We start from the raw sequence: 118,421 nt of genomic DNA on the forward strand, positions 1-118,421 counted from the left end.
TGGCATTTATAGTAGTCTACACAAATGGGTATAAAATTGTTTACGAAGGCCCATAATTACTTTTGTGAATGATAGAATTTATTTTGCTCTGTAATTATATATCTGGGTCAATAAGAAAATTTTCAATCCATATCATCTATTCTAATGATCGAAAAAGCTTATGCCATATGTAGGTGGCAATGATCGGCAGGCATAGAAATTTTCGAATAGATTCCTCGGTGAAATCGAAAAAGATCACGTTCTATCATGGATTTACTCGCTTTTCGTTGTACCGTCTAGATTTGCTATAGTTATCAACCGATGAACATAACAATATTAAAGCTTGTTCTAATAACTTTATTTATAAGTTTAACACGTGCTGTTATAAAAGAAAGGAAAATAACGAGTATCTTTATAATCTCATACATATTTTAGTAGCCATAAACATATTAGAGTAAGTTATTTATTTTAGATATATGAGTAAATACATGATGAGCTATCTATCACCTTTATACAGTGGTAAAATAAATATGTCCAATTTTATATAACATACATGAACACATAAATAGCAATACTACGCTAGGAGTATTTGGTGAGTGCTTGAACTGTAGACGATTTCGTCCACTAATATAAACATTTGTAAGCATACATTTTAAATCGTTTTTTCTTTTGCTCTATTTCTTTCTTAAAATATCATGATATGATGCATCAGTTTCATTAAATTAGAGCTAATTAAAAAAACGATATTAGTATGCGCTGCTCAGTTGAGCATATAATATTTCAAGGTTTAATTGGCAAAACATCCGCCAGGCCTATATATACTTTTACAACAAGATTAAAGGTACAATAGTAATTTCTTGATAAGAAAAAGTCTAAAAACAGTGTTAATAAAAATAACATTTTCCACTTTAAGCCGTAAAATACCCAAAGGAATAACAAAGTCCCTCTAATAAATACGTGAAGTTTACAAAAGGCACTCTTAATAAAAAATAAGTAAGGCTATAAATAACATCTATAATAATCACAAAGTAATTCTATTGCTTGCTAAATTCTATCAACCTCTTCATCATGATAGAAAGATTTAATACAGGAAAATAGAAAGTTTCTAAAGTTCTTTCATCAATCTAAAAAGAATAAGTAATTCTATTTCCACTGTTAAATCATGAACAGCAAGTTCTCTATTCGATATATTTTCATTGCAAAGACTAAAATGAGATATTTCACTAGGAATGAATGCAATATTATTTCATCTATTTGTATTCAGACATAACCTTGCATAAATACCGTCATAAGTGAAAAAATTTCCATTTCTTTATCCTATTATAAAAATAAACAGTTGCATTAATATTACAATCTTTGATACAAACATTAAAGTTTAGGGAAACTCAATTTTTCAAGATTGTAAAGCACGATGATTGCCTTACAGAAAATCGAATATTAATACGATAGAATTATTTCAATCCTAAGTGCAATCTATGATCGATGCCCTTCATTAAAGATCCAATTTTAGGTATCAATAAAGGGATAGGGAATAGCCAAGATTAATTAGGATAGTAGTGAAATCAAATAACTGAAAACGATCGAGTTCATTTTTCATCTTTCAAAATAGAAAGTAGATGCAAATAATTGCTAAATTATTAGAATTGAAACGTCAATAGAGCAACGAGTAATAGGCTAGTATCCTAAAATCATTTCATTGCTAGGCGCAATCTATGACCGATGTCCTCCATTAATGATCCAATTTTTGGTATTCATAAAGAGATTGGAAGTGGATGAGACTAGCTCGGATAATAGTGAAATCAAATAACTGTATAAATAAATTGGTTTATTTTTTGCATTATTAAATAGAAAGTTTTCCGAAATAGACCAATCAATCGGTCTGTTTTTATATTATTAAAAAAATTTTCCGTTAAAGACCAATCGTCTGGTCTATTTTCATATTATGTATATAGATATGTATATGATTGTTAGGCAGAAATATTTGGGCTAAAGACCAAACAATTGGTCTAGTTTTCATATTCTTAAACAGAATTTTCCGCTAAAGACCGATAAATTAATTTTATCTTTCATGCGATTAAATCGAAAATTTTCACTACAGACCAATTGAGCGCTCTATCTTCCATACTATTGGACAGAAAATGTTTCGTTAAAGACCATGTCATGATTTCAGCTCTTTGCAGCATTTTCATGTTAGGGAATACAGTGATAATAGGATGCAGTGTAGAGCTAGATGTTGTAATAAAATAAATGTTAATTGGAGCTAGTATGATGATGAAAAGGTTTACTTGTACAATCAGAGGCTTTTCCATTTTTCTTATTCCCCAAACTGAAAAGTTGCTATGGGCTATAGAAGGCCTTAGCGGATAGCTGTATTAAGAATTAAGGATTATTATTTAGCCGCTAAGAATAGCAGTAGATACTGAACAAGGATGATAGAGACTGGAATTATTTCCTTGCTAGAAATAGCCGCTAACGTTTACAGAGCTATTTGATACTTTGAACTTTGGTCGGTTTAACACGACTTATGATACGAACACGACGAATACTTCTTCTCCAAATTCGGCCACCTTCCTTTCTCAAACTTAATGTATAAAAGTAGTAAATGATTGGATTAATAGTAATATGAGCATACAAAAGCACTTTCAAAGTATTTAATATATCCACAGATACGAAAGATGGATTTCCAAGTTGGACCATGTAGGATATGGTATAAGGTAGCCAACAGAAGGAAAAAATACCAATAATAATCGCCATTTGCTGGATTGCTTTTTTATTCCTTTTTAAATTGGCTTGTTTAACATGAGGCATAATGGTGATCACTAATTTGGCTCTCGAATAGACTAAACACATAATGGCAATATATAAAATGATGATACAGAGTAATGGAAGAAAGATGATAATGACCAAGAGGAAAGTAGCTAGCACTGCTGTATTAGCCGAGCGATGGATAAAACAAATTTGATCGGATAAAATGTTGGCATAGATACTACCAACCAGAGTAAAAGCTAATATCCATAGCAGGATAATGGCTACAGTTAATTTTTTGGTAGTGATGAGGTATGGATATCGTATAGGATAAGCTACTCGTAAATACTTGTCAGCACTAATCAAGATCATGTGTAAATTATAGTTGAGCATGAGTGATTGAGAAAGAACGATAAAGATGGCGCAAGATGGATAACGATAGGTGGTATGACTGAAGAACCAGCCATAACATGTGATTAAGTATACACCAAAGGCAGCACCAACAATTAATAGACTGGATAAAGCAGTATTGGAAGAGATATGGCGTAGTTTTCGATCACAAGCAATAAATACCAAGATGATTACATTGGTTAAAATAGACAATCCACCTAAAGTAACGTTAATTAAGCTAAAAGTCAATGAATTCCACCGTGGAGCATGGCTATACTCGATAGTACTGAATGTAGTTTGATTCACAAGCATGATGTTGATGGCGCTACTTGATTGCCAAGACTTGACCAAACTGGGAAAGAAAATGGATTCTGTAGCGTTTATATTACTCAATATAGTATTACTTGCATCCACGATCGATATTAGTATTCTTTCTCAACGGCCAGAGTCGAATAAATGAATTATTTACCAAACCAATTAATTAGCAAAGAAATCACTGTATTAAGGATAAGGATACAACAAGATGAACGCAATAGGATAAGTAGAGTTAACTTTATGAAGTAGCATGGACGAGAATTTGACCTTGGCTTCTTAAAATGCTATACGAGTTATATGCTACTATCTTGCATAAAATTTCAATACGTTTATTCTTTCTAGAAAATGGGGATTTAGTATTTATTCAAGGAAAAGTTAGCTGATCGTCTTAGAATATTGGTGCGACAGAATAATTGGATTGGTAGAATTGTCTTCAGGGATCATGGACAAAAAGAAAAGAGGAAGAGATTTCGATTTGTTATAATAGACTGCTACCTTGCCTAAAAAATATCAGTTCGCTAGTATTCTTATCCAGAAACAGAATAATTAAATGGGTAGAGCTGACTCCAAGGATTATGGACGAAAAGAAAAAATGGAAGAGATTTCGATTTACTATCACGGACTGCTACCTTGCCTAAAACTACCAAACTCTCGATGATTCTTTTCCTGAAAATGTGGATTCAGTATTTAAAGAAAAAGTTAGATGATCATCTCAAGATATTGATGCTACAGAATCATTAGAAGAGTAGAATGATCTTCAAGAATCATGGATGATAATTTACTTTCAGCTTTCTTCTAATTTTGCCAATATCGACTGTATACCTGTCATCCAATAGGAAAGAAAGAGAAAAAGATTTCGATAGTGGACTGCTACCTAGGCAAAAACTATCAAGGCTCGTTGTCTTTTCCGGAAAATCTGAACCCAGTATCAACTCCCCCAAAATTTCAGCCAAAAATAACTATTCAATTGATATGAATTCGATAGATTGGATGCAATTAAATAAGTAGATCTGTCTTCAAGTAACATAAATAATAATTTATTTTCATTTAAAATTACCGATATTGCTAGTAATGTCTATCTTGTAGAACAACGGAAGGAGGAAAAGAAGCGATTTCTTTTTCGTTATAATGTGTTACTACTTTACTTAATATTAATGCTAGTCTTCTTTCCCACCGAATCTATATTCAGGATAAATATAAAAAGTAACTTTTAACTAAGAATTACTGTTTTATGGAGATTGTTACGACAGAATGGATGGGAAGAGAAGAGTAAATTTGTCTTCGAGTAGTATCAACAATGGTTTACCTTCTTTTAAAACGATCGATACTGCCAATAAGGTCTATCTTGCCGAATAACAGAAGGAGTAAAAGAAACGACTTCTTTTTCGCTATAATGTGGTACTACCTTGCCTATAATATTAATGCTAGTCTTCTTTCCCACAGAATCTGCGTTCAGAATAAATTTAAAAAGCAACTTTTAGCTAAGAATAACTATCCTATCGTTAATGATATGATGGATATATAATGCAGTACTACCTTGCCCAAAATATCAATGCTAGTCTTCTTTCCGCAGAATCTAAATTCAGGATAAATTCAAAAAGCAACTTTAAGCTAAGAAGAATCGTCCTATCGATATTAATACAACAGAATGGATGCAATGGGATGACTAGACTTTAAGTAGCACAAATGACGATTTATATTCTTCTAAAATGACCAATATTGCCAATAATGTAAATCTTGTAGAATGACAGTATTAAGCAGGAAGCGATTTCTTTTCGCTATAATATAGTACTACCTTGCCCAAAATATCAAGGCTAGTCTTCTTTTCCACACAATCTGAATGCTAGATATAATCAAAAAAAGTTACCACTCTTAGCTAAGAGTAAACTGTCCTATCGATATTAATACCACAGAATGAACGCAATGAGATGAGTAAAGTTGTCTTTAAATGGGCGATAATTTTACTTTAGCCTTCTTCTACAATAATCAACATGGACAGTAATGGACATCGAGCACAAAGCGATATCAAACAGCGAGAAAAGAAAATTCCCTTTGCCTGTTGTATACCGATATTTGGAATGGTAGATCAATGATATAGCATCAATCTTAATGATCCTATTTGGGCTAGAAAGCAAATATAGATTATGTACAGGTATAAAACCCTATAAAATGAAGTTTTTTGAATGATAAACATGCAGTGATTATAAACGACATTATTCTTTTGTGGCTTTCTTAATAGACAGAATGGTCAATTATGGTCATTTTTCTCGGTCTCTATTACAATAGTCCAAGTACAATATTATATAATCAATGATGAATGGTGCTCTTATTTTAACTCTATTTCTTGAATAGCACCAAATAAAGTGATAGGAGAGCTATAAATCAGTAACATTTTTTAAGCGGTTGATATTTTATCCCTATCGATCAAGAATGGAGCGTAGTATTGATTATCATCTCGGGAGGAAAGAATAACATGATTAAAAGAGAGAAAGGAAATCAAGGATGAAAAATTTACATTAGTCTTGAACTTGCAACCGATACGATGACGACATAATTGCATCTATGGAATAGAACTGCTCGTTATGGACAATTGATCCATATTGCAAAACGAATTGAGGTTGGGCAACGCCTTCATATTAAATAAAGCAAGAAAATTGTTGAGGTTAATTGCTTTGTTAGTATTGAAAAAAAAGATCGAATAGAGAGAATTATTATTGCTTTGAATAATAGTAAAATAAATAATAAAAAACCAACAAACAATTTCTATTCAAATCCTTGCATCAATAAGAATATCTCTTTTCATAATCCTAATCTAATACTAGAGAGTCTTAATAAAAAAAATCTACTTTCATTTTCGTCCAATCAATGTAAAAAATGGAGTAGCATTATATCGTTATTGTCTCATCAAAATTAGCATCGACTTTGATTTATTAAAGCAACGCTTATGCGATAGAGTTGATGGTGTTATTCATCCTTAGGTTAGAATTTCCTCCATAAAGGAGCGAGGATAGAAATTATTCTATATCAATTCATATCAATTTTAACACTACATTATATGGATTTATATCATGATCAATACCTATACCTTTTTCCTTCAGGTCATTGCATGATGGCCATTACTTATGATTAGCAATAAGTGCTTACAACATTAGTCATCGCTAATTCAATCATTTTTTTATAATATCAATTTAATCCATATTGAATACATGAAAACACAGTAAAATATCCGACAAAAATAGCAACGATAGTAAAAATAAAGATTGCATTTAGATCATTATAATTTCATATTCAAAGATTAAGCTATTCTAGCCGCCAATAATGAATATCAATCACTAACACAGAGGAGAAAATTCCTTCAAATAACAGTCTGAAACTGTCACCTAGAAATCATTACAATAATATGAGCGATACTTAACCCCATCATTTCTTATTCGATAAACTATTAAATGATCAATTCGTTAATAGGAATTTAGCTGTGAAATAAATCTCATCGGTAGTCATGGCGTAGGCCTGAAATGATATATATTTTATTCTAAAAATTGAATAATGATTTAATAAAGAAGTCATTCGTCTTGATAGAAAACCTATTTGAAGAAAGGCGATGGGTATTTATTGTTTTATAAAAGTGAATGATGATTCTATTATTAGGGTATTAGTGCTTGAAATTAAGCAGATTACATGTTATAACATATGTATTAACCATTTCCAAGCTGATAATTTCTATCATAATTCCATTATTATGGTAGTAGCCCTGAAAAAGTAAATCAAAAGTCTTGAAGCAGGCGTAAATTATTTGTTTTATCGGATAACTTTTTATCAATTATTCCATCAATATCAAGCTAGTCTGAAATAAAATAAAACTGAAATCATGAAATAGGTATGCAGCAATCATTTTATATTGGATAAGCTATGATATCGATCTCATCATTATACAAATTAGCCTTGGAATAAGTCTGATCAGTAGTAAACTAATAACATAAGAATGTATCAATCACAGTAATCATTTTATGTTGGATAAGCTTTGATAATGATCTCTTTAATATATGATTAGCCTTAGAATAAGTCTGGTCAAAAGTAAAATAATTGCTTAAGAATGAATCAATCATTTCGGTTAGACCCATTTTGCAATAATTGCATAGTTATGAAGCTAATTCGAAATAAAACTAAGCAGAAATAGTAAAGTACTAGATAGATATAGATTAATTATGTTATATAGATAAACTTGATAAAACTTCCACCAATATACAATAAATCTTGAAATATGATTGGTCGGAAATAATGAGCTACTATTGGTAGACGGATCAATCACTTTTTGTTGCATAAATTTTGTAATTATTTTATCTGTATAAACATAGCTCAAACTAAAACTGATCTGAAACAGTGATGTAGATCAGAGGCTGCTAAGACTAAATCCATTTTGTAATTATTTCATCACTGTGAAGCTAGCTTAAAATAAAATGGATCAGAACTAACAACGTAGATATATATATCTATTAGTTTATATTGGATAAACTTGCTATCAATTTCATCATTATGCAACTAGACTTGAAATCAAATTGGTCAAAAGTATGACAGTTGGTTAATATCAATTCCTATTTGGTGAAAATATTGGATAACTATTCCATCAAGATACTATACCCTTAAAATGAACTAATTAGAAGTATTCTTATTGATTAGATAAACTTGATAACAATTTCATCTGGATACTAATAAAGATTCCATCAAGATACTCTTATCCTTGAAATAAAAAAGCTTAAAAATATTGATATACTGTACATGAACATCAACTGTTTTTTGAACGGATAAACTGATGGCTACTGTATCATAATACTTTTGAAATTGAATTGATTGGAAGTATCAGACAGGCATGTATCATCAGCAGTTTATCATATCAAATGAACTTCTTAACAAGATAAAGAATTGAATCCTTTCAGAAGGTCATGAACGAATAATTTAATTATAGGATAGCTAAATATTGTTTCTTGATTGTGAAAGGTTTACGAAATCATTTTCCCACTAACAGAATGAAATTTTAATACACTGCCGTACTAGTACAGATCTGCGGCAATCCTTAGTCCAGATATACATAATTGAAGTATATACATGATATTTATGAGAATAATATTACTCCTATGAAGGAAAGCGATCATTTTGAATTACTAATCTAAAATTATAAAATACTTTTTTTGCTTATCATATGTACTCGTATAAGCCTTAAATATAACAAAAGTTTTTCTTATTGGTCAATATTTAATTTCTATATTTTTTTTAATATTCTTACACTACACTGCTACTGGTCAAGATCGAATTAATAAGTAAATCCTCCCTGCACTTGATGATCATTATCCTAATAGTATAGTCTATGGAGTTAATTATCTGACCGAATTAAACGCTCAAAAGGGATTAGTCATAATATACGATAGTTTACAATAAAAATATCCTTAGGTAGTAATTCTACCATCAAAATATTGTTATCACCGTCGAATAAAGTCACTGCATTATGGAATAAGCACAATGTAAGAATAACCAATGACTTTAATAGATCAGTTTTAAGAAAAATAAATAAATTCTTGTTTTTATATATATAATGTATTATAATCACTTCCCAATGTATTAATGTCATCATGGAAAATATCCAATTTTTTATCCAGACACAATTCAATCATGAATAGAGGTAGAAATAAACAGCTTGTTAATAATTTTTAATCGATAGCTATGTCGATAAAGTTTTACAATGAAGACTATGCTATAAGTTGATGATTTATTTACAGTGTTTTAACTGCTTTTCATCATTTATGAAATTTTAAGAACCCCCTTTAGACAGCTAGCCTTACTTCGATTTTAAATAGCGTACATGAATATGTAATTATCTTGCTTTAAAGATCTAATGATCAATTTTTACTTCTCCTAATTTTTCAAGATTACCATGATTACAATACCGCATAGACTTACTGGAATTTAATAAAACACCTGCCTCTAGTGTAAACTATGGCTAGTGATAACAATGAATTAGTTTATTATCGATTTAATGTTTAATTGTGACTTACTTTTAAATTAAAACAGTTTGGAATGTATTATTTTGCCCTTTGGAAAACTAATATCAATTGCTACACTCTGATTTACTAATCAATTATAAAATAATTATTTAATTTACTTAGATTTGGTAGATATTTCTTCTAAAACAAAGCTATATATTTCTTGGATTTTCTTCAGTTTTAGCGTATATTAATTGCTGTCTTAGGCTATAATTATAGGAATGGACTAAAAGGGTAATACCTTAGCAAAACATTGCTAGAATGAAGTAATTCTAAAATATTAACCGATTGCATTTTATTAGTTTGAAATTTTCTTTTTTATACCAAATCAAAAACAGCAAATAAATATTATTAAATAGAATTTATTCTCAAATTGTCTCAGTTCATTCCTGCGTAAAATTATTATCTATAAAAGTGAGATTTATTTCCTCTAAACAAATTGATAACTGATTATGGCCATGGTCTAAATGCAAGATTAATATTGATCATTATGGACTTACATCCACAATTATCAATCAACCTCATGAAAATCTATTTCGAATTTACAGAACAGCTGTTTTGAATAACTATAATCTATTTTCAAATTAATGAACCATAAAGGTATTTCTGTAGTAATAACCATTTCTATAGTATTATGTTATTTTTGGAATATTTGCTTAATAACTTTAAATGTGATTATAAAAATTTGCCTCAAAGATACTTGTATGTCAATAGATCTCTCATTAATTATGTATGCTCAGAAATCTCAGTATTTCGATGCCTGTGTCACGGCATTCGTATCACGAAGGGTTATGTGATGTATGTAGATTGTCAGTAATTAGTTAGATACCTAATTTACATGAGGTCTCAATGGTCAGATCGTGTTATGACTATGGTTAACCTCGTGTTATATGTGTGCTATAATGCATTTGAAGTAGAGCTTAAAGTATACTAATTTAGATCTAAGAAGATACGATACGATAACTGATAATGTTTATCAATATTAATTTTCATGTAAATATATATGCTGTGACTCATCGCGAATAGATAGAAGGTATAAAAGCGAGTTACTTTTTATAATAAAGAGTTCTGGTTTTGATATTTGAAAGTAAATTTTAAGCACTTTATGAAGATAAACGATATCATCTAATTTCAGTGAAGATTGTGGAATTGAGTATTTTTATATTATTATTGTATTTCTTCACCAATAGCTCGTAAATTCAATTTATCGCTTTATTTATGGCTAGCAACAAAATTTTATTTTTTAAGATCGTATCCATTGAGATTGATTGAGGAAGATATTTGAATTATGAGGCATTAATACTGTACGTATAAACTAAATCAAAAGTATTTATAATTGGTATTAATTAAAAGATCTTTAAAACTATGATGCTAAAAGTGAATTATGCACCCATATTTTGCTACAAATTAAATTATGATATACGTATCAACTTCTTAAACATATCGAAAATAAATATAGATCATAGACTTCTATATCACGCGTATAACAGTGACAATTTATCTACTCATTCTAGACCAAAAGTTTTTAGCACTGATGGACGTCATCATTTTGTATATTAAGTTACTTTTTGATCATTCTTGTCTTGAAATACTCAATAAAAATTTTTTTCTGTAATTTCTACCCTTTTTAATTAAAAACATTCGGATATTACAATCATAGATTTCTAGATCATACACGCGTACTAGATAGCTCAAAGTGGCGGTATAACAGCCCAGATTATATTCTTTTGCAGGCAGATTTAGTTATTTCTATACATTTAGTTAATTCCTGGCAATTCTGCATTAAAGGCGATCCACACAAGAGCCTTTATTACAATTTTAATCCTCTGTCGATTAAAAATAGTCATAGATGACAGATCAAAGTGCTAGCATTACGAAGGAACCACACCCGTCTCCTGGATACCAAATCGGTAGTTGATATCTCTATCCTATATACTTGTATATATCTAGATATAGATTAATAGTGTACAAAGCCCTCAAGTAATGTTTGATCATTACCATATTGATCAATATGTTGTCTTTCCGATGTGATCGTGAAGTTAATCGTCGGTTAAACTGGACACTTGACTACCTAGGCTAACAGACTGTAAACTGAATAATCTACACGCAAATTGACTACGAACTAGCGAGCCTTAGCGCTAAAATTTCTTAGGTATTATTTCTCCTACTACTACTACTACGATCTAGGTGGTTGACAAGCAAGTTTGGAACAGCTTAAGTGTTTACCTATCTTTATCATATTGGAATAGCATATCAAGCTTGCAGTAGAATCAATCAAGTACGGTATGGAATGACTAGAATTTTACAGTTAGTTTATTTCCTTCAAGATATGAAATATTATGAATGAAATCAATTACCATGTTCGCTATCACTTATAAAGAACTGTTAAAGCATTAGTCTATATTTGAATTTACGGTAAACTTGATCATACTGGCAAAGGAAAATAACACTGTAGCATGATTTTGTTAACCGATTCTAAATCTATTGGAAGAATTTATGGATCCTTAGGACGTTGAAACTGCTCAAAGATTGCTAAGTAGTAGATAGGGTAGTATATTAAAGATTTTGAAACAAATATAGTTTAGAAAAGAGCACAGAGTCTTACCTCATTATATTTTTCATATTGAATATTAGCCTTAATCGATTACCTAAGAAGCTATCTCTAACATCGTCACGATGTAGTGTCTCGATTTTTGGATCCGGTCCTTTTTTAACGCCAAGAATAGGAAAGACTTGCATTATTACTTTACCACTCATCACGTATACAGTACAATCTGTAACTGGATACAGAGCCTTCCTTTCCGTGTAGTCTGTATTTCATAACCTATCTGGTATAAACTATGATTACTTATAGTCTTCATAACTGTTCTCTGAGCACATTCATTAAATCTATCTACGATAAACTCCATATTAACAGCCATTCATGCACATCTACAGTATGCTAAAGATTCTAGAGCAGCTTGAACGACTAGACGATAATGTTGCTAACAAATGTAATTAGGAAAATTCATTCGAGATTATTTACACATTTTGACAGATAGTGAAACACCTTTATGAATAAGTATCTATTTATTATAAAGTTGTAGTATATTTAACATAGCAGATGGAAACCTTACAGAATTTTACTTAGGTTATGTATTCAATACAATTCTGATTCTTAAATTCAATTTATTGAATGTCAAATCCGATACATCAAAGAATGTTTATTTTATTCACGTCTCAAAGGAATGACATTTAATAGTCTGTGTGTTTATTGAGAGAGTGATGCATAACTATCAATTAAACATCGATTTATTATAAAGCTCTATTGCATATCGCTTAGCAGATCGAAACTATGAAATTTTACTTAATTTATCTTCATAGGTAAATAGATTTTAGATTCTATAGTGAGACGTCGGTAGTCCTAAGTAAGATGGCGGCGCTAGACCTAAGCCATGGACTAGTAATGGCAAGGATCACTTTTAGGCATTAAGGTAGTCGTGTACTATTAGTAGCTGATTCTAGAGACGATAGCTGTGTACATAAGTAAGACTGCAGGGCGCCTTGGTAAGCGGCATTAGCAGATCTCGCCTATCATTGGCTTAGAATGAGGGATAGCAATCATACCTAGCTAGGGATCTTGTACCTGCAGGAGCTATACTAAGTATTGAGTGGTATAAGGGAAACGATAGACTAGGTTAAGCTAGGTTTTAATTTGAACTGGCTAGGCAGAGCAACTGGGCAAAGACATTCGTCAGCATAATTTCAGGAAGGATATAAAGGCTGATATCTTAAAGAGAAGTTTAATCGATAGCCTTTGAACTAGCTGTGTAATTATCTAGTCTAAAGTTTTAATACTGTAATATTCAACAATATTTTTAAGTAATAACTAATTTTAAGCGCTACATTATGAGACTGATTGCTGACTGGTTAGAGCAGAGCTAAAGGTAGTACATTATTACAATGTATTGAATGCAATTCTGATTCTTAAATTCTATTTATCGAATGCCAAATCAAAGTCATCAGGGATATTATTTAAATAATATCAAAAAGGAGGAAGGACATGTGATAGTCTGCGTTTTACTTATTACTAAATCGGTTGTCAAATGATAGCACTTTGAAACGGTATTATACCTATATTTTAAGCTAGATTGGCTAGTTCAAGATCTAATGGGTGGTGATTTGAGAATAGTAAGCCAATTTACAAGCGAAAATTGCGTATTTAAATTTGCAGTAGGAGATCTTACAACATTATCGAAGAAAGATGCTGTGGATATCCTGGTTGTGTCAGCGTTTCCAGGTATGAGTAGAGTAATGGATCTTTATAAATAAACCCTTTCGATGACATGTTTACGTATCTATTATCAAATTATCAGATTTACTTTATGGCTCTTGCCATAAAATAGAATATAAAATAATTTCAATTGCCTTAAAAAAGAATTTAATGTAAATTTAACATGAATTTTGTTAGGTGATTATGCGACTATTCCTGGCACACTCATTGGAGCTTTACATTCTAGATTGAAAGTTAGCCTGAGAGAATTGGCAAAAGATAGAGTGGATTATCGTTTATTCTATAACTGTTGGTATTCTCGCCTTCTTCCCAGTCATCTCAACTTTCGAAGGATATTATGTTTCGAGAATGTTACAAAATCGCATCCATCTCAGGCTCTTGGCGATATTTTCCGCTGTATTCTCCCGCTATTTAACGACAATCAAGGTTCAGTAGCAGTGCCTATATTAGCAAGTGGTAACCAGGTAATGAGCTTTCATGAAATGAAGCCTATTTGAAGATAAGAAACGATAAATTACATCTTTTACTTTATAATACATATTGATGAACTTATAATCATAGTTTTATGGATTTTAATCATATTGTTTTAAAACAATTAGGGCTATAGTCATAAACAAATGCTTTCAGCTACCATAGAATCTGCAATAACATGGCTACAATCAGGCTTGTCGATGAAATCATTAATCATATGCAGTTATCTAGAGAGTAAAGAGTTACTAGCCGTTTTTAATTCGTATAAAGCACAACTAACATTACCAATGAAGGTTAGTAATTGAATTATATAGCTATAAAGTCATATTTGTACATCTGGCATGGTTTATGACTAGTGAGATTGGATTTATTTTTATTCTAAAGTATCCAGCGGATTCCGGTCCTAAAGTTTCACCAACCAAACAGCCAACCAAAAAACCGGTTACCAAAGTAACGCCTATAAAGTACGAAAAGTATCTAATAAAATTAAAAGTGCAATAGGACATAGTCCTGACTGGAAGCTAAATCCAACATCAAGCTCTGATAGTCTTATGTTACATTATTTTTATATAATCAAAGAACAAATACAATAAAACTTAATGCTGCGACAAGTATCTAGTAAAATAAAAGTATATTTAGATATAATCCTGATGGGAAGCTAAATCCTTCATTAAGCTATGATAGTCCTAATTTAAATTTTTTTATATAATTAGAGTATAAATAGAATAAAAATAGATCCAACTCGTTTTATAAACCATTATATCATCCGCTTACATCTGCTGCTTTAATAATTGATTACTGATAGGAATGTTCCTGCAACAAATTCGTTACGAATAGTCGATTCATTCGGTGTTGAAGGAACTGCTTGTCCATCGATAATTAAATATGCAACAGGAGATTTAACAGATTTGCAAAAAAGCGATGAAATTGATGTTTTAGTAGTCTCTGCATTTTCAAGTAAGCGTTTCTTAATATTCTTACAATCGTATCTATTGAACCTTTAAAACTGTGATTCAGGCGTATTATATATGCACCAGTCTAGAAGTTTCTTTTTCCGCTTCAATAATTACCTTCCTTAATATTTATGGTGTGATATTTTCTTATTGCAGATGACTATGCAGCTATTCCTGGGACGTTGATCGGAGCATTAAAAAAAAATTTGGGTATTAGTGTTGAGGAGCTAGCAAAAAACAAAGCTGAAGATTACCGAAAATATTATTCTTGCTGGTGGTCTCAGTTGCTTCCTAGTCACATCAATTTTAAGCGTATAGTCTGTTTTGAAAAGAAAATAAGCGTTAAGCCTACCCAAGTTATTGGTAATATTTTCCGATGTTTTTTTCCACTTTTTAACAACGAGCCTTGTTCAGTAGCTATGCCAGTTCTAGCAACCGGCAATCAGGTAAACTATGCATGAGTCGATTATTTACTGTATTGTTTGCTCCCGCTATATCTAACGAAGTAGCTCATATCGAGCGGCACCTAGAGGTAAATTTAGAAATTCATGTCCAACATAATGCAATATAACTACTATAACATATACCAATCCAGAGTTATCGATCAAGACGATTGTTTAATTGTGCGCTATGAGTAAAAATGTAGAAAAATTATGCAGAAAAATAATACAAACTGAAGCGTACCGTGTATGTTACTTTCTTGTACTAGATAAATTTGTAAATCTTGTAGGCACAGTCTTACCAGAGTATTTGACCTTTAGCTATCTACTATTAGTCAGAAATGGTCAAAATTCAGTAATTTCTTCCAGACAGTATAAAACTAACTACAACATTTTTAGATTTTAAACTAATTCGACTGCTTATAATATGGCCTGCCTATGATAGTTGACTATTTAGAGTTATTATTTGGATATTATAGGGATATTCCCAGACTCGAGTATTTGAGTCTCTATTAAATGCTGCTATCCGGTGGATAAGAGCGGGCTTACCACTCAAGTCGCTGTTAGTTTGCAATTTTACGAAAAACCCTGAATTGGATTTGTTATTCACTAAAATCAAGGCTACTGCTTTGCTTCCTCAACCAATAGCTAAAGTAAGTTACCTATTTATAAATAAGTATCAAGTTATAGGAAGGGTTTGAAAAATTTTCAATAGAACTTTAGTTGTGGTATCAAATTACGACATGTCTCACAAAATATTTCATTATCAGAGAAATATAAACACAAATTGATGGATAGCCAAAACTTTTGCCCTTCAGGTTCCAGAATTCGATTTCGATTTTTATATATCCTATAGTCCCCAAGATATTACACTTGCAAACAGAGTGAAGAATGAGCTTGAAAATGCATGGGCAGAAGAAAAGAAAGCAATTCGTCTTCATACTAACTTTCAAGAAATTAATCCTGACATTTCATGGCAAGATGAAATTTATAATGCCATTTGCAAATCAATCCGTGTTATTGTGATATTAACACCTAGCTATTTGCAGGTATATTCCTTAACCAATATAAAAATTAGCATAGTCTAGTTCTATGATGCATTTCGAAATTATTTCTTCTATTTGATTTTTCTAAAACAGCTTAAATGTTTGCTTGATTTGATAATTTATATAGTGCGAAGCATGTAAGGAACAATTTAACGTTGCACTTTGTGTCAACCAACAATCTAAATGGAATTTGTTAGCCCCACTCTATGTTATTGCTATTCCTGATATTCCAACATATATTACATTAGTACAATATATAGACTGTCGGTGAGTATTATTTGAACGTAACTAACAATAACTTTATGCCTATAAAATTATTAGATATCTCGTAGGATTGTATAGGACTATTAGAAATGAGTAGCCTTCTCAATGATTCGCATTTTGCATAGGGATAATACCGAGGTCTGTATCAGTAAAGCAAGTGAACAGTTTTGTGAATGGCATCAGCGGTCTAGCGATGAATTAGAACTAATTGATAATCCTTACGAAAAAGCTACAATCAAGTATAATTATGATTTATTCATTTCCTACTGTCACGAAAATTCAAACTATGCTAAGTTAGTACTTGAAAAGATGAAAATTTTCGATGAAGATGCTAACATTTTCTTTGATGTTCAGCAATTAAAGGTAGATTCCTGTAGTATTTTGAACTAGATCAAACTTGATTATAGCTATTTATCAGTGAATAAGAACATATAAATGTTTATGTGTCATAAAACTTGTAAATAGATAGGCCGTTTTAGTTTATCATCTAGATGGATATATTCTAGTAATGAATCATTACCAAAACTCTTTAGAAGTTAATCTCCGCGTATCTTTCTATCATTCATTTGGCTAATTTTTATTTATAGACAGGAACCGCATGGCAGAAAGAGCTATATGAAGCTATTGATGGTAGTCAAAGTTTAGTTGCTATTGTTACACCTGCATATGTACGATCAAAAGTGTGTTACGAAGAGTTTTCACTAGCATTAGCATTGGATCGTGAAAGAAATACATCAGAAGGGAAACGATTTTACTTTTGTCCTGTTATCTTAAACAGTAATGATGACGTTCCTAGTACATTTAGACATGCCAATATGATGATTTGTAAAGATGGTAGTTTCTCAAATGAATTTGTTAGTAAGGTTTGCCAACATTTAAAAATAGGCCAACATTTACAGGTGTGTTTAATTATTAAGGAAAATATTACATAAAATTTTTACAATATAAAGCTATCTAATAATTGGATTAAGTCATTAGAAAGATGCTAAAACAACTTGATACTTTGCAAGGATTTTCCGATGGACAAGGATGAGAAATCACCAAAGCTGGATGAAGTTCTAAGTAAATGGAGAGCGTTCCAGTTTACTCAAATAGCACAGGAAATAATGGCTGATCTTGATAAATTACCAAAAAGCGCAGTTACTGGCACTGGTGCTACTACTAAAAGATCGTCTATCAAAGCCATCCTTTGTTCAAAAAACGTTTCAACGAGGGCAATCATAAATACTTTCAATGCTAGTACCACTGCTAGTGCAATAAAAGTTGATGATTCGCAAAAGTCTGTACATGTTGTAATCTTAAATGCTCAAAGCGAAGAAGATACAGCTGCTATGTTGAGAAGTTTGCTGACGAGATTACTTCCTCAAACGAGAGTTACTCTATTGCAACAGCCGAAAACAGAAGAACAAACTCATAGAAGATTAAATATACTAGATGAAGTTGATATGGCCGTAGCACTAATATCACCACAATATTTATTGTCTCCTAAATTAGTGGACGAATTGCATATCATGCTTTTTCGACAAAGGAGTAATCCTCAGCGGTGTCTCTTTTTCCCAATAATTATGTATGGACTGCCGGAAGAACCGTTATATTTTAGGATATTAAACTGTAGATACGCATGCCACGATGAATTTTGGGATAAACTATACGAAAAGAGTCAGTTAAAAGTCCTAATTGAGAGTATATTTGGCCGTCTTGATATACGAAAGCAAATGGTATTGGTTTGTGCCGCTATTCATATAATCCGACTTTTAAATGGAAAAGGTATTTTTGCGTTAAAAGCATATCGCATCACTTAGAAAGCTGCTTCAAAATGATAGAACGAGCTACATACGAATGCAATCGCAAATATAATTACGATAGTCTAGCAGAATATTTGTAAGTTTGTAGTTCGCACTTTTATACGGGTAGTATCTTGATTTCATTGCATTGTCGTGATAATTGGAATCAGATCTATTTTATTATACTATAGCTTAAGAACATTATAAATATCTTGAATTGATAAGACTATACGTCTAGGATTCGCATTTATTGATATTAGGAACTACTATACGAGTATATAAGTAATACTAATTTATCGAATTACTCTTTTATGGCTTTGCTACTACATAGATATCATAAATGAACGATACTGTATTGCTAAATTTACATTTTCGTTACAGATCAAGGAAATTTCGGTATTTTATTAAATCTCAATAAAATCAACGACGAAATTGAGGATATTGAAGTAATTGATAAATTGAAGAAGCTGTAACGTCTCGATTGTAATGTGTACTTGTTACGCTTAGGTTATGTATTTGTTGCTAAAGCCATAAGTTAAGTTAGTGTTAATAATTAATCAAGGTTTAGATAGGGTTTCTTTATATTGCGTTTTACTTAATCTGAGATTTGTATTTGTACATAACTTCATGAAATAGAGAATATATAGCATCTGTGTAGGCTACAGTAAGTATCCTAGAAGATTGGAGAATTTAGGACAGTTTTGATCTTATTGCCTGTCGATAACATCTTCTTTAACTGAAAAGTTGATAAAATTGATGGCTCCATCAATTTTATCATTAGTATTTAGTAGCCTAACAGTACTTAAAACTAGGTTTGTAGCATCAATTTTTATTTTATATCAATAAATATACATATCTTACCATAAATTGACTACGGTTCTTAAGGGTAATACAATGTTCAACATGTCACTTTTTCTATAGTTTTTCTGTAACATAGTTCCTAGGTGTAGATGATCTATCGTAATACTATAGCGCATACATTTAAAAAGTAACGTTGCTATAAAAATTGCTCGTAATATAATAGTATGCTTAATAGGATATCTTGGTCCAGTAGAAGATAAAAATGTTAACTTTATACATTAAACAAATAATTTAGTTGTACTAGACTTAAGTACGACTGATGATAATAAAATTATGATCACAATATGCTGATTTTGACATTAATAAATCCATATCATACACTCAAAATGAAATGTGAAGTTCATTTGTTCTAGAACTTTCAACTAAGTTCAGTCTCATATTACTGCATTTCTTGCAACAGTAATTCTACCATTTAATAAGCTATTTGCCACTTAAGTAAGACGGTAGTACTTGCTTGAAAGAGCCATATTAACTTTAAAACTGTAAATTCAAGCTTCAGTTAAGTCATCATTAAAATATATATGAATCGCTGGTAAAAAAGAGTCATCGTTCATGCCAAGTTTGAAAAATTCTTCAGAATCATCAGCAACTTCGTTCTCTTCTAGTGTTTTTGTCATGTCTAAATTTTTTCCAATGTATTTCCAAGTATAACTGCGTGCATGGGAATTGTATTTCATATAACGATCTTGAATCTCATCTAAGATTTCTTCAGAGCAAACCTGCAACAAGCAATATTCTTAATTACAATAAATTTTATTTTATAATGTATCATTCTGTAAAGTACTTATGCTGCTATTACGAAATATATAAAATTAATAGGAGATTAAGCTGAAGTTTAGTATTACTTCGATTGTTTGCTCTTGAGATGTTAAAGTATTTATAACGCGAATAAATCGAGTTTTCTGTGAAAGAAGGCCTATGCAATAGGCGTCATCTTTCCACCAAGGCTTTCCAAAATTATTAGCCCAATCACTTTGTGGATATGGCGGTGCAATATGAATAAAACGGCCATGAGGTGTATATGGTACAATGCAACCGGTAACAGGATCGACATGCGTTCTTACCTAAATCAAGAGTGAAATTAATTTTACACTTAATGCATTTACGTGTCTTTTAATACGATTCAATTTTTAAGATAAAAGCAAATACTGTAATATTGAACAACTACTCACATCTTTCGTTTTATCATCGAACCAATGAGAAATGTCTTTACCAGCTGATTGTATAACTGGTTTCAAGAGTAGATCTCCTATAATGGATAAATGGCGTGGTTATTCGAGCTTACTAACATCACCGAATTTTAACTAATAGCCGTTGATTACCATATATCATATACTTGTTATAAATAAAATGATTATATTAATACGAATCTCAATCATTCACTCATACTACATCAACGCAATAATCTACTCTTCAATATTATATGTTGTTGCCATACTTCTTTGCAGACTCCATCGGCAAATACTGTAAAACCTTGACAAGTACATCAGTAAGCTAGAGCTAAACGATGCCTAACCTGAATATTGATTACATAGCGGTGTTAAATTGTAAACCTTGCCCAGGAATGAAACCCATAAATCATCGATTGTAGTGTGTATACTAACTTCGTTAGGAGTGAAATATTTCGGCCTTACCACCATTGCGAATTTTTTTATCCAACTATCCACTTTAGTTCAATGTAACCTGATGTTGTTATGGAAACGTAAACTGGAGTTTTGCGGAATTTATACAGTATAGTACTGTAACTGTACGGTACAGTGTACTGTACAGTACTCCTGCTCCGATTGGTGAGACAGCGGACAGATCATAAAAGGGTTCTATACGATTTCTACTCTACTGCACTATACTTTTGTACAGTATACTAAACATCGACAGTCTCGTAACGGTATGATTCCAGACCCGCCGACACGAACTAGACGGGCGTCCGCGCGTCTGTTCATTTTTTTGATCCAACAAGTACTGGACACTATATAGTGTTCTAAACTAGCGCTGTAGGCTTATAGAATATTATAGAATGAAATAGTAAACACTTGATTGCCCTGGAATTGTATTAGCTGCAAATCTTTCTCCTGAGCATTTACTTTGATTGCAAAATTATTTCTTGCTATCATTTCTTACACAGTTGTAGCTCTTACTACTGATTAATTAATCTATTAGACGTTGTGATAATAGATAAGAGTTCTTGAGCTATTGATTTTAATTCTTTGGCCATCAGATAAGGACGATCGAGTTGTGTACTAGCTGCAGTGGAGGAGGCTGCCAATAATGAAGTGGAGAGATTGCTGAGGAGCAGTAGGGCGAAACGGTAAATAGAAAGTTGAATTATAGTGATCATGCATAGTTTACACTTCAATTTATCGCTATTCCTTACACTGTGTTGTATCCAAGTGTTTGATTCTATGGTAAAGTGGGCTACGCACCATAACGGTGCCAAAATGTTGTATTAACGTGAGCGAATTGAAGGTCAATGCTGGTTAGAATATTTGCATGTAGGACTGCAATTCTGCAAGAATAGCTTGCAGACAGACATGACGAATGGCGTATAGCATCTATAAAATAATAGTGCACCTATCACGACCAAGGTTGTGACACCAGAAGATAGTATAAAAATAAATGTTCTTTATCCTCGTTGATCCGGCAGATCTACCTCGTTACTTGACATTAAGTAGAACTACTCCTCTAATAATTAATGACTGTTTGCTTCTGAAGTGAAATAATTGGTGCTAGTCTACCTTTTATCCTACAGACAACTCTTTGATCGACGTGTATAACTACAGTATCTAGTCTACATATGGAAGTGAGAACTATCTAGTGTATCTGCTGTATTTGTTGTATTATCAGGTTTGTTGAAGTAGGGTAGACAATTTGCTATGCAAATAATTTCATATCAAAAATTTCACATCTAATTTTTTAGAGCTGTGGCAAACCAGCTAGACAGAAGGTGTTAATTACAGCTCCTATATCAACTTGCTTTTTTGTTAAATATTGATACTTGTCGATGAAGCGAATATAGCTGAATTCATAATTCTGTTATGAATTTAAACATCTCTATTGCATCTTTGATATCGTACCTAGTATACTGAACTGAAGCTTATTTTACTAACTGGTGTATCAATATTCGAATATCGTACAACAAAATTCATGATATATGGTAAAGTTAATGGGCATATTTGTAAAATTGTGCACGTACGCGATTATAGTATACGTGTATTTACTGCGAGTGCATTTTGCTTTATTCTTCGCGGTAGAGCAAAAATCATTCGATTTCCAGTTTCCGTTGAGATAGTGACTTGTTATGTTTAAAAACGATTATATATCATTTACTACTTACTAATTTATGCTTTCATATATTTTCATTCTTATTTCAATAGATGATAGTAAGGATACATTAGTCGTAATACCTTGTTGGCGACATGGGTGGCAAAGACGTGAAGGAAATGAATCCGTTTAATAAAGTTTCTATTTTTATAGATGACAATTTACGTACTATCAGGGTAAGTCTTAATACCTAATTTTTACTATTTTGATACCGAATCGTAAACATAGAAGTCATAAATGCTGTTACGAAATGAATATGATGCACAGCATACATTACAGTAACTGCATACTGCTATATATGATTGATTTGTAATACGACACTGATATTTACTGATCATTAAATATATAACGAACTGTATTATCTACAAAAATGATCGCTATATAGAAAATAATTGATAGCGGCATTGCGATTATATCCATTTTCGAGTGAATCATCCAACAGGAGATTCTGCAAAATCTCATGGTGTTCGTGCGCTAATTAATCAACACTAAGATCGAATATCATAAGTGTTTCTAGAATGCGAGATACATTAATCTATCTTTCCACTGTTTACTATAGCTTGGTGTCACCATGTGCATGGGTATCGGCTTAATTATCGTTGCACGGAGCGGTAGATTGGTATGTATGACATTTAGAGTTGAGATCACCAGCAAGTAGAATGATTAAATTGCTGTTTGGAAGGATAAAAGCAAAGCAAGACTTACAGTATCAGATTTATTAAGTTTCACCGTGTATTCCGAATGATAGTAATGTGACTGTGTATTATGACTAGTAGACAAAGTTGCAAATGTCATATCGTGAATCGGTTTCATGCTCTTTACCATGTTTTACTGCCAAAGAAATGTTATAAATCGAGTCATTGCTTATCAATACATTTGTCTTAATTTAGTTGAAAACGTTCACATCTGTGTCCGATATACCCGAAAAATTTATCAGAAAAAATATAAAGTTACGTGGGATTGTAAAAAGTATTGACGAAAATGGCATTTTAATGGTCCAACATGTGCCTGTGTACCGACCTTCTCTTCTCAAATGTAAGTCTAAGTTGACATTTAAAAATTACTTCTTAATGATTCTTAACCATCATTTTACCTTGAATTTGACGCTCCTTCAATAGCGAGGGATCATTGTCCCTTGAATGTAAAATTATTGGGTTTAGAATTACATGAAAATGGTCACTTGTGGCTAAAATCACATCTGCTTGACAAACATATTTGGTTTCAGCTGTTTAGTGTTAATAGCAAAGATACGCTGGAATGTATAATTTTCAAAGGCGAGGCAAGTATCTCATCTATCCAACTTTATTTATTATGCATTATCGTTGTATTGATCAAAAGGTGGCCTTTGTTTCACCATAGAATTTTATTATACGGTCTCGAATGAATGTGAACGAGTTACTCATTAAGGATGGCTTAGCTACAGTTACGACAATTAACCAAATCGAGAATAAACGAATTGCTAATGAAGTAGTCCGAAAGTTTATTAGAGCTGAGCTAAAGGCGGAAAAGAGCGAAAAAGGACTATGGATGACTTCTTCAATTGGGATCATGGATAGGCTGTCTAACCTCAAACATAAATTAAGAGATTGGACGGATAATTTAAAAAGATCACTGATTTCAGCGCAATCACGCATAACTGGGTACTTTGGAAAGAAAAAATAAATGGCTTTTGTTAATGTATCTATAGTATATTGCATATCTATTGAGCTGACGATTTTATGGTTTTACTGTTGCAACTAATGCAACGTTAATGTTATTATAGATATATAAGCATGTACGTGTCATGTATAGAGTATGCGACAGGTATAATGATACAGCTGCATTATAGATGATTTTTTGGTGCTACACAAAATACATCTTGATCTGGAATTCTACGACTATTAAAATGTACTAGCTTATACGTAAATGCCTTTTAGGCTACCGTATCTTTCATTGAATGCAGCATAACGATAAATTATTATCTCCAATGATCTAGGTTTCGACGTCACATAAGCATAATGTTCCAATGTCATGCAACCAATCTTGTAAAATATCAGCATCTACCGTACACTCTAGACTGTATTACAATTTAGATCTGTATAGAAATATTTGCATCCAAGTATAGAACATATACAGTATAGCATACTCTACCTGCAGTATACTGTACGTTTAAATTATGAATTATTTGCTGGATACGAAGAATACTGGTATCATCTAAGCATTTTTGTATGCTATGCAAGGTATTGAGTTAATTCTGGAAGTTATCACAAGCTGGTTTTAGAGCTCTTGTCTGTTCCCTTATTCGAAATTTAATATTGCCAGTTAGTGAGCTCAATTGGTTTTTCATGCCCGTACACACTTCAGCTCGGGTATGCAAAGTTGCAGCGTTGTGAGCTACTGTAATTCCGCACGTAGTCGTTTTCCAATTTTAGTGTTTACAACAACATTTCTTGTCCATCAAATTGTCCATCAGCGTAGAAATCCCACAAGATCTTATTATGAAATTTGTTAAGCGTATTTCGAACCGTTCCTTTTTTGCATACTCAACTTATATCATTTAATTCCCCCTTTTTATACTGCATGTGGTGATATAACTAATAGTAATCAATTGATAAACATTTATTCGAGTATTAACTATAGCCGATGCATGATTAATTAATTTCATTCAATTTATTTATAAATTTACTATTAATCTTGCTATCATTCACTTAGTTTGATCGTTTGGATCTTGTCTTGTTCGAATTATCCACACCACCGTCCGTCCGCACCGAGCATGCGCAGTTTTCGACTGAGTTTTAAACGTTAGAAAGACGTTTAAAAACTCCAAATGGCCAATGTGGCGCGTCCTCGAGGCAATCTCTTGTAAAGCGATAATACGGCTAAAATGGCTATTAAATCTATATTAACCTAGTATTGTAGAGTATATGATTCGTCTACTGTATCGTATGCATGCTTAGAACTACTCTATAGTTTCATAATAACTGAAAATCCGATTCTTTTGGTGACCATTTTTAGGGCCTTCGTTGCCCATGACAGCGGAAAGCTTCGAAGGGTTCGAGTACAAAAACTACAGTTAAAATAATGTCGCCAATTGGTCCCAATGGGCAGGAGCGGATGCGACATTGTTTTTGCAGTAAATTATATAGTAAAGTATATTATAGGACTAAAAGTAATGTCGTAAATAAAGACTCATACTACGTAGCTGGGGTGACATGGTTTTTGTTGGAGCGGGTAGTATACAGTGATTTTTTTCGTCCAGTATAGTATTATTCACTGTAATCGCTAGGTGATTAGCATACTAGCTCAAACCATAGTCCAAGAGCTATAAGAGCTCTAGTCGAGCATAACTCAGTATTCATAGTCACTGTCTACAACAGACTACAGTACAATCATAGAAAAAATTAGTACTGTAGAATGGACAGTATACTGTATAGAAACAGAGTTGGCTCATACCCATTCACACTAACGCCAATCCAAATACGCGTGTAGCTCATTGTGGAAAATATCCATCATGGCGGTGCCGACAGAATTCAGTGGCGTTGTTCTATCCCTTGAAAATACTATTTATCCAGATGAAAAACTACAAGAAACACCATCGCAATTAGACGGATTAAGTAAGGAAATGGAAACAAACTTACGAATTGCAGGTTGTGAATATATTCAAGCTGCAGGAATCTTATTAAAATTACCTCAGGTCAGTTGAAAATCCAGTCTATGCTGTCTACTCATACATTGTTACTACTTCTAGCATTGGATAAATGGATTGAATGTTGTAGATTATAGGATAGGAATGAGATATTGTTGAGCTTTTTATCGAGTAATTCATTATATATACAACGCAGATAAAGGATCAGCTTTACAGTATGTAGGAATAGCTGTATGATGATAGTATTTGTAAGCTTATTTTTGTACACTATGAATCAACAAGCTTGATCATTTTGCGATCATGTTCTATATTGAGAGATCATTAATAGTGAGACAAAGATCAAGAATTTTCTACATTTAACATTATTATTGTCATCAAGCTGGACGATCGATGACAAATTCATTTCCTACGTGATAGAGATGAGTGATTGTCAAGTCTGTCAAGGATGCTTACGAAAACGATCGTTAGTAATGATGATAATCATTAATAGTCAATAGAAGATCAAGAGAGCTTATACGTTAATAATACGATCAAGCTATAGAGTCAATGCTTATATGAGTAATCATCAGTAGTTAAAAGAAGATCAAGAATTCGTATACATTAATATGAAGATCAAACGATGGATTATAGCGCACTCATTTCCTACGTAAAGGAGATAGTCCTACATGAACTTCATAAAGGATGCTTACATTAATGATCGTTAGTAGTCGGAAGATTTATACTGTGTAATTGAAAGACTAATAAGAGTTCTTCTGCCTTTTCACGTTAATATTGCGATCAAACTGTAAAGTCGATAACAAGCTCATTACTTAACATGATGGAGATGATTGTAGTCCATGCTATTGATGCTACTAAATTAAGTTGTATTCGTAACAGCATTGATGTTCTTTTCAGGTGGCAATGGCAACTGCACAAGTACTTTATCAACGCTATTATTATTCCAAGTCTTTTGTCAAATACAATTATGAGGTAGACAAGCGATAAATTGACAATAACTTTGCTCTAATCTGCTTTAAATTCTATCAAGGACTCTATTCCTACACCGTATGATCATTATAATGAGTCAAAAGTACTAATTGAATTCTGTAGCATTAAAGTACCTTTCTTGTCAAGAAATTCTATTCCATGGTATCAGCTTATATTGTAATCTAGATGATCGACGGCATAACTATTATTATAGTAGTGATACGGTTATACTTTCTATAATTATAAAGAACTCGGCTTGCAAGCAAATAGCTTAAAACTAACATATAGTTTCCTTGATCATTTCAACCTTGTATGATAGATATGTGCCATGGCATGCATCTTCTTGGCTGCAAAAATTGAAGAGCATCCACGTCGTATTCGAGATGTTGTCAACGTTTTCTATCATATAAGACGGAAACTGAATGAATTGTAAATACAAACAAAAATACTTTCATACTATCAAACTAGTTGATACTGTGTTAATACGTGACTATCCGTTTATGTTTTTATAGGCCTAATAAGGTAATGGACTATATGAGTAACGAATATTTCCACAAAAAAAGTGAGGTTATTAAAGCAGAGCGACGAGTATTAAAGGTAATTCATTGAGGATACATACTAAACCAAGGCGTAACTTGACCTGTTAGACTGTATAAATCGTAGCTAGATTCAGTAATAATTTCTATCTTTTATGGATTGATTGCCATTTTGGTATATCCTACAACACGATTGATCTGTAAACTAAACTTTACGCTCTGTAATAACTTATTTAATTTACTCATGACTATACTTAGGAGTTGGGTTTCTGTGTCCATGTCAAACATCCTCATAAATGTATTGTCACTTACTTGAAAATATTAGAATGTAACGATAATACTGAATTGATCCAAAAAGCTTGGTAAGTACAGAAGATTAGACGTGTTCTATCTATTTTCTAGATATTAAATATCGAATATGAATGCAAGAAATTAAACTATACATGTTCTAGTAAATGCTGTATTAATTTCATATTAATTCGCTTGGAAATTTAGACTTCATTCTGTGTATAGTAATGAAAATAGCTAAACATTTTTATATGCGCGGAAAATCAAATTACGTCTGATATTTTACCTTTGATTTTATGCTACTTCTCTGTTATCCTACTGAATCAGTTCTTATTTAATGTGTTAACGTGTTATGCAAAATTAGAGTGTACTACATATAGATCACAGAAAAATGATACTTCATCATATAATAGTCTGTATTTGAGAGCATACAATCTAATTTTGCGTTTGATCAATCTTCCACATTGTGCAATTACCTGAATTAGTTAGCTAGTTAGTAATTAGTGCTATCGTATGCGTACGTGAAACTACGAATTATTGATGTAATTAATGCATACATACAGTAAGCAGTGTATTTTGTAAAAAAGGATTTAAGTTGTCGTGTCATAATGGTCGATTTATTATAAATATTATTGGCAGTCAAGTGATACGTTTTGATTGAACATTTTATTTACATAAAGTTTGTTATATGTTGCTACGATAGGAATTACATGAATGATAGCCTGAGGACAGACGTATTTATGCGATATACACCGGAAACTATAGCCTGTGCATGTATCTACTTGAGTGCCAGACAGCTTGGGGTAAATTTTTTTTATCAAACTTTAAAGTGATGTGTGCTATGATGTTTGAATATAGCACGTTGCCTTCGTAAATGTCTTCAAGACTGGCTATGTCAATTATCTAAAATGTTTAATTGCTGTTTTGCTAATACCAGATTGGCTTACCCAGCAATCCTCCTTGGTATGAGGTTTTCGATGCAACAACAAAAGAGATGGAGGTATATTTGCTCATAGTTTCCGTAATTGATAGCGTTGACATGTTAATATACCAAGTCAAATATGTAGTAGACATAATTGCTTCCTAATTGCAGAGAATAAGTCGAACCATTTTGCACTTGTATACGATTCCAAAAGTAAGTAATGTAACAGATGATATTACACGTATGTTTTATGGTCAGTGAATAAAAAATGTAACCATGCTGCCATATTATTTACTGATAGGTAAAAGTTGAAGACTTAGAAAAAGAAATCGATGCAGCGAAGAAAATATTAGATGTAAGTACGAATATTCTTTAAAGTTTCTTTAGAATTTGGTGCATACTGTATATTGTTAATGCAAAAGTGCTTTATATAATTGAATTAAATAATTAATCTGTACCATACCAAATGTGAAAATTCTAGGAAAAAAGAAAAAAAGAAAAAGAACAGAAGCATTCCGAAACTGCCCAGACATCTATCCAAGGTTCACCGGTTGATTCTCCTCGCAATGGACAAAAAGGTAGGTTAACGTAAAGAAAGACAAACGTGAAACCTTGGCATTATTATTACCATTCTTGGTACTAAATCCATCTTAACTATTCCTTACTGTAGGTAGCCCAAATAAATCTAAAGAATTAGTTAGACAAGCTTTAAATAAAATCAGAGAAAACAATAAAGATAAATCGAATCATCCTGAGTAAGTAATATTTAAATGATACCATTTTGCGACATTTTAAGTAGCGCACAACTACACATTCATAGTTTTTACATTTGTTTTTATGATTATAAATTGTTGACATATGAGGATAACGTAATTTCTTTCTCATGAATATTAGGGATCGTGATCATAAGAATGACGAGAAAATTTCGACATCTAGGAGTACCGATAGTACACGATCAGGATCGGAAATTTCGAGTGAAAGTAGCGATAGTTCAAGCCCTAGGAAAAGATCGCGCAGCCCTGTTGTAAGGTCGAGACATAGTCGACCGGGATCACCTAGCGATGATAGACACCACAGTAGTAATGTAAATAGTAAAATTGAGAAAGCTCGCGAAAAGGCTGGAATCACATTTAGAAAGCGATCGGATTACCGTAGATCTCGATCTCGTTCGAGAAGTAGGAGTCCGTACAGAAGCAGATACAGGGATAGTTATAGAAGAGACGAAAGACGTCGAAGTAAGGACAGAGACAGAAGGGATGATAGACGCCGTCGTGACTACTATGACAGGCGATGAACCTGAATTTTGTGTTAATCGAAATTGGAAATACTTCATTTGACATATACAGTACAAACTATAAATATCTAATCCCTGTTGGCAATTGTGGCGGAATAGCTATAACGTGTGGTACCTACCAAACGTATAAGAATGTAGATGATCCAATCGATCGATATTCCGTTAATCGAGCACAGTTCTTGTTACAGTTACTGTACATAATGTATATTATATTTTCGCCGAGCTACTCTTTACTTTGATGTTTAACTGCGTTTGATTAAATAAAAGCAAGACGTTTTTGTAAGAAATATTTGTTTTAATCATTCTTTACATGAATATTATAACTTGTATAAAAACGAATAAGTCACATTGCTCAGAGTAAACATGAAATAATAATACTATTTCCATTCTGTAAAACTAACATATAGGTAACAACCAGCGAAACGTTCAATAGAGCACATAATTTAGTGTAATACTGTAATATATTATTTACCTACAGTACAATACCAACCTTACAATAATACGTAGTTAAGTTTCAAATAAAAATTCGCTTCAAAATTTTAAGCCGACAATCTACAAAATTTCTGTATTATCTTGCAACAGTCAATCGATAGATATTCTTTCATCTAAGTACTGTACATTTACATGATGATATGAAATCATACGCGCACTTTACTATTACTGTAGCAACTTAAAAAATGCTATCTTAAATCCTGCGAGGTTAGCAGTATTAATATCAATAACATTGTGGTACTGTACAGCATGACGTGCGGCCATCCCGTTACTCAAATGCGAGGTAGCCATCTAATCATTAACACATAGAAGGTCTATCACTAATATCAATCTATTTATTAATTCAAGCCCGAGAACTGATAGTTGATGGCTTTTTGGCAGACAGGATTGATCGACTTTTTCTTTTATGGGTGGTCGAACGTTTGCATCGAGACGGTGTAGCAGGATCTAAATTTTCTATGTCGCTATCAACATTGACACTAACTTCATCTGGATCGATATCAAATAGTTCTACATCACTGTCCTCTTCAAAGGAAAGATTTACAGGCTTTTTCCTATTTTTACGTTTGCTAACTGATTTTCTTGGAGCTAGTTAAAAGATGATAATACATATTTTAATAAAAGATGGACACCATTTGTCAAAATTGAAAAATTGAGATTCTAACTCTTTTTAGCAGAGGCAGCTCGCTGTGCGGCGACGTCATTTTCAATTCCCTTGTTCCTAGATTCATTTAGGCGATCTTGAAACTCTTCAGCTAGGGCCTATTAAAATTCTTCAAGTTAACTAACTTGCAGATTATAATCAGTTTTCAAGTAAACAGCTTACTACTGACCTTTGTTTCAGGCTTAGCAAAGCGTTTCATTTTGTTTAACACAGTATTGAAAGAGCTATCAACATCGTCGTCCACTAAGGCATGTTGAAAGCATGAAAAGTTTTCATATAATTTTCTAAACGCCCGGTCATTAAGATTTAGCAAAGATAAGCAATAAGCCAGATTTCTCCATTGTCGGTCGTCCGTTCTAAAGATAATGCAATAGGTTCATTAGGGCTAAGAAAGACGACATTAGAGATGCATAGATATTATTTCTTTAATAATTTCATGCCTAGCAATGGTGCATGAAAATTATGCAGATACTTACTTTGCGGCTCTAAACCTATAACATAGCTTTTCTGTTAAATTTTCGCATTGTCTGTCTTTCTCGATGAAGGACATTACATATCTATAAAATAATAAAACATTTATAACTGAAGGCTCAATAATGCAAGTACAATGCGTAATAAAATATTATGATTAATATAACGAGTTTTCAGATTAGTATAGATCAATCATATAGATAATGTGCTCGTATTTAACTACAATGTACGCAATATTAAAATATCTAATATTACTTTATTGATTGTTTTAAGCTACTTAGAAAATGGATCAAATATTATCAGATTGAATCCTTATCCGATAATTACGTACTTTAAGATAGATCTGAAGCATGCTTCATTGACTCCGACTTCAACATCAGACAAGCGACTTATGATGTCAGGGAGAATATTGTACACAGCGTTGCCCTAAGTGCGTTAATATACAAATCGATATTCAATATCATCCATTCTTCGACCTCTGCCGGTGTGTACGAATCTAAACGATAACAACGTGTACCTTCTTTGATAATTCTGAGAAAAACAATTTAGCTAGATTGGAGATTTCTTTATTACTATCTTCAAGGCAAACTGCCATTTCGCTTATTTGTCCTTTGACTTTAATCATATCATTTAAGATTAGATGTGTCAACACCTTGATAGAGTTTCTCTTGACTTCCAAACTGCTATCCTTTAGTCTAAACCAATGTGGAAAATAAATTGTTAAGTAGTCGATTTCAACATTTTTTATACATATAAGATTAAGCATACTTACTGGCTATATAAGTGCCCGGTCCAAGGTTCGATAAGATTTGGAAATCTTACCGTAAGATCATGTAGAGCGACAGCTAGATTAGCTCTCACAGACGGGAACTGTGACTTTAGAATTTTATTTGAGAGATGAAAAGTCGATAAGGCAAAATTTGTCAGTCTGAGAATTATATCAATGTGTCTTACGATCATAATTAGTTACCTTTTCAACAATTGTAAACAGAAGTTGCAAATGTTGCTCGCAAAATTTAGAACTAGAATAGCAGATTGTAAATCAAATTAGATATCAACTGAAATTTCTAGATAATTACGTTACATTACAATTATACCTAACGAGCATGCACTTAGCAAGGGCAACTGCTGCAGCATTTTGAAGTCCACGCTCATTAAATTTCTTAGAGTTGCCACATACAGCAACAATAAAATTAGCACAAACGGCTAACATACCGTTCCCTAAAGTGCAGAGAATCATATGTAAGTACTAAAAAATTTAATTTTATTGAAGAGTCACTAATCGCTTTCTCTTATAGGGAGCAATCCGTACCAGTAACCACATTTGAATCACAGAGTTGCCTGATTAATTCCATTTCTGCGTCATCCGCGGCAGCGCCTACACAACCGCCTAAACCAAGGTCATCTTCGTCACTAGAGGAATTGATTTTCTAAAAAAAATTACAGGAATATGCCAATACATCCATTAGATGCCTCAATACACTGTAAGAAACAAATATGTCCGTAATAATTTCAAAATACTTTTTTATTTCCTGAGATGGTTCGGTTATTTTCTTCGGCTTTATCCTCAGCTAGCCTTCGCTCCTTCAATTCCTTCGAAATTGTAACATCTAAATGCACTAGCTGACATAGAGCGACGTCTCCGGCATATGATATGAATCGAGATAATAATCTCGGAGAAATCTCGTTGTGCCCGTCTTCTGTACTTCCTTAGTATCATAACACAGCAACAGTAGCTAAACTTAAAACTAGCTATGATACAGTATACTCAAACTAACAATGGCAAGACTTTGCTAGCTTACCTTCGTTTATATCAGGCATCAATTGCTTAACTATAGATTGCATGATTCTTTTGCAAACTTCTTCGGGTGAAAGAGCTAGGTTGTATACAAGCTTTACAGCTTCTTCCGAGAATGGTACCCAGAACTTACATTTCAAGTTAGTAATACCTGAAATACGCGTACATGTGATAAACTTTAAACATGCATGTTTTTAATCCATATAATACTCCATACAGTACTCTACCTTTACAAAGTATAGTAGTTATTCTTTCAAATATCATATGATCTTCAGGTAGGCGAGCGATTTTTATCTAAATAAGAAAGTTAGTTAAGATTTCGTCATCATCACAATATTAGTCAAAAAATTTGTTAACCTCTTTCTTCCTACGATAGAGCTTTTGTAGTACATGGCATGTATCTTTAGCAAGTACCAGATTATCTTCTCCCCTAAGTCCGAGCCCAGTATCGACAAGAGCACTTATGTTGTTGGCTAGAAAGCTTTTTTCTTCCCTAAGAGATTAGTTGTTATATTTTTTTCTTATTATGGATATTACTAATGTCATAAATTAACGACGGAAATATATAAATCTTACTCCGCAATCATTCCAAGGATAACAAGTGCATAATGACTATCTTCTTGAGTTACATCATTAACCTATTTATATAAATTGTATAACTTAATTGCAACATGTAGGACCATAAACAAACACAGTAAAAAATTAAGAGAAGTTGCTTTTTGTAGTTTAATTGCTAGTGAACTAACTGCCATGATAAAGTAGCCCCATAAGAGGCGGATGGTCTCTTTTAATATAAGTCCCTTGCGCATAAATTCACGGACCTATTTGATGGGCATTGAAATAAAATTCGTAAAAGGTTTATACATAAATAGATTTGATGCGATCCCGTATGCGGTTAACGTAATTGAAGTCAAGAATAAATTGTTTGTTTGAGATATTTTAACGAATGAACGTACAAGTTCTTCTACAGATGTTAATTCTCCAATCGTTGAACCTTTTACCAAAGACAGAAGACCTTGAACTATAGCCTTGTGATCTCTATTGTAAGAGAGTATCAATATATTCTCACAATTAGTGGATATTTAAGCAATCGAAAGTCAGCCTTACATAAGTAGAATAATTACGTATTAAGATGATGCTAAACTTACTTTTTCCTGTTTTGTCCTACAGTGTTTTCTAGGTAAAGTTTCTTGTAAGCTTCAATAACTCCTTCTTTTACAGCTTGTTCACGAGACCACACTAGCGGTAACATTTTCCTAATTCCGTTTTGGCTCACATTGAATCCAAAAGATCGCGCTGTGACAAAGAAGTCGACAGCTTCTAAAACATCTGAAGGCGTCTTGGATCCCAGTAAACCTGATATTATTGGAATCGCGTTTTGAACTTGTTTAACAAAGCCTATAGAATCCTTTAACAAATAACAATGAAGTAGTAGCTCGTTAGGCAACAATTGCCTAGATAAACTGAAAGCAATAACGGCAAATATGATCAGATCCTTACTTGAAGATAGCGTGCAACCAACTTATGTTGTAAGATTTTTTGTTCTATTTCGTTCATCGTCTCTTCCGATGACAAATGATTTTGGGAATCATGATCTTGATCTTCCACTTTGACGACTGGCTTCTCTTGATCTGCATATTAATTGGAATAATAATCAAATTTTATTAATAGGAAACGACAAAACAGAAATGCACAAAAAATTATCCGATTGATAATTATAATTAGAATCAATCAGTAGTTCACCTAAAGTTGATTCCAGTTGTTTTATTGTAGAATTCGTATTCTCCAACGTTAAAGCTAATTTCTCAACATCAAACTTTAGTGATATACAATAGAGATTAATGTTACAGTACTATCAATTTCAAATCCTTTTCTTTCATCATTACAATAATGATATAATTTCACTTACATCTGCTCCGTAAGGATTCCTTGCCATATACGAAGCCAAAAATTTGACAGCATTTCTTCTAACATTGCTTGATTTATCATGCAAACGATCTAAAATTAACTCCACCAAACCAGGTTGTCTAGCAATTGGAACAGCCTATAAATTACATGTAACCCACAAATTAGACGTTATACCAATTTCTAAATAAATTGCCAAATTAGACCCAAGTAACCTTTTCACCGATAACGTAGGTACAGATCTGGATTACTTTCGAACGAACAAAGGCGTTGACGTCATGAACATGAGCCTGTAAAATACATACATTACTTAATTTATTAAAATGTTTTCTACAGCATACAATATTTATACTCTTATTCGTACCTCAAGCCTATCTAAGAAATGATCGCGGCTCTTTTTTGCTGACTCATCTAAATCATCCTTACGCAGTAGTGAAACCACAATTGCACCCATAGTAGAAAGTACTGCATTTCTCATTACATAAGACTGAAAATATTTTAAGGTTAAAAGCTTAATGAATAATATGTATCGAATAGCCACTGGATAATAATAAAAAAAGCTATATATAATCAAGAATATTTAGTTAACAACATTAGACACAAGACTGTACTAGTTTTATTTTAAAAGCATACTTCTCCGTCCAAGTGGGAAATTAGTAGGCTTATATTTGCACTTATAACGAAGGGGATCTTTTCAGCTAGTTCGGCCAAAAAAACTGCATAACCACGAGTACTACTACTATCACGAGATAGTTCCTGGGGCGAAATTCGCGCAATTTCTCTAATTTGACAATTGTATATATATATATTTATTAGCGACTACGACTTGAATAATTTTATAAATTATCGATATTTTTAAGTTTATACAAGGAATTATAATTACCACTTTGAATCAAGCATTTACCTAATTATATCACTTGCAACTGTATTGGCTTGATATTCGTTAACATAAAAGGCAACTGCATCTGCCATGACTGTAGCCAGATGCTCGAAATGTTGGATTAGCTGGACGACTTTAACGCTTGCTCCTGCGTAATAAAGCGGTTATATTATGTATTCAGAGAAAAAATGATAGAACTTAAGCACTTACCAAGTGAATGATTGTATTTCTTGATCAAGATCCCAATAATATGAAAAATAATATCCTTTGTACTATTGACTTTAGCAGATTCCTGCTTTTCCAAGATTGTATAGCAGCAATTTGAAATTAAGCTACAAATTAAAGATTCAACGTAGTAAATTATATTTTTAGTAACGTTTTGTACCACCGAAAAATTGTCTTCAATACTCGATTAGAGGTTATTAAATAGCCTTTATTAATATAAGCTATTCAACATACGTAACGTATTCTTCTTCTACAACTGGAGGATCCCAAAGCCTGCTAATTTCAGTCTGAAGTAATTGCATGATAACGTTCAGAGCGGCATCACGCTCATTCTTCCACGACCAGGATAATGTGGTCGTTTTTTTCTTGGTACCCTTACGACTCTATCGATGATTATTTCATTCAAGAATAAATACTCTTTCCATATAGTATCAAATACAGTAATACACTACTGAACACAAGTAATACAAAACTGATGCTTGACTAGCTCCCTAGTACTAATAACTTTTAAAATTTAGATAATTAAATTTTACCACTGTTGTATACACGTACCTTTCGTGGTGTCACCAAATCGGGTAGAGATTTACTTTCGGAATTTTCAAATATTTCGATAAGGTTAACTAAAACGTAACTTAGCATCTAGAATAAAATAATGTAAAAATATTACGTGAACAACTGTTATAGTAATAGTAACTTGCTCAGCTTTGGTAAAACGTTGCTGCTGAAATTATCATGCTAACTACATGACCTTATTGAATAATTAATTAGAGTTCACTTTCTACTGGGTAAAATTCATCAAGTTACAGTAACCAACGTAACAAAGAAGACATTATTGTAACTGATGGTATGTACGAAGTAAGACGCTTGCAATATTGGTAACTACTAATTAATCCAAAGTAATTCATTAAGAAAACATATTTGGAAGAGAAAGTGCCCTTTTATTAAGTTGAAAGTGAATACCTTTAAAATCTTCAATTCCTTCTTTTTATCATTAATATCGTTTTTTTCTAGCATTACCGTAAGGTCGCTAGCATATTCCTTCATGACTAAAATGCGATTCAAAATAAAATGAAGCATACCGCTTATACACTAATTGATAACATTTCCATAAACTGCTAGGGCTACGGCAGCGATGACAGCATTAAAACACTATTAAAGATATGAACTAAAACTTTTTTTTTCTACGAGTGCAAATGATTGGTTAAGATGCAATTTAAATTTCTACCATTGCATATACTGTATATTGCCTATCTGAATGATTTATAATACCTGACAATAAGGTTGTCCAAACGTCTTGCTTGATCATGACATCCAGTTCGTTATGCTTACTACGTGTGGTGTGTACAAGAAATTGATTACTTTAGCACTGAGTTATAGTGCCGTAATGATGATTTATGTTTATGTTATGGCATATGTACAATTGTACATTGTACAGTATACCCAAAAGATAATACCCTATTAGTAAACTAATTAGAAAGTAGTCCAGTAATTCACTGTCAATACAGTTAAGCTCGGTTAATTGCTCTGAACTATTACTTTATCTACAGTACAGCGGAATATGACCACTATTGTAACAGCTAGGAAAGTATAACGTGTAAGATCTGGGTGCTGTAGACTTGTAATATTCGTAAAGATCGATAGAAATGGATGATTATTCTAAACGATGCCATTTCTTCTACTTTATAGCTAGTGAATGTAGAAAGTAATGAAACGGGCGTTATTTTGGGGTGAGTCTACAGTATTAAAAGACTACAAATGACAGTCTGATTATTTGGCTACCTTGTACTGTAGTACTAAAGAAGACAGCAACTCAATTACAGTATCATCGGAATTTGCAAGTGCTTTAGTTGTATAAACCAACTTTATAACATGTCAATATTTCCCAAAGAAATAAAGTGTCTATGTGTGATCTTTCTATAATTCTATCACATCCAGTAGTAGTAAGTTAGCTGGTATAAGCTATTCATTGAAAGTCTTTTTGAAGGATACCTCTCAGTTTTGATTGGATAATGTATGAAGTAATTGGTACTAAGTAATTGATTCGACGCAATATTTGCTTTATCCTATCCAATTGTCAGATAAAGCAAGCTATCAAACGATCGACTTACGTTAGTACGCTATAGTAGAGATTGAAGACATTTAAGATTTGATCGGCACCATGTTTGCGTAGGTTAGAATTAGCACCTAATTATGAATAAGATTCAAAAAGAATTACAGTTTTAGTCGGTCAGCAGACGTAGAAATGAGATTGTTGTTTTATCTACAGAAATTAATACTCCTACTAAATAGATGCCATCCATGTAGTCTAAAAAGCAGTTGAAGGATTCTGTTACAAAGCTTAAAGATACCCTACTATTTCCTAAATTGAAAAATGACTATGATTGTGATGTACACTAATGTATCCTACACAATCAAGTCGATAGCATTGACGTCTTGGCTTTGAATAGATAAACTTGCAGGTTATCCCTCGTCACAAATACAGTGATGCATTATGACAACTATCTCAACACGATGTTGTCATATTGATGAGACGGCTGTATTTTACGACAATGAGATAGAAAAGTATACAATTTAGGGGGGTCTACAAATTACATAACGATGCATTCGATGTAGGTCTTGACTATGAGTATACAGATATACATCCATTGGCTTGATCATGAAATACAGATCTTGACAGTCTTGTTTACCGTTGTTCAACTGATTTCTCCACAAGAGTACAGTAGAACGACGTCATGCTATTCACTCTTTACACCCCTAACTCAATACCATTCAGATTACGCCAACCTCTTGGGCTAAATATGCCTAGTATAATATTTAGTCAGTGCAAGAATGGTCGATGTAGATGGCAATCCATGACTCGTCTTTCCCCCCTGATGACCACTGCAGTGACTGAGAAAAAAAATTCACGTCGTTGAAAGCAACTACTTACTTCCAATATTACATTGAATTTCTCGCGTGGTGGCGACTTCTTCAACCACATAACTATTGATTTCAGAGACATGAAGTAAATCTTCCATTTTAAGTGGTAACTTAAAATATTCAGCAGAATTCATTGCTTTTCTCCCAACTGGATTCCAATGAACGAGAATACTTGGTGTTAATTGTGTCAGTAGCCTGCTGGACACGTCCAATTTCGGAAAAGGAATTTGTTGACAGGGAATTCAAGCAGGATTTGGTCCACTGTCCAATAACTCTTTCCACCTGAGCAAGTCAGCTAGTAAGATAGCTTACAGCCAAGTTGAATTTGACTCTTTAACAGCGATAGAATCGGATAATATTGATTTGCTTCTCCTTCAGCGAATAGGCTGATGATATTAATGTGAGTGGCGCAATTTTTTCTCTTCTCTTTTCCTTCAAGAGAGTTTGGTGGTCGCTGATACCAGCAAGTTTATGGATAATAACGTGCAGTACTGATACTGCAATCGCACTCGCCACAGAAGGATTGTCTATGAAGAAAAGATGTCGACCGCCAGGGCAGTATTGGTAATGGCGCTTTCTTTCTGAATTTAAATTTTGCTGGCGACCAATCAGAATGAACGTTGACGTTTCAGTGTACAGTACCTGACAACTACAGTACAGTACTGTACTGTACTGTACTGTACTGTACTGTACAAAGTCGTTTGAACGACCGGAGTGCAAACCGGACCAGGGTGACACTTAAACAGTACTTACTGTACTGTACTGTACTGTACAGTGTAAAAACTTTGAGTACTGTACCTAACAACGACAGTACAGTACTGTACGCTATTCGATTGTACTGTACAGTACTGTACTGTACAAAGTCGTTCGAACGACCAGAGTGCGAACCGGACTCGGGTGACACTTACTTACAGTACAAAGTCGTTTGAACGACCGGAGTGCAAACCGGACCAGGGTGACACCTACAGTACAGTACAGTACAGTACAGTATACTGTACACTGTACAGTACTGTGTACAGGACAGTACAATACTGTACTGTACAGTACAGTGTAAAACTTTGAGTACAGTACCTAACAACGACAGTACAGTACTGTACGCTATTCGATTGTACAGTACTGTACAGTACAAAGTCGTTCGAACGACCAGAGTGCGAACCGGACTGGGGTGACACTTACTTACTGTACTGTACAGTACTGTACTGTACTGTACAGTATACTGTGTACTGTACTGTACCTGACAACTACAGTACTGTACACTGTACAGTACTGTACTGTACTATACTGTACAAAGTCGTTTGATCGACCAGAGTGCAAACCGGACCGGGGTGACACTTGTACTGTACTGTACCGAACAACGACGGTAGAACTGAAATTATGAAGAACTTTGACTTTGTACGTAAATTCTGTCAACGGATTCTCGTTATTTAACTCTTCCTCTATCATTGGAATGAATTAATGGTTGTTTGTTTGTTCACACTTAGCTCGTGGTATGGACTGATTTGGCAAAACTAAACCTGTTCTTAAGAGTGGACTGTATCGTTGAGAGCTGCAGCTAAAAGCACGCCATTACAACACAAAAATGGCATATTTACTTTCGATCTGTGACGTCATTGATGGCGGTGTAACCCGTCACTTCTTCTTTGTACAGTAGCTATCATCGGACCAACACATTCATACCACCCGACTACTCATTTGAGCAGAGGTTAGCTAGCTCGGATCCAATTCATTTCTAGTTGGAAACGAAGCGATCTTACAAGGAATGATCGGGCAGTCAATAGCTGTGAAGGAACATGGGTATTAAATATTTAACCAGCTATATCAACGCTAATGAAAACATCTTCTTGACTCGGATTGAGGTCAGCCATCAAGATGTTGTGATTGATGGATCGGCATTGGTCCATCATTTATACCACCAAAATATTGGAATCGATCCATCGCAGCATTTAAGCTATCGTTCAGGTGGTGATTATCGACAGTTTAGTAAGAGAATTGAAGGCTTTTTTACCAAGTTGATGCAATATAAAATTCGAGCCTTTGTCATCTTCGATGGCACTTGTGCACTCAAAAAGTTTAAAATGGATACCATCAGAAGTAGAGCAAAAGACGGGATTGCCAAGGCAGCCTCGTTAAAAACAACCGATAAAGATGTTGTCATATTGCCACCGATGGCTGAAATGACATTCATCCACGTTCTACGCCAATTGCATATACCCTTTGTTAAAAGTGAAAAAGACGCTGACCCAGAGATTGCTGCGCTAGCTGAAAAGTGGCAATGCTTAGTCATGAGCAAAGATAGCGATTTCTTCATTTTTAAACTTAGCCGCGGTTATGCACCATTTGATAAAATCTACATGGATGATGATCATCATTGTCTAGTTTGTTATGCTTATTTTCAAAATAACTTTAGTCAAAGACATCATATACCGCTCTTGCTGCTACCATTAGTAGCATCATTCTTGAGTAATGATTATCTTAGCTATGAAGATTTGCAAGAAATTCATTCTACTTTAAGTGTTCGATTGCATGATACTATAAGAGAAAAGATAATATCCATCATAAACTGGCTTCGAAATAAAAACATTACTTCATTTGATGATTGCTTATCAGCAGGATTATTAACCTTAGTGCCAAAGCATAAATTGGAAACTCTCCTAGCAAAACTGAGGTATTCAATACAATTTTATAGCCAAGATGTCAATGTCAACGCGGTTGAAGGACACCTTCGACAAGAGTTTACATTACCTCAACAATCACATATTTTTGAAAATGATGAAGACGATACCAAAAATTGGATCATTAACTTATATCGATATAATAGGTTTCCATCCTTCGCTCTTGACATCATCTGCAATAAATTCGTAGCTTTTCGACCTTCTATAGAGCATGTACGATTTCCTAGTGTTCACAATTGTACACAAGCTTTACGTGATGTTATCTATGCAATACTATTAAAAGGAGAAGAGGTGAAGGATACAATTATTTACAGCCCCGATCGAGGTAATTGCGCTCGTAGATATGATCATATACAGGAAAAAGATGGGTTTATAAAGGAATGGGATCGAATGAAGGAAAGCCATTACGCTGCAAAGTATGTCAAGATAAAGGAACTACCAACATTCATTTGCAGACAACAAGCCCTAACTCCCATACCTCATTTACACAACCTACGTTTATCCGACCGGAAAGATAGACTGCAATTTCTGTTAATGGTATTCGATTGTGAACACGATTGCTTACGGGAGTTGAATTTATTTTGGTGGTTAATTGTAGCCAGCCTTAGATACTGGTTTAAGAATTGTTTACAAGACAGCAACCATCTCTTGCTCACTATCCTACTTGTTTGTATCATTAATCTTTATTATGATAGCGTTCAAGAATTTCCAAAGGAGAGCATGTAAGCAATAAACTCTATCATTGAATTAACGTTCAATGTTACAAAACATCTAACCTCTTGTTCTCAACTAAAAATCAAAATCACTTACTTACTCTTTGTATATAATTTATGAACACTTTCTAGGGATATCAAGTTGTCTCATTCTTTTATTCAATGGCAATTTGTGTACAAGACCTGTATTTATCTAAATCAGATCGTTTGCGAACCTCTACCGCAATTGGAGCAAGCTATTTACAGTGGCTCATACATTTGTAGTATTTACAATAAAATTAACCGTACTTTAAGTAAATCGGAAAAATCAAAAATTGGCACCGTCGCAGGGGATACTTTAGTGTGTGATACTGAACTTTATTTTAAAATTATCAAGATAGTAACTAAATAACGATTACTGTTGTGATTATTTAGCTATTTGATTCCTATCAAGGAATCTGAAATAAATTATAGCTTGCCTATTTTACTGTTGACTATCCTAACACTTATGAACCCCTAATTGCATACAGAAGAAATGGATTACATTGTACATATTTAGCTCTTGTCAGAAGATTATATAACCATCTACAATCTATTACATGTAAGAACCACATTTAATCAGACATTTAAATTTTATTTTCTTAACTTTATCATTTATATACAAATTTTATAACTTCAATATGGAAATATTTTCAAGTTTTCTGAATGATATTACAGTAATATGGGCCTGCATGAAATAGAACCATCACTTTACTTACAATTGGTTAATTGTGCCGTTGAGCGTTAAAATTATTTATTTATGTTTTAAATCATTCTTCAATAAAAATATTAACTGACTTCTAACCAGATTACGGTCTCTAGATTTGTAAATTAATGAAAAACTCTTACGGTAAGAATCGAAAGATTAAGTGGAGTATGCTCCTATTTCTGCTATTACTGCCCATAAGCCTCATCACTCAATAATTCTGGAAAGTTCGATTGTAACTATTAGCAATCCATTTTATACGTTGTTTCAGCAATGTTGGTATTAAAAGGGAGAACCGGTTAATTTAATCTATTATATAATTCATTCATGCAGTGGAATCGACTATTCAAATCAAGTGTCTTATTAGTACTGACTTCTAACCAGATAACGGTCTATAGATTTGTAAATTGATGAAAAATTCTTGTGTTTACGGTAAGAATCGAGTGATATAGTGGAGTATGTTGCTATTTCTGCTGACCATAAGCCTCGTCACTAAATATTCCTGGAAAGTTCGATGGTAACTATTAGCAATCCATTTTATACGTTGTTTCAGCAATGTTGGTATTAAAAGGGAGAACCGATTAATTTAATCTACATGTCAGATTACGGTCTGTAGATTTATAAATTGATGAAAAACTCTTGTGTTCACGGTAAGAATCGAGTGATGGAGTACGCTCCTATTTCTGCTACTACTGACCATAAGCCTCATCACTAAATATTCCTGGAAAGTTCGATTGTAACTATTAGCAATCCATTTTATACGTTGCTTGAGCAATGTTGGTATTAAAAGGGAGAATCGGCTAATTTAGTCTACAATTCATTCATGTAGTGGAATCGACTATTCAAATCAAGTGTTTTCTTAGTTGATCAAACTGACGCTATAATACTACAGTACGTTAAAATAAACTACGACATATTGTAACATAAAGGGCTCCCACGCTAACAAGCATTTAAGAAGACTCCTAAATGAAGGATATTCGTTATAAGCTGTAAATAAATAATTATTTTTGATTAAATTAATGGATAGCAGGTTTAGTAATTGGTATTGGACTCTTTTCTTTATCAGCGTGTGCTACGCATATTCTAAATTCATTAGTACGAAATGGATTATATACTTGACCTCCTTAATGTCAATCAATAAGCTAAGTGGATCGGTAGGTACAAGTGAAGTTTATTGAAAGCCCGTTAGGCTTTTATAGTAGAGCTCCGTAAGATTACAGTAATCGCGTAATACGTTAAGGTATCTGATAAGCGGTAACATACGCTGTAAAGCAGTATACAACATACACACATAATACAGTGGTAATACGGTCTAACACGTAAGATAAGCGTATAGTTTAATCTACATTAATCTACACTTAAGTCATTGCACATCTTCTAGCCGTCGTAAGTGCTAGTATCGTATTAAAATAAGCCAGTACCGTAAATTAATTGATATTTATAGTTGATATTCTGTAGAATCAGCTCTAAAAGGGCCTTTAGAATACAGTAGTAGTCGCAGAATATTATTCCAGCAGAAATTTCTTGTGTATATGGTATAAGTATACGCTACGTAGTATAATAATGCACTTGACAGTACAGACCAGGACTGTATTACTATTCTACTGTTTCTACATGACTATAAAATTATAATTTCTTGAAAAACATAATGATTGATATTAAGGATGAAGAGCAGATTTATTTGTAGATTGAAAATAAACGCACACAGGTAGAACATTAGAGAGACATACAGGAGGAGGCTACTACCTGGTAGAATAGAATATCGACGGATTTATATTAAACTGTATAATAATCGATACGAAGGCAGCTAGAATGTGCTCGATCACTTACCACTGTACGCAGTAGATAGTACTTCTATACCGTGGTTACATGGGTATCCTATAGAGGTACTAGGAAAAATTCTCGAGTGGTACAGTATGACTGAAGTAGTCTATACAGTACTATACTATAGTATGACTCAAGCGACAGATAGAAAAGTTTTCGTTAGAGCAACCCAACTCGGCAAATCGAGAAGCACTCGAGCAGTTCTTGTTGCATAATTCTTCCTAGGATAAGCTTCACTGCGATATTATTGAAAGATTCCTTGCAAGATTACTGTAAATTAAACAAGGTAAAGGTCAGGTTAGAAGGTATCATCCTTTCTTTTACGTTACTTTTGCCATATCAATTACAATCCGCTAAGATGAAATCATAACGACATACCTCTAGACGCGTGTTAACGCTCTTACTTGTACCATTCAGTTTTCCATTTCATGCTATTAACTGTAAACTAATACACTGTCAAGGGTATCTACTGTACTGTAAGTATCAAGAAATTGATGTAATATTCCTTTGGATGCAATTGAGTCAATTGTAAATTGGATCTGAACAATATCGATAAAATTAAATCGTGATTCAAGTTCTTTTGACATTTGCATTCAGTGTAGGTAGCGATATCGTCTTTTATTCTACATCCAAATCATATACTCTTGATTCGAGATGCTTGAAGATCTTGTAGTAAGCCTCTTTCCCTTTCCTGGGATTAAAAATAGAATTTTCATGGTAAGTCAAATGAATTAAAAGTAGAACGTTATCGTCAATATACGTTAAATGTCTATATAATTTCAGTATAATGAAATGCATGTCACTTGCCAATCTCTGCTACTATCATACAGTACAGTACAGTCAGTTAGAGTCTATCTTATTAATGCCTTAATGGTATTATGGAGAGCGATAAAATTACGTCTTACTGCGATTCGAAAGCTATTTCCCGTGATCACAGTAGCGACTAGAGACGTGTTGGAAATGGTAAAATGAATTGGATGCCGTTATTACTGTACTGTACAAGTTGACATTGCCTTAACGATACAAAACGTTTTTACACAAGAAATATCTTGTCTATGTCATGCTTTAATGATAAATATGATACCATAATGATATCAACTGTAGACTAAAGATAATTTCCCACGACTATTCGTCCATTATATCAATTGAAAGTACTATTTAGATCATACTGCTATTTCCTGTACTATACCCTTACATAGGTGTATATGATATTCAAGATAAATTACTAGTAGTAAAGAGCAGCGACTTTATAAATAAATTTCTGTTTTGCGTCGTCTAAAAAAAGCTTATCCTTAGTATTTTCTAACTACGAAATCAAGATACCATTCGTAAAAAGTGTGTGCATATCTACAACTAAAATTAATAATCTAGTAAAATTATTTTAATGATGTAATCATGACATTTGCTCAATAAAAGGACTATGAAGGGCAGAAATTGGCTGAATTTGTCATGCAAGCAATCATATTAATCTTTGCGGTAAGTTTATCATTAACATAAGCTAAGCATTTCATAACGTTAGATTTGTAAGTTACCTAGATCAACCGTGGATAAAAGTATCAGTTTTCATACATGCAATGTAAATATGTATGAAAAAAGTTGCGAATTTTGTAATATCGTATGAACTGCTATAATACTGTAACCTTCCTTGACATTAATGTGAAGTCGCTTTGCCCTAATGGAAAGTTTTATTGACAGTTTCACGTCAACAAAATCCTATAGGAATGTAATCTTATTAGAATGGATTAGATCATTTTGTAATACTAGCGAAAAGTCCTTGGTAGTATTGTGTCTCATACATGCCGATTTAGGTGGATTGGCTATACAACTTTCATGTATTGCGATAATGAATCGTGAAACATTGATTACATCAGTTTACAGCATTCATCTCTTAATCTCATACTGTACTTTTATACATGCCTCCAATAATTTGGCTTTCTTTGGATTGCTGTCTTGTTTTACTGAAATCCTGTGCAATCGCATTTTGTATAAGCTATTACTGCTAATATAATTAACAAGATTATGACCATGTACACGTATCGAATAGGGCATCGGACTCCTTTTTGGTTACTACTATGATACCTTTCGTGTAACCATGATGGTTTATGGCGCTGGAGTTGCACTTGCTACAATTGTGAGTTTTAGAATTCAATTTGCTAATTTTTACGTATTAAGATTGAGTAAGCGCATTGTTACTAAAATTATGCGTGATACAAGTAGATGAATCATTCAGCGTACCGTATTCTCATAATTTATAATCGAATATATTCGTCCACTATTGAGTACAGATTGCACGTTCATATGTTTGAATATCTAGTGATGATAACAGATGCTATTTCAAGATTGTAGAACATCATGCGTTATATTTATTAATGATGTTTAAAGATAATAGACGAGAGAGTACGTGTATATACAAATTTGATAGACACTCATATAATTTTATACGTCTTCTTTGAATAAAGGTTACGGTGCCGCCATGGCCTATTTATCGATCTCATCCGTTACGCTGGCAAACACCTAAGGTATCTACAGATATTAAATCACCGAAAGAGAAAAAAAGCAAATCCAAAGGAAGAAAATAGCATCTCATCTATAACATAAAAAAAAGTTGTTCTGTAACGGTGTTTATCCATTGTAATAAGAGATTTTGAATAAAGCTGTAACATGATTCGAAGACGAATAAAACTGAATGTTTGGAAAAGCGAAACGACAACAATATCTCATAAAATAATCGAAATAATCTTACGTTTTAGATTTACTATAGTTTTTTTCTTGTAAACCTATTTAATTGCTTGAATGACGTTACGCGTTGCAGCAAGCAATTTTGAAAAATTCTTACTTTTCATTATTGTCAATTTAGTGCATTACTGGTACGAGCAAATATTATAAAGCATGCGCTAAATTATAGAGGCAAGGATAATACAATGATCACAAGATCAAGTTTTTTTATTATCTTTATTTAGTAAATCTTCTACACCAGTGGTTCAGGGTGACCCATCACACTGTACAAACTCATTACTTTATATCGCAGCAATTATGCACGTAGTCATGTCCATCCTTATTTCTAAGGAGTATAATGAATATCTCACCATTGAACGGAACATCGTGTATTCGCTAGTTTCTATTTCTATGTAACATTTGATAACTTTATAAACCCTCGATGACTACCTCAGTTTGGTTGCAACGGCCATGCACCTAATATTATATTTTAATCAAGTTTCCTCAATTTTTTGATTTCTTAAAAACCTTCCGTGACTACAAAACTGATAATTTTTTGCACCAATTAAGTTATTTTAGTACTCATTTTAGGATATTAGTGGTGCAAAAAATTAACATCCTGACCTGTAATATTTAAGTACATTGAGTGCTATTACCTTAGCTCAAAATTAGGGTCTAGTAAAACAACAGAGTAAGACCACTTTTAGGTATGGCTCCGTATTATATAATTTCCATTAATGTGAAGCCTTAAAATAGGCAGTTCTTGGGCCTATAGTCTTATATCAGGCTCGTTCTACTCATCCACAGAAGTGATTTATTTTAGGGCAATTATAATCAACAATCAAACGCATGTAACGGATATTAGCTATTTGACTGAGTAATTCGATGTGCTATGATTCTTACAGTATAAATCTTGATTGATTTATTGTCGTGCTACAAACCGATTTCTGTAATGAAAGGTTACTTTATAAAAGCTAAATAAAATAATGATATTTTCATCGCAGAATCTACTGCAACGATAACTTAAAATTCTATCAATATATGTAGCTATGTGCTATATAATCGTGATAAATGAAATTATCAAAGCAATCTGCCGTCAGATACAGAGGCATCAGTGCAACTGAGTGCTATAAAATGTAAATAATAATAAACTTAAATGACAAATCGAAAGGTACATTAAGAGTGACTTTGTAACATATTGTACATAGCCACTAGTCTAGTGAAATCATAACTTATCATGAATGTATACGTGTACCGCCGCTATTACTAGCGGTTGTAAATCAAAGGGAAAGACAAACCATTATAATTATTATCGAAAGGACAGTCCATCCTGATATAGTTATTAATATATATGAATATCCAGTATTATAACGATGTAACGCTAATACACAGCTTTATCTGCCTCCAGAGAGAATAGCTGATCTAGCACCTTCCATAAATTGCCACCCTGAATAAAGTCATTGTCTACCATATTTACCAGTACGAAATTACGTACGGCAGCAGTTATAACCTGACGAGATTTAGACTCTTCCGGGTAAAGGTTGGCCCACTGATTAGTCCACAACGCAAACGCTTCATCCTATGTGAACCGAATGCAGTAATTTTAGTACAGCAATACCATCTTGAATAGAAATGATAGCGGAAATATAAATTAAAAATTGATGAGATAATACCTTCCAATAACTAAAACTGGTAGGATCAACTACTGTAGGTTGTAGGATTTCCCTTCCAGGAAATACTCCCCATGTTACTGCTATAGGTTGATGATGATCGGAATTCGATACATTAATTGATTCCTATGTTTCATTAAAGTGATCAATAAACATGAATAACGTAAACATATCATACTAGTGTTGTAGCCCAGCTAAGTCACTAACAATTTAAATTGAATTTATCTCTTACACTCAAGTCTAGAGCATGATAGTTTATCATCGGAAAGTTAGGAAGTACTTCTAAAAGGGTCTTAAATCTTTCAGCAGATATAAAAAATTCCAGGTACGCCTGCAAAAAATATAATAAGTTGAGTAACAGTAATTAGAACACACAGCTTAAGAAACATACGATGATAATGAAATACTGCCTCATTTTTATGGTCATGTTAAAATATTAAGAATCAGTAGGCACAATTGGTCAGGCGTATAGCAGACACTAAGCTCTGCTATCGATGCACGATGAATTATAATCTTAATTCGTTCACGAATTAGACGGCTATATTATTAATAATTATCAGGATAAGCTATCATTAATGTCATTAAAGTAGCAACCTTTTGATAAACGTAACCATTTGGGCCACCCCAACCGAATACTTCGTGGGTTGAAGGTAGAGCATTGACATTCGGCTGACTATTGATAGTCAAAATTCCTTTACTGTTAATGTATTCTAAACTCTTCTTAATAAATAAGGTCTCTAGAGCTAATGCATCATTACTCCAAGGGAGCGCGTCTACCTATATATATATACGGATGATAAAACAGTTACTTCGTAATAAGTTTACATAAATGTACTATTATAAAAGTATCGTTGATATGAATAAATAGCAAAGTATTAACTATTACATGCTATAGCGCCAAAAAACCGCAAATTTACACGTACTAGGCAGGATAATTACCTTATAACCATACTTATTACGTTCTCCTGAAACAAAGCATGTAAAAATCTCGTAGACATCTTCTACAGATTCTAATTTTTCTCCCCACATTTTAAGTAATTCATCTTTCTTAGAGGTGTTCTAAAGCGGTGAAACAAATATTTTTTGATTGTATGATACAAAATTGTCAGGAAACTAATATACTGGATGCCTATTTAAGAACACAAACCTTTAAATAGAAAATGTGATAATCCTTTAATTCGCCAAACGCCGGACTTGCAGAACTGCCCCACCGACCATTGGGATATTCATCCCACATCATTGTACGATGGACATAACTTTTCGGCCTTGATGCCCAGAATATCGGTCTAACGTCTTCCGAAATGCGCTTTCCATTAGCCGAAGGTCTCCACGGAAGACTTTTATAGATAGATTCTTCATGCCATAGACCAACACGCTTTAGCAATTTCACAACAGCTTCCTAAAACCAAAGTATTTTTATTTCGGCTTTAATTAATATGTAATAAACATTTTAAGCTCATTTGTTGTTATACCTCTCTATTTAAGGTATAAACATGAATTCCGGGTACATCATCAGATGCTAGTAGTTTTTTACATAAATTAGTAGCTTCCACAATGCCAAATTTGCGAATAGCCTCATCATTATCCTTGATTGATTCTATAGTGTCGAGAATTCGTTGGGGTACTGGTAGCTTCGATAACTGTACCAAATGACGAAGTGAGTTGTACCCCTATGTACCCACGTGCAAGAAAAATTTCGTTATTATTTCAGCGGAGTAATCTCGATAAATAGTATTGTACCTATGATGCACTTAACAGTTTCTATATCACACCTGTATCGGTAAAATACCAGGAATAATTGGTGCAGTGATACCAGCATTTCGGCAATCGCGAAGAAATTTAAAATAGGTTTCGGCATCAAAAAATAACTGGGTGACAACGAAGTCGCCACCATTATCGAGTTTTTCCTTTAATCGTCGAATGTCGTCCTCATATGAGGAACATTCCGGATGGCCATCTGGATATCCTAACATTTAAAATACAAAGTTACAAATTTTAACTCGGATTGGCAGTTATAATTACTTTAATATTGATGCATCAATCTACTGTACGTCAAAAATAAGTGAATTCCTAAAAGCTTAAATGTTTGTTACGTAATATGTACAGTGCAGTATATTATGCAATAACTGAGTGGCACAGAAACGTTTTACGGTTGATTAAGAACCTGCTTATAATTGGTCATAGATCGTGATCAACAAATAATTTGGTGATCGACTGATCGTATATTTCAAGTTAGGTATAAAACCAGCGATCTTGTTATTTATTTACGTAAACAAAATTAAATAGCTACATATAATACATGCAGTCAAGGTAATTTTAGCGGTGACTTTTACTTGAATTAAATCATTTACAACGATTTATAACATTCACAGGTAATTCGGATAAATTTTTATATAATTTCCTAACAGTCAATTTTTACATATGTAACTAACCAGCAACTGCAATCCCAAAGTAATTTCCAAACTCTTTTCTAATATGCTTAACCAGATCAGAAGCATATTTTAATTCCTTTGTATGCCTGACCGATTCATCAATAGAATCGGATACATCTACATTTAGTTATAGCAATTCGTTTAATAATTTCGGTAAAAGTAAGCCACTGTACTTTTCCAAATTTCCAATTCACATTAATCAATGCAGTTTATCATAGATCGAGCTAGATCTTCTAACTTCAATTAACGTATTCTACATGCTACTTAAGAATTTAAATATATAGAATAATTAACCTCCTCTCAATGCCAGTATATTTCGTAATCCTTGCTTTTTAGCCTTACGAAGGTATTTATCGATATCCTCCGTAGTTGAATTAATACATGTCATGTGTAGCATGGAATCTAGTCCACAGAAATTTAGCGCTGCACTGGCTATAGTTAGCGAAGCAGTAACTTCATCTCCACCGGAATTACCTTTTGGATGCCAAGTAACATCAATAAATAGTGGATTGCCGATAGCGAGCCTATCAAAGCGGGCAATAAGGTTCACGCCTCCGCTATCCGTTCGCGGCGGAAAAAATTCTAAGGAATAAAATTTATCTCCGGAGTTTATTCTTTTCCTAATTTTTTGAATAATATGAGCATCATCGTAGTTATCATCGACGATGCCATCAGTAATAACCGATTTTTTCGCTCCGTATTGGCAATCCATTGATTTGTATTCAGTACCGATGTACTTATCATTAACTTTTTCAGTGGTCATCTTCAAAGACACAACAGATAAATCTAAACGTGTAAATACGTTAAAACAATTAATGCTGTAATACTTTTAGGTGATTCTCACTGACATTTACATCTGCAATATCATCTTACAGTCATAAGACGTTATAATAATAATATCAATAGCGTATTCAATATCAAACCAACGATAACCTATAATCTGCAGTAAAGATCATAATCACTTTACAAGAATACGCGTATATCGTAAATTGCTAGTTTACCGCACGATGCAGGTAACTTTACAGTAAATGTAAAGTAACGTAAATATTTTTAAGGTACTGTAGGCTACTGTATTGCTCTAACTCATGACATTCAACTATACTGTATGTTATTTGCACCCAACAATTACTGCACCATTAATCATTAATTGATCAAAATACTTAATAATTAAAAGTTGAAAGGCGGCGAAAATTAATGAGAACTGCATTCAATACGAATACTGTACAGTATCGAAGGACTACTAGCAGCAGTTCCACCCCGTCCTTGCAGTATCGGTGTCGGTTTATCACGTAAGCTAGTATTACGCAGACTGATGAAAGTGTTTCTAGTTTCGAGGCATTACGAATTTACAAACACAGAAGTATAGTACTGTACTTTAGTTATAAATCCTTTAATCACTGGCTCAAATGTTCGTTCAAATTTTTTTATCTCGTTTTAATTAATTGGTTATACTGGAAATTCGCGGTCAAGTCAATGCAAGACCAGGAACTATTACTACAGCAACAGAATTTAAAATTTTGGAAATGCTTTCAAACAAGTCGAGAATACTGGACCGTTAAATTAAAATAAAGTTAATGTTAATCTTACAATCCTTGGAGATCGTCGATAAAATGAACGCGTTGTCATCTACAGTTACAGCCACAGTTGTGTAGTGGAGCATAAACAGTTTTGAGTAATGATATTATTTTTGTCTGTTGTCCTGTAGCTCTACCCATAGTAGTACAGTACAGTACTATTATAGTAATACGCACATTAGCAAAGTACGGCTAAGACAAATAATAGTTTAGTTAATTCGTATTCCTTATTATTTATTCATTTATTACAAACAATGCGTGCATGTCTACAGTACTATAAATTTAAGCGTTTAAAGATAAAGAAAAAATTGGTGACAGGGTGTATATATTGAACGGAAATAGCTGACCTACCTGATGTAAGTCATAGACAAATTTTAAAGCTAACGTACTTAATTATAATAACAATAATGTTAGCAATCCGATGTGTATCTTAAGCAGGTTAGGAGTTGCATATAAACTACTTCTAGGTACACAAAAAAGTGTAAATAAATAATAATGTAATCATTCGCCCTTTCTTTTCACATAATAAGGTCATGTTTGTAGAATCTGCGATTCGTACAGCGTGCTACTGTAGTAAATTGGCTCATAGCTATTTGCTAGAAATCCATTTACGAAATGAAACCAACTTGATTGTGCTTGGTACTAGGTACTGACGACAGAACTAAATCAAGTCTTGCATACTGGAGATATCGTAGGTTTGCGATGAATTATAATCATGAGGTACTTTAGTATGTAAAAAAAATATAATAGCAACTCGGTCGCGATACATTTTGTACTGTACGTTCAGAATCAGCGGGATATGGCATAGAAATAATGTCGTACAAGTGCATCATTTGATTTTTTATGCCCGTAAGCTATTTGTGAATTCTTATTGATAACTTAAAAAACTAGTACAGACTATTACGTTCATTGCGGCTACTATCTGCACACACTACGATGAGACGTATAATTAACCTTAATACGCGTATAATGTACGCATACTGTAATTCATCAATGTAACGTTCCAAATGGCTGCAACGTTGGGTCTAGTCATCAATCTACTTTCTCTTTCTCAGAAACATGGTTTAACAGTTCTTGAAGATGATTTAATATTCTTCACTAATATAGTTGCGTAACTGAACATATTTTGATTACTTACGTAGTCAATATTTACACCTACTGTAACGCTGAAATATTTTGCCTGCTCAAATTCAGGAATCGTCACGGTAATATCTGACTTGTACAGTTGATGCAGACTTCCAATCCGCTCAATACTTCATTTATTCGTTCGCTTATAGTATGTTTTAGGTACAAAATTTAAAAGAGTATATGATCCCAACTTAAAGGTCATTTCAATGTTTCACCTCCATGTTGTTTTTATAGCAAAGCAGATCAAGTTAATTTGACAAAGCTTCTGCAAAACATTGTAGTAGAATCGTAACAACTACCACCAATTCACAGGAGAGTTAGGCACAGTTCACTAGAATCTTCATTGGAGAGCGTAACTCTGACGTATTTTATTTGCAAATTATTTGTGATGATGCTGAAAGGGTTGCATAAATCACACGTTTTATATATATAAACTAGCTTAACTTGCACACCATGCCGCATGAATGAGACTTTTTATACTATGGTATATTATGTGTAATTCATAGGCGATGACTTACGATGACTTATGCAGAAACAGACAGCTACCTCACTCACATGACACTAGAGTATTTGAAAAAATGCACATGTAATAATTGAATTTAGGACGAGTAATACGATTACAGTGCAGTACTGCTACAGAGTAGCGAATGAATAAACTTATTGGTACTGTATTGACGTACGCTATGTCTCATTGTGAATTTTAAAAATTATAGCTGAATAACCGAAGTCAGTCAGTGAATGATTCCGTGGATGGAAAATATAGCATGTAAATTCTTTACTCTATGACAGAAAATATCCATACATGCGAGTAAAATCGATTGTGTCAATTCAAAGAAAAATTTTCATTGAAGCAGAGGATCATTGGATGAAAATTTTCCTCTACAATTTCAATGTAATCGACTCTCAAATTCTAGTTATCTATACAACATTTTTACAAATGGATACATGTAGCGTACTCACGAGAATTTAAAATGGCTTCCTGGCAATAGAATATACAGCACAAGACTCTTCAATCTGAATTCAATTCAAAGCACCGTCCTACTAATTTTTTGCGCTTGCAAGCAAGGACTTCTGGCTATACAGTACTATACAGTATAATCTACGGAAAGTCGTAGTTGCTGCCTGTTTCCCGTAAAATAGTAGAATGCAAAGCAAATGAATGTAAAGTGGCTATGGTAGGGATATATATATACAGTAGTACTGTACAGTATGGTACTGAATGTTACGGTGTACAGTACAGTACAGAATATTAAATGTACTGTACAGTACACTGTACTCAGTGTACTGTACTGTACCCCTGTACCAGTTGTCCGGTACCGTACAGTGATACAGTGCTGATGGAGAGCCGAAAGCGCATGTCAAGAACGAAGAATCCCTCATGCTCATGTGATCAACAAATATGAATGTAATGTACAGTACAATACAGTATACTGTACTGTATCGTATATTAATAATAATTAATTAAGTATTAATTAATGATTATATTAATTAAACCATGAGATAATATTATTCAATGTCGAGGAGTGACCTATCAGACCACCATCACCATGTTTCGTACGTGATACACTAGATACGGTGCAATCAAACCACGTGTTCCCAACATTGCCACGTCGCCCAAAATTCGAATATTCCAATAGCGAATTCTAAAGTACAGATACAGTAATCCCTAGTCATGAATTCTCATAATACTGTATACCCAAATCTTCGTAGCCACTGTAGGGGACTCATGACTTCGAACAAGTCCCTGGCTAATGTCAGTATTTTGCGCGTCCGATTCAAAATGATGAAAGCTTCTGTACTGCAAATATGAATTCATGATCAATATTGATTATTGACCATGTCAAATGTTGAATCAGTAGTCTGGTAAAATGTATTGTAACAACATGGTAACAACTAATAATTAAATTACTGTAACTGATTGCCGATACACACTGTACTGTACTTCAATGAAAATTTCGTAATCCATGATACAGTATAGCAATTTTTAATTTGGAAGCAGTACAGTACTGTACAGTAAATACTACAAGATGTGGAAATTTGAACAAAAATAGCTATAACTGATAAATATATCATTCTTATAGCACAGGATAGTAACGACATGGTAACAACGAATAATACAATTCACTTGTTATGGACTTGTGTAAAGTATAATCAAAATTTCATAATGCATGCTATACCAAAGTACAGTACAGTACTAGTTCTCGTACTGTATTCAAATTCGAAAGGCAATATCGTACTATCATTACAACGTAATGTTGAAATTTTGATGTAAATAGCAACGACGTATCACTCTATAGCTATGGTTAGGGCTATAAATCTATGTTTGCTGTAATATTCTACATCGTTCTGAAAAGTCACTCCGAACTTTGATTGGCTAGCTTTGACCCTAGTAATTCCATGGACTTGTAGTAGAACTACTCATACACAAGAAATTTGAAATGTGGACCTGTTGCACAACAATGTTTAATTTCTAGATTTTTCAGTTGACAAGTGAATAGAATCTGTTATTAATCTAACTTAAGATACACAACAGATTCATTATATTATCATCCAATACAAATACTGCATGTCTGTGATTAAAGAAATGCAGACCTTTGAACTATTTTTAAAAGATTTTAAGTTACGATTTTATTCAAGCACAACGTAAATCTTACAAACAGTTCACGATCCAGAAAACCAACAACAAATAGCCCATGCATACTTTTAGTTAAATTATTGTCTACCGCAGTAAAATATCAACAAAGTTCTTCTAAGTTAAAGTCTATTGTTCCACGTTAAAAATACTCCGTATGAGTTATCAGAAATGATCAAGTTAAATATATTAGCAGTCAGATAGGATCTGCCCAGCACGACACACTCAGATCAGTAATGTTCTAAAATTAAAATTTCTTGACTGCTATAAAGTATACATTACTGTACTGTATAATTATAACTGAAAAAAATTGGACGGTTTTATTTTAGATATGCTGTATACTACAAATAAGTAGTTCAATAATATAATTATTCATTCATTATTAATTAACTGTATAATTACTAGTACTGTACAGCATTGAAAGCGATCTTGATATATATTTTGTATTTACTAACTATAAAGTTTAGTTTCTAGTCTCTACGGTTAATCATTGCTTATATATGTGTAATATAGTGAACAGATAGCCTACTGTATGTTGTCTATGTAACCATGGTACTGATGTACTGTACTATGTGTATCAATACCTTACAGTATACGTTTACACCGGTCAGTGATATCACATGCTAACTGCCTACGATAAATTAAATTATACATTATACTGTATACAGACAAATACAATACAGAGCAGTACAGTATAATATAGATCGATTGATATTCTGTTCTGTCTGGTAGTAGCCTCCTCCCGTATGTCTCTCTAACGTTCTACCTATGAGCGTTCATTCTCATTCTACAAATAAACCTACTCTTCATCCTCTCATCATCTTTAACATCAATCATTTTGTACGTATTTCAAGAAATCATATTATAATATGTACTGTACATTGTACTGTACTCTCATGTACTGTACGTGTTAATTAAGCTTATTACACATTCGTGAATCGAGTCCGTGATACTGTACGGCCATACAGTATTACCGTGTCTTTGTTTGAAATAAAATAAATAAATCAATTTTAAATTTTAGCGTAAATACGGTCTGTACAGTGTACTGTACAAGTATATAGTAATACGGTGTGCTTATTTTGTTTTCAGATTGGCGAAATCCTTCTCGAGGTGCTTTAAATAATGAAAAGACCTATAAATTTCATACCGGTACTTTAGAGACTATACTGTTCTGTACTGTACTGTACACCACACGAACTGTACTAGTGTTCAGACTAAAGAAACGAAAATCGCCCGGTTTTTACGGTGCAGTACAGTACATTATGAACAGTGTACAGTACTGTACTGTACTGTACAGTACTGTACATTATGTACAGTGTACAGTACAGTACTGTACTGTACTGTACAGTACAGTACTGTAGTCATCGTCTTTATTGCTCAGTATGTAGTACTGTATCACTAAATTAGTCACCAGCAACTCCGAGAGTATGTTTTCAAGTCTTGAAAAAGATCGGATCAATATATAAATCGACTGTGCCTGTCTGGAACAGGAACCTTTGACGTTATCAAGAGCTATATTATCTCTAATTTATCCACTGCATTACAGTAAAATCCAATCTTCTAAAAGTGCAAAAGCTGCCATTGCAGTACCCATATTTGAAGGCATGGGAGATACCTTAACATTATGGCTGGAAACGGTAGTGCAAGAATGTTATTACTATTAACTAGTTCATTGATTGTATTTGCCAAAACATGAATATGCGGTAGAATGAATGTTAGCTCTGCCATTCAGTAGTAGTTAATGCTTACAATAGGGTTGTACCTTGTATTTTTGTTTTAAATAACTGGTATACAGTACATTAATTACAATACATGTTACATCATACGAGTATTACTAGCTAAAGCTATTCATTATTCACTGTTATCTAGTACATCATTATATTATTATTATCACTTGTAATAAGATACGTACTCGTATACTATGTTATTTAGATACCAGCTACCGCAAAACGATGGCTACCTAAGCATCAGAGAGACGATGTGCATACGACGCCGAAAGAGGTATACAAAATATGAATAGTGTAATTTGAATTTACTGATAAGTTTTCGTAAACAATCCGCACAACTGCATGAGTCAGTAAGTGCAGCCTTCAGTATAGTTAATATGTATTTATAATATACACACTTATGAATACATTTTATAAACGTCTAGAAAATGCTAGGTGTCCTTAATAAAATAACACCTGAACGATTCGACGTATTGGTTGATCAAATAGATCAGCAGGATGTCGATAGCAAAGAATGCCTTCGAGAAATTACAGATCTAATCATTGGAAAGGCAAGTGCTATAAACTTTTATTATAACTAACCTACTAACCGTTCGCTTCCAAGCGAGCATCGACAATTCCACACTTTTTCACTCAAACAAATACCTACAGTAATATTCTGTATTTATCTGCCGGTCTCTACAACCATATTTTAATATAGTACGTATGAGGATAAGGATTTTTAAAATGGGCTGTAGCCGAAATTGATAAATTATTAATAATTACAGTCTTACAACTTCTTAATATTGTTATAATGATAGTATTACGAATCTTTTCAATACATTGAAATACAGCTGCAATTATCATTTTAGACCGTTAACATTGTAATGTCTATATCCATCATTTTAGGCGACCACCGAGCCCCTATATTCTCCAACATATGCTCGACTGTGTGCTAGAATAGGACATGTAGGATAAATAGCATTCACAATATATTTAGCTGTGTTTTTAACTCTAGGCTTGTGAAAATTCACTAACTAAATCATTTTACTCCATGGATTAATAACAGTTATTTTCTATTATCTACTTTATGACAGATTTCAGTTCCAAACTTGGCTATTGATCTTAAATCCTTGATAATAGAACGTTACCAAGAAGAATTTAACAATCTAATCAAAATTCCGCCTATATATTCATCGAGCATTACTGGGTCTGATAAGGTTATAAATTCATGATTGGAAACTGTATCGTACGTAAATAGTCATTCTTTTTATAGCTACCTCTTAATACGTATTTTTTAATACTTATTGTGTAATAGTGGTCAAACTATTATGCTAGGAAAACAGCTTTCAATCTAATGACTCTTGGAGGGGAATTATTCAAAATTAAAGTATTGAACATTAGTACACATGCTATCTGGTTATCAATTAGAATCTATGTGCTGCACTTTCTCAATTATAAATTAGCATCATGATAAAAGTGCGTTTTAAATAATTGAACCTAGATAATTCGAGCTCCAATGCTACACGAATTTTTAACTACATTATTAGCAAGACAAGACAATCATTTCTTTACTGAATGTTTTTGTGCTCTAATGGCTGTAGTTGGCAATGAACTTGGTTCTCTGTTATCGGAACTGGTAGTGCAATGTATTCGATAATGTTAATATTATTTATATTTTACGAATATATAATCTATAAAATTCTTAGCAGCTTTCATCTACTCATAATACTTTGAACGTTATATATTTATCGAACAAAGCAACAATTTAATGCCTACTTTGAAGACCTAGAAGCAATTCTTGAAAATAGTAACACTTTACTACCTATTGTAAGATTCAAAATTTTGGATATTATAGACCTTAAAAAGGTATGAAATGGTAGTCATTAAAATAAATTCATCAGATCCTATACTAATGGAGAACTCTTATTAATACCATGTAGTGTTACGATTGGGTATTACTTAGCAACTATTACTGTATGTAGAAGATTTAGAAATTTCTTTGTACTACATCTGTTTCAGTGAGCTCTAAAATATATTGTATATTGTACTTAAAATTTATAGACATCTTATTAAAAGATTTCTTACGCTAGTTTACAGAGAATGGCATTTCTATTGCTACCGATAGCAAATTTATGACATCATCAGATTCTCTACGGATTAGTTACATAATCAATACCTTGAATAGGTACAATTTTAAAATTAATCATTGCTAAATTATACTCTTTACAGAATAATTGGATCCCCCGTAGGAAGGCGGCAATGCCAAAAAGATTGTCCGAATTCAGAAGGCCTAATTTGAGACATTGAATGTCAAAATTTTATTTTTAATTTTCCTCGACTTACTAAAAGTTAAATTGTAGATCATATAATAAAATTTTTTCTGCAGCTCTTTATGCCATCTCATTGATAGCCTCAGTAATTTGATTGGATGCATTTATTATTCCCGCGGACTATCAAACTTGCTTTTGTAATGTATATAGCTGAATATAAAATACTGCTGATATAGTTCAATGCAATTTCCATAAGATATATATTTTTGCTGTAAAGCATACATATGCAGTATGCTAATTTTTGTAATTGGTAGTCTAATACATTGCTTATTTCAGTAGTGTTAGAATCTCTAAATTACTGATGTGATAAAGCAATTTAAAAAAATTGGATCATTGCAACGAGAAGTTGTGTCGTTACTCTATTAAGCTACCGATACAAATTGTATCTTAATTCTTATTTCTTTATGTGAAGAAAAAATGGTACTCTTTCTATTTAATGTTGTATTGTAAACTAAAGTAAAGTGATGTTGGTATGCCATTATGTAATAATTCAAACGCTGTTCCCAATTGTGCTGCATGGGTGAGATAGTGCTACTAACATTACTGCCATACTCACTTTACTATTTGAAAGGCTATGTTAATTATATTGCATATTTTCGAGTTTATTCCTTTCATACTGTACAATTTGGGCGTATCTTTAAGAATGGATGCCTCTCCTGTAAAAATTCATGAAATAATAGAACTAGGAATGCATTTCAGATATTAATCATCTTTTTATGGAATAATATTTGTGAATCATGATGTACAACAGAATAAAAAAAGGTGAAAGAATAATACTATTTGACTTGACTCTGCTTTAAGTAAACGAGTTAATTTTAAGATTGCGGCACAAATACATTATAGTCGGGCTCAAGTTATAAATTAATTTACGAATTATTTCTACCCTTCTTCCTTGCCTGTATGCATATAAACATTATCTATTCTGGAATGAAATTACTTGTATACAGTATATCATGTTTACAATTTATTACCGTAGTTTTCGGTCGAAATCTAGTGTAATAAATATCTAAGATGGAGTATCAACATATCTACAAGTTGATTGCGGATAAGATTTTTTATTTTGTGGATAGTAGTACAACAGAATAACTAAATTGAATTTAAAGTAAATACTTGAATGATACGTATATTTTAGATGATCAATAACCGCGCTGAACGTAATATGTGTATAAGTAAATAGAACCATTCATTAATTACGTTCAGTGCTCAATAGATGGGCTTTACTGTATGCTGATAGAAAATTCAGAGGCAGCCAAGGCTACATTAATTAGGTAGTGAAGCCGACATTTACATCTTTTATGAGTTATGATGTTCATGATAAATATGATACTGTATGACTAAATAATATCATTATTATTGTAATTGTAATAATAATTAATTTTATTTATTCATTGTTCTATTTACAGCAAATAACGATGAGCATATAGTACCATAAATCCTTAAGGTCATGTTGTGATATTAACTTAGTTTATGGTTAGAAAGTTCCAAATACTGTGAATAGATGATTCATTTAATAGTTTGGATTAAAGGCAACTTTTAAAAGATATTCTCTGTATCCTATAAAGGGACTATCCATCATAACTCTTTATTCTTTCAATACGTATTCGTTTCACAGCATCACTGGCCTAATGCCTACAGCACTCCGGTGAACATTTCAAGTGTAATTTCTCCTACTAAACATAAGAAAGTATTTCCTAACTAGTTCTTCGGAAATGGTAAATGGAAAGCTCAACTTTAATATGTACACTGACTGAGCCATTTCGTCGTTGCAGATCGCTAGTGTATAGTATATGCCCGTCTATATAGAGAGAGAGAATATTTTTACTTATTATTATTTAAGAACCACCATATAGGGTTGAACTAGATTTGATGTCGTTGTCGTTCTCGTGATGCAATTCTATATATAGTAACATACGTGATCTAGGTCATACTACACATGCGCATACTCTACACCGTGTCCATTCTAGCACTGTATGAGTACAGTTTACGCTGCAATACGGTATCGTATCGTATCGCACTTCTGTCTGTACAGTACAGTACTATAGAAATTGATGGGTTTAACACCACAGTACAGTGCGTGAGTACAGTACATTATACTGTACAGTATGCTGGTTAAAGAGTAGACAGCAGTGCAACTGTACTGTACAATAACGTACAACGACTTCATCTGGCTGCTGTTTACAAGATATTATTTATTTACGATTCTTGTTGGAAATTTGGGGCAAAAGAAGATTCCTCCACAGGAGAGTTATTTCATAAGATAGCGACAAAATGAGGTGGCAGTACAAAGAAGACTTTCCCTTCGAAAAGAGGAGAAGTGAAGGTCAGATGATTCGAAAGAAATATCCCGATCGGATACCGGTAAGCATACACGTCATCGTAGAAACTACATTTTGCACTGCTTCATGAACGACTGGTAGCATTTACCATGAAAATCACAAGATGCTATGAACAAATTGAGGATATCCATAAAGTAAAATAGTTAAAATGAAGTTATTTTAGTGTTTGAGAAGGAACATTGAATGAGTAATTGATGTAGCGTTTACGAATGTAAAATATCGCTTGTTAAAATAGAACAAATCTGCGATGCAAAATGATACGCCGTATCCAGAGTCATCGTTTCATCGTTGTTTTGACTTGCACGGTACAGTACTGTTCCTTGAAGTACAATCTGATTATGTTCGATGTCTCCCCTTCGTTAAAAAATCAAAGTTGTATTTCGTTGAAATTCCTGTATAGTATTTATATATACCCACAGAAGGATATCTCCGAAGATACTACAGTTGTCCGATCTTCGAACAGAAAGTCTCCGCTTGTATCAAGAGGGAATTCGTTCTACTATTCTACCAAATTTCATTCAGTAAAGTAATGGGAATGAGACTACTGTAGGTAACAGAATTAAATACCGATCTATTCAATGAAGAGTCGATCGATCTGGGACTCTTCCGACAGCTGCATCTAAACTACACAAAGATATCTTTGTGAGGAGCTGACATGAATTTACTGTAACTGTTGACATTCCCATCACCATTGGTTGTATAGGATGGTAAAGCGTAAGAAAATACTACGTCTGTCTCATTTTCGAATGCGGTAGTGCGCGTACTTCTATATTTTATTTTCGTCTCCACCGTAATATATTCATATTTATTGTCAAGTTATTACATTATGACAGTATATTGAATGCATCTAGGTATAGTAAACCCCTTGCGAGTAATATCACTAACTTCGTTTACCAACTAGAACGATTCTTATCATTGCCCAATGTAGCGTTCATATTTAATTACATCTATATCATTGTTCTACAGTATAGTCTCTCACTAACGATAGAGAAATAAGTTTTCCTGGAGAAGGGAGGGTTAAAGTTATTTATACTGTATAATATGAACTGATACCAGCCTGTTGGTTGGATATCGTTAAGATTTACGGTAGAGTTCTATAGTATTTGATTATACTGTACTGTATCGTAGGAAAATCGTCTTCACGTACTACATGTATGCGAGTACTATACAGTGCAGTATTGTAAGTTAGTTTGAGACTTTTCAATATAACAAGTTGCAATATAACTTTCATGGACACATAAGAAGTAATACATCGACTAGTCATTGCTCATTAAATAATGATGCTTCTTTGAATACTTACGATGAGCGGAAATATTGTATCAACTTTGTTTTATTGTGCACATGACAGTTAGCTTGATTTGACAGCAGACTGCGTTTTTTACTTGCGTATGATTGTAGTAACAACGATCGAAAGAAGTAATAAGAAAATCATTAAGTGCTGTACATTTAAACACTAGCACTATCCAGATAAGTTAATGATCTTGCCTTGAGTGAATTGGAATGTTGTAAATCTCGTTCAACGCATGTACTGTAAATTAAACTTAGCTAAGCAGCCGTTTACACGGACTGAATAAGCAATAAACTTCATACTGCTAGTCTGACTAGCACTTTTCTAACTAACAAACCACGCTGCACGCTGTTTTGCATTCTTATATCTTGGACTATTACAATAAATTATTAGTCCATGGTATTTTAAGCGGCTAGGCATGAAGAAATGATCAACATACCCATGATATTAATTTTTGTATCTATCGTAACTTTACTCTCTATCACAGGTAATTGTAGAGAAGGCTCCTAAGGCGCGTGTTGTAGATATAGATAAAAAGAAATACTTGGTTCCCGCAGATTTAACTGGTAAGATTGTACCAGATATTCTAAATCCCATGCAGTAATGTTCTTGCATTATCAACTTTTACTTATGATTTTAATTGTCGTAAAAACAAGACATAATCAGTTTGGACAAATCAGGAGTTAGTACAACAAATTTACACTTGTTTATTCATTATTACTTTTATAGTTGGGCAATTTCACTTCTTAATCAGAAAGAGAGTTGCGTTACGACCAGAAGACGCTTTGTTTTTCACTGTGAATAATGTCATCCCACCAACAAGCATGACAATGGGTTCGTTATACGAAGATCATCATGAAGAAGATTTCTTCCTGTATGTAGCCTACAGTGACGAAAGTGTTTATGGATTATAATGCTATGCGCAATTAAACGGAAAATATAATCTATCAGCAAGTTCCGTCATATAATAATTTCCCAACGAAATTTAGTCAAAATGAAGATTAATCAGCACTATAAACTGCAATGAAGTATTAAGTTTGAGCGACGAATAGGTTATTATGTGAATTTTTACTGACTCTATATTGAGATAAATGATGATGGTGGATACAAGTATTGGAGCAAAAGTTAAGTAATTGTTCTATATCTTTAACTTCGATTATGTAAATTTAACTTTTATGGCTATTAAAAGTTCCTTGCATGTATGGCGTGATATGATACTATTCCAATCGCGTTAAGATCTTCTGTTAAGAAGCTCTAAGAGCTGTCACTAATTTAAATATGTAACTGCATTGAACTATAATAGTAATAAGTAGAATGAAGTGCCTAACTAATGTTATAGTGTGCATAATATCATTATATCACGTACTTTGGTCAAGTAGACTAGTTGTTGAGATGCAACAGCTCGTCTCTGTCAGGATGTTATTTCGACATTGCTGACTACCATATCTATCTGCATGTATACTGACGGATTCGATTGCAGTAACATTTTAAGGCAGTATAAGTTAACTTATTAAGGTTATAAATTGTAAAATTGATGTCCATTAAAACGCTTTAACTTTTTTGAAAAATTAATTCATTTCGCTTTAGCTCAGCAAGTTTATTGAAATTACAAAGAGCAGAGTATACAGCATTGTATCACTTTATTTACGTATCAATACTAGTGAAATATAGTACTATATGTTAACATTAATTAACCTCAGATATTAGCTGTCCGGCCTTGACCATGACAACCTTAATAATGGAACTACCTGTGTGAGAATTTTACCCTATTAAGCAGTTGACATTAGAAAATACATCCATGCAGTAACGTACAAAATAGTAACAAATTTTATGAAAGCGTTTAGCCGATTTATCGCGTACTCTACTTATCCAGAGATGATACTTTACATCGGGCTATCAGCTTAGAGAACACAATTGAAATTAAGCAGGAAATATAAAAATGATAGAGAAAAAGAACTGTATGTACGAATATGTGTGGCATTGGTTGATTACAGTTCAAGACTAGTGTAGACTACGTTGACAGCTTGTTTCTTATCATTCTAATACTATTATTGTACTATCAAATTAAAACATTTTAAACTCTTATAAATGTACAGCACAATACTGATTATTTAAAACCATCGTTTTTCCACGGATTTTAGTACAGTACCCAGCCCCCCCCCCCCCAAAAAAAAATGAACGCTCTGAATAAGTTATTTGAGATATGAACCCTTAACTTGTTAACTTTGAGACAACTAGTAAATCGATAGAGTCCAAGTATTCGTTATTCTACGAAACCGGATAATTTACCGCATTAAATTTACTTTACGCTATATAGGATTGAACGGTGTAAAATATTCAATCCACCCTCGTCATATCAAAACAGATACATTGCTGCATTCGTTTGATTTTACGGTGTATAGGATTGAACGCTGCAAAGTATTCAATTGATGCTCGTAATATATCAAATGTAGATGGATATTGTTTTTATCCTATACTACTACATTGCACAGAGGTAAATTATCCCTAGATCCCCGTCAACATGCTGCGAAAGCGGATAATTTACCGCATTAAATTCACTTTACGCTGTATAGGATTGAACGATGTCCAATATTCAGTCCACCCTCGTCATATTAAAACAGACACATTGCTGCATTCGATTGATTTTACGGTGTATAGGATTGAACGCTGCAAAGTATTCAATTGATACTCGTAATATATCAAAATTAATCAAATGTACAGTAGATGGATATTGTTTTCATCCTATACTACTACATTGCACAGAGGTAAATTGTCCCTAGATCCCCGTCAACATGCTGCGAAAGCGGATAATTTACCGCATTAAATTCACTTTACGCTGTATAGGATTGAACGGTGTCCAATATTCAATCCACCCTCGTCATATCAAAACAGATACATTGCTGCATTCGTTTGATTTTACGGTGTATAGGATTGAACGCTGCAAAGTATTCAATTGATGCTCGTAATATATCAAATGTAGATGGATATTGTTTTTATCCTATACTACTACATTGCACAGAGGTAAATTATCCCTAGATCCCCGTCAACATGCTGCGAAAGCGGATAATTTACCGCATTAAATTCGCTTTACGCTGTATAGGATTGAACGATGTCCAATATTCAATCCACCCTCATCATATCAAAACAGACACATTGCTGCATTCGATTAATTTTACGGTGTATAGGATTGAACGCTGCAAAGTATTCAATTGATGCTCGTAATATATCAAATGTAGATGGATATTGTTTTTATCCTAAATAGCTACATTGCAAAGAGGTAAATTATCGGCCTAGACCCGATTTTGATCACCCAAGCAAAATATTTGTACAGTATGGTATTACCAATCCAAAACAATACCGTCCTTTGGTGGGTTTTCCAGTACAGTACAGTACAGTAACTGGAGTTCTTTCATACAGTACATAGTACTGTACTATTGTCTAAAAAGGGCCTGTACAGTACTGTACAGTAGTGTACTGTAGTGTACTGTACAGTACAGTATCCTCGTAAACGCCAGCAGTGAACAAATACTGTACTGCACTGACAATGACGTGACCGTCAACTGCTCGTGCGGCAGTGAAGCGTTCATTGTGTGACACCAGGGTGCAGTCATGCATACCGGCTACAGCTACAATGACTGTAGTCAGTCGACCATCAAAGCGCGTAAATTCGCGGCGTAATCTGGATCGTTCCATACTCATTGCAGTATGTTTTAGGCCTGCTTGAGCGGCTGTACTACACGCACCATTCAAGTCCAATTGGTTGTAGTCAAAGTACACGAGTTCACACAATAACGTTCAGTGCACCATCTTGGTCAAAGACTTGAAAGTGATAAAATGGCTCTCTATGGTCGCATTTCCTTATTCATTTTTCTGCTAATATTGAATGTTTGCATCCATCAAAGCCACTGTATGTATGAAGACCAGATTGGTTCCTTCGATTGGTAATGACAGCCATTCAATTAAGTATTCGTAAACAAGTAAAGCTGATTGGAATTGTAATGGTTAATTATCTGAACAGATCAACTCTGGGTACTTGCATCCGTTCAAATTTTCTAGGCTTGCTTGAGTAGTTTTATCCATGTCCAACGGATTTTAAGATAGAAATAAGCAAAGATACTCTACACACGATGATAGTGCATAGTTCATTCGGGGGACTACAGGAGCAATAATAGCCTAAAATAGTGATCAAGTCACTTATTCACACACTATTTTACCGATCAAGAACTAACTCAAAGGTTTTTTGACTCACTGATACAGTTTTGGACAGGAGATCTGTCGTCAATGACGAGTCATGCTGTCACGTACTATTGGATTGTTAGGATAGCGAAACATTTATTCTATAAACTACCCCAAAGTATTCCATCCAATAGAAAAGCGATAGTGTATCACACATTATGATGGCCAGTTGATGATTCACTGTTACGATAGTGAACGACCATATTCTACGCTGTCGAGGTGGTTAAGTGCCAGTGATTTCTTAAAATAGCTACCACATTCATTGTAGGAGCACCCAAGTATTCCATCAAATTGAAAGTGATATTGTATCACTGACAGCATCACGATAGACAATGAATCATTACCTGTTATAATATGGAAAGACTGTACTTCTACGTTGTAGAGCGGTTATAACATTTGGAGATAACTCAGTAGTCACCCCGACAACACACGACTTAACCACACATTGAACTTGGCCCTTATTCAATATCCCGTGTCCTGTAGAAGATGCGATCACTGCAGTTTGATCAATGCTGTCTTAGCTGATTTCTTCACCTTTGAATGTCATAATGGTCAATGCAAAATGCCAATCACATTGGATGATTGAATAACACTAGTACAAATTCTCGTCGCTTTGCTGACAGCTTACGATAATGTGCTCATTTGTTAATAATTAACAGATCGTATTACCATTTGTCAGTATGATATTGCCAGTAGTTGTATGCTACCCAAATCTGCATCTATCTATGGATGCTACTCTATTTATCCATGTCATGAAAGGAAGAGATTGTTGTCAGCAACTTATGGCTGCAACTATACGATTTATTTGATCCTGTCATGTTGTGAGCTGTAAAATGAACAACTATAGTACTATATGCGTACAATTAAGAACTATGTAACAATCTCAACATCAAGTATTCTACAGAGTGCTGATCATGATTACCTTCTAATGACTATGCACGGCGTAACTTAAATTTCTCCTAGTTTAGCTATACAGTACTTTAATTCCTAATATTCCTGCTCATTCTTTAGGCATCAAAACTATGTTGGGAAAGCAAAATTTATCTACGTCGATCAGTCGTCTCATAGTAGTAGACGGTTAGTGATCGGTTCTCATTCAGGTGCTGTAGCTACCTTGAATGCTCGTACTGGTGCGATAGGTTAGTCAAACAGTAATGAGAGATACGATCTATCTTATCACGATTGTCGATATTTTTTTACGTCTCCCAAGTAATTTGAAGATAAATTAATAGAATCTCTTATCATTAAATATTCCATTTAGTATGGCGACAAGTCATGGAAAGGCAAGATGGCCAGTTGAATGCTTTATTACACAAGAATAAGGGTAAGAAAATCTTCTTGTTTTGAAATACAAATACAATAATTTAACTTTAATGACTCGATTCAATAGTGCATTTTTATGATGGCTATTATACGAAATAACTCGGATACTAATTCTTTATTACCTTAGTATCGTCACTAATTTGTCGGCATTTGTAATAGCATATTATGATACGATATGATTATTCCTTTCATAGTTCTAGTATCAGTTTCATCTCAAGGACGCTTATTCCGCCGATGGGACTTAAATTCAGGAAATATTTTGTGGGAGTCATCTTTGCCAATGCAATCTTTGTCACATAAAACTCTACAGAGGTAAATTATTCCTGTCACAAATACAGTAACTAGTTTAAATGATGTAGCCATTACTTTTGTCTATTGGTGAATTGTGTACTGTACTAAGGCTGATATCGTAAGTATCGTTAGTATTTCGTTATAGATAGTAATTCAACTCGCGCTAATTTTGAGTATACAGTATATGCAAAAGATACATTCTCTACCTCATCTTGATCGACCTGGACGGATATTGTGTTTAACAAAAATAAAGAAAATAATACTTCTTTTATACCCACTTTCTAAATGTTTAGCTGCATCGGTACGGCTGGTTGGAAAGATGGTTGTATCGATTCTGTAACGAATGATGAGGTGATCGCTACGTTGGTCAAAAATACCCTTCTTCTTCACTCTGCTGGCAGTGGTACAATTATCAAGCGAATCGATTTACCCCACAGGTACCGTATTTATGACTAAATATTCAACTTCTACGTTGTTGAGCAAACGAGATTATCTAGCAGTATGTAATTTTTAGTCACGATCACGAATATTACTCGTACTTTAAGTTTTGATTTGCATTATTTTTTTACTTTGGGCAGTAATAAAATGAAGTATTTTGCCATCTATGCCACTAAAGACAGAATATATATTGTTGGAGCTGAAGACCAACTGCGCTTAGCCATCTTAAGTTATCAACGTAATACAGGTGTTCTTTCAGAACAGGTATAGAAATGACTCTAAATTAACAATTGTGATACTAACGACTTAATATACAATTTACTAACTGTAATATTTATCAAGAATTCAATGTAACTTACTGCAATATCTAACTTGAAAAAATTGCAAATTTTATTCATCCTATATATACAGCGATATGTACAGTGTCCCTGGATCTCATCTATAGAAACTAGGTATACAAGTTTCGTATACGATTTATAAATGGCTTATTGCAATTTATTACTAGAATATACCTACATAATCATGTGATAATCGTTGAATTATTTCTTAAGAATATTTTGATGTTTGATACTACTTTTGAAAATTTTATTCTTAGCTGTCTGGTGATTGATGGAACGTTGATTTGTACTGATATATCATCTGAAAGCCTTCAAACAATTAATTTGCCCTCGAAGGCCGAGAGCTTCCAAACTCATTCTTTATTGGTAATGGATAAATTCCGAAGTATTTTACCGAATCTTAGTTATACACTCTAATCTAAGGTTTACTAAATACAAAATACTCTAAGCATATAACTTACGGTACTCTTACAAACTCAGAGCCTAGGTGTAACTGAAAGAATCACGAAGAGGTCGTACCTCAAGCCCTTGTTTGATCGTGGATCGCAACGTCAAGAATATATTGTTGCCTTGTCATCGAAGCATCAGCTTGTTGCCAGAAATGGACCAAACGGCCAATTTGCCGTCAAGGAATTAAAGTCGGAGGTACCTGATAATTCTGAATAACAATCTTGTGATTTTAACCATTTAACCGTACAATACGCGTATTATGAAATGTATATTTATCAAAAATGTAACTATTTTCTTATATTTGCTTTTCGATAATCAGAATCCGCTATTACTCTCAAGTGCAACGCTCAGTAATAAATATTACGTATTTTCTACTGAAAGTTTTGAACACGTACGTTATAACTAAGCTGTTTAATGTACAGTATGTTATAAGCGATTAGACGATTCTTATGACCTTATTTAATTTTATTTGAATTATTTAGAAACAAAAAATTACCTGGTTGGATCTCGACGAAGCTAGCGATCTAACGGAATTACAGACAGAGTTTGACACGGATGAAGATCGCGGATTACCAGAAAATGTAAATATTTTTTAACTATAGTATCATGCTAGAAGTTAATAGCCAGGGTAATGGATTGTATTATGAAACTGATAAAGCACCCTTAAATCTAACGTTAAAAATCTTACATAAATTAGGCAATAGCCATGATGTTCTTAAAGAAAGACAAAACCCTGAGCTACAGGGTATTGTTTACGTACGAAGACCATTCGTTGGCGTTATTGCAGCAAAGCGGTAAATCTTTTTGGTCACGAGATGAAGCTTTAGCGGAAATCTTAGTTGCTGAAATGGTCGAATTAGCTTTACCTGTCTCTGAACGTCTTCAATCGCTATATGACGAAGTCACGATAGCCAAAGGTCTAAAAAGAACCTTTAAATACAATTTAGACACCTATTTTCTAAAATACGCGTACACACTCGTGTACTATTATTCATTGCAGATGGGGTCCTATCCCTTTTTTTCCGCCGTATCTCTTCTCAATTAAGCCAATTACAAGTATTTGGAATATCCATAATATCCAATAGCCTCTGATTAACTTTAATAGTTACTAAAATTTGAATTATGTATTTTACCATTTAGGTTTTGATCGCATCATTTAAAGATTTTCCTTACAATATTTGGAGCAGTGGAAATAACAAAAAGGACCAAAAATTAGTCAGAGATCAATTCAATTTACGCAAAATGATTGTAGCTGTTACCCTTTCAGGAAAGGTAAATTTAATTAGATCAGTAACATGATAGAGTTTTTAGAATTGTAAAATAGCCAAATAAGATCCATTCTTTTATTCTAATGGCTTACGATCACACTTTGGTAGTTATTCGGAATTGATACTGCCAGTGGCGATATAGTCTGGAAACATTACCTCCATAATCTAGCGCCATTTAATGAATACGGAAATCCACGAATCCTTCTTTTCGAACAAAGAACAACAGCTCATTACCCTTTGCCCCCAAGATGTATTGTTCTTGGCAATGCTAAGGTAATGGCTACATTTTATTGTATGAAGTCGAGTTATGGTGATATAATGTTATATAAGTTTATATACCAGCTGTTTTTATTAATTTTCAGAACGATGATGGAAAATCTTTAATATATGTATTTAACCCATTAACGGGAAAAGCATTTAAAGACAGTGAAACCGATGGTGTATTAGTCGATCATAAAATCAAGCAAGCAATGATTTTAACCCTCACAGATAATCATTTTTCAAAAATTTTGCTAATGGTCGACCCTAATAATCAGGTATTTTCAAGAAATGTGTGTTATTTATTAACTACCAAGTATAGTATTTTGATTTCAGTTACCTTATTTTATTTAGATTTACATCAACCCATCGACACCGGAAGCTGAAGGAGTTGTTATAGATAACTTAGAATCATTGTACCTTCATACAGTCAATAAAGATGATGGTCAATTGAATGGATACGCGCTATCGACGGATGCCAGAGATGTAAACTTAATTATATCTTTTGATATTACATCATCTCTCGTTATATATCGTAACTGATCAGTTGACCACAATTTATTCCACCAATTGGTTAATAAAAATTCAGAGAATTATTGCTAAAAATATATGGACCACGCGAATCCCCATTGATAATCAGGCCATAAGTTTAATTTTTGCCAAATTGCCAAACGGTAAGTCTCTAACAATATTTTCGAATATAAAATTCTATTTACAGTTCATTCGTTTTGATTAGATGATTTTATTCGGAATTTTTCCTTAGAACCGGTTCATTCTCAAGGTCGAGTTTTAGGCAATCGTAGTGTTCTATACAAGTACGCCAATCCCAACTTAATTGCTATTACTACTGAATCTAAGGACAAGGACAAACGTAAGTCTTACATTATGGTAATCAACTTATATCTGCAGATATACTATACAATCTTTTGATAAGTTTCAGCAACAAATAACAGTCAGGATAAATATATTTTATTTTTTATCTTCTAAAAACGAAATTAGCGATTGTCGAAATATTCTTAGTCGATGGAGTTACAGGCGCTATCGTGTTTCAAACATACCAAAAGAATGCCAGAGGTCCTGTCAAACTAGTACTGTGTGAACATTGGATTGTGGTGAGAAATATATTGAATACTTTAAACCGTTTTCTACCAAAAAAATATTGATATTTCGTATTTGTTCCTCAGTTTCATTACTGGAACACCAAGTACAGGAGATATGAAATGGCTGTCATAGAATTATTCGAAGGGCAAAAGAAATTAAATGAGTTAGATTTACTATCTTATTTTCCATTATCGTATTATTCAATAACGCTTATATTTTTTCTTTGCTTCATTAAATATCATTACCTAAATTTCTTATACTTCGTTTGCTATAGGACAATCTTCTCATCGTTCATTACACAGCTGAATACCGTCAGCATGCAATCTTATGTATTTCCTTTTGATGTAATAACTATGACAGTAACGCGTACCGAAAAAGCGATTACGCATAAAGATATTCTAAGTGCGATTTAATCATTTGACTTTTGTTAGATCTTAAAAATACAATTTATTGATTAAAGATTTGATTATTTCTAACAGTCGGACTACCTGGTGGTGAGATACTTTCTTTACCGAAAGTTTTATTAGATCCTAGAAGACCGTTTGTTTTAAGTGCTAGCGATAGGTATAATTTTGTTCGAACACTAATTTTACAACGACACGTTTTTATAGCGTGAAAAAATGAACTATTTCTGACTTACAAACGATATTTTCTAACGTAGAGAGGAAGGCCTTATACAATATGTTCCAGAATTACCTTTCCCTACTGCTAACGTAATCAATTATAATCAAACGGTAAAGACAGTTACTGTAGTAATAACTTCACTGTCCTGGAGTTTTTTTTCAATATTTATCAATAATGTTTAATTTTAACCCATAGATTAACGGATTACGAAAGATTGTTACCGCACCTGCTGGCTTGGAGTCTACTTCTCTTGTTTTCGCATATGGTTTAGGTAGAGGAATATTATAACGTCAGATTCATAGATTATTTATACTGCATGGTCTCAGCAGTTAATATGGAATCAATTATGTTATTGTTCATTCTTAGATTTGTTTTATACCCGCGTAACTCCTTCCAAGATGTTCGATGTCCTTAAAGAAGATTTCGATTACACATTTATTACTATAGTGCTCACGGCCATGATCTTAGTATCCTTGGTAACTGCTCAATTATCATCATCGTCTAACTTAAAAAAATTATGGAAGTAAACCTTGTGATCATTTTCTAATTCATACCTCCAGTCTGTCATATTGATAATAAAATAAAGACGAAATGGTACTGTATAAAAGCAGATAGGTCTGCATTTTATGTTCGTATATTAACAACTACATGATATAGGAGAAACCGGAATCGATTAGATTTCGAAAAAGAATACCTGTAAAGATGGATTTGATGTATTTCTGTTGTCAGTGCGAGTTATCTGTTCTTGTCGGAACTGATTTAATGCTGAATTACGTTTTTTTTATCATTTATGACTGATGAGATGCGCCATTGTTTTTACTTAGTACGGTACAAAATTTTGTTTTATTACCTAGGTTTACGGTTATTTATTTCTTTTTGCCCTAAAGACCGACTTATAAGATTTTAATAAATATTAATAATTGATGTTGTGCCCAGATAAAAGGTACACTCATCTAAGCAAGATTGCTTCACTATTTCTTGTGGGTTCTTCTAAAATTAACAGTACCTTTCGTACTATAAGTAATGTAAAAATATTACTCATAAAATAGTTATCCTATATTGATATACCATATTAAATATTGTACTGTCTTGTTAACGCTAACCTCTGCTAGTTCTATTAGCTTATAATTACGATTATCATTAACTGCACTAAGAACTAAATGTTTTTCATTGTGTCAGGCTCTTAACTCATCAAAAGAAGTTGTATAATCTAGTGCATTACTATTCTATATAGCAAATGAGTAGACCGTATGTATCAACATTTTCTGATGACAGGAGAGATCTAATGTAGACAAATTAAAGACGTTAATTGCTTAAGTTGAGAGAAATGTACTTTCCCCTTAGTTAATGTTAAATTAATAAATGTGACTAAAGCTTATGTTTAAAATCTATAGCTTTCGAAATCTTAGCTGTCGATAATTCAATAATCAGACTCTTCGCTCCAGAGTTTTATAAATTATGCTTTGTTTCGCTTCTTTCCCAAAAAAGTAGGACGTACACGTAACTCTGTTAGAAACTTAATCCAAGGTCAACGTCTATCCAATCGCAGTGATATCTAATTTTATATTACTGATATGCACGTATTCACCTCATTATTTTTTATCATATTTATTATTATGTTACTTGAAATGATTGAACCTCATTTAATTAATGAAGAGGGAAAAAATTTAAATTCAAATTTAAAAAAGGTAAAGAAATAATGAGTTTAAGATTATGATCTAAGTAATCTAAATCATCGAAAAATTGAATAGAAATGTCTCATACAAGATATAGTATTTCAGTTTTTAAAGGCAATATGTAGAAAAGCATTTAAAAGTATCTTAATAATAGTTATAGGAATCAATTCCGATGCAAACTGCCGCAATCAATAATCAGTTCGGTCATATCAAAGGAGATTCTACGATGGAAATAATAAGGCTGATAATATACGCATATTGGAAGAGAGCGAAAATCGTTTCAATCTTATTTACAAAGTTATCTCATAACAATTTCGTACATTTCTTAATACTTATATCATAATACAATTAAAATTCATAATAAGAAAAACGAATATATTCGTATAAAATAATTCAATATTAAAATTGAATTAGATCATAATCAGTTCATAGCTAGCTATAACTTTATGGTTACTCATTTTATTAAAACTACGTAAAAAGTAAAGAGGCATCGACTAAATCCATCGATTCTGAGATAGCGATAACAAGCTTCGAAAATAGTCGAGAAACCACTGATCGGTGACGTAACTTATTGCATAGTAAATATATTGTGCATTCGATTCTTTATTAGCTACTCTTTCAACGTAAGTTATCATTAATCTTGTTACTTCTGCTTGGAGCTAGTATAATTTCAATTGATAACGTAATTGCTAATACGGATATCAATTATTTCCATGAGACAAGAATGCGGTACCTCTTTAATGTATTAATGATCTATTCCCATTTCCGTCATTTATATACTCGTCAATGGAGGCCGCTTATGCTTGATTACAATACAGAAATAGTTACAGTATTTCCTATCCGGGAACCGATCGATCTCTTACTTGATAGTGATGCTAATGTTATTTTTTATCACCACTAGAGTATAAAATAATCGATAAATAAAATCAGATAAGTGATGGAATGCAATCTCAAATTTATTTGTAAATCACAATTGTAGACAATTGGAATAGGTGATAAAAGAAAATATTAATCTACCTACCAAGCTATAAGCTATAATCGATACGTCTTCGTTTAGCTGGAGGTTGCGAAACTTCTATCCATCATTATCATTAGTGAAAATAGAAAATAGAATGATAATAACCAATCAATCAATCAACCCAATCCAAGTAATTATTAAAGCAATTTTGAATTATTCTATCGAACTAGAATGTGACTAACAAGCCTTAGATCAAACATATAGCTGTTTACTTTACTTTATTCTTATCATAAAGTAAACAGTTATAGCCAATCAGATCAAATGGATTAAATAATATCAAGCCAGCGGTGATAATTAAATCAGTATGATTAGAGACGATGCATAAAGTTTTCTATTGAGTTTTGAACTATAGCAATTCATATTAGGCCTTAAGGTAATCATATTGTATGTTGAATTCTTTGTCCATTTTATTTATTGGGAGTAGTGTAACAAATTGATTTGAATCAATTTACGACATACAAGTTGAGAAGATAAACAATAAGCAAGTTGAATGCTTGAGTTCATATTTAATAATCTAAATTGGCTATTCCTACTTGTTGAATTATTTGGTATACAACCGTATCTAATAAGAAAGAGCCAAAATTCCTCTATATGTTATACCTATCCATTAAAGTAGTTCAATATCCATATCACTATAATCTATACTTGCGCTATCAATGACAGTATACGGATACTTATATGAAACAATTACCAAAATATATAAATAATGATTATCTATTTGAATCTTTTGGTCAATATTATAAATTGTGTTATAATTATTGTTCTACAGGCGCTATTGAAAACCTACAATCTACTTACCGATTTGAATTAAATCCATTTTTTGCCTTGCTTTATCGGCCAAGTGGGCAGTATAAATATCACAAAACAATCCATCTTTTTCAATTGCACTAGTATAAAATGTCCGTGCTTGGGTTAAATCGACATTAACACCTAGACCATATTCGTACATTAAACCTTTATAGTAAGGTGATAGAGAAGAGCATTTCATTGCTAATTTGAAATAATATGTCGATGATATATCTTCAGTTAAAGACAATGTTTGCGGCGATTTCAAAATTAATTTAGCTAATCTATAACAGCCGTAACCGTAAAATTGATTAATTAATCGAGCACGTCTATAACAACCGATAGCAACTTGAATGTCATCACACGATGATAATCGCCTCTTTTGAATCAATTTGCCAATTTGCCATGCAGCATAATGCGAATAAGCATCGTTATTTTTTTGTAATGCTAGATAGTAATAATAGCTAGCTTGATTGTAATGGTGATGGATACCGAGCCCATAATGATACATTAGACCTAGTGAATAATACATACAACTGGTTGGGAATGGAAATGTTTCAATATCACTATTAACCAGGGCAAATTTGAGATAATCTAATGCAAGTGGATAATTTCGTAGGATGATATCAGTTACACCACGAAAATAAAGAATAGCTAAATAATACATAACGATACTAAATCCAAACGACGATGATGCCGTTAGGTAATCGACAATCAACTCCGTTGAATAGTTATGCCTATAGTCTTTAATGATTAATAGCTTGGACATAATATGTCCATGTTGGGCTGCTTTATATAAATATTTTTCAGCTTTTTCTTTATAATCATGGCCATCGTAGCCAATTTTAAGACGATATAACCAATAGCCAAGATAATAATAAGAAGCAGCACAACCGAATTTTCCACCTTGACTAAAGTAACGGTAGGCTTGAAGGTAATATTGACGACTTTCAGTTAAGCCACTAACTGTCCCTTTCTTATAAGCGATAAATCCCAGATAATGGTTCCAACGACCGAGTTTAGCTTGATCTTCCTCACTTCGAATTTGCTCTTCTAGCCAGTTTTTGTACCGATTGATCCCGTCTTGCCATAATTTCGATGAAGCTAAATAATAACTGTACTTTTGTTCAGCTTTACAGTAAGCTCCACAAGCAGCAGCTTTAATTAATAATCGGACTTTGATATCAATCAGGTGATGAGATTGGCTAATAAATCGTATTTTATCAGCGTCTCGTCTTTCTTCGTGGCTACCGATCATTTGACAAAGATAATAAGGTGCTACCGGATGGCCGTGATCGCTAGCAATTTGGTAGTGTTCGTAAGCTTTTTCTAAATTTTGATGAATTCCATCTTTACCTAAATGATAGATACGCCCTAACTCATAATGTGAATGAGGGCTGTTACCCTCTTCGGTTAACTTGATATGCTTCTTCATCACTTCTTTAACTAAATTTCGATAACTTTTATCGGCATGATTAGCCAGCATTTCTGCCAGTAATTGATCTACGTTACTTTTTTTATTCTTAGACATGATAACGATATCGATGAACCTTCTTCTTCTAATAGGTAAACAAGAAGGGATTACTAATGGTTAAACGGTAATCATGATCGACCAAGTTGTCAGAAACTAAATGCTGTATATTATCGAATATTGTAATATTTACCTTGGATGATAGATCAATTCTAACAGTAGATCCAACCATATTTACAACAAAAATAATAAACTTGCCGAAGCGGAGATGATGATCAAATACTACTGCAAACTCGCAAGTGGACTTGTTTTGATTATTTTTTTTTTTTTTCGAATCTTGCCTATCTTAATACAATAACCATAATTAGCTTAAGTCACTAGTATACAATAGCATTTCAAATTACTATTTAAACCTTTATAAAGGTTCTATGTTGTGAACAATATTTCACAATCTTATTCATCAAAATATCAACAATACTGTCAGTGTAAACAACATGGTAAGTGGCTCATCCCACTTGGATGAAAAACACCCCTTCCATTTTATTGGATTTTTTTTAATTATTTTTCTTGTTTTTTTCTTATGCAAAATTTAATTTGGTGAGATCAATATAATTTCAGGGTTCCCGTTGACTATCCGAGAATTGCCTTGCTATGCTCTGTACGGATATGTACCAAATTGTCGCCTAAATGCGATAATTGTTTAACTTAGAGCTATTTTTGAAGCTATCGAGAATTCCACCAATAGTATATACAGTATATATATAATCTGCTTAGAACTACTAAGATTCATTAACCAGCTTATAACACCAGTGTACCTATAACTGACATATAACTAGTTGACTACAAACAAATGCAGTACTTGATATTACAAAGTATTCTTTTATACGTTTACTATCCTATCATACTTGTAAAAAGATTGCAATTTTACGCGATGTCCTATTTCTAAAGCTGGCTAGCTATAGGAAGATAGTAATTCGCAGTAACTAAGATATAGAAGTATAGCTTCCTATTACGATGACTATTCCATACGTTTACAACAATGCCTGATGATGACAAGGACTAATTTAATCGGTGTTCTTCAAGTAAAATTTATCTAGTGCTCCTACGATATGTTTACAATCACATAGCAGCCCAACCCTTTATTAAGCTGTGATCCATACTGTACAAGGTGTTACTTGACTGTAAATATGGTTAGCGCTGTCGTAAGGATTAAGACGCTACTTGGTAGCAAATAGGTCCAAACAGTACACAACCATCGTATAGCTGTCTCAACGTAATGATATTAACACCCAGAAATTGCATTCAAAGTGCTTCCAAAGGATCAACTAGTCGACTGTAAATATGTCTACACTGCTGACACCCATCATATAGCATTGGGAACGTTATCATATTTACATGTAGAAATTACTCTCAAGGTATTCCCTTCGTGTAGCAGATTTTGCTGGAACTATGTCTAGACAACACAGAATCATAATTTATTATATTCAAAAAGACAAAATTAATTTTATATCGAACAGTTAATGTCAAGGGACTAAATAAGCATCAATAACTCGATTGAAACTGTATTCGTATAGCAGATAACTGTCGTCTAGTATTTTCAACATGATGAAATGGCAGGTACAACTGCTGTCCAGATTGCATCCGAACATTAATGTCTCAATTAAAATATGTCCGGAGACAAATAAACAGCAATCCCATAATGTATTTAGCACGATGATAATTATATCTGAAATCTGCTGTCAACGTGTCTCAGTATCCGTGACTTGGAGTAAAAGATATCCTCACTGTAGACAGTCATTGTTTCGCATTCCTAATGTACCTAATGATATGCACAGCTAGTAGCTGCTATCAAAGTGCCACTTAAGCATAAGTTACTAGAGTAAATTGGCCTAACAGTAGAATTTATATAGTATTCAAACATTGGTAAACAAAGCCAATAATAGCATCTTATTTTATATTTCTCCCTTACTAATAAACAAAAAACCCAGAACGATCAAAAAATAGTTTAAAAAAAATGAATATTAACTTATATCTTTCGGTATGAAAAGCTGCTTATCGATGATCTATTAAAGCAGCATATTATCAACAGAATGTAGATGAGTCCTTGCAGCCGCACTACTTCTTGAATTACTTCCTTATCTTATTTTAACTTTTCAAAGGCTAGGTGATTGTGGCATTTAATGATCCTTTTTAATCGTATTCATTTAAAAAGCTACAATGTAGCATAACCGCTAATTAATATTAATAATAGGGTAATCAACAATAAGAATACACAGAAGCTATGGCACAGGACGTAGCAATCTATGGAAATTTTACCCATTTTATTAAGGAGTGAATGGTGGTAATTTAAAATTAGGAAGGTCGATGGGTTCCTTTGATTTGGTAGAAAACTGCAAGTACGCGTATATTCTAGTTTACCAGAGATGAATTCTGTTGTATCCAAGCTTTACACGTATGATAATTTTAAGTTCACTTACAATTGATACTCTTACGCTACAGCTGCTATTAAATCACTTATAATTATATAAAAATTGTACGCCATTCATTGTAAACCCTCTCTATACCAAAGCTAGCTTTGAATTTTATCTAACCGTTGATATCTTATTTATTCTCGAAGCTAAATTGCCATACGTGCATTTGCTAATGGTTACCAGGGGATTCCTAAGGAACATTTTATTAGTTCTTGTAATTACCTCCGCATTCTTTCTGGTAAAGGTGTTTAACTGTAAATAAATTCTTGGTCACCGCAAACGTAATTGATGAATGTTTTGAAGCAACGAGAACGATCACAATTGTAAGCAGATTGTAGATTTTTTGCAGCCATTCAACTAAAAGATCTGGCTTCTATTAGCGTTAAGCAATGTTGGACTGTTCTCAAATTAGTTTCAATAGCTGATAAAAAAGTTCGAATTCACTAATATCAGTTGCGCGATAAGAAAAAGCTAAATATTGTAGGTGAAGGTCTTTCCATTCCAAGTAAGCCTGCTCGTACGTACTGTACCAGTGCCGAAGTAACTTAAATTATCATGCATAAATGGATGTCGTACGGATTAATTTGACTATGGTACGGTAAATCTTGCGCACAATAATCAAGTAGATATCATAAATGTGTATTATTCGTTGGAAGTGCTATTAGGTAGAGTAAGGAACTTGTTTCATTCTTAAGTAGTCCCTGGTAGTGTTTGTACAATTATACAGACATACAGTAGTCGTTACGAGCACACACAACGGTCTGCTGAGCGAAGAATTTCATTGTAAGTACGAGGAATAATCATATCGAAATTAGTACACTCTAATTTAGAACATGATGCTCCTTTATTGGTTATGTTGATTATCTTGCACCGAATAAAACCGTAAGTATCATCGCATTTACGGTTGTTAGGTATAGGTTAACTAACAACCATGTGCATGAAAGCAGCATCAGGGTATACATATATATATATATAAAAAAACTCTATGAAATCACGTATAGTATTCATTTTTATATGACGCCATACTGCATGTCTGTAAGTAGCCGCACAAGGTCACCATTTAATCTCTCTTATCTTTATCGTTAGGTCGGTAGTGTAAAAAGACAAATGAGAATATAAAGACACCAAACATCATTGAAAAGGCGCTGGCATAATACGGATAAGCGGATAGGATGAATCGTTCATACTGCGTGTGCTCCAATGGACGGACAGATACCTACGTATATTTACGAAATGTTAATGCTCACAAATGTTTCTCAGGAAATAGTCATTTAATTGCTACGTACCTGAGTGGCACTAAACATATGAGTATATCCAAGTCTCAAGTAATCAATTTTAAATTGGTAAACGCCATAAACGTCTGGAACTTTAAAGTGAGCTTTGAATGTTATCGCTATGAAAATGAACAACAATCATCACTTAGCCCATATAAGTGTACACTTTGCAAATCACTAGCGGTAAACATACTATATTCTATTTCAGTATTATACGTGAAAGGTGTACAGTAATTTTCAACGACTACACCAGTATAACATCATTGCTGCGGTATTACGCATCATATCAGCTTACGATTTGAAGAACGGTTCATCGTCACCCGAACAAATGGATCAATACGAACAAATTCAAGTTGGATATCCGAGCGGATAGGGGGCACCCATTTACCGTTAACGAGTTCTTCGATATCGACAGTAAATTCCTATTTATCGAGAAAGTAAAGAAATACTTTATTTCAATTATCAACGAATTTAATACACTGTATATTTATGACTAAACATAAAATTTATGGCTAAATAATAGTGTTGCTAACCAATTCATCTCCGACAGTATAAAACTGTGCTTCCTTCGTTTCCCCTACTTTGTGATGACGTATATTTCCGTAACGTAGAACACCGTTCTTTTTAAAGGTCCAGCCGGCTAAAGAAATAGCTAAACGTTCATTGCCGCTATTCTCATACCTATGATGAAGGTAGTTTGTTAGGATCATCATTGCTATAGATTTAATTTGTTTAGTTAACAGTGCGAATCAATCCGCATCACTCCAAAAAGAGACTTCAAGTTTATAAATAATACCAATACTTACGTTCTTTCTTTTGGATAGGCTACCTGAACATTTGAATGCAAGAATCTATGAAAGTATAATGTTGTATTAGTTAGAAAATTTTGAATTAGAATGATACATAAATATGTATTTGTCGTCGTACTCATCGCTAAAGAAATCCAGTGAACCGCAGAAAACAACACGTGCGTTATTTCTGGCTTGCATAGATGCGATAAGGACAGTATTTTTTCCAATGGCTTGCGGGGCCTTGGGATGACAACATGCATGTTAGTTATGTTACATGAGGGTACTTTTTATTAATAAAATATCAGATTACGCGTGCATACACCTTAGGTGTTACTTACATTCTTAACTCTTTCATCAGGAAAATAAGAAAAGCTAGATGGACTTCCAGTCAAAATTTCCATTACAAGTGGATTGTCTGCATCAACAGTCAATCTATTGCCATTATAGATAAGAAATTATTTATCCATACATTCGAATAATTTCATTAGCGATAAAACTATATCCCAATTATAGTTCTATTAGGTGTTGTACCAACTTACCCTATACCTCTGTAAAGTAAAGGATCATTAACGCCGACACCAACAACTACAGGTGCGTCGATTAAACTAGCTTTAGATTTCGCAACAACCATAGTATGATAGCCTTCATCTCTCTTGTCATAATTAATATGATCAATAACAGCTGTTTTCTCTTCGTCCATTTCTAAGCCACATTCTGCTGCCAAGTCACGAATAGGCTCACCTTGGAATACAATCGCGATAATTTAACGTTAAGTTAATGACGCAAACTAGGATATCTATTCTATTAATAAATCACTATATATAGTCTACCGCAAAGTACAGTGCAATCGGTTACTGATTTACCACTGAAGTATCTATCAGTCTGAATAATACCACTCAAACTAGCTTAAAATCATTATACAAACGGAGGACTTTAGCTCTTAAAATAGGGGAAGGAAATTGATCTAACCTATATCCGAGCTACCAGCTACCAGGACATTTCTTCCACTGTCAATGAATTCGGTAATGGCAGCAACGTTGATATTACCGCCGAATTCTTTTAGAACCAATGCGATGAAAAAAATAAGAATTTATCGCCAATAATCAATTAGCGTTTGCTATATTACTTGACATTTACTTGTAGACTGTCACCCTAAGGTATTAGCGTAAAAGGTTGTAATGGTATAGTGTGATCACTTTTCTTACCTTCAACACTAGGAGAGAGGATTACGAGATGTTCGTATAAGAATTCACCGTATTTAGAGAGTGCTAAACTAGGATCATCAGCTGTTTTGAAATCTAATGACAATCCAATTCCTGAAAGAAAAATATTTCAGTTATCTAAGGCAATGCTAGAGTCTGTATATGTATCAGTTATTGCAGCAATAAAATCCAGTTGCGTTATTACCTAGCCGATCATTAATTATAATATGCAATTAATAACAGGCCATTAATATTCTGTTAAGATACATACGAGATCAAGCTAGTTTTTGTTCGTAAATTCTGGTTAGCTAACTGTTCCGATTGCCGATTTGAACTGGGTATATAGTACTGTACAACCAGCTGTAGTATTGCGTAGGGTACAAGTTCATACACTGCACCACGAAAGTACCATAACTATACTGTAATAATGTTAGTACAGGAGAGCTCATTGCGATCTACTTTAGGAAAAGTGGAGCAACACTGGTTAATTCTTTGCGTGAACTTGTACCATAAATTTGTATAAGAATTTGGCCCCATTGCAGTATTGTGCACAGTACAAGCTTATCCATCGCGGCAAGAGCAAACTGTAACTATGCGTATCGCGATATTATCTATATACATAATAGTACATGGAGATTCGAAAATGAAGCAAACTGATTTTGATTCTATATAATTATCCAACATTGGCTTATTGTTGTGCTGTACTTGGTATACAGTACAGTCTAACCGAAGTCCGATGTATTAGGTTAAGACCATACTGTAACTATACATTACTTCGATATCTACTTGACGACATCATGATCTCTAGGCACAATCTAATCACTTCCGTATCCTATCCAATGCTAAGGTAACATTTAAAGCTGCATTTGAGCTACAACGGACGACATTACCGAGATCAGATGTACTACTATACACTATCATGATATATCAATTCAATAGTACGCTAGAGAAGCGATGGCAAGTGCTGGTGGAATTCTGCATCATTATCGTCATTGGTGATTTAATCCATGAAGAAATGTGACTGATGATAAGGTATTTAATTGGAGTCAAGATAGCTAGACAATAAATCCCTTATCGATCCCATATTCAACTGATCCAATTATCCAAAGTAGCAATTTCAATTAAGATCGTTCAAACTTCAAGATGCTGAGAAGTACTTTGAATAGCAAGTTCCATTGTAGGCGAAAGTCCTACAATGCCCTTGTCATCAAGTGAGTTTTTTCTAGTCAATTTTAAGCTAATTTGATGGAGTAAAAGTCAATCCATTTCTATCCATTTCACTTTGATTAAGATTTTGCCAGTTTTTTTCACTGGCCAACAAGTTTATCATCACAGTACAAGAGCATCAATAAGAAAAAAATACATTGAGACGTAGAGTCAATTCATGCAGGATGCCATTTTACCTTGCAATATCTTCAAGAACGATGAGTGCGTTTCTTTGGTATTGAAGTTATCCAAGAGAACCAACGTTCTGTCTTGATTGTTACTTTGAGTATCACATACTACTAAGCTTCCCAACACCGAGAAAATAATAATAATATCGGTTAATCGCAGCCCCATGGTTTTAACGAACTGAAGCTTCGCAAATCAGAGCAACAGTGAATTTTTTTTCCTCAGATCTCTTGATGGATCGCAAAGTCAGGAAGAATGTGCGTGATGATACAACGTCTAGCGTGAAAGGACGTCGTCACTCGCCTTGGTTGTACTGTTCTGTATGCTTTGGCTGTTTGCTCATGGCGTGTACTGTACACTGTACAATACTGTACAGCATGTTCAATTGCGCATGCATCGGTGCATGGCTACAGTACTGTACTGTACTGTGCTTTGGACGTCCTTTGTTGGTTCGTCTGGCTGTACAGTACTGTCCACTGTAAACTGTACACTGTACACTGTGGTCATGATAGGACTAGCGACGAGTGTTACAACAGTGGTCACCACTGATCACTCAGTGATCACTAACCAGGCATTGCTACTATACTGTGCATGTTGCCATTGTAGCTGCTTCAGCAGGAAACGGTAGACGACCGACAAATGATATGCTCAATTTAGCAAAAAGAAAAGCATTGACGGATAAAATCGAATAGACAAGTCATCCAATTGGCTGTAACCCTAGGCGCAATAGCATAACAGTAGTCTTGAGTCAGAAGTCATATCATGACCACTGACATAGAGATTACTCATGGAGGAAACAGACGTGCATTACTACCCAGGATATGAAAGAAGCATAAAAGTTAAGATAGCGAGCGATTCCATTTTTTTGATGTTGAATTTTTCGCTTTACAATTTGATAGTCATAGTGCTGTGGCTGTCGTTGCCATTTGTACAGCCGTTGGTTGTCCACGTGTAATAAGCTTTTACTCTATAGTATTTAGTATGTCATTGATTGATTTACAGCAGTCTGTACGTCTGTATAGTTTTTGTCTATGCCACTTGCTCCATGGAGTCTTCATAACTCTACAGTATTTGCGTACCGTACCTTACCGTACAGTACTGTACACTGTGCACTGTACACTACCGTACAGTAATGAATAGTACCAGAGACTATTGGGTTAGGTACAGCGGTGTACCTGTACTGTAAGAACTTCCAAAGGCTTTCGGATCATCAATCCCCTACGTACTGTACTGCACCAAGAGTGCATCTGTGGCGTGCTGTCGATTACGGTCATCGCATTGCAAAATGGTTCGAGGTGGAAGTGTCGATAGGAGCATTCGAAGAGCAAAGATATTTGCTCTTACTAAGGTAAACCTGATTTCATTATCATTCTAGAGTAGATTCATCGTTAGTCTTATCTAAAGATAAATAAAATGATCTGTTAAGGGTTTCCGAGGTCGATCCAAAAATTGTTATTCTTTAGCAATTCGTGCTGCTCATAAAGCACTTCAACATGCCTATCGTGGAAGAAAGCTGAAGAAAAGAGATTTTCGATCGGTAAAACAATTAAAATAAAATCTATCATTTCATGTGTGATTATCGTCGACAGCGATATTTGGTATGTTAAGAATAAACTCATTCATGGAACATCAATGATTTATAGTTATGGATTACCAGGATTAGCAATGCAGCACAAGAACAGAAAATGCCTTATTCCATGTTTATGCATAACATGGTTCGAGTAAGTGGATGCTGTACTGTATTAAGACCATCATTGATGCGTTCGTCAAAGCAATTAATGCGAACAAGTTCTTCCTCCGCGCATGTATAGTGTACAGTATAGCCACAGACTACTATAAAACAGCTTTTATCGAGCGGTCCGTAGTAGAACCTAAACAATCATATACTGTACAGTACTGTACTCTACGTATTTCATTTCTGGTTGACGAGTATAACTGCGTAGTAGTCTAAACTCTCCTACGTACTGTAGATTTGCAATCTTTTTACAGTACAGTATATTACGTCAATTGAAACTGTTAAGCTCAATAGAACAGGTGTTAACCAATATTTCTATCGTCATCTAGGATAAATGGATTACTGTATACTGTACAATGATTGTACTCAGATTAGATCAATCGTCTTCATCTCCCTAAATCAACGGAATGACTTCACTAAAACGATTTTTCTTGTTTTAACTTTCTCTAGCTCGAAGTACAATTAAATAGGAAAATTCTTTCAGAGCTTGCTATATATGAGCCTCGATCTTTTCAGGTATGGCTAAATTGAATCTATTGGAAATTAGAACTATACATCTATGAGGTTGACATTGCAGTCTTAAAATTGTTTATTTCAGGCATTAGCTGATTTAGCAAGGCGAAGACAAAGTAAGGGCCTTCTCAATGCTCTCAAGTAATTGCGCCATTCTTTATTCGAACAATTATTCGGCATTTTGTTCCGATCAATAATTTATTACTGTAGTCGCTAAAAGGACACCTATTATACCTCTGTTAGCATAAAATGAATGCCGAAACTGAAATATAAATACACATTTAATAAGAATCTTCATATTAACATGATTGCTTTTTTTACCAGTTATGCAAACAATAATTACAGGATATCTTGTTCTTAGTATGTACAATGTGTCATGTATTGTCATATTGCTACTATGTTATATACACAGTTTGATGTCCCTTAAATCTTGATTCCAATAATTAATTAATATAGCCATAGTTACAAATTGATAATAAAGTAATGAAAACTTATGATACATTATATCCATTGAGTAAGTGTGAATATTACCGTTGGTATTAAGATAATCATGTTCCTATTTCAAGACTCATGCACTGCAATTCGTATATTACGAATCCGCCCACTGAATTTGTTCCTTTCTTACGGCTTGAAGTACAGTGCTTAAAAAAAATTTAGTACGCCGATACATCGTCCATTACCATAGCTTTAAGGATCAATTCTAAGTAGTTTTGTCAATGGCGATTTGATCAGAGTAAAACTATCCGAGTTGTACTGTTTATATGTAGTATATTCTGCAGTAGGATAAAACGAAATACGTAATAATTCCATCGGAATAATTTAGTAAATTTTAAATGTTTAAGGGAATTTTCCAGAGCATACCATATGGATCTTAAATGTGACCAAAGTTGGAGTACTTTGTATGCGTATATATATATAATATTTTATCAGTTATTCAGTTGTACAGTTTTGTACAAATTTACAAAGACTATCAGCAAATGGACTCATAGTTGAATATCTTTGATAACGCATGGATTGCATAAACTGTTTCACTCGATATTTTAAAAGTATATTCAAATACTATGCATTCTCCATTCATTTGTTGATAATAGCACCATAAGGATGTACACTGTAGGTCATTTTAGGAAGATCTTTAAAAGTTCTACGTAGAAGCGTATACACCTAGAAGAAAGAATGTAAATAGCTATTCAATACGGGTATACAATAGATTGCTGAGGTCAAGAACGTTAGTAAAATAACTTAAAACAGAAAGTAGCAGAAGCTTGAGGGATTTAAAGTAAAGTAACAAGAATTTGAAAGTAATTAGTGAACACTACCTCTTCCGCCTGCCAAAAATCACAATATAGCCAAACGATAGTTTTCTTATCCTGTAAAAACAAGTAATAAATATATCATTCAGTTTATCAAAAAAGCAGCTCACGTTAATCTAATAATACGTACGTATAAGTACTATGTATTAAAGCATCCATGACTTACAAACTATACGCAGCTCGTATCGCATAACAGTTAGCAAATTACCTCTTCTTTAATAACAGCTTTACAATTAGGAAATGATCCTTCGGATAACAATTCGCACAGTCTCGGCCAAAATTCTTTCGCAGTGTATTTTCCTGTGACAGTATCATAAAATTCGTATGATAGAAATAATAATTTTCATGATAATAACGAGCGCAGCAAGTTAAGTTTTTTACATTATAGTGCATATCCATTTTAAATTATGCACTGTTTAATATCTTTTACCTGCTTTAGAACAGGAAATAATCCATTTACCACGAGTCCACTTCGAGACATTGCCCAGTTTCTCTTTGGCAAGGCTATATTCTTGACTTAAATTACTACTAACGACAGATGATGTTGAAGTTGTAGCCATAGACACACACCACTGCTATTGATTGAAGTAAGATTAAGGAATAAACGTAGGTTATATTAAGGCAAATCCTTCAGATATTATTCATGAATGGCATAGCCATGTACTACAATCTTGAATCTCTTGATTTCAAATATGCTAGTAAGCGTGAGCAAACACTGGAGTGATATACAATAAATGTAGCCTAAACTTGCTTACAGGTTTCCATTCGGTATCTGTTTCCTTAGAACTTGAAATATCGCTGTCAATTTTCCGTGGTAATAATGATACGTTCTCGTGTTGCTCATTTTTACGTTTCACAGCTATTGTGTCCTGGCGGTCTAATTTTTAAAGGAATTAATCATACTTACTGTCGCTCCAAATGAAAATACGTGTGTAACTTTCATGTTTTGTTGTCACAAAATGATACTACAGTAAGTACAATGAATGGTAATTTCTATGAATAATAACAATACGGATCCATGCACTGTATGAGACACAAATAGAAGATATTGTTGATTAAGCTACTTACAATTGGAAATCTCAACAGTAGGTGGTAACAAACGAGGCACAAATGCCTTAAATGTATGGCAGTCTACAAAGTAGCAAAATTGAGCAGGAATATTATAGATGACTGTTATTTATCATCATTTCATCACTGGTAGAAAGTTGCATTACATGTTAGACATAAACAATGTGCTGGTTATACTTGTGACTACTAGTAGGTGATGAGTGTCATGTAATGACTGTATAAATATACATGGACTACTAGAAGATGTCCAGTAGCCCATGAAATACATAACCAAGACCTTAGTGACTTACATACTCAATTTGGTAGTATGTGTATGTAATATTTTGACGAGTATTGGCATTGCAATATGCAATGTGTATATGCATGTATAGTATAGTAAATTTCTTTACATTCTTGCAAGCTTTCTGCAAATCAACAATCGATCTAACTTTAGCGTACTGCTACTTTACTCAGATTTTAAATTTGATCTTATGTTTACAAATTTGGGTACATTTCGGCCGATTGCCAGAATGTACCTTCTAATGAAGTGCTCTTACAAAATGATATTAGGTTAAAAGCATATATGCTTGATACCACAGTGGCGTTGCTACTTTAATGAGACAGAAAAGTTGCTTGCTGTAGTGGAATATAACATGTACTTTACTCGTACATCGTACACGCGTATATACTGTATTCTGCAGTAGAAGTCCAAGGTATAACAAGACAAGTATGTATTACGTTCATTAGCATTTAACGAGGACAGTACAATTATATATGTATATATTATATTATTTATTATTATTATTACCATTCCAGAGAGTAAATTTTCGTTTCTGTTGTCTGTCTGGATTACGTTGTTTATAATAAATCAATCTTTGAAGCTGCAGCACATTGAATACTCCACTGCTACCTTTTTCTTGACCTGTTGGCCAGTGCATAGCAACTTCTAAGTAGTCTGCAGCATTTTCCATCGCGTTGATAGAGCCATGACAATATACGGGTACCAAGAATGCCAAAATGCAGCTACAAAGAATGAGAATTGAAGGTTGGGTTAATCAAGGTAATTAGACTCACACTGTACGTAATTTACAGTCAAGTGTTCATTCTTGTATACCGTAGTACCAAAACATATAGTGTCCGTTTTTAGTTTGTCTATGGTCAAATCATAGAGGTAATGATTGGTTGATTACAATACAGTACTGTACAGTACAGTACTACAGTACAATCACATGGTGCTGTACTCAGTGTACTGTGGGCCCGCTGGAATTGTCACCTTATCGAGACATGTCAACAATATCGTTTATTCTGAAGTTTTCGATCACTGATATATTATTTTTTCATTTTTATCAATTAATTGTAAACAGAAGAAATGTAATGTACTGTACATGCATCAGATTTTTCGAAAAATACAAGCATGGCTATGAAGTTATCTACAAATTAATTTAATTTATACCGTACACGCGTATAATAATTATTATACAATGCACCCTAAAATCGATTGCAGAGACTTGCAAGAGAATTTTTCCTAGAAACTTCTACTTAATCCAGTAAAACCCCACGATATCTCTGGGTAGAAACAAGTTGATTAAGCCATGCGCTGAATGTTGAAAAGCAATCGGAATCCACCTATGCTATAGACGAAGTTGATTTATGCTAATTATTTCAAAATTGGACAACCTACAGTACGCTAGAGACTCTCTAATAGGGTCTCTTAACTGCACACGATCCAGAGTACAGTACAGTACTGTACAGTACCACTATGAGTCGTTGATAGACCTGGTCACTCTAAAAACTAAGATACAGTACTGTACAGTACACTGAGTACAGTACACTAGTTAATAACAGTTTACAGTACAGTATATGGTACAGTACAGTACTGTACGGTACAGTGTAGTGTACTGTACAGTACTGTACTGTGTAATTATTCCAGTACAGTACAATACAGTATACAGTAATTACAATTATCGCGCTCACGTGCAATTCTGTAACGAGAAGCCCCACCCGTTTAGTGCAAAATCCAAATCGATACAGTACTTTCCTACAGTACTGTACACTGTGCAGTACAGTATGTACTGTAGTTTTCAGTTCAGTCACGTTGAAAGTACTGTACAGTGTACAGTACAGTACTCTGTCTATGGGTACCAATACTAAACAAATACGTTATTTATTTAGTAGCAGCTAATTTGGGTGTCAATCATGTACTGAACAGTGTTCTATCTGCACGATACAGTTAAAACTAGTTGAAACGACCAGTAAAATAGTTGGCCTCTCCATTTTGAGCACAGTAAAAAAAGTCCATTTCCCGTCCCTCTCTTTCTTTTTACTGTCAAGGTAGTGGTTCTGCGTGCTGTACATACAGTACAATAAGTACTACTTGTACAGTACTGTACTGGACATTTGACTACAGTCAATAGTACTGTACTGTACGTACAGTACAGTAGTCCATGGTAGTGTACAGTACAGTACAGACTACGGTACTGTTCAGTATTTGCTAAATGGGTGATTTTGGGTTTTTCACATACATGTACAGTAGAATGCATTCTGACTAAGGCAACAGCACTGTGGAGACACTTCAGTTCTAGTACTGTACAGTACTGTACAGTGCAGTACAGTACGTACTGTACAGTACTGTACTGTATTCACTAGGGTCATGACCTATAGGATTACAGTACAGTACGATTCACTCGTGTTTACTGTACTGTACAGTACAGTACCTCTACCGCACAGTAATGTACTGTACACTGTACAGTACTGTATTGCTTAAAGCTGCTTAACTGCTTGATTTGAACTTGTAGTACTGTACACTAGTGTACAGTACATTTGTAAAAGTTTAGAACTAAGATACAGTTCAGTACAGTACAATGTACATTTATTTTCAATAAAAGCATTCACGGTAAGTGATTGTGTGAACACGTCAGGAACATTATTTGTTATGTTATAATAATAATTATTATTATTATTATTACAGCATATTATAAGAAAGTTACGGCATCGGCCATAGGGGAAAAAATGAACTAGAAGTAGGATTGCTGGACCTCATTTTTGTCTCGCTTTATTACAGCTATAATACGAAAAGTTGTTTCTCATTTTTATCACGACGCCACGCTGATCACTTTTAGTATAGTACAGTATTGTATTAATGGTTTCCTACAGTACAGTACTTCAGCACTACAGTACAGCGTACTGTACGTACTGTACTGTACTGTACTGTACTGTAGCTGTTAACAGACGCTGGGTCCATCATTACAGTGAATAAGTCATCATGTACAGTACTCCCACGTCCATACTGTACACTACACTGTACAGTATGGACGTCAAGTGTACTGTACACTGTACTGTACAGTATGGACGTCAGTGGTGCGCATTTTTAGAGGCTGTCTTTGACGAGATTGACAACTTGCCAATCAATACTGTTCAATTTGCATAATTTCGCCCACCGTAGAATTTGTACTGTACGCCGCGCCGCGTTCAGTACCAGTATGAGGCAACAAAGTGAATCGACCTGGTCGAGCGAGAGTGGTCGAATCACCCCTCTCAAGTGTGTGACAGTACAGTACAGTAGAAGCGACGTGAAGTCGACTAGTGTATTATTATGAGTCAGTGTGAAAATCAGCCGATCAAAATGGCGACGAAGACAACTGCAGTGTTAGAAAGTAGCCTAACAGCTATGGACTGGCTACACCGAATTAATGTAGGAGAAAATAAAGGTGTACAAGGTCAATCTGGTAATGAAATGGATGAAAATGATAAAAAAGGTGGCCATCACTCCGGTCAACACGACGGTAATAAAAATGGTGCAAATGGACCAGATGGAAAACCTCCTTATTCTTATGCCAACTTAATCATGTTGGCAATTAACAGTTCCCAGAGTAAAATGATGACATTGAGTGAAATTTATCAGTGGATTTGTGATAATTTCTCATATTATCGAGATGCTGGTAACGGTTGGAAGGTAACTTTCATTATAGCTTAATTAATGGCATCAGTACTTAGGTGGTCAATGAAGTCGTGAAGAGAAAATAAACCGACTAGAATAATAATACAGTGCAGTACAGTACAACACTTTGGCTAATAGAGTCAGTAACAGTAGTAGTCTGCTCCATACAATACTAGTAGGACTATACTAGACGCTATTAGCGGACGATGTAGTCGTAGCCAGTCGAGACTAGACGCCACTTCATTACAGTACTGCACTATATAGGCTGCAAATGAAGGCGTGAAAGAGCTTCTCTGAATGTCCTTTTTTTTTAATGCAAGGGGAAATCGTTTTTTTGTTGTTTGTTTTGATCATTCACAAAATGGCTAGTGTGACTAAAGATTTTTTTTTCCTTATCCCTCCTCTCTTTTGCAATCAATGTAGAATTCTATTCGTCATAATCTCTCGCTGAATAAGTGCTTTCGTAAAGTGCCCCGTAGTAAAGAAGATCCTGGCAAAGTAAGTACCACTATCATTTGTATCTTGTTGGATCATGCCTTTGCATTACTGTATTATGGCGATAATGACTATCATGCGTTGTCACTGTTGGATGTTTTATTACTCATTGGATTTGTCCGTTGAATTCGACAATGTATCCACTTGAATCGATGCGCCATAAAAAAAAAAGGAAGAAAAAAATTCCTAATCGACACATCGAAGTGAGCGCCAATGATGCACACAGATTAGGCAATACAGTAATGTCATCCCTTCCATTGGAACTAGACTAATTAATGAACTCAACTCCATCCATGATCGAAAAGTAATCCTATTTTACGTATTATCATGCTAGTCAAAGACTGTGAAGGAGAGTACAACCCATTGCATCTTTTCCACTTTCAACCTCCTTTGGTTCGATCTAACAAATGCCATTGCACCAAAATTTCAACATTACAGTGGATAAAACAGTCATGGAAGGGGATGACTATAGTAACTAGCCCTTTCTAGCTTTCGTTTGTTTAATTGACTAAGCGATTTGCGTTATGCAAATGGTGGACTTTGAAGGGAATGCTCATAGTGTATATAGACACTATACTGCAAGTAGCGCCAGTTGGCTTGTCGTCTAATCACTACATCGTTTCATGTTACAGTCAAAACGCTATAGTTTGCGGTATAGAATGGTGAATCGACGTGTGATCATTGTTAAGGCGACAAAAAAAATATATACTTTATACTGTACCAGTTCAATCACTCTCCTCTCCCCTATTGTTTCGTCCTTTATAGTAGTAAATGTATTCAAAATTCAGTCCTATCATCCGCTTGTTTACATGTTGGTTGCGAGCTGATTTCCCCTTATGGCTTTCAAAAGAGGTCATAACCAAGCCTACCTGAATTAATTGACTGGGATACCTACTGTATAGTAGAATAAAGCCCTCAAAACTAGCGATAATTCAAACTAGTCGGGAATAAACGCAGTGTAATCTTCACCATTTTTCCTATTCAATTTTTCCATCATCGTCTGCCGTACCTTGACATCAGTCGTATTAGTAAACAGTAGAAAGATTCAAATCGGCATCATAACTTAGTAGCCTAGCATAGCATACAAGAAAAAGACGACGAAAATAGCGATATTTCAATCTTGGCAATACCTTTTATTAGACTATAACATTGCAATAGCAAATACAAGATCCATTTTCGACAAGAGCAGATAGTATACGATCGTTCATAGATTCATGCCGATGTACTGTAGTACCATTTTTGATGAATGTATTATTATGATTAGTGGGTTGAAAAGTTGAAAATGAGCGATATAATTCAATCATGGTTAGAAACAGATTCTCTCTCTAATCTACATCTTTTCTTGTTACGTCGATTTATCGGATGCCTTAGCAGTGGCATATAAATTGTATTCGCCATTACAAGATCAATATTTAACAGTAGACAGCATGTGAGATTGGAGAAGAATTCAAGTTGTCATACTGTAGTACGGTTATGCATTACCTTTGCTTTTTTAGGACATTGTAAAAAACATAATTTTGGATTAGATATTCAAAATTACCCATCCAATTTTTCCTTGAACCATCTATCATATCGACTCTACTTTAAATTACACTTTTAATTAATCATTAACACAAATAAAATACATATTATAAATATGCTACGCAAGCTTGAATGATTGAAGTCGACATGGTAGTAATTATCCTTTTGTCACCTTATGAAGGTTTCGTTAACTATTGAAAGAGCACTATAGTAGATGCAGTAAATAATGACTTGCTACTTCTATATGTGACTTTACGTATGCAAAATTGTACTTTAATCATCTTTATCGATATGGCATTGAATTGATTAGTGTTCTTTTTTTTTAATAATCTGTGTTAGTTATGCAGTATATTTGGTTATAGCAAGGATTGATCAGGAATAATTTAGTTTGCTTCTAGTAGCCGTTTTTTTAATTTGGCAAGCGTAGATTAATGGAGTAGTGGTGAAATAGGATGCCCGCCCGACTAGAGGACCGTACAGATGAAATAAACCATGTAATCAATCCTACTCGTAGCCCTTACTGGAATAGAATGAATCCTTCCATTGACATATGCAATGTCAATCACCTTACTTCATAAACTATCGCCATAGACTATCAGCGTTGAAGGACTACTTAGTAGATGGATTATAGTCTACTCGTATATTATTATTTAATACACGACCGTTGGTGAATAGGACCCTACTTAAATTGATCATTTCACCTGTATAAAAACTTGACAATATTATCCACAGCCGTAAATAGTGATAGTTTGTATAATACAGTACAGTAGAAAGAAGTTTACACTGGCACTGCTTGCATATTTATTAATGATACCATGGTGAACACTTTCATCTAGGGTTCTTACTGGACGATCGATGCAGATCCGCAAGATGACGCTGGATCACGCTTGAAATCCAGGAAGCGTAAATCAAATGATCGCGTAAGTATCAACTTAGAAAGTCTGATATAACAGGCAATGCTTGAACACCGTTATAGAAGCTTAGCTAAGACTGGTTATTATTTCATCAACTTAACTATTACGGGTGATAGTGAGCTACGACTAATTGCCCTTGAAAAAATTTAATATTCTTACATCTTAATAATTTTAATATTCAACCGATATATACTCCCATGGGCAGTACGTAACTTACCATACCGGAACACTAAGATAAATATCCAACAATCCGCTTGGATAAAGCTTACTACATTGATCAGTTCAATAGCTTGACTTATTGTTTCATACCCATAGTAAAATACTTATACAAGTGAATTATTTTTTATTTAAATTTTGTTTTGTCTACAATTTTTTTGATCGTTACTTACAATGGGGATATCAATGGAAAAATTTGACGAACTTTGGTATCGTTGAACTTGCTTACTGTAGTTACTATTTTAAATTGGACCTAACTCCTTTCCTGATACAGCACAATCATATGCTTGATATGAAAATGATCTCGTAAATGCGACTATCGTTGTAAAGTAATATTATTTCGACATGACACGATGTAATTCCAAGTTAACAGCCGTTACTATTGCGGTATGTTTAAATAAACTTTACCCTTGCCCCATTGATAAAAAAATTACTCAAGAATTACATTTTCCTTTTTAAACATTAGCATCACTTATAAATTTGACAGTAGAATTTAATCAACAGTTATCGATATACCCTTTGGTGTAGTTTAGCTTTACAGAATACCCTGATGCTAATGAAATTATTACAACTGTAAATTCGTAAAGTTTATGGATCAATTTTAACCATGGCAACTATTTGCGTAAAATCTTACTAGACACAATTGTAGTAGTTAATGCATGTAAAGGGGCGGCGCACCCCCAACCATCATTCACTTTGTTCAATTTTGAAGATATCATCTTAATTTTTTTTTCCATTTTAGCTAAGTTAAGTATGGGCAGATTTGTTCTATGGGTACGGGTTATTTAAACTCCTACTATCGATATTGTAATAGCGAAAAATGCAAAACGGTGATCCACCTCTTGCTGCAGCTGTTTCGATTGATTAATTTTTAAAAATCTATGACAGTAGCCTTACTCCTTCTGTTTGAATACGATCATTAGCATTTACTGGGATTGTACAGTAATGGCAGTTATTTGTTTGGATATGATTTATTCACTACTTACCTAATTAATATCTATTAATGAAAGCCTTACTAACTGAACTTGGATCGAATTGAAGTGGGGAAAAAGCGATAGCTAGCTATACCAGTATAAAGACTACGTTGTCATAATTATCCTAGTAATACTCTATTGCAGTGTTCGATCTATTGTTTATCATCGAAATTCACATTTTTCATCAAAATTTTTATCATTAACTTCCAGCTATAGTATGCGCTAGTGACCCGTACTAAAAGATCTTTTTTAGTACATAGTCAGTAGAGTGCACTGCTACATCGTCAATAAAGAAACAACTGTACTCGTATGCATAGTGGTAGAATAGCAACTAGGAAAAAATTTTCATTATATCAAGCATAATACTGTAGCTGGTTTAATACAATACAATACAGTGGACTCATAAATTATAGTAGACTGTAAATGGCATATAGAATGGATGTCTAAATTATTTACCTTTGTTTCACATTATGTCGCACCTTATTCACATTTTCATATAATATTGACCTATTCCATCGACAGTGTTGAGAAGAGTAGAAAAAAATCAGTTCATAAAATCAATCCCTTTTGGACACTGCGATAGTAGGCATACCAAACAATCATAAATTTTATATTGCTTTTACTCGGAATATAAGCACATATGTCGTACGACACTGGAAAGAAATTGATCTCGAAGCTGTTTCTTATGTGCACTTTAATTCAAATCCATTTATAATTTAAATTAAAAAAAAAAAAATCATCTATATAAAAAAACTTCCCTCATTACTGTATTAACCCCATTTATTGTGTGTACTTTCAACCAGTCAGTTGCTGTGATCGTTTTTGACCCGGTATTGTTAGCTATTCAGTTCTTAATTAATTGAATACAACTACAGTATATTGATTTTATAAAGTCGGAATGATGATGATGATGATAATACACATATAATTAATTGACACTTAGATTGTATACAATCTTACATGCATATATTCGATTTGAATATAGTTGCCTTCAATTTGAAGGTAACAGATTAATTTCCATATAGATTCTACTTGTTGGAAGTACTACAGAAGAATTATCATTTATATTTTTTGATGCTTAGATTGCCCTTTTCAGTTTAAGAAACAACCCTTTGTGTACACAGGAATTTATCATTCAATATAAAATAATGAGTTCATCTTTGCTTCCGTTGGTTAAAATAGAAATTAGACAAAGTAATCAGATGCTGCGCAATACTTAGATGTACAATGTCGTGCTAGATGATAGCTTATTAGTATGATCAATTGTCTATATTTTATTCCATATCAGGATTAGTAGATATGCAACATACGGTAACTGCTTGTAAATAAGATAATCTTCTATGCGGCCAATTGAGCGCTACGACGAAATCGAAATCATTGAATAATTAATTAATTCATTAATCAACTCATGCTTCAAATAATGTACGATTTGATGTAAGCCAATTTATAATCTAGACTATAAATCATTGATAAGTTTAGCCATGTTTTAAGTGTTTCAGAAGCATACGTCCTGTACATCAATTTTAATGCATTATTATTAGAACAATGATAATTCCAAGAATTTGCTACAAAGTCCTAATCAGACTTTCTATTTCCACAGCTTAGTGCTATAGTTGTCATTATTCTTTGAATTGTACTGTAGTTTCAGAGAAATGATATTGTTCTTATTGTCGATAGTTCATTATAATATGATGTACGTATTCCAATTCCCAAATTTATGCCTTATACGCTTTCGGTTGATTATAAAATTGCTGGGTAGACTTTTTCAAGTCATTCTTTTCTTATATGGAATCCACCTAAGTATAGGTTAAATACCAAGTTTCGAAATGATACCACACAGTGATTGATGTGTAAACTTACTTTTCTGTCTGATTTGAAGCCTTACTTCTAGCTGGTGCTTTACGTCTTTACATTTTTAAATTATTATACTTGCATCGTAGTGTTTATGTATGGCTAACTGAGTGCTTCGAAGTAGTTTATGACAATTTAAACAATATATTTTCTTCAGTAGCATGCAATACATTATAAATCATCAAATTATCAGATCGGACTTCTATAACATATATCTACTGTATCATGATTCATGATAGATTTATTGTTGTATGTCCAATAGCTATAACATTTTTTGGAAGATTATAGATATTAAATATAATCATACGTAATGATTTAAGATATACTGTACAGTTGTTACCATTATGTGAAAAAATTGTAATAGACTCTTTGGTAAGGCAATTAATAACTACCCATTATATCATTTTTACATCGCTATAAACTAGCATATTGATAGTAGTAGTATTTTTATTATGTCTTTTTTATAACTGGAAGCTTCTTTTAGATGAAGTGATGGCGGTTACTGTACATATTAATAAGGATATAGACCTATCTCCATCTGATGATAATTTTTGCTTATCATAATACCGTTCTACGCTATTTGATGTGAGCAGATTTAAATATTAAGAATTACTAGATTTCTCTACTATTCTCTCTGAATTAATGCTATTAATATCACTTCCTTGCATTGACTGAGTCCAATACTTTGGTATTGTAGTAATATTACTTATAATTTACATTTATGATGCGATAATAAATGAATATTATTTGACTGCATTCTAAGAGTAATGTAGTTTTCTTTTCTGGGTTTGTTTTTATATTTTTTTTCGATGATATATTGAGGACTTTTCTAAAGCTTGCTCTATTATGAAGCACCTTTTATTCGTATGATAATGTTGACTAATATCTTTAATGACTACTTTAATTTTTCATTATTTAGAGCTCTCCGTATATGCCAGACGATGGAACTCCACCTTTACCACCTGGTAGACCATTGCAAGGTGGTATTATGACTAGCGATGCTAGCATGGTTTCGGCAGGAATTGTAAATCAACAACCATCTCAATCATTTGCTGATTCTAATTTTTTGCAAGATTTAAGTTCATCGTTTAGAAGTTTATACAAAACTGTATTTTCGTTGGATAATAGTATTACCGAAAATGGGACTATTAGTGGAAATGATCAGGTATTAACTGCAGTTAACAACCTTGGCAGCAGTCTAGATAATCAGAGTACAGTCAGCATGAATAGCTATGATTCTCGTAACTCGTCGTTAGCTAGTCCACAACATCATCATCAACAGCATCACCACCATCAACAACAACAACAGCAACAGCAACGCAATCCGATGTCGCTACACCAACAATCTTCGAGTATTGAATCACCTTTTATCGAACCAAATGGCAGCATCAATTTAAAGTCTTCCGCTCACTTATTTTCATCATTTAGCGATGTTATACAATCTTTCACTGATTCAAGCTATTGGCGGAATGCCGATGCTGATGCTTTTCGTGGTTTGATGGATAGTATGAAAACTGCAGAAAGTAAAAATTGGATCTTAAATCAAAGCCAGTTTCTTAATCTACAAAATTCAATGAATTACTTCAATTCTTCCCTCTTTCGATCACAAAACGATAGCAATGGTAATTGTATAATGGATAACGGCAACACTGGTGCTGTTCATACCAGTTATAATTTGAGCAATAGTGCACCAACCATTACCAGATCGGACTTAGGAGGTCAATCTAATATGAATGGCAACTTTCAGCAGCCGAATCGACCTCATCAACAACAGCAAGCCCAAATGAGGCAGTTATCACGTAGCGCAAACGCTTCTTTTTACGGCAATGTTAATAATATGAATCAAGTAAATTATAACAACAATCGTATGGCTCAACTACAAGATTCGCAGAGATCTCATTGTTCCCTGGTTCGTAGAAGTCCAAGGATAGCACGTAATCTACAGTTATCAAATGGATCAACTTCCAGTCGTTCATCTTATCCTGAATCGTACAATAGTAGTGGTTATAAATATCCCCGGCCTTTACAACGACCAAGTAGTGCTCAATCGATGCATAGTTCTAATGGATCTAATGTATCAATACAGCAGCGCCCATCAGCAATGGGACAGGTGCCAATGCCAACAGTACCAATGATGCAGACTAATGTGCAGAATGCGGCAGAGGAAGATGAAGATGACTTTGATTGGGCGAGTATTATGTAAGAGCAAATGATTAAATAATTTGTAAGTTTTTTGTTCGCTTTAATCCACTTAGAACGACAAAGACGAATACAAGTACATACTTTTTTTGTGTATATATATTGTTGCCAAGTTAGTGGCTGTTACATTGCGAAAGTTTAATTTTGTGGTATGATCTGTACCAGCTTGTTCAACGAGCTAGTGTAATGTAAAACCACCTGTATCATGTATAATGAAAGATGGGTTCATGTTATTAGTTTACAGTTAATCACGAAGATCTGAAATGTGCGTTATCTTACTTAACTTTAATTTAAATCCTGTATCGATAAATAATAATGGCATGGTCTTTTATTGCTTTATCTTGGGATTTGTTACTCCTCGATTCTATGTCTTTCAAAATATTGGAGTGAATGTACAGTAGATAGATCCCTAGTGTACAGTATATTCATAGGCTTGTGTAGATTACATATTGCATTTTTTGGCCATGACAAGATGCAATTATGTTGGTATTCAAAGTTTTGTTTTTTTCTGCTTGGCCATGTTGTAGTTATAGTATATCAGGATTTCTATATCATTGATATATATATATATTGATTGTTAGTAGACTTTTAGAAGTACTTAATTCTCATCTTTACTAATGAGACGAAAGAAAATGGTTACAATTTTGTGTCTTGTTGTCTTCATATTATTACAGTAATGATGATATGTTGCGATCTCTATGCAGTTTTGTTTAATTTATTATGATAATACAGTAACTACTTTAAATCTACGTTATGTTCTACCTTATACTGAATGAAACACGATTTCATTATTGTTATACATTTAAACTGTTGCACCTCGAATTGTTTAACGAAGGCATCAGAATTTAACTGCCTAAAAGAGAAGGCGATGACAGTAATTGTTAAGAAAATTAGTTGAAAAATTAGAATCGTAAATGTTATATTTATCGTTAAGATCCAAAATTGAATAAAGTTAAAATATTTCTTGACATTTTGCAAACGGAATTTTTTTATACCTATTCCCTGTAGTACTTGCATTTAATATCGCCTCATTTGGCTATGATTTTAGGTTTATTTTATCGATATATGTAGCGAGCTTTGACAATGATACTCGTATATTAAATAGCAAAACTGAGGCTTTTTGATAATCTTCATTTATATAAAAATGATCCATATACAGTAGTCTCTAAGACCGCGGTACATCATACTTTTAATAGCCCATCAGATATGTCCATTGTATAGTATTAATCGTAACAGTAGAATTAAATAAAACAATTCGAACTAAAGTAATTTATTGCGCAATAATATAGCTAGTTAACTAGCTTCCAGTTTGATTGGGTGATTTAGAAAGTAATTATCATTGATAATTACTCTAATTACATGAGTCTATCTATTTACTAATGGACAATTACATGCACATCTAAAATTTAGAATAGAGTATTCGTATACAGACAGTATCAAGAACATTCCGAATAAATCTTTGCTATTTAACAATATTAACAAGTCCAATGATCACGATAATATCCATGAGCTATGCTTTCAGCGCGTATTATATAAGAATATAGGTATGAATACGATATTGTTCTGAATAATCTGGTTAAGCAATTGAAAATTATAACAAATTTGTTAGTAATGTTTGCCGCCGGTTGCTAATAGTGTTGAATGCACGCCGCTATGCAATATGCAAGATATCAGCCGCACGAATTTATTAAATCAACAGATTGGTGAATCCTTGAGAGTAAATACATATAAATTCTTCTTTATACTATTTGATATCATGCACCTGAGTACTGATAACGTTAAAGCTTTACTACTGTATGATGGAGGGAATTTCACAGTCCAGAATTTATTAACTTCCTGGTTAAGCAAATGCTTAAACGCAGTTATCAGACTTGATATCGTTATATAGTTTCAGCCAATGAATATTGTTCGTATTGAGCTGCTGGTGTATACGAGTAAAAAAATATGAAATACTCGATACAACTCATGAATTTACGGTGCTGTAGTAAATTACTGTTTGTGCAAATGCTAGAAAACCCGATAAAAGACTTATGTTATCCATAAGTATCAATTGCCAAATGATTTGAATGTTAGGAGGCATAAATGAAATAATCAGCTAATCTACACATTTGCTGTATGTAAGATCTTAGACTTTCGACTCTGATAATTAATTTACACGTATACGCTGATAAAACTGCAGCCTTCATATCTAATTTATTGGTTATAGCATGCAACTAAATTTTCTTGAACATCACTCTAAAGCTGATATGTGAATATTGAACTCTTAGCAAGATAAAGCCAAAGTATAACATCTTATCCATCCATAATATAGTGTCTACGTTATAATACCCTAGCTTAGATAACCCTAAAGGACTTCTGATACGTCATTCTCAGCTATAGTTATTTTATGGTATTTTTATACTTTTAAGAGCTAAAACATCAACTACAATACATGGACTAGCCATTCATATTACAGGTCAAGCACTAGCATGCCACATTAATATTAGTCGCATAAAAGCATCTAATCCAATGCATTCTAGCATGTAATCCACGCACTACTGGACTATTACAATAGTATACGAGTACTACAAATTAGCAATGCTTAAAGGATAGATACATATGATTTCGATGCTGTGTTTTTAATTAATCTATAAAATGTCATCTATTCTTTCCTTTATTCTACATTTTTATAATGGGATGTTATCTAATTAGATAATAGGTAAGCATTTTTTAAACAATAGCCCACGCTATAGATAACAATATATCATTTGTTTAGAGAAGAATACTATCCATCCGCCTCTGGGTTGTCAATGACGCTAAAAGACCCATTCTTCCACTTCATCAACATAGCTATCAATCTTATGCCAGATAGAATTAGCATTTTAAGTACTCTACGTCAGAACTAACAAGTTAATAGACTATACGATGATCAAAGGAGACTGTAAGTTATACTATATAACCGTTTGTATCATAATTGCCATAATATAGTCTTGAAAGCTTGTGTCATCTTACAATAAATTCCATCTTTCACAGATTAATTACGTTCAACCGCACGAATGAATAATTATTTAAGTGGCGATGGCTGCAATTCTAATCTAAACTATTTCAAGTACTGATAATTTCGTTAAGTGAGAAAGGTAAGAGATAGGCAGAAATTTGGCGAGCTTAAAAGGAATGTGTTTATTAGAATCAGCGATTTTCTTGTTACCCTTACGGTAGTCAACTTGCCCATTCACCAACTTGTTATATTGTTATCTTTAGTCTATTATTAATTGAAGTAATTACTATATCATTACATGTACGTATATATATAAATAATATACTGTATACTAACGCTGTTGTTATGGGCACCACAGCGCTAACGTGAATCAACATAACACTGCCATCGACTATGTTGTTAATGATGTTAAGCTTAAGCTGATTCGACTGCGGTAATATGAATAAAATAGCGACGCTTAAGTAATGCCGAAATATTTTTAAAATGATAGATAAAATGATCGACTAGCATGATGAAAGGAGAAACGATATCATATACTCCTTCATTTTGGATACGAATCTACTACATCTTATAGCTTCGATCATATCTATTTCTTGTAAATATACATTATTAAAAGCATTGATAGAATAGAATGTTAGAAACTTCTACTTCTAGAGAAGGTGGACTTGTAATCGTATAATGATTAGAAAATGATGGATCACTGAAATTCGTACATCTATGTTATCGGGGTCAACAATATCTTATAAATCACTTTACTCTTAATAGAACGTGGGTAATATTTGCGATGATGTAAATATTATCTTCTGCTATGAATACTACCACTACATTATAGCAACTATGAATCGAGGTTCTTAAGAGGATAGCAGAATAGTTCAGGGCATCCGCTAGCTGAATTGTTGCTAATCCTTCCGATAATATGATATAATCTGAGTTAGACTGTACATTCGATCATACAGATGAAGTCATTCTTATGCTATACAGCAATATGAACAATAATCTTAATGTACGAGTAATGTACGAGTATAACCGTTTCCATGTTACGAATTTAATTGTTGCTAACATACCATTACAAATTTAATTTAAGAATTCATATTGCGATGAAAATAAAGTCAATCTTATATTAATAAGAATGTAACTTTCCTATAAATTAAAATTAAATCATGGTGTAACTATTTCAACCCGCAATTAAGGCATTTCTTATCCTATCGGTATAACGTTAACCTAAACATTTCATATAACAGAACTAAAGTTAGAGCATTTTAAAATGTATAGTCCATCGTAATGTTTCGCTATAGTAATAAAATTAAGCTTCTCAAGTCTCTAAGGACATCAATTATTCGAAACGATACTGATTTTAATATTACTAAGTAGTTCTAGGAAAGATTTTAAGTTTCAGTTATCATTTTAAATCCGACTATTTTATTACTAGATGGAAGACGAGGAGATTCAACAGATTAATAAAAGATTAGAAAGTGATGGAATAGATGCAACTGCTACTGCTGAATTGAAATTGCGATATGTATGGAGGAAATTATGCCAAGCTGAAGAACAATTGCAACATGCTATGCAAGATATTGATGATATCAATGATCGCCATTTTAACGAAAAATCTCAACTGGAAGATTATTTACAACATTGCCAAACGTTAATGAATGAATTTCAAGAATATACCGTTGAGATGGCTAAAGCAAAGCAATCAAGCGCGAATAACTCTCACAATTCAAAATTTTCCGCCTATTCAGTGATTAAATCCAATATTAGTATGTCGACACCATTAGCTAAAGGTCGCAATGGAGTTTCTAGTCCATCCAGTACCTTTAGCAGCCCATATATCAGCCCTAGAGAAGAGAAATATCGAGATATAACCAACACGAATAAGTCTTCCATGGATTCCGTCCTAGCTAATATTAAGCTTGAGCAAGTGCAATGTTATAACGATGAACTAAAGGAAAAAGTAATTACAACAGTAGATTAACTTTTAGCTGACTTTTAAAAATGAGGCTTATTTAATAACTTTATAAATTGTTAAAATATCTACTATATAACGAACTTGACTACAAATGATTCTGATTTAGATCAGATTAGTTCCTTTACAATAATTCGTCAAGATATATTTTAACTGAGCAATTTATTCTAGAAGAAGTGTTAACCTACTTCCGATCGTATCATGTAGAGAGAGACATTGCATACTATTATTCGTAACGTTACATTCAGCTGATAATAGATTAGCTATAATTACTGATGGTAATTAATGGTATTAAAGCTTATTACTCGTAGCAATCAATAGCGATATACTGTACAGTATGATAAGGAAATGATCTGTTCTAGTAGAAGATGTTGATGTCCATCTTTCGAGATTATACCAGGAAGAAGATGCATGGGATACTCATTTGTTAACCAGTTTGGCTATAAACAATGATATCGATCAGTAGCATTAAAAACTATTACTTTACAACGGTGAATCGAGATGTATGCTAAAAAATAGTTTTAGTCGTAAGTACTGACATACTTTAACTATACAAGATACGTTTGATACTGTGCTGCTTGATTGAACGTACAGTATAATTGGCTATAATTACTAATATCGATTAGCTCGGCAGCTTGAATAACAATTCCATTCAAAATTTTTTCTATAATATTGAATTTGTGAAGCAATTTCGAGTTAACAATATCTATAGTTATAGCTAAAGCTGGATTTCAAAGTAATTACGACTAAATACTATCTTGGATCTATTGATTAATTGTTCGATTCGATGTATAAAATTTGACTATTAGCTTATTTCATTAATTTAGGGTAAATTAATTAAAGAATAAAGAATGTAGATAAAGTTGATCAATTATCATATCTATTAAATGATGTAGCTTAACCTTCTTATAATTAATGTTATAGGTAAAGCAGCTGAATAAAACGCTCAAAGTAGAGCGTGATCGAGCCATGACACGCGATGTCGAACATCAAATTGCCATAAACAAAATTAAGATTACAAGCGAACAAATGGCAACTAATAAAAAATTTAATTTGGTAAGTTAGTTTAATGGCCATTGAAGAAAAATCTCTACTCCTGTGAATATTTCAAGATGTTATCGTGATTACTGTAGTCGTTTTAATTTAGCAGAGTAGTATAATACGACTTACGTATCTAAATGTAGCAAAAACTAGAGTATATTGCTATAAACTAATTCAAATTGATCTGAGTGATAGGATAACAAAACACGCAAGCTTTACAATTTAATCCGACTATAGATTAGCGTGTCATATCATCATTCCATGCTTTGCAGCTAGTATATTTATATACATGAAATTGATAGTCCATTTAGTGATGACTTGAGTGATTGTAGCTATTCAGTTTACTTTATTGGGTACTTCACTGTCTTTGGATTAGGAAGCAACATTGTATATTATTACGTTTAATCTGTAATGATGTTTAAATCTAGTTGAAGGTAATAGACCACATTAATAAAATGTGTTACGTCGATACAGATTGAAACAATTAGGATTACTATTTCAATTATTACGATACTGGCTTGTAATCATTTTAGTGTCTACCCAAAATATAAAGTTCTGAACTGTTTTAATTTTGTAAGGAAAGACGGAATCAATTTATGATATAACGATACGGTAAATCGCTAACATTAATGTTTCTTCTTGATGTCTTTAGGATATATTTAAATTTACTGACTCTAACAAATTAGCAGACCAGATGTCCGAGAATAATGAAAGGTAAGGAGTCACTGTTTTTGTTTACCTATAAGTATGTCGATGATGATCGGCTCATATCATTTTTAGGCTTAAATTAAGATGAAATTATACAATGAGAATACAATACATAAAATTGTTATGATTAATTATATTAATTCTAATTAATGGATTGTGATGGAGGGTTCGAAGAGTCAGATAATGTGGTTTTAGTTGCCATGCAGAGAATTGCACAAGGAGCTTAAGAAAAGAGGATACTTTATTGTAGATTGTAGTTAGGTACAGTGTGATAATTACGGTAGGTCAGTGTGTTAGCTGCCGTGAGTAAAGTGTGAATACTAACTGTAACTAATAATGCAACTTAAAACAAATCTAAGGTAGAAAACGGCAGTATTTATAGCTATAGCATTAGAACACATGCAGAGAACATGATTGTAGGATTAGATACAACATATACCGTAACAGGTTATAGAATAGCAGATGATTGTAGAAAATAGCGAGGACTGTAATAACTAAATGTAGTAAGCCATATTTGAATGTAGAGCGAACAGACTGTAGATATGTCTAAATATAAGATCAACACAACATGTCTATATTTAAGAGTAGAATATAGCTACAGTATATTCTAAATACACTACATGGATAATTACCGTGCTTGCCATTACGATATAGTGAATCATATAAAGAAAAGCTTTCTAACCTCGCCATGGAAAATGAAGTCTTGAAACATCAAGTTAATGCTATTACAACTCAATTTAGCGATCGTTCAGAGCTATACGAGCAGATGCAGTCTGAAATAGATTTTACACAGAAACAAAATCACTTTATAAGACAGCGCTACGATCAACTTGTTTTCCAACTTGAACAGGAGGTAAAAGTAGTCTATTGCTCATTTACTGGAAATTTTAAATTTAATACCTCTTAGTAAAGTTGTTATGGTGTTGTGTGTGCTTTGAGACTAAAAGTATTGTGATCTGAGGTTTACAACGGAGAAAATAACTAGTACAGGTTCCAACATGTTTCTTTCAAATTTCAACTGCTGTATAACTTAGTAGCCAATTCATGATCAGGAGGGCATGGTTTTACATGGATCTAGTAACTAGATGAAGTTATAAGTGTGAATTTTATTATAACACAGTCTCATTTTTAAAGTTCTTGTATAGATAACCTAAGTATACCTTAATTAGTACCGTGTTTAGATAATATGGTGAAAGGCGATGTTTATCTATCTAAATATGTAAGGCATACATAAGCTCGTTATCAGTCGACATTCAAATAAACTATCGATCAGAAATGTCGAGATTGGCAAAATGCGAATTAGTTTTGATAATAATATACAGTACAGTAGTAATTCCGACAGCATAGCAATACAAACTAATTTGCAGCTAAGCTAGATAAACATTGCCTCATGTTAAGCCGGTAACATTATTAATGTATTCCGCTATTCATACAAACATACGCGAATTACCGTATTGAATATGGCTTTCTTTCAATACTTTGTTGAATACTACAGAAGTCACAGAACGAATGTTTCCCATACTTTTTCAGTACAAAATTTGTATAAAATTGAGTCCAGAATGTATAGGAAACATGGAATTTTTTTCAATTTGGTGTATAATGCATTACTTAACGATAATTAGGCATAGCCTTTCAACCTAAATTTTGCAAAATAACATCTAGCGTGCAAAGATGAATCTGCAATAAAGGGTTTATCCCCATTTCCGTTGTTCTTATCTAGATGAGCGATGCAGCTGATATAGAAATTCGAAATTGTCAAGAGAAATTAAGCCATTATCAGGATATGAGTGAAAGATATGCTGATGAATGTGATTGCTTAAGGATGCAAGTTCAAAAACTACAACAGGAATTAGAAGCGACGTTGATTGCTAGTGCAGGAATAGAAAAAGTTTATTCGCAGAGTATTGATGACTTTAGGAAAGAAAAGATCAGGCTTGAGAAATTACTGGAATTGAAGGATAATAAAGATAAGAAGCAGGTTTGCCAAATATAAGTATCTGGAATTAAAACGAGTTCTACTTATGAATTTTCATTCCTCTCTTAATCTTGAGAGTTGGATGTCAGCTATAGCTGATTGTTATATTCGGGTTATACTGCTTCTCTTCTGATCTCTGCTATAATCATTCTGGAACCTTAAGTTAATAATTTCTATGGATAAGGTAGAAGTGATTCGTGATATTCACGATCGCTACTCGGTTTCTAGATTCGATAATTAAGTAATTCACGTATTAGATGCAGCCGGCCTCTATTCGAGTTTATTGTAGCTAAACTAACGATAATAACAAAATTGAGGCGTCTTAATTCAACAGTCTCTTAGATAGAATGCGGATAGGTCCACAATTTGGAGTGGTATACCTTACTCAAGAAGAAAATATTAATTGTGAATTTATTTCTCCGCTTAGATTGACACAGTGGCTCGTTATAGCGGCAAACATATTGCTTTAGAGTGTCAAGTAAACCATTTAAAGAGCCAGTTGAAGAAATTTCAAGATCAAAATACTGAGTTGGAAAAGCAAGTAAGTGAATGGATATAGAAAATCCTACTACAATCCATCAGTAATTGATGGTCTATTAAAACAATGACATTAGCGTGGAATATAAGATAGGAATATGCAAATATAATAGAAGAATGAAATGAATAGGAATATTTAAAGTTATATTATGATTTTTTAATCGTATCATATCATACGGTATTTATTTTACTTTAAAGTCTAAATTTGATAAATAAGGAAATTATGTTTAAATTGTCGCCAAATATAGTTAAAAGCAACAAAGATTACATTCGAAGAGCGATTTAAGAACACTAATGATGATAATATTCGATTGGCCAATCAATTAAGCGAGAAAATCCAAGATATAAGAAAACAGGTGAGTCTAGATCTGTACTAATATTGCGTGGTTTAGATTTTGGTTACCATGAAGTAAGAATGGATGAATAGGATCCATGATTTAGCTGTTGATGATGTTGGAATAATTTCTCTTACTAAATCTCTAATCTAGAGCTCGGAATATTAATTTCATCATTGTTCATCATTGACTCCCTTTGTTAATCTTGGTAGTAAATCATTACAGCTCATTTAATTCAATTTTGGATAATTCTATGCGAATAGGACGAAACGTTAGCGCAAATTAAGGATTGTTCAGCACGAGCAGAAAAGGATAAGGAAAAATTAAGGATAGAATTAGATAATCATAAATTACAGGTTGCAAGGTTTGAGCAAGAGGTAAATATTCTTGATTGTAAGCAGGTGATACTAAGGATCGATATACAAACATAAGATGTAGAACTTCGCATTAGTTACATATATACATATAATATTCTTAGGATGATAATTCTAAATAGAGTTTTTGCTGTTCTAGTTACAAATTAGTATTAAAAATACAAGATTAATGGAAGAGAAATTTTTGGAGGAACAACGCATAAAAAATGGTAAAATTTCCTTGAACATCATTATAAGTAGTTACATAGGAAAGCACTGTTATCTTTTTACCATAGATATAAATAACAAGCTTGTCCACCTTTATCTACTATCTAGATAATCTGGAATTGATAGTTGTTGACCATAAATGCATTATCTATGAATATTATTCGTAAGATTAAAGTAATTGTCCACTTTTTGTTGTTTCATTTTAGGTCTAACTGGCTGGATTGAAAAATGCAAAATAAAATTACAGCATTATAGAGTAGCTAAGAAAAGATTAATCAAGGAAAAATCTGTCAGGTTATGACAAAAGTATTTTAAATTAACATCTAATCATGAAAATTGTTGACGAATATTCTCTTCAACTAACTTATATAGACATGCCTTACAAGAGAAAGTTAAAAAATCTGGTCGGCAAGTGAAGCTTTTACAAGAAAATCAGAAAAACTTCAAGGATATCATCGATCAATTACAAAAATCTGTTAATATTACTCAAAATGAATTAAGATTAAATCAAGCCCAGAAAGAAAATCTACAAAATTTGGTATAGTGGAATAGTAATTTAAATGATTTTAGACCAGTACTTGTATAGATTAGAGGATAGAATGGATTCGATCATTTCATAGCAATCAAATTATAGTGAGAGTATCTTGTTTGATGCTTACTGACCGTATGCAGCGAATTTTATAGCCATCAGAGGCGAAATAGAATTGCAGAAGTTTATCAAAGCTATATAACGTTGATATTGTCAAGGATACCTACTCTGATAACCATATGCCATTTTCAATTTTATTGCTGTTAGGAGTAAAATGTTAACGTACTCGTTTGCCATTTCTAATGAGATATAACTATGACTGAGTTAGTGGTAATAAATGGCAGCTGTTAAGCAAAATTTTATAGTCAATGATCACTCAGTATAGCGAAGAAAATGTATAATACCACATATAAAATAGTAGTCACTTTTGCTAGATATCATTTAAATGTTGCCTGGAGATCCATGTGCAGGACTAATTACAAACTAAATTAGAATAAAAAAATTTACTGTAGATTCATCAATATGAAATGATGTAGTTATACTGCTACTTTGAGCAAGAAATATGAAGCAAAATCGCTATCATTTTATTCACGTTTATCGGTTTCTTTATTTCATCTTGAAGCTAAATCAGAAACAAGGATCCATTTCGGTACTCCAACAACAAATTAAGCAAATGGAGCAAGAATGTTACGTCCTAACGACCAATTTTGAAGATGCAAGTAATCAGTTATCCGCTCGAGGCTACAGTCATAAAAATGCTATAACGGAGTTGATTGGTAAAATGGAAGAGCAAAGGTAATATATAATCTTAGAGTATAATCAATCTTTCTTAAGTAGGCTATCATTAGTCCCAGATACGCATCATATTTCTGATATACACAGTAGTTTCCCAATGATTTACTCTTACAGCAAATCCTAAAATTAAAACTTTAGATACTACGTGCAGTAGATCTTTTAAAACAGAAAGTAATCCATGAATGATATCCATCATCCATAATAGATCATGGATAAATTTGAATTGGAGACTTTTTATCTCATAATTTTAATACACAGTCTGTAAAAGATACTATCTGGTAACGAGTTTTCCTTATTCTATAGCAGGAAGACTGACAATTTTACCTAAAATCCCCTAATTTTAAGTGTAGCTTTTATTTGTTAGAGTACTATTTGTATCAAGGTGTATGGTATGTCGTTGGATAAATTGAGTATTTGCACCTATTCTAAATTATTTGAAGTTATTAGCAATGGAATTGAAGGCTTATATGTATGAAATCATCATTCCTGTAGATATTAATGACAATAGGAATTCACGGCTGTTATACTTTATCTTTGAATTTAGGGAAAGCTATGAAATTGAAAGGGGAAAGTTGGATAATATCATTCATAGCCTAGAGCATCAATTAGAGATTTATAATGAAAAATTAGGCGAATTTAATTCAATTCATGCTCGTCAGCAGCAAGCTATTTGCCATTTACTGGAGGAAAAGAAGCAACTGGAAGATCGGTAATGATGCAAATTCGTAATCTATATTATAATTATAATAATGGTTTAGTTTGCTTAGTAATTTTTGCATAAAATCATATACTTGAGCGCATCTATGCGTACATTTTATATTGGAGAATACAGTCGAAGATGATATTTGTAATGTCTGAATCATGGTATATTTGAATGTATATTTGCATACTCCTTTTGAAAATACTACTGTAAATGAATGTACAGCAGGAGAAATGGCGTTGTGTTGATTTATCGCCTGGTTATAATCTTATCTGTCTTTGTATACTTACTGTCTTCTATTTGATATGTAGTTTAACTCTCAAATCGCAATTGCAAGAGGACAATAGAATGCTGTTGGATAAAATTACTGCACAATTTGAAATTATTGAGAAAGAAAATCAGTTACTACAGGATAAAGCAAGGTCGTTGCAATTAGATAAAGAGAGATTGGGGAAAGAATTAGATAATAAGAATATCAACGTAAGTCCATTGAGATTATTAATTAAAAATGAGAGTTGAGGTTGTACCAGCTCAATGCAATACTTGAAATGTTTATTTTGTAGGATTCATCATGGGATGCAGAGAATTTATATAGTAATCCATGGTATCACGTTAAATATCATGATGAAGATATCGATAGCGATCACTACAAGCAATTACATAAAAACTATAATATTGAGGAATTTCTAAACAGCCCTGGCAAGGGATCAAGCTTGCATGAATTTGATTATTAATTTTGCAGTATCAATGGTATCATTGTTTATAGCTTATATCGATTTTATATCTTATTAAACTTTTTTTGATGATAGTTTGCAATTTATCAAGGCAATTGTAATTCTGATATGTAAAGTTTAGCAGCTGTAATAAGGTAAAGATATTTTTGGATTATTTTTGATTTTTCTAATTTTATTCTGTATACAATGAAGCTTTATTCTTCATTTTATACACTAGCCGTAATTACAATGATGTTGATTATATATTATTCCAAGCCTGTCTTACTATTTGGTAGTCTAATGTAAAGATTTTACGCTACCTCGCTATCTAGAATGATTTTAAGTATTTTAAATGGACATTTTACTCGTATATATTATAATGATGATGATCATCATCATTCTAATATATACTTAGAATGGTTTTCAGGTATTTTAAATGGACATCTTATTCCTAGGTAGTATAATGATGAAGATGGTCATTCTAATATATACTTAGAATGGTTTTCAGGTATTTTAAATGGACATCTTATTCCTAGGTAGTATAATGATGATGATGGTCATTCTAATATTGTCAGTAGAATGATTTTAAAGATTTTGAACGGACATCTTATTCATATGTAGTGCATATAATAATGATGATGATGATGATAATAATAAATGGGCATCTTATTGATACGAGTATGTAGTAGAATCATTTAGATATCGAGTTCCGTTATAGGCTAGCAAGAAGACAAGTTGCTGTATCTCAATACGACTATTAGAGTGGCCTATTTCCTAGTCTAATTGTCACGACGTAAGACTAGCCGGTGTCAATTCTTGAATACTGTAGAAAGAATTG

The 118,421-nt window shown here is 33.2% G+C and overlaps 17 protein-coding genes across 17 annotated transcripts; 11 read left to right on the plus strand and 6 right to left on the minus strand.

The window, feature by feature from the left end:
* Nucleotides 1–13,613: 13,613 nt before the first annotated feature.
* On the plus strand, nucleotides 13,614–19,168 carry TRIADDRAFT_57729 (uncharacterized protein; the record flags this gene model as incomplete). Its single annotated transcript, XM_002113458.1, has 13 exons — nucleotides 13,614–13,743; nucleotides 13,915–14,201; nucleotides 14,337–14,501; nucleotides 14,593–14,672; nucleotides 15,014–15,165; nucleotides 15,318–15,607; nucleotides 16,081–16,254; nucleotides 16,420–16,650; nucleotides 16,775–16,914; nucleotides 17,037–17,274; nucleotides 17,499–17,810; nucleotides 17,922–18,678; nucleotides 19,077–19,168. The coding sequence occupies 13 exons, from the start codon at nucleotides 13,614–13,616 to the stop codon at nucleotides 19,166–19,168; spliced, it is 3,048 nt and encodes a 1,015-aa protein (XP_002113494.1).
* An 876-nt stretch (nucleotides 19,169–20,044) lies between these two features.
* TRIADDRAFT_27077 (uncharacterized protein) lies at nucleotides 20,045–21,196 on the minus strand (the record flags this gene model as incomplete). Its single annotated transcript, XM_002113836.1, has 4 exons — nucleotides 20,045–20,275; nucleotides 20,402–20,620; nucleotides 20,729–20,805; nucleotides 21,073–21,196. The coding sequence occupies 4 exons, from the start codon at nucleotides 21,194–21,196 to the stop codon at nucleotides 20,045–20,047; spliced, it is 651 nt and encodes a 216-aa protein (XP_002113872.1).
* Nucleotides 21,197–23,876: 2,680 nt separating this feature from the next.
* Nucleotides 23,877–24,536, plus strand: TRIADDRAFT_57731 (uncharacterized protein; the record flags this gene model as incomplete). Its single annotated transcript, XM_002113459.1, has 2 exons — nucleotides 23,877–23,909; nucleotides 24,234–24,536. The coding sequence occupies 2 exons, from the start codon at nucleotides 23,877–23,879 to the stop codon at nucleotides 24,534–24,536; spliced, it is 336 nt and encodes a 111-aa protein (XP_002113495.1).
* A 1,828-nt stretch (nucleotides 24,537–26,364) lies between these two features.
* Nucleotides 26,365–29,376, plus strand: TRIADDRAFT_37896 (uncharacterized protein; the record flags this gene model as incomplete). Its single annotated transcript, XM_002113460.1, has 7 exons — nucleotides 26,365–26,547; nucleotides 27,394–27,468; nucleotides 27,785–27,894; nucleotides 27,978–28,062; nucleotides 28,260–28,363; nucleotides 28,993–29,092; nucleotides 29,227–29,376. The coding sequence occupies 7 exons, from the start codon at nucleotides 26,365–26,367 to the stop codon at nucleotides 29,374–29,376; spliced, it is 807 nt and encodes a 268-aa protein (XP_002113496.1).
* Nucleotides 29,377–31,340: 1,964 nt separating this feature from the next.
* TRIADDRAFT_57733 (uncharacterized protein) lies at nucleotides 31,341–39,993 on the minus strand (the record flags this gene model as incomplete). The annotated part of the gene is made up of 32 exons (XM_002113837.1): nucleotides 31,341–31,585; nucleotides 31,663–31,759; nucleotides 31,831–31,945; nucleotides 32,138–32,218; nucleotides 32,464–32,558; nucleotides 32,650–32,827; nucleotides 32,905–33,008; nucleotides 33,103–33,154; nucleotides 33,230–33,353; nucleotides 33,445–33,562; nucleotides 33,654–33,841; nucleotides 33,935–34,081; nucleotides 34,158–34,224; nucleotides 34,288–34,423; nucleotides 34,507–34,568; nucleotides 34,677–34,751; nucleotides 34,887–34,968; nucleotides 35,079–35,338; nucleotides 35,431–35,561; nucleotides 35,674–35,746; nucleotides 35,840–35,974; nucleotides 36,051–36,125; nucleotides 36,200–36,322; nucleotides 36,469–36,616; nucleotides 36,740–36,863; nucleotides 36,926–37,047; nucleotides 37,175–37,323; nucleotides 37,493–37,579; nucleotides 37,901–37,986; nucleotides 38,210–38,268; nucleotides 39,049–39,124; nucleotides 39,870–39,993. 32 exons carry the CDS (start codon nucleotides 39,991–39,993, stop codon nucleotides 31,341–31,343), a joined length of 3,738 nt encoding a protein of 1,245 aa, XP_002113873.1.
* A 1,656-nt stretch (nucleotides 39,994–41,649) lies between these two features.
* On the plus strand, nucleotides 41,650–43,257 carry TRIADDRAFT_57734 (uncharacterized protein; the record flags this gene model as incomplete). Its single annotated transcript, XM_002113461.1, has 1 exon — nucleotides 41,650–43,257. The coding sequence occupies one exon, from the start codon at nucleotides 41,650–41,652 to the stop codon at nucleotides 43,255–43,257; it is 1,608 nt and encodes a 535-aa protein (XP_002113497.1).
* A 3,189-nt stretch (nucleotides 43,258–46,446) lies between these two features.
* Nucleotides 46,447–48,371, plus strand: TRIADDRAFT_57735 (uncharacterized protein; the record flags this gene model as incomplete). Its single annotated transcript, XM_002113462.1, has 4 exons — nucleotides 46,447–46,509; nucleotides 47,209–47,268; nucleotides 47,837–47,923; nucleotides 48,252–48,371. The coding sequence occupies 4 exons, from the start codon at nucleotides 46,447–46,449 to the stop codon at nucleotides 48,369–48,371; spliced, it is 330 nt and encodes a 109-aa protein (XP_002113498.1).
* Nucleotides 48,372–49,888: 1,517 nt separating this feature from the next.
* TRIADDRAFT_26971 (uncharacterized protein) lies at nucleotides 49,889–53,321 on the minus strand (the record flags this gene model as incomplete). The annotated part of the gene is made up of 10 exons (XM_002113838.1): nucleotides 49,889–50,086; nucleotides 50,181–50,303; nucleotides 50,410–50,508; nucleotides 50,772–50,954; nucleotides 51,117–51,236; nucleotides 51,325–51,576; nucleotides 51,650–51,847; nucleotides 51,950–52,143; nucleotides 52,610–52,726; nucleotides 52,904–53,321. 10 exons carry the CDS (start codon nucleotides 53,319–53,321, stop codon nucleotides 49,889–49,891), a joined length of 1,902 nt encoding a protein of 633 aa, XP_002113874.1.
* A 6,226-nt stretch (nucleotides 53,322–59,547) lies between these two features.
* Nucleotides 59,548–61,951, plus strand: TRIADDRAFT_57737 (uncharacterized protein; the record flags this gene model as incomplete). The annotated part of the gene is made up of 7 exons (XM_002113463.1): nucleotides 59,548–59,580; nucleotides 59,876–59,944; nucleotides 60,747–60,869; nucleotides 61,154–61,288; nucleotides 61,411–61,518; nucleotides 61,743–61,837; nucleotides 61,882–61,951. The coding sequence occupies 7 exons, from the start codon at nucleotides 59,548–59,550 to the stop codon at nucleotides 61,949–61,951; spliced, it is 633 nt and encodes a 210-aa protein (XP_002113499.1).
* A 2,299-nt stretch (nucleotides 61,952–64,250) lies between these two features.
* On the plus strand, nucleotides 64,251–66,607 carry TRIADDRAFT_37901 (gabarap protein; the record flags this gene model as incomplete). Its single annotated transcript, XM_002113464.1, has 3 exons — nucleotides 64,251–64,340; nucleotides 66,094–66,172; nucleotides 66,336–66,607. The coding sequence occupies 3 exons, from the start codon at nucleotides 64,251–64,253 to the stop codon at nucleotides 66,518–66,520; spliced, it is 354 nt and encodes a 117-aa protein (XP_002113500.1). The 3' UTR covers nucleotides 66,521–66,607.
* Nucleotides 66,608–73,391: 6,784 nt separating this feature from the next.
* Nucleotides 73,392–76,499, plus strand: TRIADDRAFT_37902 (uncharacterized protein; the record flags this gene model as incomplete). The annotated part of the gene is made up of 15 exons (XM_002113465.1): nucleotides 73,392–73,599; nucleotides 73,683–73,738; nucleotides 73,823–73,954; nucleotides 74,059–74,223; nucleotides 74,313–74,529; nucleotides 74,618–74,694; nucleotides 74,798–74,882; nucleotides 74,972–75,079; nucleotides 75,208–75,320; nucleotides 75,393–75,472; nucleotides 75,584–75,711; nucleotides 75,789–75,873; nucleotides 75,971–76,043; nucleotides 76,129–76,204; nucleotides 76,300–76,499. The coding sequence occupies 15 exons, from the start codon at nucleotides 73,392–73,394 to the stop codon at nucleotides 76,458–76,460; spliced, it is 1,764 nt and encodes a 587-aa protein (XP_002113501.1). The 3' UTR covers nucleotides 76,461–76,499.
* A 2,690-nt stretch (nucleotides 76,500–79,189) lies between these two features.
* TRIADDRAFT_57740 (uncharacterized protein) lies at nucleotides 79,190–80,944 on the minus strand (the record flags this gene model as incomplete). The annotated part of the gene is made up of 2 exons (XM_002113839.1): nucleotides 79,190–79,227; nucleotides 79,426–80,944. The coding sequence occupies 2 exons, from the start codon at nucleotides 80,942–80,944 to the stop codon at nucleotides 79,190–79,192; spliced, it is 1,557 nt and encodes a 518-aa protein (XP_002113875.1).
* Nucleotides 80,945–84,415: 3,471 nt separating this feature from the next.
* Nucleotides 84,416–88,182, minus strand: TRIADDRAFT_37905 (uncharacterized protein; the record flags this gene model as incomplete). The annotated part of the gene is made up of 11 exons (XM_002113840.1): nucleotides 84,416–84,571; nucleotides 84,642–84,748; nucleotides 84,925–85,051; nucleotides 85,163–85,310; nucleotides 85,436–85,480; nucleotides 85,557–85,660; nucleotides 85,759–85,852; nucleotides 85,960–86,161; nucleotides 86,390–86,476; nucleotides 86,626–86,736; nucleotides 88,026–88,182. The coding sequence occupies 11 exons, from the start codon at nucleotides 88,180–88,182 to the stop codon at nucleotides 84,416–84,418; spliced, it is 1,338 nt and encodes a 445-aa protein (XP_002113876.1).
* Nucleotides 88,183–89,299: 1,117 nt separating this feature from the next.
* On the plus strand, nucleotides 89,300–90,407 carry TRIADDRAFT_57742 (uncharacterized protein; the record flags this gene model as incomplete). The annotated part of the gene is made up of 5 exons (XM_002113466.1): nucleotides 89,300–89,362; nucleotides 89,441–89,551; nucleotides 89,658–89,735; nucleotides 90,200–90,265; nucleotides 90,348–90,407. The coding sequence occupies 5 exons, from the start codon at nucleotides 89,300–89,302 to the stop codon at nucleotides 90,405–90,407; spliced, it is 378 nt and encodes a 125-aa protein (XP_002113502.1).
* Nucleotides 90,408–91,336: 929 nt separating this feature from the next.
* On the minus strand, nucleotides 91,337–93,590 carry TRIADDRAFT_57743 (uncharacterized protein; the record flags this gene model as incomplete). The annotated part of the gene is made up of 7 exons (XM_002113841.1): nucleotides 91,337–91,423; nucleotides 91,579–91,629; nucleotides 91,781–91,872; nucleotides 92,003–92,147; nucleotides 92,328–92,449; nucleotides 92,641–92,703; nucleotides 93,428–93,590. The coding sequence occupies 7 exons, from the start codon at nucleotides 93,588–93,590 to the stop codon at nucleotides 91,337–91,339; spliced, it is 723 nt and encodes a 240-aa protein (XP_002113877.1).
* A 2,651-nt stretch (nucleotides 93,591–96,241) lies between these two features.
* TRIADDRAFT_57744 (uncharacterized protein) lies at nucleotides 96,242–100,012 on the plus strand (the record flags this gene model as incomplete). Its single annotated transcript, XM_002113467.1, has 4 exons — nucleotides 96,242–96,571; nucleotides 96,980–97,054; nucleotides 99,409–99,492; nucleotides 99,977–100,012. The coding sequence occupies 4 exons, from the start codon at nucleotides 96,242–96,244 to the stop codon at nucleotides 100,010–100,012; spliced, it is 525 nt and encodes a 174-aa protein (XP_002113503.1).
* Nucleotides 100,013–101,636: 1,624 nt separating this feature from the next.
* Nucleotides 101,637–104,730, plus strand: TRIADDRAFT_57745 (uncharacterized protein; the record flags this gene model as incomplete). The annotated part of the gene is made up of 2 exons (XM_002113468.1): nucleotides 101,637–101,678; nucleotides 103,447–104,730. 2 exons carry the CDS (start codon nucleotides 101,637–101,639, stop codon nucleotides 104,728–104,730), a joined length of 1,326 nt encoding a protein of 441 aa, XP_002113504.1.
* Nucleotides 104,731–118,421: the final 13,691 nt, after the last annotated feature.

The sequence above is a fragment of the Trichoplax adhaerens genome, genomic scaffold (genome assembly GCF_000150275.1).
Source record: "Trichoplax adhaerens TRIADscaffold_6 genomic scaffold, whole genome shotgun sequence".
NCBI classification, from domain to species: domain Eukaryota; kingdom Metazoa; phylum Placozoa; class Uniplacotomia; order Trichoplacea; family Trichoplacidae; genus Trichoplax; species Trichoplax adhaerens.